The sequence below is a fragment of the Bos taurus genome, chromosome 18 (genome assembly GCF_002263795.3).
Source record: "Bos taurus isolate L1 Dominette 01449 registration number 42190680 breed Hereford chromosome 18, ARS-UCD2.0, whole genome shotgun sequence".
NCBI classification, from domain to species: Eukaryota; Metazoa; Chordata; class Mammalia; order Artiodactyla; family Bovidae; genus Bos; species Bos taurus.
The window spans coordinates 7,896,052-8,027,453 of NC_037345.1; the positions used below are offsets into that span (position 1 = coordinate 7,896,052).

The 131,402-nt window shown below is 47.2% G+C and overlaps 2 protein-coding genes and 1 long non-coding RNA gene across 5 annotated transcripts; 2 read left to right on the plus strand and 1 right to left on the minus strand.

Moving 5' to 3' along the window:
- The first annotated feature begins 1,531 nt into the window (after positions 1-1,531).
- BCO1 (beta-carotene oxygenase 1) lies at positions 1,532-32,443 on the plus strand. Its single transcript, NM_001024559.2, has 11 exons — positions 1,532-1,729; positions 7,679-7,807; positions 10,804-10,933; positions 12,477-12,624; positions 14,115-14,262; positions 16,684-16,907; positions 18,857-19,114; positions 26,044-26,149; positions 28,167-28,261; positions 29,569-29,680; positions 32,007-32,443. The coding sequence occupies exons 1-11, from the start codon at positions 1,666-1,668 to the stop codon at positions 32,234-32,236; spliced, it is 1,644 nt and encodes a 547-aa protein (NP_001019730.2). The 5' UTR covers positions 1,532-1,665; the 3' UTR covers positions 32,237-32,443.
- A 19,644-nt stretch (positions 32,444-52,087) lies between these two features.
- GAN (gigaxonin) lies at positions 52,088-104,413 on the plus strand. Of its 3 annotated transcripts, XR_009491155.1 has the most exons (12): positions 52,116-52,401; positions 78,307-78,421; positions 80,436-80,786; positions 82,236-82,453; positions 82,668-82,789; positions 85,784-85,896; positions 86,723-86,872; positions 87,745-87,881; positions 88,144-88,272; positions 95,516-95,625; positions 95,738-96,084; positions 96,587-104,413. XR_009491155.1 is itself a non-coding variant. In NM_001099015.2 (11 exon segments), coding segments are annotated over 11 exon segments (1,794 nt in total). In that variant the 5' UTR covers positions 52,088-52,234; the 3' UTR covers positions 95,920-96,776.
- Positions 104,414-125,523: 21,110 nt separating this feature from the next.
- Positions 125,524-131,121, minus strand: LOC104974735 (uncharacterized). The gene is made up of 3 exons (XR_812569.4): positions 130,601-131,121; positions 127,280-127,398; positions 125,524-126,868 (listed from the first exon to the last, which is right to left on the minus strand). It is a non-coding gene; the product is annotated as an uncharacterized lncRNA (long non-coding RNA).
- Between the last annotated feature and the right edge of the window lie 281 nt (positions 131,122-131,402).

Below are 131,402 nucleotides of genomic sequence, written 5' to 3' on the forward strand. Positions count from 1 at the left end.
AGTGGGGAAGAAAGGACCCCCACACTGACTGGGGGACAGGGGCTTTTGCTGGACTTTTGACTCCGAATAACCTTGAGATTTTGGTATCACTATACCTCCATTTACAGATAAGGAAACGGAGGCTCCCAAAGGGTACATAACGTACCCCAGAAACAAAAGGGAGGAACATGAATCTAGCGTCACTGGAAACATGTAGCGTCTTTCCTTGGTCCAGAGTTTCTTAGCACCTGCTGCACAAGTGAGAATCTTCTGGAGAAGCTGCAAGACTCCTGAGGGCTGGACTGTACCTTCAGAGACTCTGGGTGGGCCTGGAGTGGGGCCCAGCACCGGCACTGCTAAAGCTCCCAACCAGGTGATCAGAACATGTGGCCACGCTGGAGCAAAGCCAGGCCAGGCCGCTCTCAGAGCTGAGCTCTGCGATCCTGAGACAGTGTGGACCCAGCCCTGACCCTGCTAGACCCAGCTGGTTGTACAAAGGCCAGTGCCTCTCACTTTTCTCACTCCACCCAGAGAGGCAACAGCTGGTTCTTTCTTGAAGCAACGTAAGTAAAGTGAGGTCAGTAACTCATCATCCAACGTAGCAACGTGAGTGTGGATTTCTGGTGATAACATCACCTCGAGATTCAGAAATGCAGGGGAACCTTCAGTACTATTCCTTACAGTTCGTGCGTAGTTTTTGGTTCCCAGTATTTATTATTTAAAAGGGTACATGAAACGTTTTATGTTTACTTCTTCAAAAAGTGAAATATAATTAAGTTGCTCTTTACATAGGATTCTTTTTCTTGCTGGGAGGTAGGGGGTGGTGAGGAGACTCAGAGACCTTTAGTCAAAATAAAACCAAACAATTTTCCCTAAATGATCTTGCCAGTTTTTTTTTTTTTTTTTTCATTTTTATTGTAGTATAGTTGATTTGGGGCTTCCCTAGTGGCTCAGTGATAAAGAACCCACCTGCTAATGCAGGAGATGTGGGTTTGATCCCTGGGTCAGGAGGATGCCCTGGAGAAGGAAATGGCAACACACTCCAGTATTTTTGCCTGGACAGAGGAGTCTGGCGGCCTACAGTCCATGGGGTCGCAAAAGAACTGGACACAACACAGCGACTAAAGCAATAGCGTAGCTGATTTACTAAAGTAAGAGCATAACATAGCGTTATGTTAATTTCAGGTATACAGCAAAACGAATCAGTTATACCTATACAGTATAGACACTCTTTTTTTAGGTTCTTTCCCATATAGGCCATTATAGAGTATTGAGTAGAGTTTCCTGTGCTATACAGAAGCTCCTTGTTATCTATTTTATATATTAGTGTGTATGTATCAATCCCAATCTTCCAATTTATCCTTCCCCCCATCCCACCAGTTTAAACCCATCAAGAAAGTTGTTTGTTAGTTTTGGTTCAGCCAAATGTGGAAGTGGAAAGGGAGAGCTGGGGATGTAATCGGAGGATTAAAGATTAGCTGCCACACATGGCCGGGGAACTGACCTTTGACCAAATATAAGTCACGCCAGCACAGCTTCTCCCTGTGCAGGAAGAGATCCCAGGCCCTCGCAGTGCCATCTGAAGGGAGGGAGATGTAAAGGAAGCTGCAGGGAGGGAAGACAAGGAGTGGCCAAGAGCAGTCCCTGAACACGGACGAGCATCGCTCTCGCTCAGAGCCCTGCACAATGGAAATAATATTTGGCAGAAATAAGAAGGAGCAACTGGAGCCTGTGAGGGCCAGAGTAACAGGTGAGCATTTTGTATAAACCACGGGTACTTACATGTTTAGATGTACACTTTTTTTTTTCCTGCTTATAAAAGTAATGCTTACTGTAAATCATTTTTGGAAAATCTGGAAAACCGTAAATAGAGGTGACATGATCCATATTCTAGGCATATTCCCTGTGAAAATCTCAGTGTGCTTTTATGCATTATAACTCAGCTTTCAAGGGGAGTCAGTGGTTCTCACTACTTCCAGGAGAAAAGTCCGAGGACTACTGCTATTGGCTCATAGCCAGTGGGATTATCCTGCAAACTGTGCTCTGTCCCCAGGGTGCGGTATTTGTAAAAGTGGGTGCATCCTAAATTAATTTCAAAATGATACGAGAAGCGTGTGCGAGGGCCCGTTCTTGTGCATGCGCGGTGCGGGAGGGCACCGCAGATCCCGATGAAATTTCCTCAAAGGTGCGGTTTCAGGGTGCGAGCACTGCAGAGCAGATGAGACAGCTCCAGGGTGGGAGCTGCCACATGAACCCTCCTTGCATAGCTTTCTCCTCCTCTTCTGCATGGCCACTTTCCTGGGACCATCTTGTTTAGACTGTACAGGGCAGAGAGTGGTCTGCACTTCGGGTCCCAGGAGCCGTGCTGAGAACAAGGAAGGGGGTCAGCTCAGCCACACCACTGTTTTGGACAGATGGGCAGTTTTCACAAGGACGAGACAGCACTGCCCTCTGAGAGGCAAGTCACATTGGAGCTTTACAGCAGACGAATTGCCTTGGAAGGCTTTTGGAAGAAAGAAATAGCATGTATGTGTATTTTTTCTGATTACAGAGGTAATGTGCAATCTATATATGTATGTATATTCAGTTCAGTTCAGTCACTCAGTCGTGTCCGATTCTTTGTACTTTATATCCAGAGGGATATAAAAATCAGCTGTATTTCTTCTGTCTCTTAAGGACTGTTAATATTTGAGTCTATTTTCTTTAAGTTTTTAAAAGAAACATCAATATAGATAGTATATGCATGCGTCCTCCGTCGCTTCAGTCATGTCTGACCCTTTGCAACCATATGGACTGTAGCCCACCAGGCTCCTCTGTCAATGTGATTCCCCAGGCAAGAATACTGGAGTGGGTTGCCCTGCCCTCCTCCAGGGGATCTTCCCAACCCAGGGATTGAACCCGCGTCTCCTGCATTGCAGGTGGATTCTTTACCACTGAGCCACCCGGGAAACCCATAAGATTAATCTGATGATAGGTAGACTTTATATACAAATACTTTTTCAAAAAACAAATGTACACTTACTATTAACTTTTTATTTTTAAAAAAAGTGGATCTGTGATACCCATCATTGTATGCTCTGGGGTACGGTGGGCATTTTGCCATTATACTCCCTTGCAGCTCATGTTTATTGGCTGCATGTCAATACTTGGAAATTTTAGAGAACAAGAATCCCAGGACCTGAGATGGTGAATGAACCTCTAGATCTAAGTCCGTTGTTTTCACAGGATGGTCCCCAGCCCTGCAGCATGAGCACTCCCCAGGCTCTTGTTAGAATCTCAAATTCCTGGACCCACTTCAGACCCTCTGAATCAGACACCCAGGGGTGGAGCCCAGAAATGTGTGTTTTCAGAGCCCTCTGGCTGCGTGCAGGTGGGGGACCACTGCTGTAAACTGGGCCCCCTTCCTTGACAGGTGTGAAGCTGCGGGCCTGGGAGAAGCATCGACTTGCCCGAGGCCAGGCGGCCAGCAGAGGACAGGCTCCAGCCCAGTGCCAGCCTCCCTGCAGGGTCACGTCTAATCCACCAGTCAGGGTCTGCTGGCAGGCAGCTCACTACACACGGTGCTGTGTGGCCGCATCTGTCCAGGGAAGCCAGGCCAAGGCTCTGGCCTCACATCCGGCTGTGCTTTCGTGACTCTGATTCTTCCTTTACAAGACACTTGAGCATTTCCTGACTCAGTTTCCTCATATGGCTGATAAAGTCAGCACATACCTACCACATGGGATTGCTGCAATGACCAAATGATTTAATCAACTACAGCACATAGTGCTCAGTAAACGCTCTTCTTAGGGCTTCCCTAGTGGCTCAGCTGGTAAAGAATCCGCCCGCAATGCGGGAGACCTGGGTTTGATCCCTGGGTGGGGAAGATCCCCTGGGGAAGTGCATGGCAACCCACTCCAGTATTCTTGCCTGGAGAATCCCCATGGACAGAGGAGCCTGGTGGGCCATAGTTCATGGGGTTGCAAAGAGATGGGCATGACTGAGCGACTAAGCACAGCACAAATGTTCTTTTTACATCTAGGGCTTTACTTTTAAGCTCAGATTCATCTTTCCCTGCTCTGCCTCAACCTGCTCCTTCTCCTGTGTCCCAGGTCACTGTGAATAGTCACACCCAGGGCAGGAGACTCGGCTGGCACTTTTTCAGTGTTCCCCTTCCATTTCCCCTACAATTAGTCAAACTCTAAGTCCCTTTGTTTTATCAGTTTCTCTCTGTCCCACTGCTACTATCTTCCTTCCTCTCTCAGGTCTTCCCACCTCTCTCTAGCTTCTCCTCCAACCCAGAGTCCACACCATAGCCAGAAATAACTTTTGGTACCCCAAATCTGATCACATTCCATTAGTATGAGAAGAGGTAGGTCCTTAGAGACAGAACGTGGATTAGGGGTTGCTAGGAGCTGGGTGGCATATGCAGACTAACTGCTAATGAGCACAGGGCTTCTTTTGGGGGTGATGGAAATGCTCCTGGGTTGGTGGTATGGTTGCACAACATTGTAAATATACTAAACACACACACACACACACCCTGAATTGTATACTTTGAAATGATGGATTTATGTTATGTGAATTATATCTCAATTTTTAAAATTGCAAAAGAAAAAAATTAATCCTATTATTCCCTGTCACACCCATCAAAAGTGTCTCTTTCTTCTAAGCACCAAATCAAAGCTAGATTTGGTCTTACTGATCTTGCCCTCTACTTAGCCTTGCAGCCTCAATACTCGCTATACCCTCACTTGAAAGTTACAGGCCAGCTCTTACTAAACAGCTTGCATACTTCTTGGTCTTTGAACCAGTCTCTGGTCTCTGGGTTCAGGTTTTTCCAGAGATAAGAATTCAGGAGTAAGTCATTTATTTGGGATGTGCCTCCCAGATAATCACGATGATGTGATCACTGACCTAGAGCCAGACATCCTGGAATGTGAAGTCAAGTGGGCCTTAGAAAGCATCACTACAAACAAAGCTAGTGGAGGTGATGGAATTCCAGTTGAGCTGTTCCCAATCCTGAAAGATGATGCTGTGAAAGTGCTGCATTCAATATGCCAGCAAATTTGGAAAACTCAGCAGTGGCCACAGGACTGGAAAAGGTCAGTTTTCATTCCAATCCCAAAGAAAGGCAATGCCAAAGAATGCTCAAACTACCGCACAATTGCACTCATCTCACACACTAGTAAAGTAATGCTCAAAATTCTCCAAGCCAGGCTTCAGCAATATGTGAACTGTGAACTTCCTGATGTTCAAGCTGGTTTTAGAAAAGGCAGAGGAACCAGAGATCAAACTGCCAACATCCACTGGATCATGGAAAAAGCAAGAGAGTTCCAGAAAAACATTTATTTCTGCTTTATTGACTATGCCAAAGCCTTTGACTGTGTGGATCACAATAAACTGTGGAAAATTCTGAAAGAGATGGGAATACCAGATCACCTGATTTGCCTCTTGAGAAATTTGTATGCAGGTCAGGAAGCAACAGTTAGAACTGGACATGGAACAACAGACTGGTTCCAAATAGGAAAAGGAGTTCGTCAAGGCTGTATATTGTCACCCTGCTTATTTAACTTATATGCAGAGTACATCATGAGAAACGCTGGACTGGAAGAAGCACAAGCTGGAATCAAGATTGCTGGGAGAAATATCAATAACCTCAGATACGCAGATGACACCACCCTTAGGGCAGAAAGTGAAGAGGAACTAAAAAGCCTCTTGATGAAAGTGAAAGAGGAGAGTGAAAAAGTTGGCTTAAAGCTCAACATTCAGAAAACCAAGATCATGGCATCCGGTCCCATCACTTCATGGGAAATAGATGGGAAACAGTGGAAACCGTGTCAGACTTTATTTTTCTGGGCTCCAAAATCACTACAGATGGTGACTGCAGCCATGAAATTAAAAGACGCTTACTCCTTGGAAGGAAAGTTATGACCAACCTAGATAGCATATTCAAAAGCAGAGACATTACTTTGCCAACAAAGGTTTGTCTAGTCAAGGCTATGGTCTTTCCTGTGGTCATGTATGGATGTGAGAGTTGGACTGTGAAGAAGGCTGAGGGCCGAAGAATTGATGCTTTTGAACTATGGTGTTGGAGAAGACTCTTGCAAGTCCCTTGGACTGCAAGGAGATTCAACCAGTCCATTCTGAAGGAGATCAGCCCTGGGATTTCTTTGGAAGGAATGATGCTAAAGCTGAAACTCCAGTACTTTGGCCACCTCACGCAAAGAGTTGACTCATAGGAAAAGACTCTGATGCTGGGAGGGATTGGGGGCAAGAGGAGAAGGGGACGACAGAGGATGAGATGGCTGCATGGCATCACTGACTCGATGGACGTGAGTCTGAGTGAACTCCAGGAGTTGGTGATGGACAGGGAGGCCTGGCGTGCTGCGATTCATGGGGTCGCAAAAGAGTCAGACACGACTGAGCAACTGATCTGATCTGATCCCAAGGAACACTGGGCGAAGGAGGCGTTGTCAAGCCATTGACCACCAGGAGTTATTGGAGCTGCATCCTCCGGGCAAAGCATAAACCACGCCTCACATTGTGTCCACCGAGGGCAAGGAAGTGGTGGCCTTGGACCCACAGCACCCCATCTGTCGTCGGGTGAGAGCAGCTTCCAGGGGCATTAACTCTCCAACGTGGTTCTGGCTTGTCCATGTGTGTGCAGAGCTGCTCCACAGTGAGAACAAAGCCCTCAGGTGAAGAGCTTTAGGTATTTGCAGAAAGCAGCCTTCAGGGAGAGATGAAAGCCAAGGGGACGTGGGCAGGGCGCCGACAGCACCTGCAACACTGTCCCAACAGCCGTGGAATGCCTGCCTCACGTATAATTTAAACTTTTCTAATAGCCCCGTACCAAAAAGAACAAAGAAACAGATGGCATTAATTTTAATAGTGTTTTTCCTTTAATGCCACATATCCAAAATGTTATCAGTTCAACATATAGCTAATGTTCTTAAATTGCTAATGAGATACATTTCTTTTTCATCCTAAGTCTCTGGAATCTGGTGTGCATTTCACAATTACTGTACATCTCAGTTGGGACTAGCCAAGTTTCCAGTACCCAGTTCCCCTACATGGGACAGCACAGCTCTAGAATGTTCTTTCCTCATGCCTTTGCAAGGCAAACACCAACTCTCCCTCAAAACTCAACCAGGTCACCTCCTCCAGGAAGTGTTCCTCACCCTCCTGCTCTCAACCCACCTTGGAGCGGAGTTCTGCTCCACCCAGCACCCTTGCTGAGTCTGTGGAACTGCCTTTATCACAGTGTATTTTGGGTATTTTCCTTAGTCTTTGTCTCTTAATGGATGAGGAGTTCCTTGGAAGCAGTGTGCATGGGTGCTCAGTTGGGTCCAACTCTTTGTGTCTCCATGGACTGTAACCTGCCAGGCTCCTCTGTCCATGGGATTCCAGGCAAGAATACCGGAGTGGGTTGCCATGCCCTCCCCCAGGGGTCTTCCCAACCCATGGATGGAACCCGTGTCTTACGTGTCCTGCACTGACAGGCAGGTTCTTTCCCACTAGTGCCACCTGGGAAGCCCCACTTGAACATAGGCATGCTGCCTGTTCATCTCGGTACCCTCAGCGCCCACACAATGCCAGGCACATTCTTTCTGGAAGTGAACAGATTCAGTGAGTGGTAGAGGGGCTGTGTGGACACTTCTTTGAGCTTTTTGGTTTAGGTGCAGAGCTGGAAACTAAACATTCTTTCTCTCATCAGGCAAGATTCCAGCCTGGCTGCAGGGGATCCTGCTCCGCAATGGGCCTGGGATGCACACGGTGGGCGAGACCAGATACAACCACTGGTTCGATGGCCTGGCCTTGCTCCACAGCTTCACCATCAGAGATGGTAAGAGCACCGCATGGTTTGCCGTGGGTGCTGTGACAAATGACCACAGATGGAGTATCTTAAAGCAACACACAATTCTATTTCTCTTCTGGTTTAGTAGCTAAATCATGTCTGACTCTTTTGTGATCCCATGCACGGTAACCCACCAGGCTCCTCTGTCCAGGGGATTTTCCAGGCAAGAATACTGGAGTGGGCTGCCATTTCCTCTTCCGGGGGTCTTCCTGACCCAGGGATCCAACCTGCATCTCCTGTGGCTCCTGCATTGCAGGTGCAGCCTTTACCACTGAGCCACCTGGAAAGCACCTAAAAGTTTCTAGTGAGTCTCAGACTAAAACTTTACTCTCAGAGGTAAGCAGCTGTTTCCTGTTCTTTTCTGAGATGGGCAGTCAGGTTGCCAGTGTTGGTGCAGCACAGCCTGGCCTGGTCTCTCCTCTCCTCTAGAGCTCTCAATGCCTCCCCTGCGTCTCACAGTGGAAATGTAAACAAAAACATTAAGTACTTCTATACACAATTTAAGAGGGCACACATAAGGCAATCAGGGCCCTCCGATTTGCAAGTAACATAAAGCCAGTACTTCTCAAAAGATGGTCTGTGGGTTTCTGCATCAGAATCCCCCAGGATGCTCATTTAAGCTGTGAATCCTGAGACCCTGCCCAGGGCTCAAAGGGAAGGATAGAGCATCTGTGTTCCCAGATGACCCCGAGCACACTGGTGGTGTGGGCCTCAGGCCTCCGTGGTCTTCAAAACCAGGCGGTTCTAGTGCACAGTTGGCATGAGGAACGGAAATCAGTGCCAAACCGGGAAGACAAGAACTGGAGTAAGAACAGCAAAGACAGAAAAATGACTCATAACCCTTAGCAGAGGCCACCAGAAGATAATGCTTTCAAACACTAACAAAGATTTCAATCATAAAGGCCAAGTGGAGATGGGGAAGAGTATACAGGAGCGCTTTTTTCAAGTCTAAAATTCTTTCAAAATTAAAATTTTTTATAAAGCAGATTTGAAGATGAGTCAACCCAGGTCCCCCTTAGCGATAGATTTGATTGTTTTCCAATAAGAAACCAAGCCGTCATCCCATGAGGATCGAACGTGTGAATTCCAAGAGTCAAAGTCACAGAGAGATTTTTTTTAAATTATAGTTGATTTACAATGCCGTGTTAGTTTCAGGTGTGCAGCAAAGTGAATCAGTTATACACATACATGTATCTACTCCTCTTTTTTTTTTGGAGAAGGAAATGGTAACCCGCTCCAGTACTCTTGCCAGGAGAATCCCATGGACAGAGGAGCCTGCTGGCATGCTGTAGTCCATGGGGTCGAAAAAGAGTCGGACACAACTGAGTGACTGAACAACTCTTTTTTTAGATTCTTTTCCCATATAGGCTATAACAGAGTGTTGAGTAGAGTTCCCGTTCTATACAGGAAGTCCTTATTAGTTATCTACTTTATACATATAGTAGCACATGTAGGTCAATCCCTGGGCGAGAATTCCCTGAGATGCAGCCTCTCCTTGAAGCCATCCTTGTGACAGTGGATATGTGATGGGCATTTCTCTGATGGGAACGAGTTGTCAGTGTGTCTTGGGCCCCACTTTTTGGCATATTATAATTGCACCAACCATGGAAGCATAGGTTATACTACAGCAAGGAATGTGAAAAGTCAACATAATGTCATGTGCTAATTAATGGCAAAAAAACCCCACCAAACTCTAGAGGTTTCAAATTACCCACCAAAATGAAGGCCCCAGGCCTAAGTAGTCACAGCCCTGAAGACCTGGTGGGGTCCCCACGGGTCCCCCAGCCTCCCCCCATTCCTGCTGCTCTCAAGCACCTAACTGGTGCTTCAGCCTCTGTGGACTCAGCCCTCACAGGAAGTGGGCTGTGCTCCCCAACCCCACGTCTTGACTTACAGACTCTGGGGAGACTGACTGGGAACACCTCGCCCTCTTTCCTAGCCCCACCTCCCCGATTCGTGGTTCAGTTCCACTTATCCTTCAAGGGCTTTGAAAAGTTGTGGCAAGGGAATCAGAGATCAGAGTGACACAGCCACAAACCAAGGAAAACAGACTCTCCCTGCGAGCTCCAAGAGGAACCCGTCCTGCTGACACTTTGATTTTTGCCCTGAAAAACCCACTTCAGACCTGTCTTTCAAAACAGATAACAAATTTGTGTTTCGTGAAGCCACTACATTTATGATAATTTGTTACAGCAGCCACAAGAAATTAATACAGGTCTAGAATCATCTAGTATATTTTCACGTTGGTCTTGGCAGACTGGTCAAGGGTCCATGCTTTTCTGGAGTGAGTGAGATTCTCTCCAGTGTCATCAACACATGTACTGACCCTCTCCTGTGTGCAGAATGGGTATAAGAGTGCTCCCTGGTTGCAGAGTACGGCAGAAGCCAACACAATATTGTAAAACAAATATCTTCCAATTAAAAATTTTTTAAAGATTTGAAAAATAATTTTAGTGAGAGCAAAAAGTCTTCTGTACCATTAATAATTAAAAATGAAACCATGTTTATTTCAATTAAAAAAATGTTACTCCAGGGGCTAAATTGTTAATGTAAGGCTCCCAGAACTGAACTGGGTCCTTGGGAAACCCAGCCTGAGTATGGGGCCTTCTGGATCAGTCCTCTAAACCTGGACCTTACCTGGAGGGACTCCACCGTGGTGGAAGGCATGGTCAGTGGCCTGGGCCAGCAGGTCTCTGGGTGATGCTGGACAAGGCGATGGAACATTTCTGAGCCTCAGTTCCGCCATACGTAGATGGAGCTGGGACTAGGAATACTTACCTTGCCGTATTGTTGTGAGTCAACCTTGCCAAAATGTATGTGAGAGTTCACACCAGCGCTTATTGTATCCAGCACACACATTTAAGAGATGGTCTCAGTAAGCCACCCCCACCCCCACCCCGACCCCTTCACATCCCTGGAATGGCTCAAATAAGTTCAGATAAGTTTCAAATAAGCCTGTGATGATTCTGCTGCTTCTCTTTCAGGTGAAGTCTACTACAGGAGCAAATACCTGAGAAGTGATACCTACACTGCCAACATCGAAGCAAACAGGATTGTGGTGTCAGAATTCGGAACAATGGCCTATCCAGACCCCTGCAAAAACATATTTTCCAAGTAACTGTCCGTTTTGTATCTAGTCCCGCTTTCCAATATCCTTGACGGTCGAGACAACCAGCGTTTGCTCCTCTGACGGTGTGTTTAGGGTGGATGGAAAACTTCCCATGATGGCCTTTGACCATGCAGGCTACGTACTTCTGGATTACAGATAGCAGGCAAGGCAAAGAGCATCTGGCAGATTGTCAGATGTTCTCCCACATGGCTGGTGGGAGAGCACTTTGAAGTCACCTATCAAAATTACAAACACACATTCCCTTCAGTCCAGAGAGGTACTTGCCTGTTTCTGAAATGACAAATGTACAAGGTTATTCGTGGCTGAATGATTTGTTATGATGAGGAACTGAAAATAACTCAGGTGATCATTAACAGAAGAGTGTTAAATAAATCACAGTAACACTATACAGGAAAACACCAGGCAGATATAAAAAGCACTGAGGATGCTCTCTATGTACTGAATGGAAAATTCCCCACTGCTAAGTGGGGAAAAAGGAAAAAAAAGCTAAGTGTAGAAAGAGCATATAATATGCTGTAATTTGTGCTATAAGGCAGGGGATATCTAGGTTTGTTTTTGAATGTGCAGAAAGCCTGGGAGAAGGCATGGGCGAGGTAGGGAACCAACGGGAGGAAGGACGGGGGAGATTTTCAGTTGTACACATTTAAAACCATCTGGGTTGTGATGCATATGAATGCCTTACGCGTTCTGAATTGTTGGCCAGGGAATCAGGCCAGTGGTCATCATCTCCTTTCTGATAGGCTTTAGACATAGAAGGGGTACATTAGGGGTAGACTGGCCTGGAGAGGGAAGCTGGTTTCTGCTTCTCCAGAACTGACATCATCTCTCCAATCCCAGCTTCCAGCGCTGGGGGTCCCGCAAATAGCAGGCTGGGAACAGCCATTGCAGACGGGGGAGGAGCCAGGGGGCAGCGGGAGGGAAGGAATTGAAACCGCAGCTTGTGCGGCATCCTTGCTGTTACAGTGATTGCCAGTAGGGGGAGCACTCACCAGTACTCGGGGCCAAGACTTCCTGCTTTGAGTGTGCCTTCTAATAGGATGATCAGTTCTTAACTCAGTTTACTTTCCTTTTTCAAAGAAACGAATTTCTTGGACAAAGTTGAGGTAACGAGGGTGGATTGTCATTCCTGCTCAAAGCAGAGATCAACTGCTTTTCTAGTTTCGGGGGAGCCATTATGGGTATGTGTATGATTTCTATAGAGCTTCTTAAAATACTTGAGAACTGTCCACCAGCTCTTGATGGCTCTGGTGGGGGAGACCTTTGGATCTGGGGAGCTGGGGAGGGCTCAGTGGGCAGCCTTGCTGTCCCAGCTGACTCCCTTCTTAGCTGATTGGTTGTGGTGGTGCTTTGGGTTAACTCGATCTCTGGACTGTCAGATTCCTCAAATGACCAGTTGTGACCCAGCACTTTCCCTCCCTTAGTTGAAGTAGAGTGTTTTAAGTGGTAGGCGAACTAAAGCCATCTGGAGTAGAACCTTCCAGCTGAGTGGACACAGTGGTTGACCTGCTGACTTGCTTTCCTCCCCAGAGCTTTCTCCTACCTGTCCCACACTATCCCCGATTTCACAGACAACTGTCTGATCAACATCATGAGGTGTGGAGAAGACTTCTACGCGACCACAGAGACCAGTTACATCAGGAGGATCAACCCCCAGACCCTGGAAACCCTGGAGAAGGTATCAGTGAGTCTACAAGCAGCCTCAGTGCCTGACTTAAGGAATGGACCCTCTGCAGGGAGGCCAGGAGGCTGCAGGCACTCAGAGAGGAGCCCCCTCTGAGCCCCTCGTCTCGGGCATCTTAGCACTCTGCCCTGCCATCTCTGTGTCTGAATTCGTTCCTAGCACTCCCGTGACAAAGGAACACAAACTAGGTGGCTTAGGTCAACAGAAATGTGTTCCCCCACAGTTCTAAAGGCCGGAAGTCTGAAATCAGGTGCTGGCAGGCCCTGTTCTCTCTGAAGCTTCTAGGGAAGGAAACTTCTTTGCCTCTTCCTGCTTCTGGTGGTCGCCCCTTGGTTTACAGATGCCTCGTTCCAATCTCTTGTAAAGATACAAATCACCCACCCTATTCCAGAATGACCTCATTTTAACCCTATTTCCAAAATATAGACACGAGCGGTTAGGACCTATTTCAACTTGCCTTTTTGGAAGGTCCAGTTCGACCCCTGACAGTGTCGACAGTCCTCGGCACTGAGTGGCCCCTCAGTGGAAATTTGAATGAATGACAGACAGTGCTGGGCTGTCCAGGACCCCCAGCATCCCTGGAGAGGAAGGCATTAGGCAGAGAGCATGGGTGCAAAAATCAGCGCCCACGTGGATACCTTTCCTGGGCAGAAGCGAGTCTACGTTTTCACAAAGATCAGTAGACCCACTTTCAGTTTTCTCCAGCTGGCTGTTCAAAGCCTTGATGTCTTTGCAATACATCTTAACGATCTGTTCAAGGGAGTGCTTTTCTTAGCCATGAAATCATGTCCAGCTCCTCTGAAGCTAGGCAGCATAGGTCCAACTGAGGAGCACTTTCCACAAAGCTGCAGAGAGGAATCACTAGGTGAGAAGGAGGTAGCGCCCGACTTTTGGCTGAAGGTTGTGCCGTTCTCAGGGAGGAAGGGCGGACAGCTGGTTCCCTGGCCACCCCATTGCTCTATGATTGTGGCCTGTTTGGAGTCGGGATCGTTACTGAGGTCGTTAGTCAGTGTTTCCCTTTGACCAAATGCTTTTTGTAACCTCTCCGTTCCCAGAATAACCCTAGGAGAGAGGCCTGGGGATTTATGCCTCTGTGGGATACAAAAGGGGAGGATTTAAATGACTTCACCAGGGCCGGGATTAGCACCCAGGCTGCCTCTCTGCCCACGATGTTACTTGGAGCTCTCTGCGGTGAGGCATCGGGTTTCCACACCGAGGCCACCCGGTGGGGCCAGAGAGGGACAACCGTCAGAGAACACACGTAGCTCACCAAGCCCCCTGCAGCCTGTGTGCTGTGGGAGCCCCCACGAGGTTACATCAGGTCGCAAGAGGAAGCGTCTCCTTTAAAGGCAATGTCTGCCTTATTTTCAGGTTGGGAGACATGGAAAAATAGCCATCACCTCTCTGAGCCTGGAGTCAGGCAGCTCTTGGCGGGACTTTGCCCTCTCCCCTTTTTAAAAGCAGCTGACTGTCGTGTTCTGCAGGTTGATTTTCGTAAATATGTGGCTGTAAATCTGGCAACTTCACATCCTCACTACGACGCTGCTGGAAATGTTCTCAATGTTGGCACGTCCATCGTGGACAAGGGGAAGACAAAATACGTGATCTTTAAGATCCCTGCCCCAGTCCCAGGTGGGTCATCCTGGGGCTGGGATGAGGCGTGAACACCAAGGTGGCTCTTTGGGAAGAGTTCTGGTTCTGGTTGATGGCACAACACTCAACCTGATACTTGCCCACATCCATGACTCAGAGGACCATGGACTCGCTTTTCTCCTTTAGGAGAAAAGGGAGGATGCTACGTTTCCTTTTGGAAGAAGTGAATCCCTTTGCTCTTTCAACCTCCTTTTCTTTCGATTCCTGTTCATTATTTCATTAATTTATCTGTTAATCATGTATTTATCAATCTATCCACTGATGTTGTCATCCATCCATCATCCATCCTTCCTTTCATTCATTCATTTTTTAGTTTTCTGACAAACCTCCATCTGTCAGGGCTGTGCTGCTTTTTCTCATCCAAGCCCCAAAAGCCAGGCTCCCCGGGTTGTTCAGGGAGCTCAGGCCTGCTGGCATCCACTGCAGATTCCGCCCTGTTCCCTGAGCCTTCTAGACATTCTTCACTCAGGCCCGGGAGCCTGGCATGGCGCCCAGGCTGATTGTGATTGCGTGTTCCTGCGGGGGAGAAGGGTGGGACTCCTAGCCCTTATTTGGGCAGGACCCTCTCGCAACCACACCCAGGAGACCAGGCCTCCGAGGGTGGCTGTGCGGGCTCCGGGGATGGTGCAGGACTTCGAGGGTGCTCAGCTAGACCTTCTGGTTTAGGAAGACAGGTTTCCATAGGAGATTGCCCCTGGCCCCTCCCTTACCATTCTGTAGAGCACCCCCATCCAGCAAATTCCAGGCTCCACTGGCAGACGGGAATCCCTGGGTCCCATGGTGCAGTGAGTGCTCTTGTTAAATGGAACCCCCGTTAATTAAGCTAATAAAGGGATGCAGGGTCCGGCTCAGGATCCTAGAATGTCCCACCTGAGGGTAGGCTAGCCATTTGAGTTTGCCACCTCATGTTCCTGAGGACCGGGAGCCCCAGGGGATCGGGTGACATCCCCACGGCTCACAGCAGGTACCCTCCGCACCTGCTCCAGGCTGGCGCTTCACCAGGATTCACACCTGCCTCCCGCCTCCCAGGCCAGGGTGCCTTTCCTTCCCGTTTGCTTTGTGTTCCATTTGTTTAGTGAAGAAAAGACCTACCTACCCCACAACCCGACAGCCTGCCTCCCACCAGCCAGCTGTTTACAGGGTGCACAGGTGGCCACAGGAATGGCAGGGACGCTTGCATGTAACTCATTATAACCCAGCCGCAGGCCTGGGTGGGGAGGCCTTTTGGCCAGCAGCTGACTCATCCTTGCAGAGGAATAAGGAAACCAAGCAGTCCCAAGCACCTCTGTGCTGGGTGCCGGGTGAGGCGCCTGGCCTCCTGCAGTATTTCCTTCAGTTCCCCCCTTCCCTCCAAGGGTTGTCCCTCCAAAGAACAGAGGAGGTGGCCAGGCTGAGGGGACTGTGTCCTTTGGCTTAACCCTGTGCCTCTGGCTGCCCCGCCAAGCCTCGGTTTCCCATCTGTAAAATGGGAATCATACAGCCGACCCTGACTGCCACAGTCTGTCACATCAACACAGGCACTTGGGCTCACTCCTAGGTCCTTCAGAACAGGAAATGCCAAGAGAAATTCACAGAAACCCTGTGAAATGCATGTCAGATGATGGACCTCAGCAGCGTGTCAAAGCTTCATCTTGGGAAGCTAGCCCACGGCCCGGGCGTGGCTGTGCTCAGTCGCTCAGTCGTGTCCGACTGTTTGCGACCCCATGGACTGTAGCCCACCAGGCTCCTCTGTCCATGGGGATTCTCCAGGCAGGAACACTGGAGTGGGTTGCCATGCCTCACTCCAGGGCATGGCCTGGGAGACTGACGGAAATACAGAGCCGTGGGCCCTGCCCCACAGGCTGAGTCAGCCTCCACACTTTGTCATGACCCCCAGACAATCTGCGTGCACGTTCAATGCTTCAGGAGCATTGCTCCAGAGCCGGGGTTGCAAATGTTTTCTGTAAAGGGCCCCAGAGTAACTATTTGAGACATTGCCGGCTGTGTGGTCTGCGCCACGTCTGCTGGACTCTGAATCCTGAAGGCAAAGCAGCTGTGGACTCTGCAGGAGGCGGCAGCGTGGCCCTCGCTCCAGATAAACCTTTATTTTGGAAGCAGGCGGAGGCCAGCTTAGCCCCAGGCCAGAGTTACTGACACCTGGCCCTAAGGCCCAGAGACCCAGGGGCCTTGAGCCTGGGGAGGCAGCGGTTTCAGATGCTAAACCAGGCCCCTGGGTCGGGTGGGGGGAGGTCCAGTCCCTGCCTCAGCCAGGCAGCAGCCCTTCACCCGGTTTGCTGTCGACTCCCAAAGATTCTTCTCAGCGGGGCGGGCTGAAAGGCTGGGCTGTAGGATGCGGTGGCCCTGTGGTGTCCTTGGGAGGCAGTCAGGTCCCAGCTGCTCCTGAGGCTGGCTTCTCTCCAGGGGGCAGGAAGGAGGGCCGGAGCCCCCTGAAGGACACGGAGGTCTTCTGCTCCATCGCCGCCCACTCCCTCCTCTCCCCGAGCTATTACCACAGCTTCGGAGTCAGCGAGAACTACATCATTTTCCTCGAGCAGCCTTTCAAGTTGGACATCCTCAAGATGGCCACGGCTTACATTCGGGGTGTGAGCTGGGCTTCCTGCCTGGCCTTCCACGGGGAGGACAAGGTAAGGCCTAGCCAGGCAACCCCCCACCCCGCAGCCCCAGGACAGCCAGAGCCAGCCGGAGGTCAGCAGGCAGGGGCGGGCGGCTCAGCGGGGGAGGAAGCGAGCTCCCAGGCAGTGTCCCCAGAGGCACCAGCTAGCCTTCCAGAGACTTCTGAGGCTGGGTGGGCCTTCACAGGGGTCCCGAGTTAGGGCAAGGGGCTCAGCATCATCTGTTCAAACAGCACACGAGTGTAGAAAGCAGCTGCCAAGCCCCCTACTTCTCCCCATCCAGCCCTGCCAGAGGGCCCCCTCCGTCGTCCATTCAGCACCGCTCTGCTCCCCTTCCTGTGCACCACGAGCATCCTTGGGCATCCGTACAGAGGTGTCTTTGTGGCCACCCCCTCTTTAATGCCTGCATTCTCAGGGAGGAGAGGAAGCAAAGCAGCTCCCCGAGGTCCCTCCCCTGCTCAGAACCTTCTGCTGGTTCCCCGTCTTCCCCAGAATCGGACCCACAGGCCTCTCTCACTGGCCTGGGAAGGCCCTCATCATGCCCTCAGCCCAGCCTCTGGCTCCCTCCTACACCTCAGACCTGCTGCACACACGTTCCTGCCTCAGGGCCTCTGCACTTTCTGCTCCCTCCACTGGAACATTCTTCCCCAGCTGGCTCCCTCCCCTTGTGAATCCAGGTCTGGCTCTAAGGCCCTCACCTCCATCACCAAGGTCCCCCTAGCTGTCACAGACCCCTCCCCACTACCAGGCTTTCTCCACCTCCCACCTCATTTTCCCAGTCGTGCTCAGCCATCATCCTTCACATGTTGTACATTTGGTCACTGACCCTTGGCCTCACCCCACTGGACTATAAACTGCATGAAAGTGTGGGGGGTTTATCTCTCTAGTTCCCCTGAAAATATGTCAGTGTTTGTGGCACGAATGAGCTGGGCAAGGGGGCCATCAGGGGGCCGGCGGAAGTGGGTTTGCCCTGGGGGACCACCTGGAGCATCAGGGCCCCATTGGCCTCCAGGCTGCAGGGATCCCCCAGGGATCTCTGGCCCCAGAGAGTCCCACAGTGAGAGCCCCCGAGCCCTGGCAGGGCTTTGAATGCATTTGTAGAGTTTTCTGAGCAGTCCCTGCAGCTGACCCCTGGATTGGGTTTATGGGAAAGAAGTGCCTGTCACTTCACCCTGTGTTCATCTCCCACTGTCCCTTCTCCTCTGCAACACTCAGCCCTCATCACCCCCACTTAACTTCAGAGCTTGATTTTGGGGAAAGAGAGAAAGAGACGATGAGCCAGAGAAGGTGGCTGGAGCCTCCTCTCCCTCCTTTCAGAGGAGGATGGTTAGGCCAGAGCTGCCAAAAGAAAGAAAACACCCCTTCACCCTCGGATTAAGCAACTAGGGCTGTAGATACGGCTAATTGCCACCCAGAGCGATACCGCCTATGACACCCAGAGGTGTGTACGGAGGCCTACTGGGCTGATATCAGCTTGACTAGACTGGTCACTCAGCACTGCAGCCCTCCAGGGCAGCCTGGTTGCTGGGACAATCTGCAGTGGGCCGGGGCTTTGGTGGGAGGTCCAGGACGGGGTTTCAGGGGCTCTGGCCATGGGTGGGACCTGAGGAAGCTGAGAGGGCTGGTCCTCCCCAACTTGGCCATTGCCAGGGAGCTGGCCACTTGCCGCCCACCTGGATCTCAGTTGAATGAAGGTCGGGGAGACGCTGCACTTTCAGGGCCCTCCCTGAAAGGTCTGGTCCTCCACGTGAGGCCGAGACCCCATGCGGCAAAGCTTCCCTCCTCCCCATGGCTTCTGGTGAGGTTTGCCCTCTGGAGTGGGACAGAGAGGCTCAGAAAGGGGAGGGGTTGCTTCAGGGTCCCGAGCAGGTGAACCGTTGGCTGGGGCTTGTCCCCCACCCAGTGCTGCAGCGTGGGGCTGGCAGAGGGAGCGCTGAGCCCCGGGCTGCATCTCCTTTCAGACTCACATCCACATCATCGACCGAAGGACGCGGAAGCCCGTGCCGACCAAGTATCACACGGACCCCATGGTGGTATTTCACCACGTCAATGCCTACGAGGAGGACGGCTGCCTCCTGTTCGATGTCATCACCTACGAGGACGGCAGCCTCTACCAGCTCTTCTACTTGGCCAACCTGAACGAGGACTTTAAGGAGAACTCCAGGCTCACCTCCATGCCCACCCTCAAGAGGTTCGTGCTTCCCCTCCACGTGGACAAGGTAACGGCTTGAGTTCTTGGGGAGGTGAGCCCACTCGGGAGGTGGCTTTGGTTCTGATTTCATTGACATTGAAATTCAAAATGAGGTGTTCTTAGAGAAAGGCAGAAAATGCTTTCATTATTTTTCCAAATATTGAACATATTCAGGGTAGAAATTTTAGAAAATACAGATTAAGTGAAAAGGAAAAAAATCACCATAAGCCGATTGCAAATATATTTGTATTGCCTCCCAAGTCTCTCTCTCTCCGTAGATAGACAGGCAAATAGACAGGAAGATATACATACATATTAGTATATAATGATATATATGCATATAACATATGCATATTGTATATATACATCAAAGCTGTTAAAAAGTATGTACAGTATGATTTTCTTTTCTGAAACTAATATATAGCATATAAATATGTATTTCTTAATTTTAGAGAAAAATTGCGCTGTGAATAATTTTTAACAGCCTTAATGAAATATAACTCACGTACCATACTATTCACCCATTTTCACTCATTTAAAGTGTACAGCTCAATGGCTTTTAGTATATTCACAGAGTTGCACTACAATCAATTTTACAATATTTTCATTTCCCCCAGAAGAGCCTCCCCCATTCCTTCCACCCCCAGGTAACCACTGCCCTACTTTCTATCTCTGTGGATTTGCCTATTTTGTTTCATATAAATGGAATCATACCGTAAGCAGTCTTTGTGGCTGGCTCCTTTCACTTAGCATGTTTTCAAAGTTCGTCAGCACCGTGGCACGTATCCGTGCCTCTTTTTTTATGACTGAATATGTACACACTGTTTTTTGTACTGCTTTTCCGTCCTCCTCATATATCTAAACATCTTTCCAAGACATTAAACATTCTTCTGTGACATCATTTTAAATATTTGCCTGACAATCTGCGGTGGGAATTCATCTCCAGTTGCTTACCCATTTCCCTGATGTTGAACAGTCCTGTTCTTGCATTCAAAATGACCACCAGGCCAGACATTACCGTCAATTAGGGTGCTGCTGCCTAGGCTCTGGGCTTGGTTTTAAAGGCTACAGAGGCTTCTGGCTCCAGAACTTCCTTACTTCATGACTTAATTCGTTTAAATGAAACCCAGTTGAGTTCAATTCAATTTTGATGGCTCATCTGTACTGAACACACTCTATGTACCAGGTACGTTGCTAAGCATTTTATTTTCTTTACCTCACTTAGTGATCAAAACCTATGCAAGAGATCCACACGTTAGCCTCATTTTACAGATGAAGAAACTGAGGCTCAGAGAGGTTAAGGAATGTGCCCAAGGTCACACAGCCTGGTAGCAAAGCCAAGACTGGCTCTGAGCCCTTCCTTGGAGCTGGTAAAGGGTATAACTCTGCAGATCGCCCCAGGGGGTCACCTTGACCCCTCACAGGGCCCCCCTGCAGGCCTAGGGAACAGGAGACACTCCTACATGCCCAGGGAGGCTTCCGCCACCCCCAGACCCCTCCCAGCCAGAGGCCCTGGGGCCTGCATTTGAGCCCAGCTGCGTCAGACCACAGAGCTGGGTCCTTTCTCCTGTCCAGCATTTCCCCCGTCTGCAGTCACTTGTGTATCTCTGTCATGATGTTCACTGTATTTCCTACCACTTCTGTTAAATTTACAAAATCACATTTTCATTTAAATCAACTCACTCTTTCCCTAGCTCATTTGGAAGGGAACCCATAACAACCCAGGGCAAAGCCAGCGTTGCGCGCTGCCAAAGGAGAAAGTGATGAGCGCCGAGTGCTGTGATGAAGCACAGGTCCCGAGCACTGGCCTGATGCTGTTGCTCTTGCCAAGACCCCATCTCTCCCTTAAAGAGAACACTGGGAAAGTATTCAGTGTTAAGGGTGTAGTGGCACCTAACTGAGACGCTCTCCTTGACCCGGCTGGGAAGACTGGAAGAGAAGAAAGGATTAACTTTCTCCTGGTATGATTCAGGGCTAACGAGTGAACAGCAGGGCCCACAGAATCTCCACCTGAGCCCCTGGCCTCCACGCCCCCCCCACTCTGGGAAGTTCCACAGTGCAGCGCTTGGAGCATTTCCTGGCTCCAGGGTGCAGTGGGGGCGGGGTGGGGGGCTGTCACCCAGAGGGCGAGTCCCCAGGCCGACCCTTCCCCCTGCCTCACAGACCTCAGCAGAGAGGAAGCACTCTCCCCCGACGCCCGCAGCACGGGATTCTGTCACCTCTTAACAAGCTCGAGAAACAATCTGCTTCCTTGGAACCAAGCTAAGAAGTTTAGCCTGTACAGTTTAAACAGGCGCTGCGTGAACCATCTGCAAAGAAAAGTGAGCGCTGGGAAGGGTAGCTCTGGCCACGCTTTTTAATTGCTATTTATTGTCCCTTAAAAAAATGTCTTCTTGCTTCACTGCATGTGAACAGAGGAAGGTTGAGCAGGCAGACATGGCCTGTGTGTTCAGATCCAGCAGCTCCGATTCCATCCCATCCACAGTCTACATTACGGAGGGGCCTTGGGGGCGGGCGATGCCACCGTTTCTCAAATGCCCTTCATTCTGGGGCCTTTGCACATCGCTGTCCCTCTGTTGTCCTCTTTCCATGAGTCCTCCATTCTCGTCCCGGCCGCAGGTCGGACTGGCCTGGGGTCTCCGGGACCACCAGTCCACTGAAGGCAGAACCTCTAGGGGAGGGGTTGGGATGGGCATGGCTCCCAGGCACCCCCCACCCCCACCCCAGGATCCTAGTTCCTGCTGATCCTTCAGGTCTGGCGTCCTGACTCCCTCAGTGGGTTTGTACATTCCAGTGGCACCTACAGCTCTTTGCTCACATTGATGTCAGGAGTAATGAGCTTGTTGGGTCACCTCGTCCTGTGAAAGGTCCCAGGGGGCCCGGACTCTTGGTCTTGCCAGCCATTTATCCCCTGCACCCATCACAGGGTCTGGTTCTCCGCAGGTTCTCTTGAAGCCCTTAGATGTTTTAAATGAATGAATGAGAAAGGTGATGCAAGGTCTCTCAAAGGACACAAGGCCTTCCTTTAGCAGTTGGAACACTTCCAAAGTGGAAAGCGCCTTCCACGTAGAATGGGCTAAAGTGAATGAGGTGTGTTCAGAAGTCTGAGGTCTCCCAGCTGTCCCAGATTCTCTGGCATTTGGGCCAGCTGGGGTCAGAGGAAGGAGGGGCCCGTTGGTACCCTTGGCCTGTTTGTTGGGGTGGCGTGGGGGTTGTCTAAGGCGGAGCTAGGCCTCCAGGGGCCTGGGTGGTGTGGCCCATCTGTGCCAGCTGCCCTGCCCTCACCCTGCAGGGCTCCGTGCGCTGCCATGGGGGTGGCATCTTTGACCTTGAAGGGGTGGCTCCAACTCCTGGCTCCGTGAATTTGATTTGTCTTGTGTTCAAATAGCAAGAGAAGCCCCGTTTCTCGAGGGCCCCCTCTGCGCTGGGCCCTGTGTTAGACGCCTTTTCTTCTCTTAGACCCAGGCCAGAGGGGCCCCTGCTCTGGCTTTTCTCCAGTGGCCCTTCTCCACAGGGTGAGGAACCCACGGGGCCACAGGGTGCCCACCCAGAAGGGCACCCTTCCGACCCCAGCCATACCTGGGATCCCTGAGTTCCTTGCCCAGATGTCCCACACCTGCCTCCAGCGCCTGCCTCTGTCCTCCTGAGGGCAGACAGTGCTCTGGTGTGTCGGCCTCAGGCCCACGAGGAAGGCAGGGAGAAAAGGGGGCGGGGAGCCTGGGCCCAGAGGCCGGCCTTCATTCTCCCCTGCAGCCCATTCCAGAAGGCCAAGGAGTCCTGGAATTCTAAATTCACACGCGTCCTTCCAGACCCAGCACTGTGCACTAGAAACCTGCCGCGATGAAGCAGTGTTCTCTGTCCAACGCAGCGGCCGCTGGACGGGATGCCTGGGCTATTGAAATGCAGCCAGTGAAGCCGAGGAATGGAATTTTAAATTTTACTGAATTTAAATTTAAATAGCCACCTGTGGCTGGGGGTGGCTGCCTCACCCCGGGCAGCACAGTTCCACAACATGTTGAAGCTCTGTGTATAAAGTAAGGGAAGATAAAATGGTATTTGACTTAACCATTCAATATATGTGGACAAAGGGTTGGTGGGCCTCTGCGCTCATCCTGGGTCCTGCAAATGTTGTGTGAGTGCTGAGTCACTTCGGTCGTGTCCGACTCTGTGCAACCCCATGGACTGTGGCCCACCAGGCTCCTCTGTCCATGCGGGTTCTCCAGGCAAGAATACTGGAGTGGGGTGCCATGCCCCCCTCAAACGTGTGGGGGCGTGTAATGGTCTGCATTCTCCTCACTGAATCTGCATGTGAGTGCTTGAAGTTATTTGTCATCCCCATGACAACAGATGAGAAAGAAAGTAACGTGCCAAACATCGCAGAATCATCGTAGGATTTGAGCTGGGATTTGGGTGCTTGTCTGTCTCATTCCAAGTTACTAACTACAGTGGGTTTGGCCCTGGACCAAGTGTTTTCATAACCATTATTTAATTTAATCCTAACCACGGTGCTCAGACGCTGGTCGAAGAACCTTCGCTTGCACTCGCCATCTGTCCAGAAGTTACAGATTGCCCCCAGTTTTACAAACAAGGAAGCAGGCTCCAGTTCACCTAGTCTCAGGGAGGCCTGCCGGAACTCACGAAGAAACCTATAGAGTCAGATTTCACACCCAGGACTGCCAAACTTCAAAGCCAGTGTTCTGGGGGGATGACTGAGATTAACTTCTCCTGGGACATCCCTCGCATCGAAGAATTTCAAAGCCAGTCTGCAAGATTTTATTGAATTCTGGCTGGAGAGCGATTTCTTCCCAAAGTCATGCACACTGGCCACAGAAAGCAGCCGAGTCATGCTCGTTACTGCTGTGTGTGGAAAAATTCATGGTCCATGCCTCAACCAGTCTGACCAGTTTCATGCTGGAGCTAGAAAACATGTCCGCAGACCGCCTCCCTGAGAATCAAGCCCAGGACATGCACTAGAGGCCCGTGGCTGCTGCCTCGTGACTACAAGGCAACGGGCAGGGCCTCTCACCATCTGTGAGGCTGCACGCACAGGCGGAGGCAAACAAGAGCTGCTCCCAACAAGACGCCCGGTGTGCCAGGCGCTGGACGACTGATTCTTACAACCACCTGCAAAGCACGTGTTCTGCCTCTTGAGCGTTCACACATTCCTTTAGCAGTTGCTTCTTAGGAGCTGCCTGTGTGCCATGCACAGGGTGAAATGTGGTCACTGTCTTCACAGGGAAGACAGCATCAAAGAAGGAGCCAGGTCCATAAAGGAGATAATTACAGTGTGGGACAGACACCTTGGAGACACTGCAGACTGAGCTGTCAGGGAAAGGGACGCTGGAGCTGAGACCTGTGGGAGGGGAATGGGCCAGCCTCAGGGTCTTTGCACCTGCTTTCCCTGCTGCCTGCAGTGCTTCTGTTTCCGAGCAGAAGAACCCCAGTGTGGAGGTCTGGGCTCAGCTTCCGCTCCCCTAGTGCGACCTTGGGCAAGCCACTTTCCTACCCTGGGCCTCAGTTTCCTCCTCTGTCAACTGGGATTGCACTAAACACATCTCAAAATTCAGCTTCTAAGATGCAGTAAATGTCCTGCCTTCCTAGCAAAAAGCTGCTGTTGTTCAAATTTGCTGTTGGGTAGTTGCTAAGTCATGTCCGACTCTTTTGTGACCCCATGGACTTTAGCTCACCAGGCCCTTCTGTCCATGGGATTTTTCCAGGCAAGAATACTGGAGTGGGTTGCCATTTATCGATTTAATTATAAAAACTTGTTTGGAGACATTTGGAAAGTCGAGAAAAGTTTAAATGAGAAGTCAGGCATGGCAGTAATTCTCCTTCTGGAATTTCACAGTTGCCGGTGGTCTTGCTCCTCATCCCCTCCCAGGTGCCCAACTGAACTCACCCGCCAGGGGTAATGGCAATAACAATAATAATAATAATAATACAATTATGTGATCAACAGCAGTTAACATTTGTTTAGCACTTACTGTTAACCTGGCCTTCTTGTAAGCCAACAGCATGGGTTATTTTATTTAATTTGCATGATAACTCAGAGATGCATATGTATTTATACAATGTTTGTGCTATACCTCATTATACAGGTGGGGAAACTGAACTTCAGAGATGTCAAGTAACTTGTTCAAGTACCATGGCAAGTGTGTGGGGACACAGGGAGTAACTGCTGCTTGATAGATATTTAATTAGTTGTGTTACGTCTCTCTCCCGGGTTAAAGTACTGAACCAAGTCTTGACTGCCACTTAAGACCAAGAGACGTCCTTCATAGATATTTTTTCCTCCCAAGTTATTTTTATCTCATGTTTGTTTTTCTTTCCTGCTGGTTTGTTTTTCTCCTATTTTTTCATAGGAGAAAATACTGAAAATCTAGAAAAACATAGACAAAGAAATTAAAGTCTGCATCACCCGCTGCATGCTCTATTGTTACTATTTGGCACATTTCTCCCAGGCTCTTTCCACTGTGATTTCTTTTCTTTTTTAACACGGCTGAGCTCAGACCGTGTCTGCGGTTCTCTCTGCTGCTCTTTCACTCGGTGTTCTCTGTGTTATTATGAACTCTTTATAAACACCTTTTTAATAACTGATGCAGCCTTTGACAAGTGACTCATACAGTATTTAAAAAGCGAGAACTTGTAAGTACTTCCATTTCACTTATAAGTACATCCATTTCACCTGTGAGGGATCAGGCAGCCCAGAGCAGGAGAAAAGTTCCAGGGTTTCGGAGCCCCCTTCCACAACCCACCAGCTTTGCCTTCTTCGGGGAGTCACCTCCAGTCCCCGATTCTCATTTTTAACTGAGAACTCCAATCATGTAATAGCTGCTTCTGGTGGCTAGCATGAGGCCAAAACAAGACACTGAAGCATTCTTTTAAAAATGTGCACATAAAGCCAGTGTTTGCTCTGGACAACGTTTTGATTTATTTGGAAAAACTGATCTCTTTCAGAATGCAGAAGTGGGCTCCAATTTAATCAAACTGTCGTCTACAACAGCACGAGCCCTAAAGGAAAAAGATGACCAGGTCTACTGTCAGCCGGAGTTGCTCTGTGAAGGTAAAACGCATCTTCTCTCCTGTGTTCAGAGGAAGGGGTGGATGTCCTCTTTACGTAACGCCTCCTTCCAGTGCAGAGGAGCTGTGTGTGGACCAGGGAGGCAAGGGAAGACTGTGGGACTCTAGGCATTGTACTGGAGACACTTCTCTCTCATGTACCTTCATACCCCTCCCAGCACTGGGGTGGTCTCTAGACCCAGGAACTTTCACGGCTGGCCTTTTGAATGCTGCCATGTAATTTTTTTGCTTTCTTTTAAAACATTTATTTATTTGTTGCATTTAAATTTTTATACACTTTTTAAAGGTTACTTTCCACTTAGTTATTCCAAAATATTGGCTGTGTTCCCCATGTTGTACAATCATCCTTGAGCCTGTCTTACATCCAATAGTCTGTACTTCCCTGTCCCCACCCCTATATCATCCCCTCCTTCCCCCTCACTGGTAACCACTAACTTGTTCTCTGTCTCAAATGCTGCCATGCATTTGCAAAAAATGCTCGACATCGCTTATTATTAGAGAAATGGAAATCAAAACTGCAGGGAGGTATCAGCTCACACCAGTCAGAATGGCCATCATCAGCCAAAAAACAACAAAAAAAAATCTATAAAAAAAATGCTGGAAAGGGTATGGAGAAAAGGGAACCCCCTCTTGCACAGTTGGTGGGAATGTAAACTGATATAGCCACTATGGAAAACAGTATGGAGATTTCTTTGAAAACTAGGAATAAAACTACCACGTGACACAGCAATCCCACTGCAGGGCCTACACCCTGAGGAAACCACAGTTCCGATGCTGCCATGTGCTGGACAGCACAGCATACGCGGGTCTCCACCTGGGCACACTGAGCACCCTGCAGAACAGGCGCCATCTCCTCTGCTGGCCAGAGGATAAAACTGGGCCTCAGAAAGGCTGTGCGCCACGCAGAACGTAAAGCCCCTCGGAGAGAAGCCACAGCCCCCGGAGCAAGGCTTCCCTGCCCAGCACTGCGGCTGCGGGGCGGAGGGGGCAGCGCTGGGCATTGCAGCTGTTGAGCAGCGTCCGGGGCCTGCAACCCGACTGGGAACCACTGTCCTAGAGCAGAAGCCTGTGGAGCAGGGCCTGTGCCCCGTGCTCAGTGCTGTCACCAGCACGAGACAGGAACCAGGCTCAGAGCAGGGTGTGCTCAGTGCGTGGGTGAGGAGCGAAATGGCCTGCCCAGGACACGGCTGGGGAGTGGAGGGGCAGGGCTCCAGGCTCGCCACATCGCTGCCCCATGCCATGGTGGGGGGGACTTGGAAATTTAATTTGACACAGCGGACATATGTAAATATGTATACATGGACATGGATGAAATTTGAAGGCTTTTTTGGATTACAAAAGTGATAGACATAATGAAATTTTCACATGAGAAACTCAGAATGGACAATATAAACTACGAGCCACAATAAGAAAGTTATCAGCCCAGTAGCACTTCTAAACTTTTCCTTTACACTTGTAACATAGTGGTGATAATTCTCTAGGCAGCCTTTTACGTCTAACGTTATCATGGGGACATTTTCCCATGTTACTAAAATTCTTTGTAAATATTACTTTTTATTATACGATTTCATTAGATTCATCTAACTATTCCCCACTGATGCTTCCTCCATGCTTCAGAAGTTTCTGTTCACGCCCACATACATTTGCACGCACATACTTTTTTTTTTTTAAGAGCTTTTAAAAAGTTGCAGTGGCCTCTGATTTTAATCATGTAATTCTCTTTGATTTCTATCTTGGATAATTAAAGATGTTTATACACTTAAAAACCAAGGTCTATCTTACCTTGCTCCCGAAGCTTCTAATAGAGCTGGGGTAATTATCTGAAGTTCCCTCCTCCTGCCCTTTGACCACCCTTGATCCAACTCAGGGCCTGAGTGATGTTCAGGGATCCTGGCTTGGAAGCCATTTTTGTAGAAAGGATGCCTGGCCTCGATACCACGAAGGGCGGGTGGTCCCACCCTCCTGAAGGGGGCTTTGTCAGCCATGTCGTCTCTTTCCAGGCTTAGAACTGCCTCACATCAATTATGCCCACAATGGGCAGCCATACCGCTATATCTTTGCTGCTGGAGTCCAGTGGAGCCCCATCCCAACCAAGGTACTGGTCCCTGGCGGGTGGCAGCCTGGGATGGTCATGTCTGTCTGCAAATCTGAGTTCTCAGGGATGTCAGGACTGAGATGCCCTTGGGGATGGGGGTAGGTCAGAGAGTGAGCTCAGTTTGGGACAAAATATGCTGGAAGCAATGACGGAGCATCCAGGAGAGGGAACTGCTCCTAATGGGCTTCACTCAGGTAAGACGTGGTGGCTGGAGTTTATCCAGTGATTTCTTTATTGGATGCATATTTACTGAGCACCAGCTTAGGCACACAGGAAAAGCAAGTGAACAGGAGGATCCTGGTTCCTGCCCTCAAGGAACTCATAGTCTCAAGCAGAGAAAACAGAGCTGAAACTTGGAGGATTTATTTTGCTTTTTAAAACTTTTTTATTCAAGTATAGTGGCTCAGTGGTAAAGAATTCACCTGCCAATGTAGGAGACGAGGGTTCAATCCCTGGGTCCGGAAGATCCCCTGGAGAAAGAAATGGGAACCCACTCCAGTGTTCTTACCTGGGAAATCTCATAGACAGAGCAGCCTGGCAGGCTACAGTCCATGGGGTCACAGAGTCGGACACAACTTGGCAACTAAACAGCTGTAACAACGGGGCTGATTTACAATATCATGTTAGTTTCAGGTGTTCAGCACAGAGGTTCATATTTTGGTTCCTAAACTGCTATTTGTTGAACACTTGCTGTTTCCCAGGGACCATGCTGAGTGCTGTACAGACATCACTTTTCCTTAGTAGCTTCAGGTTTTAGTAAGAAAATGGAAAATCTTTTTTTAAAAAACGCAATCAGTGCAGGAATGTACAATGAGAAAAATTAAGGTTCCCACATGCTCATCCACACGCCCCGAGTCACTTCCCATTAATCCCACACCCTAAGGGGAAAGAGGCTTATTAGAGACAGAGAGAAGGCCAGGGACTCACGCTTGGAAAGCAATGAAGAAAGCACATTATGCTTTAAAGGCTGGGCAATGAATATGTTAGATTATCTGATACGTATAAAAATTGCAATATAGTGCCCAATATCAGATAAATCCAGGGTTCTTATTTCTTAAAGAATTCAGAGTGTATATCAGCTCTGCTGTGGTGGGGGGACCTTAGCTTAAAGCCGGAGAAGGAAGGGAGCTGCTTTCCTGTTTTTGTGCTGACCAGAGGCAGGTGTCATCTGGGGCCTATGCTCGCTGGTGTGAGGTCCCCATCTGAGGCGCTCACCCCTTCTCTGGGGCCTTGACGCCTTCCTATTCGCCGGGAATGAGCATGCTCTGCAACCATTCATTTCGCGTTTCTCCCCTTTGCATGCGCAGATAATAAAATACGACATTCTCACCAAGTCCTCCTTGACGTGGAGAGAGGAGCACTGCTGGCCGGCGGAGCCCCTGTTCGTGCCCACACCAGGTGCCAAGGACGAGGATGATGGTAAGGCCCGGGAAGGGCAACCCACCTTCTGCACTGTGCTTGTGGTCACCCCTCAAACTCAGACACCGTTCACACAGCTGGTGCAGCCATGCTTTGAAGTCCAGGCGGTTCTGAGTGCAAAGCAGTAGGGCGAGGGAGTCCCCAAGCCCACCCCCACTTCTGACATCAGCTGCAAGTTCGGGGTCCCCAAGACCACCCTCAGCTTCACTAGGAGCACCCACAGAAGACTCTGAAAGCTGTTACACTCGTGGGGACAGTTATCTCAGCGGAAGGGTACAGACTGAAAGAGAAAAGGCGAGTGGGATGGAATCCGGGAGAATCCCATGGGTGGTCTCCGGTGGTCCTCCCTGCGGGAGTCACGGACCACTCCCACTTCCCCAACGAGCCCCACGGAGCGCGGCCAACCAGGGGTGCTCCCTCAGCCTCGGAGCCCGTGTGGGGCGTGGTCGTGCGGACCGCGCTGACTTCTAGTCTTCGCCCCTCTGGAGGTCGAGCTGACGGCTGTGGCCCAAGTACTAAATTGCTTCCGTCGTGTCCCACTCTTTGCGTCCCCATGGACTGTTGCCGACCAGGCTCCTCTGTCCATCGGATTCTCCAGGCAGGAACACTGGAGTGGGCTGCCATGCCCTCCTCCTGGGGATCTTCCTGACCCAAGGATCCAACCTGCATCTCTTACGTCTCCTGCATTGGCAGGTGAGACCTTTACCATTAGTGCCTCCTGGGAAGCCCTGTGGCCCAAGGCCGGGTTGGATGGCACAGCCTCAGGTAAACAAAGACCTCTCGTCAGACCGACAGTCCAAGGACTCGGGCGTCACCTCCCAGGGGCAGAGGAGAGACCTCCTTTTGGGGAGACTAACACAAAAGCCCACTTCCTTGCCACAGGGCAACACTGCCCTGGCCCAGAGTGTGGAATCCTGGTTTTAAAATTCATTGCAGTGGCTGGGTCAGAACTTGTAACTCCTCTGAGCACATAAACTTTCCAGGGAGCCCCTTAAAAAGCTTGTGGGACTCCTCTCTCATCCAGGTTTCCACCTGACCTAAAGGTCCTTTCCCTCCTTGATTTTGCCCCAGAAATGCCCTGCCCGTCCCCCTGGGGATGCCAAGGAGGGTAAATAGAAGCCTGGGTGGGGCTGCCAACACCTGGGGGGAGGGCAGGCTGCCCGCTGAGCCTGCCAGCTGCTTCCCTCGGGCGAGAAGGGAGTGGTTTTCTACCTGGGAGTGTCTTCCTATTGACCTGCACGGCACAGCGTGCCAGGCAGGGGACCCGTGTCACTGTCGCCTCTAAGGTAGGGGACGGTTGGTGCCACCTCCTGCCGAGGCTGGCCTCCCCCGGGTTGGGCGTGTACGCCCTGCATATTCTCCTGTGGACAGGAAGCAGCCTTGTCTTCATTCCACCAGAAGAAAGGCTCAGAGCTTGAGGTCACTTACCCACGGTTGCACGCCCAGTACATACACAGGGGAGGGTTTGAGTCCAGGCTGATTTGACCTCAGTTGTGCTCAGCCACTCTGAAACCCGGGAGGCCTCGGGAAGAATCAGGAATATTTGCTGGAAGTTTATTGCTCTATTTTGTTTAGCCCTCTGTCCCTTTGAGAGTGAATATTTAGACTATTCTCATTTCACAAAGGGGAAAGCTGCACACGCATGAGGTGGTTGCACTTATTCAAACGCCATTTGAATGCAGCAGGTCTGAGTTTAGGCTAAGTGCAGTGTTGAAGCTGATTCGCTGTAACTGGAATTTCTAAATAGTAGGAAAATAGCCATTTTTCTGTATGTGCAATAATTCACAAAGTGCTTTCATAACTGACCGTGCAAGATCCTCTCAGCAACCCCCTGAGAGTGGGGAGATTATCCCCACTCTACAGATGAAGAGACTGAGGCTCAGAAAGGTGAGGGGATGGGCCCAGCCAAGCCTTCCGATTTCCCTGGCCTTTCCCTTCAGCTCACACAGAATATCAAATTCACTTCCCTTCTGTTTCGATTCAATTCAGTTCAGTTCAGTTCAGTCGCTCAGTCATGTCGACTCTTTGCGACCCCATGAATCACAGCACACCAGGCCTCCCTGTCCATCACCAACTCCCGGAGTTCACCCAAACTCACGTCCATCGAGTCAGTGATGCCATCCAGCCATTTCATCCTCTGTCATCCTTCTCTTCCTGCCCCCAATCCCTCCCCAGCATCAGGGTCTTTTCCAATGAGTCAACTCTTCGCATTAGGTACAAAGAACAGGAAGACAGAGCTGAGAAACTTAGCACCCCCCTCCCCACCCCAGCTGGAAGAGGTTCGAGGGTGCACTTTTACAAAATGTCTCTCTTTGTTTCCCCAAAGGGATTATCTTATCGGCCATAGTCTCTACCGATCCCCAGAAGTCGCCTTTTCTGCTGGTTCTCGATGCCAGAACTTTTACGGAACTGGCCCGCGCGTCCGTCGATGTGGAGATGCACCTGGATTTCCACGGGCTGTTCATCCCAGATGCAGGCAGGGACCCGGGGAAGCAGGCCCCTTCCCAGGAGGCGCCGGCCAGGGCTGCCGCCGGACGTGCGGCCCCAAGAACCTGACAGCCTGGAGGCTTTGGTCCTGGGGACCAGCTCCGCCCAGCTCACGGCTGTCCCCGCCCCGGGGGAGGTGCGGGAGAGGTGGTCCTTCGTTCCATTTCGCACTTATTCTTTCCGCAGCTGCTTTGAGTCAACATTCTGAAAACAGAACTCATCTGTATCTTTTCTTTCATTTTATTTTGGCCGTGAGGACCTTGCTTGAAAGTCAATCAAATATTTATTGATTAGCTCTAGCCCTTGTAAGAAAGCCCCCTTCCTTGAGTACAAAGACAGTGACCATGAATCAGAAACTGTATTGTCACATAATCATTGTCCCTAGAATGGGCACATATGACCCATTGGAGAAGAGACACAGAAACATTTATCATTGCTCCCTGCTCCCTCTCTGCTTTCCCAGTGGACCTGGTCATGAGTTCCAGCTTTCTCAATCAGCTGACCCAGAAGGCGTGTGCTCTGTGGTCATTCCATGCAAGGCATGGCATAATATAAATTAAAACTTTAAAGCCCTGTCAGACCTTAATTTTATTTTTTTACATGGCTTCTTCCTCTGAAGATCTTCTAAGGCAGAGAAACAGAGGCAAAGACAGGCGCCTTATGGTACACCCAGGGGGCCAGAGGGCTGGTGTGTGGTGGAGGGGCTGGAGTCCAGGACTGAGTCCTGTCTTGCCTGACTGAGAACCAGGGCAGTGAGGTGCATCAGAGCCACACAGGACAGGAGTCCCCTCGGCAGTGTTCCCTGGAGATTCCACCACGCTGGTGTTTGTTTTCATCCAAGTTGTCCTGTGTTGGGTGTATTTTATTCACTACTCTACCCTCTGCACCTAGAAAACTGCCTGGAGGATCAGGCTCTCAATTAAATATTTGTTGGATGAATGAATTCCACCAATGAAGAAATCCAACTCCAATGTACCCACAAGAAATAGGTTTGTTTTTTTTTTAAAGAAATACATATTTTACTGAAGGTGTCCCAGGAAGACCAGGAAGGTGGTTCACATGGAGACCAATGATGACGCCCAGGTTCCTCTTCCAGCCATCCTTGGTCTCTCTTTCTTCCCCTGTTGCTCCCTCAAAACCTCGTGTACCATTCCAGCATTTCCATTTCAGCTCAGCTCATGGAGCCCATCAGACAAAAACCCAAACCCTGGGGATGGCAAAATAAATAAATAAACCTTGGGGATGGTAGACTGAAGACCATCTACTCTTCTCCTCTGGGGACCTCAGCATCTCCAGTATTGATAAGATGGATCGGGAGGAAATGTCAGCCATGGTGGCCTAAGAAACGTGTGATGGAGGCCTGCATTTGGGTGGCAGGAACGGAAAAGAGTTGACAGATGGGACAGTCACTCACCTATTCATTATTTTACTTCAAATATTTGAGAAGAGGGTGGTATCTGAAAAATACTTCCCCACCTCTATTCTACTCAATTCTCATTGCCAAACAGTATCCAGATGTGGCCATGAAAAAAGGGTGCAGTTCAGGATGGAAGAAAAGTATGTCATGGTTTATTTGCCTTGCTTAGGAAGACAGGTGAAATACCAGACCGATGAGGAAGCCTGGCCTACCACGTCTTTTCTTCTCAGTTTCAAAAACACCAAAGGTCAATGGTAGGACATCCAATTTATCTCGATCCTGAATTCCCCTGTGTTTCAGACACAGGCCAGGGTAATTAGCTCAAAAGGCTGTAGGAGCCAAGACACATGCGCCTTTCTTGAAGCCAAGACCGTCTGTCTTACCCTGGGAGCCTTCCTTGTTATGCTTCATGTGGGTATAACACGTGACCAGGAAGCTCTGCAGGAAAAATCACCGGGGATTTGTTTATTGCTTTGATAAAGCCACGGTATTTCACAAGCACTCTAAGGATGTGTCAGGTACGTGGTAAGCCTGCAAATGTTTGACCCACTAACTTTTTCCATCCAGGTTTTCTCTAATTTGATCCCACCCCAGGAATAAGCTAGGTGTGTACGTGGACACGTGCTTAGTCGCTCAGTTGTATCCAACTCTTTGCATCCCATGGACTGTAGCCCGCCAGGCTCCTCTATCCATGCGGATTCTCCATGCAAGAATACTGGAGCGGGTAGCCCATCCCTTCTCCAGGGGATCTTCCCAACCCAGGAATTGAACCGGGGTCTCCTGCATTGCAAGCAGATTATTTAGCAGCTGAGCTACCAGGGAATATCAACTCACAAAAATTATAAGTGCATTCCAGCTGTATCCGCATTACTGGGTTGTACTCATTTCCTCTGAAAGTCACCAAGCATCAGACTGACTGTTGAGATGGCTGCGGGTCCAGATTACATGAAAACACCTTTGATCACTTCCTACGCTATTTAGAGACAGTTTGGATGGTTTTTAAATGGCCGGGAGAAGTCTTTCTCATGGCAAATCAGAACATGCAGACAGAAAAGTCGCCACCGACTTCCTCTTTATCCAACAACGGTGAGACCCGGGGCCTCTGCTCTTCAGGTTCCTTCCAGGAGTAGGAACCAGGTGCAGACACAGGGCCGCCAGCTGCAGCTGGAAGTGGGCTCTCGAGGTCAAGCACCAGCAGGAGGCTGGAGTTCCCTTGCACACGGCGAGCGGGGAGGGACGTGGGAGCCCTGTGTTGGGACAGGTGGGGATGAGCCAGCCTGCCTTCCTCCTGGGGACCAGGAGGGACGTGCTGAGTGGCCTTCAGGAGCACCTGGCAAGATGCTGAGGGTGTAGCTCCTGAAGAGAGTGTGGAGCCAGAGGTGGGTTGACTGAACAAAGCAGGTGCAGAGTGGATTCCTCAAGAGAGCAGTGGAAAGAGAGAGAATTAAGGGGATTGCTTTCTGTGATTATAAAATTCATATATATTCATTGTAGAACCCCTCGTGTTAACCAAGAAATGAAAAAACACCCATAACCCCGTTACCAGAAGAAAACCCTGAACCAACAAAGACCTACTGTACAGTACATGGAACTCTACTCAGTGTTATGTGGCATCCTGGAGGGGAGGGGAGTTTGGGACAGCGTGGATACACGTCTGTGTATGGCTGAGCTCCTTCCCTGTTCTCCTGAAACTACCACAACACTGTTAATCGGCTACACCCTAACACCAAATAAAAAGTTTAAAGGTAAAAAAAAAAAGAAGAAAACCCCTGAAATCCTTCTGGTGTATTTTTCCCCCATTTAAAAAAATTTCTGATGCAGTTTACATATTGGCAATAGGTTTATAACCCACCAGTTTATAACCTGCTTTCCCCGCTTATTACAAGTATTTTTCCCAAATCACTAAATTCTTCTAAGGGATGCAAATTATTCCATCTCTGGGACATGGTGTGACATGCACCAGCCAGCAGGTGGACATTTTGACACAAGATCTGTGACCTCATGTGTGTATTTCCAGTGCCCACCCCACATCTCTCTCTATATTCAGGTTCTTGTTATTGTCATCCTTTTTTTTTGTTTTTGGCTAGATTAGGCTTCCCAGGTGGCTCAGTGGTAAAGAATCCACCTGCCAATGCAGGAGGAGTAGGATATGCAGGTTCGATCCCTGGATTGGGGAGATCCCTTGGAGGAGGAAATGGCAACCCACTCCAGTATTCTTGCCTGAGAAATCCCATGGACAGAGGAGCTTGGCAGGCTACATGGGGGTGCAAAGAGTCGGACACAGCTGAGTGACTGAGCACATGTGCATTGGCCAGATTCCCAACTTTGGATTTCTGAGCCAAAGAGTAGAAAAACGAGGTTTGGATGTTCTTTCAAAGGCCAAAGGTTCTGATTGACTCATAGGAAACTGAGAAGCCATTCTACAATCTAAGAGGCTCAAATGGTCACAGTGGCTATAGAGCTGAGAAATCCAACCTTCTCAGCAAACAGGTAAAAAAGCAGCTGCACGCGAAAAAACCATTGTGCAGATCCTCCCGTCTTCCTTTCCTCTGTTCTTTCTTATGCTCTGTATCTCTCCACTCAGTTCAGATACTTGTTCTTCTCAGGCGTATGGTCACTCATGCACTCACTCACTCATGGACTCATCTACTCCCTCAGTGATGACCAGGACCACATTGGCATATAATGATCAGCAGAACCAGTACCTCCTCGGTCCTCAGGGATCGTATAGCACAGTGAAGGACACGGCACCAAGGAACGGGCCAACACAACTCAATGGAGTAGCAGTAAAAAAGGGACCCCCAGGGACCCCTAATCATGTCTGGGGAGCCAGAGACGGCTGACGTGTGAAGGATGGTAGTAGGTAACTAGGTAAAATGGGCAACGCAGATAAAGAAAAGGGTGTGGAGTCAGGAGAGAACTTCGTAAACTTGGGGTAGACATTTACCAAGAGCTTCTGTAGCACAGAAGAAGATGGACAGAAAAGACAAGTTGCAGCCAGAACCCCAGTTTATCCATACTCAGGTATGGAGTGTAATTGGCATTAACTAAAGAGAAGTCTCTGATGGTTTCTTCAAGGACAATCAAGGACTGATAGTATTTTTTTTTTTTAATAATAGCTTGTTTGAGATCTAATTCATATACCATAAAATTCACTCCTTTAGAGTACTCAATTCAGTGGCCTTTAGTATATTCAATATTGTGTAACTATTACCACTGTCTAATTTTAGAACATTTTCATCACCCGTAAAAGAAATCCTATACCCATGAGCAGCCACCCCTCATTCTGCATCCCTCCCCTACCGGGTTCTAGGCAGCCACAAACCTACTTTCTATCTCTATGGATTTGCCTAGTCTGGACATTTCATACAAAAGCAGTCATACCGTATGTGCGTGTTTTGATATGAACGGAATCATATGGTAATATGGGCGTGTCTTGGTAACTGATTTTTCAGCATGTTTTCGAGCTTCATCTGTGTTGTATGAATCAGTACTTCATTCCTGTTGTGGATAAATAGTATTCCATTGGATGAATAAACCACATTTGGTTTATCTGCTCATCAGCTGAGAGACATCTGAGTTGTTTCCTGGTTTTGGCTGTCGTGAATAACATGTGTGTTCAAGTTATTAATGTGGATGTATGTTTGCATTTCTCTCAAATGAGTGAAATTGGTGGATCCTAGGATGAATGTGTCTAACATTTTGAGGAATTGCCAAACCGTTTTTCAAAGTGGCTGCCCCATTTTATAGTTTTACCAGCAGCGTCTGAGAGTTTCAGTGTGTCTACATCCTCCCTAATCGGCTATTGTCTGCTGTTTTTAGTTTAGTCATCCTAGATACAATGAAGTATCTCATCGTGGTTTTGATGGGCACTTCCCTAATAACTAATGATGTTGAACATCTTTCCATGTGCTAATTGGCCATTTGTGTATCTTCTTTGAGGAAATATCCACTCACATCCCTTGCTACTTTTAAACTGGGGTATTTGGAGTTTTTTTCTTTAATTATTATTGAATTGTAAGAGTTCTTTATATATTATAGAAGTAAACCCCTCATCAAATTTATGCTTTGCAATATTTTCTCTCATTCTTTGGGCAGTCTTTTCACTTTCTAGATGGTGCCTTTTGAGGTGCAAAAGTTTTAAAATTTTGATGAAGTTCAATTTAATCTAATTTTTCTTTTATCTCTTCTGCTTTTGGTGTCGTATCTAGGAAACCATTATTTAATCTATGGTCCCAGAGATGTATGCCTATGTGTGCTTCTGTGAATGTTACAGTTTTAGCAGTTATATTTAGGTCAATGGTCCATTTTGAGTTAATTTTTGTAGACAGTGTGAGCTAGGGGTCCCACTTCATTCTTTTGCATTCAGGTGTACAATTGTCAAAGTATAGAAGTCACCATTTAGGGTTGATAAATCTATACAGAGAAAACGAAAGCACGTCCTTTTCCTCCACCATCCCCTAGAAGAGGATGCCTTCAACTAATAAGAAGAGACTGCAGGACAGCTCTCTGCTGGTGCCAGCAAGGCTTTGGTCCAGGGACGAGGAAGCCAAGATGGAAGCCTCAGTCAGTGGAGATGCAGCATCTTCCTCCATCTTCACCTCTGGGCCTGGCAAAGTTCCAGGAAGTCCAGCATATGCGTGTTCAATTCAGAATCACATGCCCTGGTAGGATTTTCTAGCACTTTCTTTCCTTAAGAGCATCCACTGTGTTCCTGGAGGGCCGAGGGGGACTGGTGTTTCTTGAGACGCTGACCCCCTCCAGGAGATTGGGACCAGTGGAAGGCACGGGGTCCCTGATTTTGTCTTCAGTCTGCCATTTGAGTTGGACAGGCAGGAGGTCTCAGCCCAGTTCAGGGTTCCTTAAATTATCATCGGAATTAATGTGGGAGGAACAGTGATGGCTACACTGTGCTTCTTCTCTAGTTAAGGGCAGAAATGGAGCTTATTATGCTGGTAGCAACAGTATAACAGTAGCTGACATGTGTTGACACCCACAGGTGCTGGTTCCCACATCATCCTTGCAGCAGCCCTGAGGTCGGTCCTGGTACCATTCTCGTATTATGGGTGAGAAAACTGAGTCTCAGAACACTTACGTGATTTGCCCAAGATCACACAGGTGGCTCCTGGGGCCCCAAAGTCAAACTGCTCAACCACTACTTTTATTGTCTTAATTTCATTCACTTCATCACCCTTGGGACTACGTATAGTGCCTGGGACGAAGTGGGTGCGTAATTAAAGGACAGCGCGAGAGTTGAGAACAGGGGCTCCAGCCTTACCGCCTGGGTTTTGATCCTCTCGAAACCTGATGATGCCTCAGTTTCATCATCCATAAAACAGAGACAGTACATGTCCCTCATCCAGAGAGTTGCAAAATGTAAATGAAGGTTGCCTGACACACAGCAGTTGCTCAATAAGTTTTAGCTCCGATGAGCCTTAAAAACAGTTAAGAGGTTGAATCTTGGCTCCCAAACCATATGAGTCATAAGACCTTTGATAAGTTGTTTAAACTCCCAGTGCCTCTGGTTCCTGCCCTGCGAAATGGGGATGACATTGGAACACACTTCACAGGGCTGCAGTGAGGATGAAATAATGTCCTTGTAGCCCTTAGAAGAAGTGCCTGCCTCTGAGCTGTCACCATTTGATTTAATGAAGATTGTGGGGGCAGTTCATGCAGAGGGTGCTACTTGTTGCTGGTCCTCCTGTCTTTGGGAGGGGCCTTACTCATGGTCTGGGGAGAGAAGAAGGGGACCGCGTGCCAGGCACCCAGAGTGACCAGTGGCATCAGATATGGCAGAAGCATATCATTGGCACACCCAAAATAGCCATCACACAACAAACAGTCTAATCCGGCATGACCAGAAGACCATCTGATGGGTAAAGAACAGGGTCTCCGAGTTACACGGTCTCAGCTCAGACAGCAGCCATCTCCTAGGACGGATGTGATCATTAAAAGAATGCCATGTATCGAAGACACAGGCCAGTGCCAGGCACAGAATGAGTGGCCAAGGGATCCACGTGGCAGGGATTTTCGTCAGTTTTGATCCTCATCTAAAATAGTGCTGTGTTAGTTTCCTGTGGCTTCTGTAACAAATCATCCCAAACTTGGTGGTGTAAAACAACATAGATCTATTTTTACAGTTCTAGGGGTCACAAGTCTAAAAGGAGTTTCATGGGAGTAAGTTCGAGGTGTCCGAGGGCAGCTTCCTTCTGAAGTCTCCAGGCAAGAGTGCCTTTTCCAGCTTCCTTGGCTCATGGTCCTGCTTCCCATCACTTTTTTCTCTCTGCTGTCTTCCTCACCTCACTTTTTCCCTTCTATAAAGTCAAATCTCCCTCTACCTCCCTTGTATAAGGACCCCCATGGTTGCATTTAGGGCCCACTGGATAATCCAGGACCATCTCCCTGTTTTAAAATCCTTAACTTCCTGACATCCAAAAAGTCCCTTTTGCCACATAGCTGACGGACCAGACAGGTTCCAGGGGTTAGGACCTGGGTCTGCGGGGGCCTTTATTCAGCCTACTGCAAGCAACTAGCTCTTAATGCACTCAGTGAATATTTGGTGAGTGAATGTGTGAATGTTAGCCACTCACTGTTTTCACTGGTATCGTCTGGGCTTCAGGATGTGTGTGGTCTCCTCACCTTCAAGTTTTCTCAAATGTCACCTTCAATACACATCTCCTGTATGTAGCTTAACATTGCAAATTGATTTCTCTATCACCCCCACACACCCGATCCCTTTATCCTACTTAATTTCTTTTTCCCTGTAGCGCTTTTTGTATTCTAGAATGCTATAAAATTAACTTATTTATTATGCGTATTGTAACAAATCATCCCAAACTTGGGATGTTGCAGGAAGCCCTGGGCACCCTGAAGCCCCTCCACCATGCCCCCTCATAGAGGACTCAAGGCCATCGCTCAAGTCCTCTACAGCAACCATTCTGAACCTGACCCACTGCAGAAATCGCAGACGCATTTCCTCCAGCAGACCAGCCCTCACTAGAACGTAAGCTCAGAAGTTACATTCAGGGCAAGGATTTTTTTTTTCTATTCTTGTCTCAGATGTTTCCTGGGTGTTTAGACCAGGGCCTGGCATGTAGTGGGCGCTTAATAAACGAGTGTGGAATGAACACACACTCTTAACGCCTTACCAAGTTTCCCTCAGCTGCAGGTCGAGTTCTTATCTCTCATGCTCGATCCTGACTTTCACAAGGAAGGTGCTGGGCCGTGGTGCAGCCCATCAATTCTAGGTAACCTACATATTATCCCTGTTCTCCACTCCCTTCCATCAACACGCTGGCAATTCCGATTTCTAAAACTCAGGTAACCTCAATTCTCATCTCCACCAAGACTTGTGAAAGTCTGGGAGGGAAATGGACGGGTTGACTTTGGCCATTTTTGAAGGATAAACTTTCTGGAATCTGGATGATTGCAGAGTTGGGAGGGTGAGCTGTTCCTGGCGGACACTGCCAGGGTTCGTTATGTTGGATTAGACTGTTTCTACCGGTCTGCTGGAGGAAATGAGTCTGCGATTTCTGCAGTGGGTCAGGTTCAGAATGGTTGCTGTAGAGGACTTGAGCGATGGCCTTGAGTCCCCTATGAGGGGGCATGGTGGAGGGGCTTCAGGCCCAGGGCTTCCTGCAATTGTATGTGGGGTTCTGTACATCTGTATGTCCATAAGGAGAGTGGAGTCCATCGCTTGTACCGGCTTCTCACCAGGGAAAGTGGAGGACTTGTGTGCTGCCCCAGCCACGCGGGTGCTATGGCTCTGTCTCCAAACATGTGGGTCAGGTTAACAGGCCCTACGTGGCTCAGCAAAGAAAGGCTGCAGCTTGAAAGGCAGGCCCCCTTTTCCCCACCCCACCCCTTAACAAGTCTCCAGGCTCCTGTGTAAAAGATACCGAACCAGGCACTGGTTCAAATCTCAAGATGACCAGTCCCGATTCTTGCAAGACTCTGGGCATTTCTTAAGGCTTCAGCTTTTCTCATAGGTAGAACTGGGATGGCTCTTCTTTCTTTGATTTTTGTGTAATTATGAAAGTGCTTCAAGAGTACAAAATGCTACAGAATTGCCAAGTATTCATGTCACAGGGAACCTGTGCCTTTTTTGCTGTGGCAAGACTGGCCTGTTCTCTACTCCATCCATCCACCCATCCCACACCTGTATTCCCATAATGAGCATAAAAGCTACTGTGCATGTGACAAAAGCTTTACATAAAACACTAATCCTCATAAAAATCATGAGAACTGAGGTTCAGAGAGCTCAGACCACTTGCTCAAAATCACACAGCTAGAAAGTAATGGAGCAGAGCCTGAATGAAAACCCAGTTCTGTCTGATCCCAGTGGCACTGTTCAAAATCACGCCCACCATAACATTCCTAAAGAAAGGTGGGGGCACAGGTCTACCAAATAAAGCACCTTGAAACCTGTGGTTTCACCAAAATGCATATACATGTTAGGGTGTACCCCACAATATTTCCCTGCTTGCTTTAATAGCAAAGAATTTCCCATCAATCTTTAGGTGCAAGTGATGCTTTGGGTGTGTATGTTGGGGGGGACCCCGGTGTAGTGTGTTAGGCACTCAGTCATGTCTGATTCTTTGCAACCCCATGGACTATAGCCCACCAGGCTCCTCTGTCCATATAATTCTCCAGGCAAAAATACTAGAGTGGGTTGCCATTCCCTTCTCTAGGGGATCTTCCTGACCCAGGGATCAAACCTAGGTCTCCTGCATTGCAGTGAGGTTCTTTACTGTCTGAGCCACCAGGGAATCACTATTACAAACACCATTTTCCATATCAGATGCACATTATTTATGTTTGAATCTTATCTCCTGCATTGGACTAGAAGCTCCTGGAGGGTAATCCCTGAATCTGATTCCTCCTTTCTCCTTTCCAAGGCTTAACCCAGTCTCCAGCATGAAATAAGCAGACAGATAATGGTGACCCCATTCAGCAAATACTGAATTCCTGCCTAACCCAGTCAGGTGCCATGGGAGGTACAGACAAATATGAGGTGGTTCCTGCTCTCATGATATTTACAATTGAACTGGAGATGCCAAGCTTCCAGAATTTGCTTGAAAAGGATCTTTCCAAGCCTCTTGGGACAGCAGTTTAAAAGCTTGGTACATTTCCACAGTAATAGAGCAGTAGGCGAGATGGTAGGTAATTAAGACAGCAGACAAGAAGTTTCGTTAAATAGGACAAATTTTGTGAAAAGCAACAACCTGTTCCTCTGGAAAGGCGGCACTGTGTCAATTGAAGAGCACGCCTTCAAGCCACAAAGTACAAATTACTGATGTTGAAACCACCGTTTCCCAAGAGGGAAAGTCGAAAACAGCCACCTGTTCTAGGAGCTATCTGTTTTGCCAGAAGGGTCTCAGTCCCTGATTGCTTGACCTTTGAGGGTCATGTTCAGAACTTTAGCAACACAGATAAATCCAGGTTCCTTTCTGACAAACTTGGGTAGAGTGGGGCTTATTAGATTCAGTTCCATTCATCAGATGGTTACCAAGGTCACTGTGTAGGTGCCGGGGACATGGAGGGAAGGGCAGGATAATGAATGGCTGAAAACTTTGCAATGAATCAGGGAGTGAAAATCCTGGCTCCTCCACCAATCAGCTGAGGGACACGGCTTTGTGAACCATGGCATGGAGATCCTAATATTTACCTTGCAGTTCCTTGTAAAGATCTGTTGGGAAAATGTATGTAAAGCTCCCTGCACAGTGAATTGCACTAAGGACTCCACAAGTGGGTCCTACAAGAAGTGGCAACTGTAGGAAAATGAAGGAAAAGACTACTTCTGATTTCAAGAAACACCCAGTCTAGTGAAAAAAGACCAATATGTTAACAGATAAATGTCATTTGTGTGTTGGGTATGACTGTCTTGTTTCGTTTGCTCTTTTTTTAAAAAGTGACACTTTACGGAGTACTTAACTATGTGTCAGACTCTGTGCTAGACAGTTTACCTGGCTCATCTCATTTATTTGCTCAAAACCCTATATAGCAGGAACCACAATTTTTCCTAATGAGGTGTCAGAGTTTCAGACAGTTTAAGTAACACACTCGGGGTTACAGAGCTGGCAAGGGACAGAAGGAGTACTTGAATCCAGAAATCTGGCTCCAGGGACAGATTTCAAGGCACAAAGAGACAGAAAAAAGCCAGGAGAGGCTTCACAGAGGAGGTGCGGGAGCAGCAAGGAGTTTTTCAGGCATCAAAGTGGTGAGAGAAGGAGTCCAGGCAGGAGGTAAGAGGTGGCAGGACCAACAGCTGGGTCTGCGCAGAGGGCCTGGGATAGAGGACGGTGAGGGTGAGGAGGGAGGGGTGGGCCAGATGGTGGGACGCCTCGCAAGCCAGGCACAGGGACTCGGGGACCAGCAAAGGATGAGGAAGACAGCATCATGGCCTGTAGGGAATGGAATTTATGCCGATGTTCAAAGGGGAAATTACTCTGGGTGGTATGCCTAAATAATTAGGCCGTATCATAATTTCCAGCTAAATTACTACTTTCTAAATATTGTTTATGTGCAAGTCTAACCCTCTCTCCTACTAGCCTGTAAGTTCCTTAAATGTTGACTCTAAGTGCTTTTGTTCTCCCACAAATACCTGGCATATGGTAGGTGCTTAAAAATTCTGTCAAATGGAGGAGTGATTAGAAGCATGAATGAGTGAGTTTCTGAAGAAGTGAATTTTAAGCTGGATTTAAGAAAAATGCATGGAGCTGATGTGGGTCATAAACCTAAATGTGAAAGAGAAAATAAAACTGCTACAAGAGAGCATAGGAGAATGTCATCATGGTTTAAAGATTTTAAAACAGAACATGAGAATCACTAGCCATAAAAGAGAAAACTGATCAATTGAAATTCATTAAAATTGAGACTGTTTATCAGAGACAAAGAGAGTGTAAAGACAAGCCACAAGGTGGGAAAAGACATTTGCATTCCCATATAGAAAATAAAAGAACTCCTGAAAATCAATGTGGAAATCAACTTTTAAAAAATGAAACAAAAGTTAAACCAGCCCTTACAAAAGCTATATCCAAGTGAACCAAGAACATAAAAAGGTGCTCGACATCATTATTCATTAAGGAAACAGAAATTAAAACAACAAGATACCACTATATACCCACAGGAATGGGTGTAATTAAAAGACAGACACCACCAATTACCAAAAGATGCGGAGCAACTGGAACTCTCGTGCAAGACTGGTGAGAGTAAAATTTGGTACAGCCACTCTGGAAAACTGGCAGTTATCTGCTAAAGTTTAATACATGCCTTTCCTATGACCTGGCAACTGAAATAGGGTGCATCCACAGAGAAAAACATACATACGCCACCCAAAGACTTGAGAATGTTCACGACAGCTTCATTGTAATAGCCCCACACTGCAAACAACCCAAGTGTCCACCAGCAGGGAAACAGACACATAAGTGGTGGCATATGTGGTACAGCTGGTTAACTACTGCTGCAAGCCACAAATGGAAGAATTTCAAAGACATCGTCCTGAGTGGAATAAGCCAAATGCAAAGGTTCAAGAACAGGAAAAATGAATCAATTGTGATAGAAGTCAGAACAGTGCTTTCCACTGGGAGGTTCTGATTAGAAGCAGGTCTGAAGGAACCTTCTGGGTTATGGAAGTGTTCTTTATCTTCATCCATCTGGTGAGTTCACAGAGGTATCCATATGAAACAATTCATCAGTCCATATGCTTTACGTTATACCTCAATCAAGATGTGTTCCAAAGATAATAAATACATTAAAGTGTTAACTGGGTCAAACATTGCTCATTAAAGAGATCTAACATAGTTCAGAAAATACAAGAATGAATCTAAAGGTTAAAAAAATAAAGGCACGGAGCATGAAATACAAAGGAGTAGAATGGAATGTTTAAAGAGTAAGAAGGGAAGATGGCAGATAGAGTCAGAAAATCATTAAGTTCACTATAGTCCAGCATTCACATCAGAGAGAAACAAGAAATGAAGCTGTCAACCCAGACGGAGAGGAGGAAGCTGGTGGGGCCTTGACCGTAAAAGTGAGGCTAGACTTCTGACTTGAAAATCAGCTAGAAGGTAGTGATTCCTGAGCTGGGAAAGATGCTGTTATAAACCAGGATGAGGACTGTGGCGATGACCGCGATAGGAAACGTAGCAACACTTAGCGTTTGTGGAGTTCCTGCCGTGCGGCAGACCCTTGTGTGAGAGCTTCTCAACTGCTCTGGGAAGTTACTAAGGTTATGCCAGGGAAACTGAAGCAGTGGAGTAATGAACCCTGGAGCCTCCAGAATAGGAGGATGAGACCCACAGGGAGGTATAGAGGAAGTCCAGTGACTTAAAGGAATTCAGGTGACTTTACATTTAAATAAGTCTAAGGAGCAGGCAAATTACTTACATGATATAAATGTTGCAGAATAAATCAGCTCATACACCTTCAGTGTATTGGCTAGAATTCTACAGGGAGGACAGAAATTGAGTATCTTTTACATGCTTTTAGGTATGGTAACAATATATAATACTCAAACTAAATTTAAAGAATACAAAGTGGAAAATGGCCTGGCTTGAAGGTTCTCACACAGAACTTGCTTTGAAAGAAGTAATTGAAGCAACATCTGTCCAGAGCTGTTATATTGTGACCTTCTGAGGTTTGGAAGCTTCATGTCCTTGAATCTTCATCTTCCTTGACTATTCATCTTCCTCCAGGTTGGCAAGGTCAGGTTAGGCAACAAGGGATGAAAAGATCCAGGAATATGTTCTCTCTTCCATCAGTTTGTTTCTTTCAGTAAGTCTATACTTATTGTGTATCTGTTATTTCCTATGCATTGTTTTAGAGGCTAGGGAATAACATTGATAAATAAAACAGGAAGTTCCTGCCAGGCCTCATGAAGCTTAAAGTCAGAGGAGACACCTAATATACAAATAAACATATGTTAAGTAGTGACTGAATGCAGTGAGAAAAAATGAAGTAGTTGAGTGAGGCATTCGTTATACAGGAAGATTAGTGAAGTCCTCTCTGAGGAGTTGGCATTTGAGCTCTGATCTATGAAGAAGGAAAGAACAAGGTCTGAGAATATGAGGAAGGACATTTCCAGCCTGAGATGAGCCAATGCAAAGGCCCTGGAGTGGGCATAAGTGAGGCCTGTTCAGGGAACAGCAAAAGGGCTGGTTTGGTTAGTGAACATCAGGGGAGAGGAAAGTGATGGGGAATGAGGTTGAAGAGGAAGTACAAGGTTGATCACACAGGGCTTTCCGCTTTGGATTTTTTCCCTCAAGTTTGATGGGAAGCCTTTGGAGAGTCTTGTTTTGGGAAGTGACTGGATCTGATTAACTTATGAAGTGAAAGAACTCAGAATGGGGCAAGAGGAAAAGCAGGCAGCACAGCTAAGAGGTTGGTGCAGGAGTCCAGGGGGACTGACTAGTGGCTGGACAGGGTGGTACCGACAGAGGTCAGATGAGGCTGGACTCAGGACAGTCTGCAGGGTTTTGCTGCTGAATTGGATGAAGGGCATGAGAAAAAAGGTCAAGAATGTCAAGAAATCTCTGTCTGTGGTTAAGTGAATAATGCTGTCACTTTATTTGGGGAACAATTAGGGTTTTTAAAAAATATTTTATCTACATATTTATTTGGCTGCGCCAGGTCTTAAATTTCGGCTTGAATCTTTTTGAATTGCATCATGTGGGATCCCATTCCCCGACCAGGGATCCAAACCTGCTTTGGGAGCACAGATTCTTCGCCACTGGACCACCAGGGAAGTCCGGGAATGACTGGGTTTAGAGTAAAATCAGGAGCTTATTTTCAACCGGAGATGTTAGCCTGCTGTTGCATAGACTAGTTGGAGTTCTGTGCGGGACTGTGGTAACAACTGAAGTAACCCGTTCAGTGGATAGAAAGACCCCAGGTCTCCCCACTTATTGAGATTTATTCACTCAGCCGATATTTACTGAGTGCTTACTGTGCCTCAGACACTGCGCCAGGCGCTAGCAACACAGCACGGATTTGGACAGAAACAGTCACCATCTTCAGCACAGCTTAATTAGCTCACTGGTTCTGAGATACTTCTCTGAATGTTGTGTAAATATGTAGAATCAACTCTCAAGAGTTATAAATACTGAGATGTTCTCTGACTCAGCGATTTGGAAGAGCTCAGATTTTCGGAAAGGAGCCATATATAGATTTGGACCAAAGACAGATTTACCTAATAAAATATCTGAAGACTGCCTTAAAATGAATCAGAAGAGACTGTCTCAACCAAATTAATGTTTAAGAAGAGTCAACTTGGTGTAATGGAAAAGCTTACAGGGCTGGAAGGCAGAAGCTTGGGGCCAGTCTGTTCTGCCCCAACTAGGTCACATGTATGACCTTGACTGAGTCCTTGACTTCTCGAGCTTCAGTTTTCACTTCAATAAAATGAATCCACTCAAGTCAGTGTTTTCTAAAGAGCTTCTAAACTATTAATTCTTTTGCTTTGCATTATCTCTTTTACTGGACTCTTATTCCTCTTTCTAACATTCATTTTAAAAGAAAACCCCCAAGTGATTCTTTCCTTGGAGGGTTCATTTTTGGAAACAAAGTATTTTCTTTTTGCAAATGAAAATTGTTTTTTCCTGATCGTAAAATGATACATAATCAGAAAAGCAGGAAGAGAGTAAAAGTCTCTTGGATGAGCGCATGGGAGGAAACTGTTTTCACCATCAGCACCTTTGCAACATGTATCATATAGCAGGTGCTCAATAAATATTTGTTGAGTGAATGACCACTGTTAGTACCTTGTGAAAATATCCTTTTCCGTCTTCAAACCCAAAAAAGAATCCTTCCTCTGGGGCTCTTTAGCCTCTAAAAGGGATCACTGATAGTCACCAGAGACTGAAACTGCTGGGACGTTTATTAAATCTCTTAGATTACATGTTTCACAACAGCTTGATGTCTGATACACATGGAATGTAGAGAAACAGTAACAGTACATACACCGCTCTGATGGCCATAAGCAACGTCAAGGGTGGCTCGGTTTGAGCAGCATCAATAGACTGCAAGACAGTTCATGGTCTAACCAGGAGCGGCCCCGGGCAGCAGCTGCCTGACAGATCCTCCCACACGTGGGCCCTCTTCCTTCCCTACAGCATCAGCATCAGGCTTAGTGGGGGCACCCGAGTTCAACTCAACAATTTTATTGAGGATCAAGCACCCTTTGGATTGTTAACTCCCTTCTCAGTAAACCAAGATGGACTTCTGATTGCCTCTGGAAATGAACGGAAGCCAGATCTTGTTTGCAGACAAGTGCAGCATCTTTTTTTTTTTTTTTCCCTCAAATGGAATGTGTGGCTAATGTTGAAAAACTGGGACACTGCACATGTGGATCTGAATTTTCAGATCTTTTGAAAAATTATTGGATTTGGCACCACTGGCCCCTTATCTCCTGGAGCCATCAGCTGGCAGTGCAGGATGGCCTCCCACCTAACTCCCTGTGGGACCACCTGCCCCTACTGTGTTACAGTCTCCCGCCCATGCTCCTTCACCCAACTTGCCACCTCTGATTATGTGAGGCATTCAGTGGGCACCCACTAAGCACCAGGCACTGTGCAAGTCCCTCGAAATAGGTAAATACAACACAGCTCCTACCCTGGAGGAGCTCGCAAACCAAGTATACAGCGGTGAATTACAGCGTTGCCAGCTAAGTGCAGAACAGAAGAAGGCAAAAACACGGTGCAGCACAGGGACTCTGCCCGAGAAGCTGGCTGGAGGTCCTCCGAAGGTCACTGAGCTGGGTTTTGAAGGGTGAATGTGAGTGATTCAGGCAGGTGGTTGGCGGGGAATACTGCAACTGTGGGGATGGAATGGAGAACATTTACACGGTCTTCTGTCCATCTGCCTGCTGCACAGGGGAACCTCTCAAGCCAGCAACTGCCTTTCCCCTGTCAGGTGTCAGGTGGGAGGCTGCCCTGATTGATGTTGGTCTGTCTACAACCCTCTGCCCAGGCCCTCCTATACCTTCCTTCTGTCAAAACATCAGAGAAGTTTCACCTCTACCGGGAAGAACCTGCCTGACTAATCCCCATTCACCTCCAGTTACTTCAACTAAGGCAACACTCCCATTCTGGGAAAACCGGTTACCTGAGGGTGATTCTGTTATTTGAGCTCTTTGTTTTGGAACCGCTGACATTCGAAGACTAGATCAGCATTCCAACTAATTCCAAGTAAGTGTTTATCAAGTACCTACATATTTGATATGAAGGCCTTCTGTCATATGTATCATTTTTGACTCCAGCAACAACCCAGCTGAGAAAGAAGACAAACACAAAGAAACTAAAAACAGATTGCAATTCAGAAAACATTTATTAAATGCCCGGTATTCACAATTTTTAAAATCCCTCCATCCATCCAACATCCACTGAGCACTAACAGGGTTAGGCGGTGGACTTGGCACCTGGAAATGGAGATGCACTAAATTTACAAGCTAGCAGGCAAGATAGGCAAATAAACCCCTTACAGTAATTTTCCTGCCAGAGCAATGTTCAAAGTACAGCAACAACTTCAAGGAAGAAGGGTTTCAACTGTTCCCAGGGATACTGGGCAGATATCATGGAGGATATAAGCTCTAGCCGCTTATCTTGTTGACTTTGCATTATGACATTTTACCACATACAAACAAATACGGAGACTAGCACAACGAATCTCCACATATCTATGACACAGCTTTAATAGGAGTAACTCATAGCCACCTTTGATTCATTTATACCCCCACCTACTTCCCTCCTTCCCTTCATATTGTTTTGTAGCCAATCCTAGATGTTTTAATCATTTTATCCATAATACTGGTCTAGAAATGTCTGGATTTTCCACTGTGCTTAGTCACTCAATCGTGTCCGACTCTTTGCGACCCCATGGACTCGTACCCCACCAGGCTCCAGGCAAGAATACTGGAGTGGGTTGCCATGCTCTCCTCCAGGGGGATCTTCCCAACCCAGGTCTCCCATATTGCAGGCAGATTCTTTATCGCCACCTGGGAAGTCCAAGAATACTGGAGTGGGTAGCCTATCCCTTCTCCAGGGGACCTTCCTGATCCAGGAATCCAACCGGGGTCTCCTGCGTTGCAGGCTGTTTCTTTACCAGCCAAGCCACCAGGGAAGCCCTCTAGTAACTTCCTTCTCCCTATCTATTCTTTGGTCAGTGACTCCACCAGAGTTAAATACCCTGATTCCTGCCAGTAACCCCAAACCCCTGGCTGGTTCAGGGTAAAGATGCCAGACTTTATTGGGGCCTTTGAGTTGGCTGAAGGAAAAACCTAAGCTGATCCACTGAAAACCCTATCCCAGCCTATCTGGAATACTGACCATGTTCTTTGGGCCTTTGGCCCTGGTAAAACTGCTAATTCCTTAGGAGCTTGTGGAGTCCCTAACGTTTGGACAAAACGGGGGCTACATTTCACGTTCCCATGTGCCCTTAGCAGCCTTCCCAGAAATCTCTGACAGTGTAGGGCTTGCTCTGCAGACAGAGCTGTCCCACACTTGCTTCCTGTCAGCACTTTGATCCTGACTGGGTGGGGGAGCCTGGTCACACCTGTACAGAGCCCACCTGTGTCTGGGCTCTCTACCTTCCACTCCTTCAGCGTTTCTGTCTCTCTCTGAAAGGTACCAACATCACGCAGCTACTCAATCCAGAACATTACCCAGGACTCCCTCCCCCTCCTAATTCTGCCTGTTCTTTTAAAGCCATCAGCTACTGCCCACCTCCATCATCACCCTTCCATCTAGGCCACCAGTCCCTTCCCTCAAGTAAGGCAATATTTAACCACGTTTCTACCGTTGGCATCCAATCCCACCCTCCAGTTCTCCACGCAGCAGCTCGATCTTCGTGAAAAACCCTATCACGGTTCCTACCATCTATGGGATCAAGACCAACCTCCCGACCGTAAGCCAAAGAAGTCTCGCTTACGTCTTCAGCTTCATCCGCTGCATTTCCCTCCCGGGCCCGCAACCCAAACGCTCTTTTCGGGGCTGGCTTTCTCGGATCTCTGTGCTCTTATCTGGGAAGCGCCTTTTCTCTCGTAAATAATGAAAGCTACACCTAGTGCGCCCTTTTTTACGTGCGGTTGTCTCACATCAGCCCGCAACAACACCTAAGAAATCATCTTCATCTTGCAGAAAGACAAACTGCGGATGGGCACCTTACCCATGGTCACACGGCTAGTGAGCGGAGGAACCGAGGCTCGGATTCAGATTCACGGCGCCAGAGCCACGGACTTAAGCCTGGAGCGCCGGCGCGCGCGCACACCCTCCCAGCGCTGCAGAGATAGCTCTCAGCCGCCGACCCGCGCCCAGGCAGCGCCAGTTCCGGGCTCGGGGCATTCTGGAGGGGAACGAGGCTTCTGATTGGCCGCCTCCGGCGACGGAGGGCGGGACGGAGAGAGAGAGGAGGGCACGGGGGCGTCGCGGAGAAATGACGCAACGCCGCGGCTCCTTAAAGGCGCCGGCCGCTCGCAGGGCGGACGGCGCAAGCGCGTTCCGGAGGCTCGGGCTGGATCTCGCTTCGCCGAGCGCGGGGCCGAGCGGGCGGGGCGCGCGCGGGCCGAGCGGACTGGGCGCGCGCCGAGCGCAGGCGGCTCGCGGGGTCCGGCGGGGCGACTTCCAGAGCCCCCACGGGCGGGCGGAGGAGCGGGTGCCGCGATGGCCGAGGGCAGCGCCGTGTCCGACCCTCAGCACGCCACGCGCCTGCTGCGCGCGCTGAGCTCGTTCCGGGAGGAGTCCCGCTTCTGCGACGCGCACCTGGTCCTCGACGGGGAGGAGATCCCGGTGCAGAAGAATATCCTGGCTGCCGCCAGCCCGTACATCAGGTGAGGCGGGGGCCGGGCGGGGCCGCGCAGCCCCGGGCCCGGGGGCGGGGCGCGGAGCCCCAGGTCCCCAACCCCCGCCGGCCGCCGGGGTCCCTGTGGTCAGCTCTCGGCTCGTTGTGCCTCCCGGGAGACGCCCCGGCCGCCGGGCCTCACTCCCCCAGGACAGCCGCCCCGAGGCCCGGCCCTGCTCCCTGGAGCGGACCCTGGACCGCAGTCCCCACCGCTGCCGTCCCTCGCTCCTCGGGTCCCCGCCGCCCGGCCTCCGAGGCCCCCAGACGCTGTGCTGGGCCGGACCCGGGCCCGCACCCGCGCGCAGGGCGGGGCGGCGCCGGGGAGAGCCTGTCCCCTCGCCGGGGGCCCGGCCAGCGGATCCCGGCTTAAGTTTGCCGTTCGCCTCGGAATCGACGCGCGGTGGGCTGGGCCCCGCGCCGCGAACGCGGCCAGGGAGCGCCCCTCCCACGGAGAAGCCGAACACACGCCTCCCCTCCGGTGCGGGTAGAGGGAAAACCCATGGGATGTTTTTCTTAGGATGGACGGCCCGACCCGCCCCCCCCCCCCCGCCCCGACCTCCACTCCAGGCCCGGGCTCTTCGCAAAAGTGACTTTGCCACCCCTGTGGGTCCTCGTTTAAAAAAAAGGGCAGTGTCTTATAGATGGACGTTACAGTAAGCTGTCGCACATTTCGAAAGACTTACTGTCATTCTCAGGATGCTGTTATACAACCGGAGGACCATGATGAGATTTTAGCGATTTAGAGAAGGCATTTTAAAACGAAGATCAGCCTGTTTTGTCAGCTCAACTAACGAGGTGATTTGAAGGTGGATAGGACAGTGTTCATACAAGGGTATCACGTCTTGCAGGGGCTGGTATGTTGTAGGAACTTTCTTGCAGACTGAGTTGCTCTTTTAATAAAAGATGGAGAAAATGCTAAAAGCTGGAGAAACTGCCCAGTAAGCTCGTTAAATATAGACTAATAGTAGAGAATGTCACTAGAATTGACAGGTCAGAAAAAAGCAAAATGATGTGTGCTGTAGACTCAATGCCTTGTCCTAGCAGACCTCGGCACACAAATTGCCTTTTAACCTGTGCGTTAAGAGACATCTGTGCCTCGTCAGAAGCATTTCAACTAATTTCTGGTAACTTCTGGCTCTTCCTGGCTCTCTTTCTTAAAATCTATTTGCACTCTGTGGATTTCAAAGGTGGGCTTGGGGTGAGTTAATGTTAGTGTGGGGTTTCGATTGCTCACGTGACAGATAGCTCACGGCTGGCAGTTGAGAGCTTTTGAGCAATCAATATAAAATTGGGATCAGCAGGCTAGCATCTTCCTGTGTACAGAGAACTCCTTGTTTGAGGAAATGCTGAGGAAAACTACTTTAGATGCATTCTTGTCGTTCTGTAAGTGGCATCCAGCTGGCTTAAAAGAAAACCGTGAATCACCAAATACATGCTCTCTGTTCCCTTGGCATGCTTCATTTTTCTCCATAGCCCTTACCACGATAACATACCCTGCATTTTACTCATTTACTTTGTGGTTCTTCCCCAACCACAGTGTAAGCTCCATGAGGCCAGGGACTTTGCTTTTGTTCGTTTCCACATCCCTGGCATGCAGAAGGACCAGTGCCTGGTGGTTAGCAGATGAGTGGAAGCAGGGACTGCCTTCCTTTTTGCCACAGCCGACTGGACGTGAGGGGACCGGTTCTGGTTCATTTCCATCTCAGACGCTCAGTTGTCTCTGATGGAGAAGAGCCCTGCACCTGCTTTGTGCTCCCAGCTTTCACTCTTTTTCGAGTTGTCAGTAGATGACTTCATCTCGGCTTCAGCCCACTAGTCTGATCAATGAGGGATAAAATGTGTCTTCCTCTCATTTAATCTTGGACCAACCCTGTGCAGAAATAGGTAACTGGGCTTTAAACCCCTCACAGGTCTGCACACAGGTCTCCAGAAGTATCACTGGCAAGGTATCACTGCTGTATCTGCCAAGTTAGGAAAGATGGGGTTATCTGCTTGTGACATAGTGGCACATATGATAATATTCAGTAATATTAGTTTATACTAGTAGTAATTTAGGTGAGAAATATTAGCGATCATAGTAGCAGAGCCAAAAGGGACTTCAAACCCTCTAGTCCAATTCTGTTAACCTTCCAATTAAAAAAATGGAACACGGTGGGCATTAGTGGTTTATATTACAGTGAGGTTACCAGCACTTAGTGATTCAACTAGGATCAGACTCCAGGTTAGTGGTACCTAGTCTCCTTCTTGTTTACCATACCAAGTTATAGCATTATTTGCGTTTAACTAGTCTTTGTGTGAGCTCTCTTACTGACTTTGTTTATTAAGTACTTTCACATACTGTCTCATTTTGATTTTTATTTTCAGCCATCTTGCACAGTAGGTAGGGCAGTTATTTTTGACATTTTCTAGGTAAATATGAACTGGTCAGTATGTGTTTTTTCAGGGACTGATTGACTGCTGTAGGTTTATTTGGTCATTGAAGCTGTATATTTGTTCCTGGGGTTCTTTTAAAATTATCAGTCTCAAGGTTTCTTCAAAGTAATAAGACTACTTTATATTAGTATTTAGAAACGAACTGTTTACTTTTTGATGCTGATTATATTGGACTTTTATAATATGTCCATTTTGTTTGAGTGAAACTTTAAGGAGTTATAGTGAAACAAAATGAATTGGTATGTTCTAGAACTTGATGTTTCTTACTTTCCCTTTTGAAGCGTAAACACTTAGGTCTGCGATGTCATTAATGAATGGATTGGGTGTTTGCAAATTTGGTAGTCTGAGTTTTGTTTAGTCTCCAGTTTGCCTGATTTTAGTAAGTGTCATAGGTGTCTGAAGTTGTGTGGCTCAGAAACAATGTTATATATTGTTTCTGTATTATCAGCCAAGGGAACCAATCCAACTTTGTGGCTGTAGGAATTGAAGCAAATCATTTGGCATACTTTTTACTCCATATAAAAAGTCTTTTAGCCTAACTTGGTTTTAATCTTTTCCTGTGCTTTATCTTTGGTTTAGCATTTGTTTTTCCTCCTGATCGTCTTAGCACCAGAAGACTTTCATTATAAAAGGAAAAAGGCAGGAAAACCTCAGTTCAGCAACAAACTCCTAATGATCACCTGAAGGAAGGCTGGGTGGGGCACGTGTCACACCTCCGAAGATTGAGGTGCTCCAGGGAGGATGGGCAGAGACTCCCAGAGCTCGTCACTCCCCACAGCTTACCGTGGGATGCTGCTTTCCCGGCATGCCCTCTACCCAGCACTTTCTCATGATCCCTGAATGGTATTTTCACTTCGGTTTGTTGGCAAAAAAACAATCTAAACGTAGCTGACGACCTTTAAGAATGATGACATTGAATTCAGAGCTATAATGACAACCCGCAGCAACCCTTTCCTTTCTCAGCAACCATGAGACCTTCTGGGAAAGGTTCCCTGAGGCTTGTAGGAAATTTCCTTTTCTCCTGAGTATTGCAAAGTTTGCTTTGCTTCATGTCTTAGGCTCTTCTCATTCTGGCACAATTCCCTTGATCTGGTGTGGAGTTCGCCCTCCTCTCTTTCATAAACTGTGGCTCTTGGGGTGTGATGTCTGTGAAAGAATTTGCAAGTGAATTGCCGTGTGGTTCTGTGGTGGTATAATAGGGCTCTGTACAGGTTCCAGTCCCATATCCACTTTGGGGAATTTTGGTTTTCCTAGGGAATCTGTTGGAACAGGAGTTTGTTTAGCTTTTAGCCCCAGAGAGTAAAGGAAAGAAAGATTCCCAAGAATTTGGACCTTGTGATAAGTTAGCCAACAGTAAGAATGGCGACTTCTGTCCCTTGTGTTTTGAGAAAAAGCTGGTCTAGTGGGTGTGGAGTGGAGCCATTGGGCCTGCACTCCAGCCTGGATCTTCTTGGACAGCTGTATGGGCCTTAGTCTGGTCTGCTCGTCTGTGAAGCGAGGTTGATCGGGCTCTGTGCTGTGTTTGCTCTGCTCTGTGTGTCTGTCTCTGTCTTACCGCTTTATTGTACCATCTGTAGTTTTGTTGGGACTCCCTGGTAGTCCAGTGGTTAAGATTCAGAGCTTCCACTGCCGCGGGTGCAGGTTCCATCCCTGATTGGGGAACTGAGATCCCTCATGCTATGCAATATGGCTAAAAAGATTTTTTTTTTTTTTTTAATTTTGTTGCACATTGATGTTACAGCCTTCCCTTTGCCTTGTCATGCAGGACTTGTTGCATATTCTGCTGCATATGTAGCTCTGTAGCTCTATAGAGTTCTTTTGTTACGAGCGTTTATTTTATGCTGTTAATTTGGATGCGTTCCAAGGCCTAAGTATTGATGAGCCTGTTTTGCCGTTTAAATCTAAAATTTGACTCATAGATGATGCTGATGAAACTTCTTAACGAGACTAATATGATACCTGTGGGAGTCCAAGTTTCATGGTAATGTGGAAATTGTTGTCATCCTTTCCTTGGGTACTTGAAACCCGCCCTTTAGTTTCTGAGCACTGATGTCTATTAGTTTTGTCTGCTGTGTGCAGAGCAAGCTTTCAGTCCTGAAGTCTCTTTTCTTTCACTTGTGCTTGAGTCTCAAAGCAGCTCATGAATGATTACATAAGGGTTTTGCATAGTGATTGTGACCTGTTAGGTTTCTTAGTCCTCACGGGTTCAGCTGGAAACTCCAGGTTCTGAGATGCTTACTGATCCTGAGCAATCTTTCAATCAACTGTACCTACTCATGCTGCGCTCTGATGGTGATGGAAAATACACTGGGCTTGAACATCTTATTAATGGATCTAGGCCGTGTTTGGCCTTGTTTGTTTCTATCCGTTTACTGTAAGGCATCCTTAACAACTGCTTAAAAAGATGAAATCTGCCCTGAACAGCTTCAGTCACATGGTTCAAAATGATCATCTCCATTCTCCTCTTTCCTCCTCCCCCTCCTCCGCCTCTCCTCCCTCTTCTTCCTCCTCTAACTTTAGTATTGGATTAAACCTTGTTCTTAATGTGAGATTTTCTGAAACCAGTATTGAAGCATGTTCTCTTTCAGAAGATCAAAGAAAGATTTTCTCAGGGTTCCTAAGAAAACCAAGAGCTTGTAAGTTGGAGGTCTGAGTTTAGCATAGATTACTCATTTCAGCTGAAAGATACCCATTTATATATACAAGGCAGCAGTTATCACTCTTAGTAGCAGCGAATGCTCCAATTCTGGACAGGTTCTTGGAAGGTTTCAAATGATGAAACAGATCAATACAATTCTTGTTAGAGTAAGGGATCTAACGTAAGAGAAGTGTTGAATGTTTAGACTTATTGTATAGCTTGCCCAAGACTTGTTACTTTGAGTAAAAAGCAGTGTGGCAGAGGTGCATCTTTAAATCTGAGCACCACTGAATGCCAGCTGGTAACCTCTCCCTGTCTTAACTGTGCCCTCTGGCTTCTGCCTCTTCTTCCAGTTGCCATTTTCTTCTGCAAGTTCTCTTCAGTGTTCTTAAAGTAATTTTTATTATATAATTTAGAGAGTTGAGCGAAGTGCTTTTCCACATAGGAATTCTGGCTTCGCAGATTTTTTGTTGTTCAGTTGCTAAGTGGTGTCTGACTCTGTGCCACCCATGGACTGCAGCAGGCGATGCTCCATTGTCCTCCGCAATCTCCTGGACTTTATTCAGATTCATGTCCATCGAGTTGGTGATGCCATCCAACCATCTCACCCTCTGCTGCCCCCCTTCTCTGTCTGCCTTCAGTCTTTCCCAGCAGCGTGATCTTTTCCAATGAGTTGGGTCTTCACATCAGGTGGCCAAAGTATTGGAGCTTCAGCTTCAGCAGCAAGTCCTTCCAATGAATATTCAGTGTTGATTTTCTTTAGGATTGACTGGTTGATCTCCTTGCTATCCAAGGATTTAGGTTTGGATAATATAGACCAAGCATCTAGATTATAAAACCACCTTATCTGTTGTTTAAACTATTAATCAGTCTGTCTCATGATATCAAAGTGAGGCTTAAACTCTAGTTATATTCCATAAAGAAAACATAATTAGGACAAATAAGGAGTTGTTTTGCTTCTGAGTCCTTTGGGGAGTGGCATCATCCTTTGGAAGAACACAAGTCTATCATTTTGTATGCTCGAGCTATGATATAAATGAATAATTTGTAAGTTGGAATTCTAGGTTAAGGGTGGAGATGCAGGGTGTGAGTGTGACAAGGAGCAGGTTACGGTTGCAACCTTGAATTCTGAGTGCTTCCCATGGGTTGTCTGCCTCCTAAAACAGGATGGGTCCAAAGAAGGAAGGAGATCAAAGGCTCTGGTAAAGCTGGCAACCACAGCCGTGTGGAGGGTGAAGGTAGTGTGTCCTTCTAAATGTCCTTCATCGCTCAACTGGAGTTCCTGACCCCTGTGCTCAGAAGAGCGGAGACTGAAGTTGTCTTCCTCAGCGTTTATTGCCAAAGAATGTCTTCACCGTAGAATGATGGTCTAATGTTTGCTGCTTTCAATTCTCTTTGGGAATAAATTGTAATTTTTTTTCCTTCCTTTCAGAGATTTTAAGAAAATAGAATACTCAGGGAAAATAAGATCTCAGGGAAATATTTTGTTAGATAAAAGAGTTGGCCTTCAGGCAATAAAGCTTTAAGAGGCAGCGCGTATCAAGTGGAAGAGGGGAAGACTGCTTTTTAAAAATAGACTGTTGTAATGGGGTATAGACCAATACAATGTGCTTTTTTTTTTCTTTGTACAGTTAATGTGCTAATGGATATAGAACTTTAAATGTACATTTTTGCTCATAAGTATTTTGTGATTATTTTTAAAGACCATTTGCACTTGCAATTTTTGTGTTAACGTGAGTAGAAATATTGTAAAACATAGTTTTATAGTCACATTCACATTCATCAGTAACCAAGTGCCTCTGCCTCTGAATAATTCTAAATTGTCATGTATTATTGAGCTCAAAATATTTTCAGACCTTTGTCACTTGAATTGTACAAAACAGTCAGTTCTCTGAATTGGAGAAACCTCACATTTAAGGTGTGAGTTTGGTCTGCATCTTATCTACCGCTTTGAGCCCATTCACTGTGAGTGGCTGGCAGTGTGAGGAGGTGGGATTGGGAAGAGCAAGAAAATCCTTAGAAAGCAAAGTCAGTGATCACTGTTTGCTGCTCTCTCCTCGCTAGAGCCCACTTTTGCTTCAGTGGGCTGAGTTGGAGGCCAGCAGAAGCCATCGTTGTCTTGAATGTTTCATCTGTTAGTCACAGGAAGAGTTTCTCTTCCTGTGAATTTCTCTCAGTCCTGCAGTGGAGCAGAAGCAAAGGAGACGCTCTGCTTCCTGACTTCCTGGTCTTTTTCCCTATTGATAGGAAGGGGAGTTAGGAAAACGGACATCACCGTCGCAGCTGTCGGAACATTCTCTAGAAATGTCATCACCCTTTAACCCATGTGCTTGTGAGCTTGTGAGCTTGTTAAGTTATCTTTGATGTTCACTTAATTTTACATGATATTGTGTGGTGTGGTAGTACCAGAATTTCAAGAACGGAAAGAGAAGAGATTGATTTTATTTTCAGAGGATTTACTTCTGAAAGTCTGCTCTAAAAAGTATACTTAAATGACTCATCTAATCATTCGCTACTGTGTTAGTAACCCCCATTCATTACATTTGCAGAAACAGCTGTTTTTAAGTAGAGAATATAGATCCTTGGTCAAAAGTTTCCTAAATGCTTGATCATTCATTAAACTTTTCTTGAGCATTGCATTTATGCACAGTGCTGCCATGCCCTGGGCCTCCAGGGCTCTGGATCCGTGGACTTCGGCTGGCGAGGCAGACAATGAAGAGATCTCGTTACAGAGAGATGGGAGGGGTGGACCAGGTGGGGGAGCACCACTCTGAGGAAGAGCTGTCTAACCTGAGATCTGGAGGGGGTGTGGAGGAGGGAGAGTCAGTGTGGGCAGAGCTGGGGGCCACAGGGAGAGCAGAGGGAACCGAAGTGCTGTGATCCGATTCACGATTGGATTGGAACACCAGCCCAAGGAGATGATGCGCAGTTGGTGGAGCTGCAGGAATCCAGACTGGGGGCAGCAGGGCCTCATAGCCCTGAGTTCAGAGCGGTGTGCACACTACCCCCACCAAGGCCCAGCTCCCGCTGGAACACTTCCCAGAGGGCTGTATGTTGGGAGCTGGCTGGGCAGGTGGCAGATACAGGAAAGGGACCGCAAACTTTTTTTCCAATATAGTTTAGTCTGTGTGAGATAGTTTAGATTTTATCAGAAGAGTTTAGGTCAGGCGTTGATGAGAGGCATTTTGGAGGGTGCTAGAATGGTTCATCATGCGAAATGCTGGGCTGGGTGAAGCACAAGCTGGAATCAAGATTTCCGGGAGAATACGCAATCAGATATGCATCTCAGATACACAGATGCCACCTTCCTTACGGCAGAAAGTGAAGAACTAAAGAGCCCCTTGATGAAAGCGAAAGAGTGGAGTGAAAAGCTGACTTAAAACTCAACATTCAAAACACTAAGATCATGGCATCTGGTCCCATCACTTCATGGCAAATAGATGGGGAAACAATGGAAACGGTGACAGACTTTATTTTCTTGGGCTCCAAAATCACTGCAGATGGTGACTGCAGCCATGAAATTAAAAGATGCTTGCTCCTTGGAAGAAAAGCTATGACCAACCTAAACAGCGTATTAAAAAGCAGAGACATTAGTTTGCCGACAAAGGTCCATCTAGTCAAAGCTATGGTTTTTCCAGTAGTCATGTATGGATGTGAGAGTTGGACCATAAAGAAGGCTGAGTGCCAAAGAATTGATGCTTCCAAATTGTGGTGTTGGGGAAGACTCTTGAGAGTCCCTTAGACTGCAAGGAGGTCAAACCAGTCAGTCTTAAAGGAAATCACTCCTAAATATTCATTGGAAGGACTCATACTGAAGCTGAAACTCCAATGCATTGGCCACCTGACATGAAGAACTGACTCATTGGAAAAGACCCTGATGCTGGGAAAGATTGAGGGCAGGAGAAGAAGGGGACAATGGAGGATGAGATGGTTGCATGGCATCACTGACTTGATGAACATGAATTTGAGCAAACGTCAGGAGTTGGTGATGGACAGGGAAGCCTGGCGTGCTGCAGTCCATGGGGTCACAAAGACTTGGACACAAATGAGCAACTGAACTGAACTGATAATGGTTCAGACAGGACATAGGAGTTCCCTGGGCTTGGCTTCATCAGTGGAGTTGGAGTGGCTGGAGTAGAGGGAGTAGCAGTAGGACTTGGTGAGAAAAAGGGAAGAGCCAGGAGAGCCCTGGTTCACGTCCTATCAGTGAACAACGCTGGTCGTCACTTACTGGGCAATGAAGGACAGCTCTCAAAGACTCTGTCAAGTACAGGCTCCGTCCTCAGAGCTTACAGCTCAGGTGTGAAAGGACGAAGTGTGGAACCGAGGCTGTTTTAATGGTACAGATACTTCCAGCCACAGGCGTTCCAAGGAGGAGGGGCCACTTGCTTGACCCTTAAGGTGCCAAGGAGGAAACAGTGGAGCCTGGCCTTGGGGATGAGTTAGAGGTAGAAGGCTGGGTGGGGCAGGTGAAGAGAGGGGCAAAGAGAAGGTCCCGGGTAGCACAGGTGTGCGTGCAGGGGCCAGGTGTGTGCTCACGGTGGTCAGCACGCCGTGCGGGCTGGACTGGGGGCTGGACTGGAGTGGTGCGAAGTGCGGTAGACGGCCAGTTGGGATGGTGTTCTCCAGTGCCCGGCCAGTTCGTCTAGAGTTCTACTCAGTCGTTAAGCAGTGGTATTACACCAGTAATGGGAACGGGGCTGTGCTCTGAGAAGGTAGCTTGGTGGGTGGTTGTTCCCAGGGCCACAGAGTTGCTGACTGATTCAGGCCCCAGCACCCAGGCCCCCATGTCAGTCGTGGCCAAGGTAGACGTTAAAGGAGAAATCAACCGACTGCTATTTGGATGCAGGAATTAGACTGAAGGAAGAAGGAAGAGCTAACAGGTTTTGAACCCAGCTGCCTGTGAAGAATGGGGAGGACTACGATCGGTCTCTGAGGTGTCCGGTTCAAGGTAGCGTTGCTCCAGAAACACTTTAATCAGGCTCTTCTAGTTGTTGCAGCTTCTACAGAGTGTGACACATATCTGTGAATATATGCGTTTCTCATCTCTGCCTCTCTTGACCTCTCGCTTTTTATTCCTTTCCATCCTTCAGGACCCAATATCCCTTCTTTTGTAATATTTTTCCCGTTTTGCCAAATAATCGCTCCCTCCTACAGGCTTCTCTGTGGTGGATGGTGTGTACCTTCAGTGCCGCATGTGTCTGTCTGATTCAGTAAGGAGAAACAGAACAGACAGATGGACTGGGTGCCCTTAGAGCGTCTTTTATCTCCAGGGCCAGAGGCACTAGATCCATTAGTAAGTCTGTAGGTAAGAGAATTGAGTTGCCTGCAGTCTAAGTGCCGATGAGGAAGTAGGAGATGAGAGTTCAGGATGCTATGTCTTGGAAGCGAGATGAAGCTTTTGGCCGAGGCATTTTACTATATAGCTGAACGTGTATGGGGACTGGGGGAGAGGGGCAGAATAAACCATCTTAGGACAGATTTTAACCCAGAAGAGAGTCTTGAGTTTTGTACCGCTTTAGATGGCGCAATCAAGCTCAACAAAGGCCCATTTCTGGTGCCAAGAAACCTGGGAGCAGGAACCAAATTCTTTCTTCAAAAGTAGTAGCTCCAGAGAGAGAGCTTTTGTCACAACATGACTAAAGAATTAATAGAGAAGCATTCATTCCCGTGACAACATTTTGGAAGGCATTTTCAGCTTCAGGTTGTTTAGAGACATTTATTAACAGATTATAAATGAAGGAGGTGCCAGAAACAGAAAGAGTGTTTTGAGATGCTGAAGTGAAAGTCATCGTGAGCTGTCTCTCATTATTAAAGGGAACTGAAAGGGCAGTGGCGGGCTGCGGGGGTGGGGTGGGGGTGTATTTCAGGCCGTAGTGGGTTTTTGTTTTCCTACTCCCACTATCTTTTTTTTTTTTACAAAAAGAAAAGTTTCTTAAGCATCGTTTAATGCTTTGGTTTGAACTGCTTTGAAAGGAAGAATACAAAGACATGAAAATACATTCATATAAATTCTTACTTCTCCTTTGAATTTAAATCAGGAGTTCCATTTTGCCTTGGAAAAGGCAGACCTTCCTTCTGACTCTATGAGAAGAGGGAACAGAAAGTGAGGAGAAATACGGACCTACTTCTGTGATAAGAAATTTCAATAGTATTCAGTGCCATTTGTGTGCGGCAGCAAAGAAGAACCAGATCTGCCAGTTTTTAATTAGAGAAGACTTGTGAGAGTGCCCCCAAGAGTGCCCCCAACCACTCCAGTGGTCCAGTGGTTAAGACTCGGAGCTTCCAACACAGGGGTTGTGAGTTCGATCCCTGGTCGGGAACTAAGATCCCACGAGCCATGTGGTGCAGCCAAAAAGAAAAAAGAGTGCCCCCAAACCAAAGGGATTTCCTCTTGAGATGGCCGTTTCCATGGGCTCTTAAGGTTACAGGAGGAGCCTCTCCTAAGCAGCACCTGAAAAATCTTACCCAAGTAGAAAATCTGGAATTGTTTGACAGGTTGAGGCATGAATGTCTTTCTTTTATTTCTAGAAGGCCAGGGTGTGACCAGAACAAGGAATCAGGCTTGTTTCATCCTAGAAGAATTTTCTGCTTCTCAAGTTGCTGCGTCATGGTTCTGTCTTTGAACTCATCTTAAAGTTTTAACATGCGTTTTCAAACCTTGTCTTTTAAAAGGTAACTTTTTATTGACTGCTTTACTTTGAAACATATAAGAACTGGATTTACATTTTAAGAATCTTTTTTTTTTCATACAAAAGGTTTTATGGGAAACCACATCAGAGTTCAGTTATTTACATCTGCCAGAGTTCCGGTTTTGAACAGTGCACTAATATAGTGTCACAGTTGCAATCTCTCTCTCTATACACACACATATATATGTGATTTCTGAGTCATCTTTTCATTTGAAGTCATTTTGTATCCCTCTTATATCTCAAGGTAATGCCCATAATCATTTTTAATAGTTGTTTATTATGACATCATTGATGTTCCATATAATTTGCTTCATCATTCCCCTTTGACCTTTTAATTTTCAGTTCTTTTTTTTTTCTCCTGAATAGTAGCACTATAAACAAGTTAGAAAAAAAAACAAAATTCTTGGTTCTTTTTCTTGTATTTTTTGTGGGTAAACCCACATTAGGGACTTTGTCCCAGGCATATCTGTATCTGAAGATAGAGCAGATTTGTTCTTGTTATATGAGGCCAGATTACTGTCCAGGAAGACTGGATTATCATATCAAGACCCTGACAGTATGTATCTGATTTTTTTTTTTTTCCTTTATATTTATTGCCATTGCCTGGTCACTTTTCCAGGTTGTTTCTCAAAGTTATTACTCTTTTGCATATCATTACTATTTTTTTAGGCTGAATTTTTAAATGTTATATGTTTGCTATTGTGAAAATATTTAGAGCAGGGTTTGGCAAACTTTTCTCTAAAGGGTCAGAAATATTTTAGGCTTTCCAGTCTGTATCCAATCTCAGTCACATATTCTTTGTTTCTTGTTTCAACAACAATCTTTTAAAATATAAAAAAAATTTTTTAGTTGAAAGGGCATACAAAAACAGGCTGTGGTTTGTAGTGTGTCAGCCGTGATCTAGAGTATCTTTTTAAAATTTGGATATGAAATCTTTAACTCTGGAGATCGTCTTTAGTGCTATTTACATATTGTGTGATGATCTGCATGCCAGTCTTCAGAGAGCAGAGGCTGACAGTCAAGGTTAGTCTTCCCTGGCTCTGTCCCCCTGCCCCCATATTCATCTCTTCCTTCTAGGACATTCTGTAGTGTATCCTTTTCCTCGTTCTTAAAAAAATAATGGTAATAATTTTCATTCCTTTCTGGCTCCTTTTCCTGAACATAAAAGTATGCTTAAGTCCTTTCCAGCACCCAGTACATAGGCAATGCACAAATGTTAAATAAATGCTTCTGATAAAAGCAAACACACTCTGCATCCTCTTCCAACAAGTGCACGATTTTCTTGACTTTGTGCCGACAGTCTGTGAAGGAAGCGTGTATGTATCTCATCCTTGGTGTCAACCTCTGCCCGTAGGCGCCTGTCTTCTCACTCCATTAAAACTGTTCTTCTAAAACTGCTAAATATAATGGCCAAATCAGGTAAAAACAAGATTTTTTTAGAGTTGATTTACAATGTTGTGTTAATTTCTGCCATACAGCAGAGTGATTCAGTTACACATATACACACGTTCTTTTTCATTGCGGTTTCTCATGGAGTAGTGAGTAGAGTTCCCCGTGCTGTCCCGTAGGGCCTTGCTGTGTGCCCACTCCACGGATAAGAGCTTCCGTCGGCTAGCCCCCGCCGCCCACTCCACCCTCGCCGGTGCCCCGCCCTCGGCCACCAGCAGTCGGTTCTGTCTCTGTTTCCGTTTCATAGATGGGTTCGTGTGTGTCCTATTTCAGAGTCCACGTATAACTGATACCGTATGGCATTTCTTCTCCTTCTGACTTAGGTGAAAACTTTTAAGTGCCCGTCCTCCTCGACCTGTCTGCTGTGTGTGTCGTCCTTGGTTTACCGTGCTCTCGACACCTCTTGTCCCATTCCCCCAGCCTCCTTTTCTGGTCCCCTGTCTGTCCCCAGACGTGGTGCGGCACCGGCTGTGTCCTCGCCCTGCCCTCTCCCCTCCGCCGTCTCATCTCCTCCTCTGGCCTGAGCCCCAAGCGCGTCCATCTGACGGCCGGGCACGCAGCCACCCCAAGCCCAGCCCGGCCTGCTCCCTCTACCCCCAGGCGGGTGGTCCTTCGTCCGCTGTGGTGGCTGCTGTCCTACCAGGCTCTCCAGGAGGACCCGGGGGAGTCGTCGGGGAGGCCACCTCATCCCTTTCCCTTCAGCGTCACGTTAACGCCAAGACCTGTCGTTTCATCCTCTCAAGTCTCTGGAAGCCGTCTCCTCTCTGCCATCGCCACCACTTGGGTTCGAGTTTCCACTGTTTTTGAGTTGTGGCAGGCTCCCTGCTGGCCTGTCTGCCTCTATGCTCAGGCTCCACCCGTCTCCCAAAGCTGCCGCCAGAGTGATGTTTCTAGAGTGTAATTAGATAATGTTCGAAACTCCAGTGTCTTTGGGGATGTGGTTGATTCAGGCACTGGGGCAGGAAAAATAGACTGTGTGCCTGAAGTATTTGTGCCAGCAAGTAAGGAGGGGCTCAAAAGAACAGAGAGGCTTTTAGCAGGAACGTGGAGCTGCCCTGAAAGAAGTCTTGATGGCCAAAGCTGGAACGATTTGAGCAAGAAAATGAATAACAATAACGTTGGATTATAATCCATAGAATAAAGAAACACTGATGTATCTGAGGATGGATAAAGAAATAAATGGGGGAGAAGAGACAGTCCTTTCTTATAGAAGAAGCTCAATTAGTTAATGTAGAAGCAGGATAAGAGAATCAGAAACTGTCAGTTGAACACCACGTTAATGTTGCCGGCAAGAGCTACCAGTGGCAACTAAAATTAGTGGGCAAGAGTTTGAGGAGAAAAAGGATATTTGCATATTCTCATCTTAGCTCCCCCAATGTATGTATTAATTACAAAGGGGAAAATGGTAACTTACAGTGGAGAAACCCAACAAACATCACCTAACCAAGTGGCCATGGTTAAGGTCAGCAGTAACAACACGTTGACATCATGTCCTCCCTGATGGGAAGGACACAGTGTCATCTGGCAGTGTCCCTGCCAGAAATGCTCAACCTCATCTAATCATAAGAAATTCAGTTCAAGTTCAGGGACACTGTACAAAGTAATTGACTAGCGTTCACCAAAGTGTCAGGTCTCAAATGGTGAAGAAAGATTGAGGAAGAGTCGCAGGTTAGGGCCACAATAGCTGAGTGCAGTTTGGAACCCTGGGTTGGGTCCCAGAACAGAGAAAGGACATTATGGGGAAAGCTGCTTAAATCTGAATGAACTTAATAGTATTGTGCCAGTCTTTATTTCTTAGCTTTGGTCATTGTACTAAGTTTACGTGAGTTAGAGGAAGACAAAGGTCAAATGATGTGGCTTATATGTGGAATCTAAAAGATAAGGATATAAATGAACTTATTTACAAAACAGAAAGAGATCCACAGAAATAGAAAACAAACTTATGGTTACCAAAGGGGAGAGAAGGGATAAATTTAAGAATTTGGGATCAGCGTATACCACTACTACATATAAAATAGACAGACAATATGGACCTGCAGTATAGCACAGTATAGAACTCTATTCAGTATTTTGCAGCAACCTGTAAAGGAAAAGAGACTGAAAAAAATATGTATGAATAACTGGATCACTTTACTGGACACCCCAAACTGACACAACATTGTAAATCAATGCTACTTCAGTTTAAAAAAATTAAAAATAAAAACTTTTTTTCTTTTGAGTGTTTTGTATTGGGGTATAGCTGACTAACATGTTGTGATGGTTTCAGATGACAGCAGAGGGACTCAGCCATCCATATACACGTATCCACTCTCCCCCAAGCGCCCCCATCCAGGCTGCCATGTGACACTGAGCAGAGTTCCCTGTGCTGTGCAGCAGGTCCCTGTTGGTTATCCATTTAAACACAGCAGTGTCCATGGCCATCCCAAACTCCCTAACTATCCCTTCCCACTAGCAGCCATAAGTTTGTTTTATAAAATCTTTTTTTTTTTAAAGATCATGTAAGTTTATTAACATTAGTAGATATGCTCCATGAAGGGTATACAAGAACCCTACAACTTAAAACTTTCCCGTGAGTCCAAAATTATTTCAAGTAAAGAGGTTTCTCCATTTCCCCTCCAGGTGAAGTGCAGATTCTCCTGCATGGTCTTTCAACTTGGGTCTATTTGATTTCTTAAAATTCATTTGAGGTTCAGTTCAGTTCAGTCGCTCAGTCGTGTCCGACTCTTTGCGACACCATGGACTGCAGCCTGCCAGGCCGTCCTGTCCATCACCAACTCCCAAAATTTAGTCAAACTCATGTCCATCGAGTCGGTGATGCCTTCCAACCGTCTCATCCTCTGTCATCCTCTTCTCCTCCTGCCCTCAATCTTTCCCAGCATCAGGATCTTTTCAGATGAGTCAGCTCTTCTCATCAGGTGGCCAAAGTATTGGAGTTTCAGCTTCAACATCAGTCCTTCCAGTGAACACCCAGGACTGATCTCCTTTAGGATGGACTGGTTGCATCTCCTTGCAGTCCAAGGGACTCTCAAGAGTCTTCTCCAACACCACAGTTCAAAAGCATCAATTCTTCGGTGCTCAGCCTTCTTCACAGTCCAACTCTCACATCTATACATGACCACAGGAAAAACCATAGCCTTGACTAGATGAACCTTTGTTGGCAAAGTAATGTCTCTGCTTTTGAATATGCTGTCTAGGTTGGTCATAACTTTCCTTCCAAGGAGTAAGCGTCTTTTAATTTCATGGCTGCAGTCACCATCTGCAGTGATTTTGGAGCCCCCCCAAAATAAAGTCAGCCACTGTGTCCACTGTTTCCCCATCTATTTCCCATGAAGTGATGGGACTGGATGCCATGATCTTCGTTTTCTGAATGTTGAGCTTTAAGCCAGCTTTTTCACTCTCCTCTTTCACTTTCATCAAGAGGCTCTTTAGTTCTTCCTCATGTTACTATGTGTTTTTGTCCAGAACAGCGCAGGGGCAGTGGCGCGTCCTGGGTGCGTGGCATCAGGGGCCTGGGATAGCCACTTGTCCCGACGTTGTCAGTGTTGGTTTGATCACATGGTTAGAGATGGTGTCTCCTGGGTTAATCTCACGCCTTTCGTTGTAATTAACATGTAACTTAAGGGGTGAGACTTGGAGGTTATGTGAACATTCTATTCCCCACCAACTTTCCCTCCCTAGTTTCAGCATCCAAGTACCCTGTGTAACTGTCACTCCTTCTGTATTTTATTAGTAAAGTCTTCTAAATTTTAGGGGTAAGCAGCTGGGCAGGAAATGAAACGATTACCACGATAAGAACAGCAGAGGGAGAAACAGGCTTTCAGCAGACTGGGACAAAGCATTTATTGTAGAATAAAGTAATGGGTACTTCATCCAGAGGCTTCAGATGAGCAAGTTTAAAACTCAAGACTCCTAGAAATGGCCGGCACCATTTCGTTTCACTGACATTAAACCGTGGTTAGAAGTGGGGCTGGTCAGTTTCTCAAGGGTGGGGACCACCAGCTGGTTGAGGTCCAGTTTTTAAATCCATGTCCAGTGCTGAATGCCGTGCAAAACAGAGTCACCATTTTTATGGATTTGGTTTTTGTAGTCTGTACATCTTTCCCTCTGGCGATTGCTGCATTTCTGCAGGAATAATTAATGTCCCCCTACGGTCGTGTACACCCACCGTCCCGCCCTCCCTGTCCCCCAGACTCACACCCTGACTCTCACTCTGCAGTTTCCTTGAGCTGTCCCTGTTTGAGGGGTACTTCACACTTTTCCACATTCTCTTATTTCAGGAGACATCATCTTCCCTAAGATAGATTTCTCTTTTGTTCAAATCACACGACTCTGGAAGGCAGATATTTTGTGTTTTCATATTTCTTCCAGATATTGATGTCACTGGATGTGGTTACTCAGAGCAGATCTAAATATGAAACGCTGTATTTCGTCTTCAGAGCGGATGATGTGATAAGAGGAGGAAGATGGAAAGCGTTTTTGTGAATCCTCGCGGGCTCTGGGTCAGGGAGGTAGTCGGGGCGGGTGGAGACCGTGGAGGCATCCTCTGTGACGAAGTGGCTCTGCTTTGGCCTCATTACTGGGGGCTGGGTGGGTGGGCAGACACCCAAACAGTAACCTTTGGTTTTCTGGAACCCTTTCCTAAGCTTCATATGTGCCCATCACTCTGTAGCTGCTAATTTTCTGCGCGGTGCACCAGAGATGTGCGGGGACGGCACTGAAGCAGGCATTTGGGCTTATGCACAGAGGACAGGCCTCCCCTTCGGCCAGTGTCCATTTGGGCCTCAGCACAAAGGCCGATGATTTCCTCGGGGGCCTCTGGGTGGTGGAACGTTTGAGCTTTCAGTTCTTGAATTGCTGACTGCAGCACACCCGGGGCGGAGGCCGGCGAGAGCGTCCCCTTCCCCCAGTGTGGACCAGCCCGCGGGCGCCGTGCAGGGGAGCGTTGAGCTGCGTGGCTGACGCACGTCTGCTTTCTGAACACTGGTTCAGAACACCGGTTTCTGAACACTGGTGCTGCTTTTGTTTTGGACCCAGACGAGCACAGTAGCTGATCACTGCAGCGCTGAAACCCACTGGCTGTGTGCTGTTACCAAGTCCCTGATGTTTCCCACATCCCCTTCAGACGCTTGATGGGGTAGAGCAGGGAGCCAGAGTCCTTGCTTTCAGAGGCATAGGCATGAGACAAACACCGTCTATTTAATAGTGGCAAATTCTAGGAAGAGAAATAAAGCAGGGAGGGGAAAGGGGTTTTATTTTAGATAACACAGTACCTGGGCCGCTCTTTGTGGGTGTTACCGGAGCAGAGACCTAAAGTCAGTGAAGGAGTAAATCTTCCCCTAATCAGGCAAGTGGGAGGCAGACAGAATATTCCAGGCAGGAGGGCACACATCAGACTAAGCTGGGAAACTTTGAAAATATACACTGTCTTGGACCTGACATCATCGGTCTAGGACCTGCTTTATCTGTAAAAGCTCTCCGGGAAGCAGGTTGGGGAGCTACTCTTAAAATCCATTAGAATTATGAGTCATGCCAGGATCTATATGAGGGGAAAAGTTTTGATGGTAAATAAGTAAAAACCACACTCTCTCTGAGTAGAAAAAAAAAAAAAAAGACTGGGATGCAGAGAGAAATGATTAGAGGAAATTAAAGGAAATAACAAAGGAAAATAACATTGGACCCACTCTTGTAATCATGTTCAATTCTTAAGAGTAATAGAGAAATGTGACCCTGCTCCCCATTTCTGGTTTTTTTCATGGCACCCCCTGCGCTGGTGGCAGTTCCCAGACGGGTCACACAACACCACGACCTGAGCTCTCTCTGGTTTCTCTCCTCACTGCCCGTTGCCTTTGCAGGGCCCTGTAGGTGGAGCGTCGTGGGGATCAGCTGGCCCGTGTAGGTCCAGGTGCCATGTGGGGGGGTTCCTAGAGGTTGTTCTTTGCACCTGCTTCGTATCCCGCTGCGCACCCCAGGGTCTCCTTGGGCCTCCCTCTGGGACGCGTGGTCACGTGTCAGGCGTCTGTGCAAATGCATGTCCCCCGGGTGGATGGAGTTCTCAGCGGGTGGGAGCCGGGAGATAGACGGGTTCCTGCATTCCCAGCTGCCAAAAAGCAAGCCTTGTCCTGAGAGGATGCCGTCGGTTGATGGAAATATTGCCTGCACATACGTATATCATGAAGTCAACTGGGACTAAAAACAAAAATCATTTGAAAAGTAGACTTTCTTTTTAGAGTGAATTTCATAGGAGAACTGAGAGGAAGAGAGAGGTTCCATAGCTGCCTACCGGCACGCGCGCAAATCCTCCCCCACCAGCGGGGAGCCTCGGTCACGACCGACGACCCTCCACGTCCCCTTCACCACCCAGGGTCCGTGGTGGACACTAGGCTTCACCCTTGGTGTGCATTTTGTGGGTTTGGGCAGACGCAGGGTGATCAGTGTCCACCGTCGTGGTAGCGTACTGACCAGCGTCACTGCCCTGAGATTCCTGCCCAAAAGGCGCATTTTGGGTGTGGCTTTTAGGAGCTTATGAAGACTTGAGGGGGCGTCCGTAAGACAGACTCCCCGCAGTGCAGACGTCATCAGGGGGGCCTCCGTGGGCATACGCGCTGCTGAGCCCGCCGCCCTCTGCTCTTGGGAGCTGCCCGGTGTGACGGGAATCATTGGAAACAGTGTGAGTAGTGCCCGTGAACTGCCCTCCCTGGAGTTCCCGTGAAGCATGACTCCCTGAGCATTGCATTCTCGTATATCCTGTCGGAGCAGGTTTCTTTGCTCTTATTGGAGACTAGCCTTTGCAGCTGAGGGGAAGGAAAGTCACTTAGATGTCTTCTGTGTCACTGTCACCTCAAATCCCAGTGTCAGTAATGTCTGCGCTGAGGAGGAGGACCAGACCTGATGATCCGGGTGCTCCTTAGGACATCTAGGCTCAACTGAACTTTCCCAGCCGTTGGAAGCCTGTTAGAAGAGGACAGTGTATAACCAGCAGAGGACTTTGCTCTGTTAACACTTATTTAAAAGTCATGGACCTCTTTCATAGATGTAAAACTGAATAATACCAGCTTCTTTATTAGGCAATGAGTTTTTTCTTATTATACCTCTTTTCAGTGTTGTCAAAAGAAAGCAAAGCTGATTTTATTTCGCTTCTGTTTAATAGAACAGAAAATATGTTCTTGCCCAGAGAGTAGGTAATTGGAGGGAAAAGGAACTCATACCGCGTCACCCACAGGAGGCATGTTGTAAATCCTCGGAAACAGATTGAGTTGGCTGGACTGTATCATCTAGGACTCAACAGATGCGTCTCCAGAGCAGAGTCTCCACAGTAACTCTTGGGTCTGTTTCAGCAGTTCAGCCCAGGAGTGTTCAGGGATGGGGGAGCTCTCAAGTCACCTCATTTAACCTCTTCTCTCTACAAACGGGAGAGTAGGGATAGTGAGGGGGGAGCACCCTGCCCTGGAAACAGAAAACTGGGCAAGAACGTGACAGGCGTGGATGTTTATATCTAAATGCCGGAGGCCCTGTCTTAGAATACTCCCCACTATTCCTTGTTGTAAAGAGTCTTATGAAACTCTCAAAGTGGTATTTTAAGACTACTGCAGCTTCTGGGAGAGTTTGTTAGTTGACGTCACATAGTAATAAAAGCAAGGATATTGTGATTTCCGATGGATGAATTCACGTATGATTCCAAACCTGGGGCAGAGACAGAAAACGAGAGAAGAGGGAGAGCAGCAATATAGGTACAGTCCATTATCCGTAAAGTAATCCACAAGGATATATTGTACAACACAGGGAATATAGCCAGTGTTTTATAATAACTGTAAATGGACTGTAACCTTTAAAAACTGTGAGTCACTATATTGTGCACCTGTAGCTTATAACATTGTACATCCACTGTACTTCAATTAAAAAAGGAGTTGATTTACCTGCTATTATATATGGACTGGACTTCCCTGGTGGGTGGTAAAGAAGCCACCCACCAATGCAGGAGACCTGAGTTCGATCCCTGGGTTGGGAAGATCCCCTGGAGAAGGAAATGGCAACTTACTCCAGTATTCTTGCCTGGAGAATCCCATGGACAGAGGAGCCTGATGGGCTACAGTCCATTGGTCGCAAAAGAGTCGGACACGACTTAGCAACTAGACGACGACAACACATATATGGACTAACTATAGAAACAAAGCCGTCAGTTATTAGTTCTTTGGCTTAGCCTTTTCTTTTTTAAAATTAACTCATTCAGTCCAGTTCACTGAATTCTCAGTTATATGCGATATGTGGCAAGGGAGATAGAAATGATTGAGAAAGTTCTAGATAAAAAAGGGAAAGTATGGAGGAAATATGTTGGTAGATATTGGGAAAATGAGGGTACTTACTGGAGGAAACAAACGTGAAACAATGGAACAAAAACTGTAGAGATTTAGTTGGGAGATAGGGAAGTGAAGACAAAAGGAGGAGGAATAAGACAAGTTTATAAGGTTTATCGGTGAGAAAGGATGGTGACTATCTAAGAGAAGAAAGAAGGAAGTCATTGCAAATGGTCATGGGCTGTGAAGCAAGAGAGTTTCACAACAGGTCTGAGCGACTTTTAGCGTCTCAGATGGAAGGGACTAACGGCCAACTTTGACTACATTCCTGACAGACAAATGGACATCAGCCTCCTGGAACCTGCAGACTGGTGTTGGTCTGTGAGTTGTCACCTGGCCATGATAATATAAGAGGGACAGGAAGGTGGGAAATTTTGGATCTGAATTTAAACTGTAATTAAAATAAAGTTTTGTGATTTGACCCTCGGACATTTAAGGACTTCAATAGTACAGTGATTCAGTTTTCACGGACTCTGAAAAGGGTCAGATTTTATAGACGTCTGAAATGGTCAATATTTAAGGAAGTGTTTTTTTTTTCTGTTCTCTTAGCCATTGGGATTCCCTGGTGGCTCGGATGGTAAAGCATCTGCCCGCAATGCGGGAAACCCAGCTTTGATCCCTGGGTTGGGAAGATCCCCTGGAGAAGGAAATGGCAACCCACTCCAGTACTCTTGCCTGGAAAATTCCATGGATGGAAGAGCCTGGTGGGCTACAGTCCAGGGGGTCAAAAAGAGTTGGACACGACTGAGCAACTTCACCTAGCCATTGACTATACCCTGCCAGCTGCTGAAATAAAACTGTACCTTTAAAAAATACATATATATATTTAGTAATTTAATTTTTTTGCTGTGGTGAGTCTTTGTTGCTATGCACGGGCTTTCTCTAGATGCGATAAGTGGCGTGTGGGCTCAGTAGCTGTGGTACACAGGCTTAGTTCCCTCACAGTATGTGGGATCTTCCCTGACCAGGGATCGAACCCATGTCCCCTGCCTTGACAGGCAAATTCTTAACCACTGACCCACCAGGGAAGCCCCAGGAAACTGTACTCTTTAAAAGCGATTCTTTTTCGTTGTGAAAACACGCAGCAGTAGTTGACCCCTGAACAATGTGGGTTTGAACTGTGCGGGTCCATATATGTGGATTTTTTTTTTTTCAGTGTTGCATGGGTTTACTGATATATGGGTTAATTGAAGAAAATCTACATGTAAGTGAACTCATGCAGTTCAAACCCATGTTGTTCAGAGGTCAGTTGTACATGATCCATGGTTGGTTGAACCTGTAGATGCAGGTGTGGGGGGCTGACTGAGGGACTTGAGAGTCTGTAGATTGTGGTATCTCTGTGGGTCCTGGAATCATTGCCTCAAGGATACCAAGAGATGACTGTATAATCATCTAAAAAAAAAAAGTCCAGTCACATGGCTGAAAAGTAGAAAGGGGGCACGCTGATCAGCCTCTTCAGAACCTCTTTCCCCATCAGCCTGGCCCGCCTCCCCCCATGCTCTCCGCAGCCCGTGGGCCAGCACAGCCAGCTCTGGTTGGAACCACTCGAATTCTAGGTGGCGCTCCTCTGTGTGAACACATTTTGCAGCTAGTGCCTTTAAATATGTTCAAGACTGCATCTAGTCAGGATTAAGACGCCACAGAGTAATCTGAGCAACAAAAGTTTAAAGAATATTTAACTATAAGAGATTATAGAGTAATGAGGGATTGGCCACAAAGAGGAAACTCTACAAATTCAAGGTGTAGCCGACGTAAGGAGCAGCTGAGATGCAGAGTTGATCGGCCAGGACAGATCAACGCATGGCAGAAAAGCCACACTGGTGGAATTTGCTTGAGGTCAGCCCTCTGGAACGCGCCAGAAGTCTGTCCACTGTGGTGCCGGGGAACGCTGCTCACAGGGAGGAGTCTCAGCAGAGACAGTTTACTGCAAAACTGCCTCCAGGAGTGCCAGGGCAAGCTGCCGGGCGGCACGGGCAGCCGTAGCCCAGGAGCCTGCCCGGCTGCGGGACCAGGGCCAGGCGGCAGAGCCTCCCCCTGCGGTGTCTCCCCAGCACCCTCCGCTTCGCACCCTCCGCTTTGCACCCTGCCAGTTCACCCCTCAGAAGGCTCAGATCGGTTTTCACGGAGCCTGCAAGAAGGGTGGATTCGGCGCCAAAGAGGCGATATGGTAATGGCCAGCACGGCGACTTAGAAATACTGACACCATCCTCAGTGAAACATTCCCTGAGGACGCGTCTGCGTACAGTACATTGTAGAGCCCAATGTTAGTGATTTCAGTGTGATTCTTAGCACTTCTGCTGTCTCTCTTGATTGAGAATTGACTGAAAAATTTTTTCTTCACTTGTAATAAAAGTGTCACTTGTATAGATACACCTAGAGTTCAGCGAGCAGAAAAGACTTGCCTTTGTGTAAAATTATTAGTTCAGGGGAAACTACAGAGGCAGGAACCGCAGATACGGAATGTAGGGGGGAGGCAGAGTTGTCTAAATATCCTCTCTCTACCTTCAGATGCGGTATATATTCCATCTATTCCGCCTGCCTAAAGGCCTCCCAAGGCCTCCTGTTGCCCCAGAGTGAACCAGCTTCCTCCTGCTGGTGCAGGGCTGTTATCCTTAGGGTCATCCCTTCACCATTCCCTTCCCTGCTTTCTTGTGTTGGATCATGTCTTTTTTTGTTCAAAATCTTCCCTCTTTCTGGATGTTTTCTGGGGCAGTTTATGGAACAGCATTCTGAGAAGTGTTGCATGGAAGATCATTTGTTTTGAGACTTTGTATAGATGAAAATATCTATTCAGTCCTGATATTTGGTCGGCATTTTGACCAGTTAAACTACTCTCCATTGCACACCTTTCAGAGGACATCAGCCGTCTTCCACTGGAGCTGGGCAGCCTTCCTCAGCAGGGCAGGGGAGTCGTTACCTACGTGGAGCAAGCATCTGGGAACTCACCTGTTTGCTAAGACTCTGTCCATCTGTTGTTCTGCACTTAATTCGTCCTTCACCCTCCTTCCACGGCTGCCTCATCCTGCCGACTCCAAGCCTTTGGGCAGGTTCCTAAGTGTGGCTTAAGTGTGTCTTAACGTCCCTCGCTGCTAAATTAGGAGCATCTTTTAGACCTTGGGTAAAGGACCTGTTCTTAAATAAGACCCAGAAAGCACTGACTGTGAAAAATTATTCTTCAACTTGTTCATCACTGTAGGGAAAAAAAAAAAGTATCAAGTCTGCCAAGGTTTACTAAGAGTTTACTAAAGAAGGCCTGCACCTCATTATGAGAAGGGCAGTGAACTCAATTAAAAATGACACTTGAACGTGTATTTCATGAAAGAGGAGCCACGTGTGGCCACGGACCTGTGAAGAGATGTTCAGCACCTGGGTAGTGAGGGAAGACGGGTCACAACCACACCAGAGACCACACTTCACTCATCGACGGGCAGGAGTAGGAAGTGGGACAGAGACAAGTGTCGTAGAATTTGCAGGTCCGCACAGTCCCCTTACCCACACCAGATGAGGCCGAAAACTGCTCCAGCTACTGGGCAGAATATATTGAGTATTAGCTCATACTTTGGAAAAGAATTTAGCTTAATTCTACCCCCAGGGATAAACCCAAGAGAAATTCTTCAGCATATTACAAAAGGAGACATGCACAAGAATGCCTCACAGTACTGTTCACAGTACGCCAAACCCGGAGCCACAGCCCAGGGGCCCATCCACTGGAAAGGGGCCTATTATACAGCCAAAAAAAAGTGTGATACTCAGCAAGATGAATGACTCAGCAATACAATAGTAAATGAAAACGGCCCCAGAAGATTACAGACAGCATGAAACACTTTTATAAAATCGAAAACTTTAAACGGAAAACTTGAATACAGGATTTGGTTTAATAGTTACTTCAGATAAAGAAGGAGGGGAATGAACCGATGGGGAGGATGATTTGGTTAGAAGCAGGTTATTGTTGAGCTTCTAGCTTTTGTTTTGTGTGGTGGATGTGTGGGGTCCTTGTTACATCATTGAAAATAGCTGGATAATTAAATAGGAAAAAATAAGCCTAAAGGGCCTGGGTTCCCCAGGTGAAATAGAGACCCTTACTCACACGCCCTCAGTGCTTTGGTTGTCTGTTTCGCTTGTCTTTTAAGAGGAAGCACTGAACCCTTGAACAAGTACTTTGCAGTTGAAAGTCATAGAACATATGTTGCTCCAAAGTTAACAAGCCAAATGTTCTAGATGGGATTCATATATCGATAAGTATCATATACTTTGTAGAGTATTTAGTGCATAAATATTTCTAGCTATTTCTGTTCTTTCATAGAAATTTTACATTTTTTTCCCTTTCTTAGGACAAAGTTAAACTATAATCCTCCAAAAGATGATGGATCAACCTATAAGATTGAACTTGAAGGGATATCGGTAATGGTTATGAGAGAGATCCTGGATTACATCTTCAGTGGGCAGGTATGCTGAGACCCAGAGGAAGGAGGACTGAGTAGACCCTCAGGCTCAGGGTGAGGCCGAGCAGCCCCGTCCCCTCCATCTTCCGTCACTGCGGGCTTGACTTGCATCTCCTGCCACACGCGGCACCCGAGCGCTTTCTTCCGGGGTCTGCCCTTGAAAGCAGGCTGATTTACCCAGATCCAGGCTTTGTTTCTCCCGTCCTGAGCACCTCCTTCCAGTCTGAGACGTGTACATGTGGGATGCCCCCTCACTGCTGGTGTTTAAACCTCCATTCCAGTCTTGCCCTGGACCCACACCCTCAGGGAACTCGTTCTGTCTCCATGGCATGGACCCGGGAGCCTCAGTGGGCGGTGGGGATTAATCTCTAGAGGTAAAGACTTCAAGACTCAGGTGACGGGCGCCTGCGTTGTTCTCAGTGCCTCGGTCCTGTCCCCCTCATTCTTTCCTGCTCTCTCTGTACCCTTTACTCTCTGTACCCACTTACATTTCTGGGAATTTCATGAAACCCAAGGAAGGAAGTGGTCAGTGGCTAGGGATCCTTTCCTTTTCTTTGCCCTCCTCTGTCCCCCCGTACCCCACTATTCATGTGGTTTAAAGGGTAGCATGAAGACTTAACGATCTGGGTTTGAATTAGGAGGATGCTGATGTACTTTGTGCCTGGTTATACGAGAGTGCGTTTTCTCTCTGCTCCTCTTGAGGGCGCGTGTCCTGCTCTCTCTCTCTCTCTCTCTCCTTCCTTCTCATTCTTCTGATTTTCCATCTGTAAAGGCTCTGTCTCCTGCATAAGTATTCTGAGTACACTCCTTACTTTTCTCTCAGCGTTCATTCTGTCCAGAATCACACTCGGTGACCATCATCCTCTTTGAAGCTTTCTGTTTCATTTCACAATGTTACCACTTTCTTGTTTCTCTAAACACTAGGTGGTGAGTGTGTGAAAGTAAGGTTATGTATATGATTATTTAAAATAAATGCACTCAAATCAGTTTGGGGACAGCCCTAAAAATACTGGCGATGCTCTGAGGCATCAAAAAACCAGACATAGGACCCAACTCTTAGCTAGCTTGTAAAATCAATTCAGCGACAGTTATGACAGGTTAGAAGCCAGTTAGAGCGTATTCATGTTCAGGCTTGCATTTGAAACTTGGAGATCTTACTTACCTGTGGTGCCAAACATGTGCATCTCAAATCGTGGTAAAATGTTTCTTGCTGCACTTCGCTGTGAGATCCCTCCTCCACGTTTCCTTGTGGAGGATAAGCACCCATGCCGTAGGCGAGTGTGGGCCGTTTGTGATCATGGCAGTATTTTAGGGGCCTGTGTCTTTATGTTGCCTCGCCATGGCATAGAAAAACTGAAGGGGGTAGAGGAGGAAGCATCAATCAGACAATGAAGAAGATTAAGGAAAAGCAAATGTTCGCAGTGGAACTTTGGGGGGATTTATTCCAGAAGGTAGCTTTGAGAGCAAATGGTATCCTTCGCACCGAGTACGGTGCTTGGTGTCCCGAAGGCAGCGCCTCAGGCAGCGTGGCTCTCCCTCTCTTCAGGGGCACATGGTATCTTTCGAATACCGTGTGGAAAGAGGAGGGATCCTAATTTATTTGGAGGAAAGATTTTCATTAGTTGAAGAGCTCGCATTTATAGAAATCCCTTTCCGTTTACCATAGAATTGCAGAACTTGCGACTTCCTGATAAGCATTTCAGTCATTTAGGGTTTTCCTCCGAGTTAAGCATGAGCACCGTGGACAGTTCACTCAGAAGGGCTGTGGTGGCTCATGTGGGTAAAGTGAGGGAAAAACTGGGAGAAGCTGACCAGCCACGCACAGTCTGTGTCGTCCCCAGGTACCTTGGGGCCCTCTGTCTGCTCTTGAAAGCAAAGTTGAACCGAGTGAAATCTGCCAATCCTCAGTTGCCTTTGACCTGCAAAAGTGGAGCTCCCGTGGTTTGGCCTGCTAGATTAGTGGTGTGGGTTCTAGATGTACACGCCCAGATACAAACTGTCCGCGACGGTCCTTCCAGATCCGGCTGAACGAGGACACCATCCAGGACGTGGTGCAGGCGGCGGACCTGCTGCTGCTGACGGACCTCAAGGCGCTGTGCTGCGAGTTCCTGGAGGGCTGCATCGCCGCCGAGAACTGCATCGGCATCCGCGACTTCGCGCTACACTACTGCCTGCACCACGTGCATTACCTGGCCACCGAGTACCTGGAGACCCACTTCCGGGACGTCAGCAGCACCGAGGAGTTCCTCGAGCTGAGTCCGCAGAAGCTGAAGGAGGTGATCTCTCTCGAGAAGTTAAACGTCGGCAACGAAAAATATGTGTTTGAAGCGGTCATCCGATGGATAGCGCACGATACGGAAATAAGAAAGGTACCTTATAGCATGCTCTGACTTGGACATTCCACTTATTCGTATGTGTCTGTTCTTCACCCCAGTTCTACATGTTTTATCTTTCTCCTCCAACTTGAAAAACTTAGAGTTGTGATCTAAACCATGACCTGTTATACATCTTCCCATAGGCTCTCTAAAGCAGTTGGTTTTTTTCAGATCCGTCTACCAGAGTGAGTGTAGTTCATCATATAGCAATGAAAATATTAACACTTAAAAGTGACTTGACATCCTTCGAATGTTGTTTTTAATGGGAAATGTGTTAGAGGATATCAGGTTTGAGGTCATTAGGGAGGGTGCTTTAGCCTTTACATCACAGGGCTTTGAATCTCATGTGTATATCCTAGAGGCTAGCTCCAAAATAAATATATTACATTACAGACAGGCTTTCAAAATGCATAAGTGCGTTTTTAATTGTTCTTAGTAATCCTTGATTTACATGTTAACGATCAGCTTGTAATTTTTTAATTCTGTAGGCCCATAAGCTGTGTCCACTGGGAAACCGCACTCCTAGCCTCGGCTCAGGTGGCACAGTTAGTGTTGTTTTCCACGTTGGTGGTGGGGCAGCTTAGGAAAGAGGAGAGAAGAGTTTCCCAACTTGACAGCACCACTGAAGCAGCTTCTCTGTGACCCTCTTCTTGCCTTAAAGTGATGAGGGTGTCAAAGGTGGAGTGGCTGCTGGGAAAGAAAAGGCAGTTCCTCATTCTTTGGTTAATCCCAGCTTGACGCTGTAAGGACTGCTGGCCTTTACTACTCAGGGTATAGACAAGTGGACCTTAAAATGACGGTTCCAAAGCCCAGAAAAACTAGTCGCCTTAACATATGTACAGTGCTGTAGTCATTTGGTTCAAATTTAATGATTGAGTATGAAAAGCATGTGATTTATATTATACATGTTAGATCATTTTTAGTAGTAATTCCTGAAGAAATGATTACACAGTTGTCACGATTTTTGTCTTTGGAACTTGAGCTTTTTCAGATTTTTCTTATAATTTTGATGTTGGTACATTTTCATTATCTAGTTGACATATTGTGTCAAGCTCTTTCTGTAACCAATATTTGTATAAATGGGGTATAACTCATAGCACATCCAAGTTAGTGAGATAAAGCAAATCATAGCGGGGTTCTTGTAGGTTTTCCTGTTGCCGTGGGAACCCTGTAGGGTGTAATGGAAGCTTCTTGAAACTTTGCAGTGATCCAGCAAAGTGATGCTGAAGTGATGCTATTTTAAGTTAAACTTCTGTTTATCGAGGCCAGAGGAAGTAGAAAGGAAAGGGGCCGCCTCACACATTCAGGCAGCACTGGCCCTTACTCCTTGCCTGTTGATCATCTGACTCATCAACACTTGTAGTTTGCTATGAGTCGGAAAATGTCCCTTCTAAATGCACACTCTCCCTTTCTCCTGCCCGTGCTTTCCACCCTACTCTGCAGGTCCACATGAAGGATGTCATGTCAGCGCTGTGGGTTTCAGGGTTGGACTCGAGCTACTTACGGGAGCAGATGCTCAATGAGCCGTTGGTCCGCGAGATCGTCAAGGAGTGCAGCAACATCCCCCTCAGCCAGCCACAGCAGGGGGAGGCCATGCTGGCCAGCTTCAAGCCCCGCGGCTACTCGGAGTGCATCGTGACCGTGGGTGGAGAGGAGAGAGTGTAAGCATGGCCGTGAGCTGTGGTCTAAGTAAGGGAAGAGAGATTTCCAGGTGCACAAGAACTCAGGACAGTTCTCAGTATCTAAAGCCTAAATAGCAATCGATCTTTTTTTTTTAATGTTTGAAACATTCTTGAGAGCAGTAAAACTCGCCGTGGTTTTTCTAAGCAGAATATAAACATATTAACTGCTGACTGATCATCTGCCTCCCCTTAGTTCGCGGAAGCCAACGGCAGCGATGCGATGTATGTGCCCCCTTTACGACCCCAATCGGCAGCTGTGGATCGAACTGGCCCCTCTAAGCATGCCCAGAATCAACCACGGGGTCCTCTCAGCAGGTACCGTGCCCTCATCTGCTTCACTTAAACACAAGATCAAGGGAGACGTGATTTCAGTGCTGTGCAGGATGACGCAGAACCCCTTAAAGATATTGCCTCTCTATGGGGACATGTTCAGCGTGGCTCTAGCTTTCAAGACTGTGGTAAGAAGAGTGTCTTCTGACCAGTCCTTACTGTTCCCAAGTCTTAAATATGTAGCTGTTTTTAAGGTGTCAGTAGCGGAGCATTTTTATTGGATGACTTAACTGCTGGAAGAGCAGAGCTGAGTGACCCTTACCACCCACTGGCCGGATGATCACATCTGAGATGCGGATCTCCTTGAGCCATGCTAGTGCCCCAGCTTGGAGAGCCCGCAGGGTAGAGTTACAGCATGTAACACACACCCAAAGTAAGAGTGTCGTGTAAGAGCAGGCATTTCATAGGAGACTTGAGAAAATATTACTTAAATTAGTTCTGGCTTGAAGTTACTTTACTACAGAAAGTATGTTTTAGTTTGGAGCCTTATTGGAAGTTCTCACTACCTTGCTGGCTTCATCCCGCAGGTGCCGTTTCACTTCGTTCCAACTATTGTCCGCAGTCTTCCTGGAACTCTTCTTTCGTAGTCTCTGTTTGCCCACTAACATTACGATAACATTTTTAAGCTCTTCCACACTGTACTGTACTGTAGGCATGGCTAAAGCTGTGGACTGAAAATGAAACTGTAGGTTCCACGATTATCGATGTTTTCATCAACGGTAGTCAGCTGAATGGAGTGGTGTAGGCAACAGAATGTGGGTCTGATTTCTCGTTCTTTTTCTCAGACTTACCTTCCTTAAATTTTCCCCCCATAATGTGTATAGTTGTTCATAATTTTCGCACATGCACACCTACCACAAAGGTTCCTGTATCACTAACTTTCAGGTTTCCTAGAGGGGTGGTTGTTTCAGAAACTTGAAGCAGTGAGGAGAGGAATTGTTTCCAATCATGTTGACCAAAGTTGTGAAATGATTGAGTAGTTCCTATGTGTCCAGCCTATTCCATGTTTCTTCTTTTCCTGCCTTTTTTTCAAAAAAACTTGACCGACTTTTTTTGTCATTCAGTTTTTTCCCTCTACCAGATTAGAGGTTATATTCTATGTCTCTGTCCCTTTGAAAGTCACATCAGCGTCCTCATCCTGTATTGTTAACAAAGTCTAGAGTTACTCAGTACATTTATACTCTATTTTTCATGTTCCACAGTTTTACAGTATTAAAATACGTGGTTAGTTACAAATAAATATTTACATGTATATGTGTTTTGTTAATGTATGTTATATACACACCTATAGGTAGTATTCATTTAGATTTATCCACATATTTACCAACTTCTTTGTTTTTTCCCTCTTACTCCTCAAACTTGCCATCTGGGATCATTTTCCTTCTCTCTGAAGTTCATCCTTCTGAATTTAACATGGGTCTAATGACGGCAAAGTCTAAGATTTGTCTAAAGATGTCATTATTTTGCCTTCATCCTTAAAGGATGTTTTTACTGGGTATAGAATTTTAGGTTGGCCTCTATTATTGTTCAGCACACTGAAGATATTTTTCTTCTGACCTCTGTTATTCCTAGTTGTTAAGTCAGTTGTCAGATATAAAACTCTGTCTTTTCTCTGGACTGTATTTAAGTTTTCTTTTTTTTTTTTTCTTTTTTCCCTGTCATTTCAGTATTAGGTGAACATTTTATTTAAAATTTTACCATATTTGGGGATTGTTGGGCATCTTGACTCTGAAGGTTGGCCTTTCATCAAATCTGGAAAATTTTTATTTATGTCTTCAAATGTTGTCCTTGCTTATTCTCCTCTGTCCCTCTGCTTTTGGAAGTCAGATTAAGCAAGGCTAGACCTTCTTACTCCATCCCCTGCCTTCCGCCTTCTTTTTGTTTTCTTTGGGATGAATCTGCCATTGAACCCATCCATTGAATATTTTATTCAATCTATTTCATCTTTTTTTTCCCTCTAGAATTTTCTTTTTTTCAAACCTGCTATGTCCATCCCTTCGTATAGAGCTATCTTTAAATAACATAGTGAGCATTTTTGTTTTATCATCTCTTTTATTACTCTAATATTTGAAATTTGCCGTCTTTTTCTAGATTACTTCCTATTGTCTGTTTCTATTGCTTCATCTTCATAGAGTCTAGTTCCTTTATATACCTGAGTTTCTTGGCTGGGTGCTGATCATTTTATTAAAAATTATTTGTAGGAAAACTTGAATGATTTAAAATCTTAGAATATTAGATTCTAAAACTTAGATAAAGGTACTGTCTTACATAGAAGTTTTGCATTTGTTTCTGCCAATTGCCTAAAAACACTAATTTGTAATTACTGTAAATCAAATTCAAATTTTGAGATTTCCTAGATAAGCAAGGATATTTAAATTTGGCTTCTCATTCTGGTTGGCCTTCCTCCTGAGGGTTAGAACTTCAAAGAAGCTTTCCTGCCAGAAACCACACTCTCTGTGGGCCTGGGATTTAGATTTCTGTTTTCTTCATGCCCTCAAAGCCATTAAGAGAAAGCTTGCGTTTTTCCCACATTGCTAATACCCTCAGAGCAAAATGGTTTCCATGCATGGTAACCTCTCCAGCCTACATTTCCCTTCAGTTTTACCAGTGTCCCTTTGGCTGTTTCTTCTTTAAGAAAACTATTTTATTTTAAAATATGGGCTGGGGAATGGAACAGACAAACTGAAATAACTTAAGAGTCATTTGATGACTGGATGGGTGGTGTCAGTTTCCCTTTTAAGCCATAGAGAAGTGGGAATCTGCTCAGAGATTCTGAGTGAAGTGAAATGGTCGGAGTGACTGACAGATTAACTGTGTCATCAAGGATTGAGTGAAGTGTGACAAACATCTCGAATCCCTTGTCATCAAAAAGGTGCCTCCACGTACTCTCTCTGCCCTCACGGCATTTGCATTTGCTTGGGAATGGGTATTGAAAACCTACGCTTCAACTTTCTTGTGTGTCTCCTTTGATTTTTTCAGAAGGGTTTTTGTTTGTATTTGGAGGCCAAGATGAAAACAAGCAGACCCTGAGCTCAGGAGAAAAGTATGACCCAGATGCAAATATGTGGACCGCTTTGCCACCAATGAACGAGGTAAATAAAGCGTTGCTTTTTTTGTTTGATGTTTCTTTTTACCCCCATTAGCACTTTCGTTTGCTTCTGCCTTTGAGTGAAATGACAGAGACAGCGGCCCCACCAAGACCCCTACCTGGCATGCCTGTGCCCTCCACCCCACCTCCTGGGAACACACGTGCTTCAGTCCTTTGCCAGGTGCCCGCGGGGCACGCTGCCCGCCTCCTTCTTAGCAAGGCCTCCCCCCGGCCCTGAGCTCCCTTTTTGCCTCCCTTGCTTTCTTTCTCTTCATACCACATCGCCCCTCCTCACACACTAGGCCTTTCTAAATTGTTCGCTCAGACTTTTGGATGGCAGGGCTTCTGTCTGCGTGGTCAGTGCTGTGAGTGGGTGAGTGTCACACTGCGGGCAGCCTTCGTGCAGGCCCGTACGCACCACCCCACCACGACCACGGGCAGGCCTGTTGCTGGGGCTCTTACACAATGTCACACGTCAGCTGGGAGCCACTGCTACCCATGCTGAACAAAAATCATTTTATGGAACCAGGCGGTAATCGTTCTTTTTCTTGTCATGAGCTGACTTGAGCGAAAGGTAAGGATTTTACCTGTGAATCCACCTCGTGTGAAATCCCTTGTTCTGGGAAATTCCTGGACTTGGGTTCTCTGTCTCTTGTGATAGAAGAGTGAGCTTCTGGGGAAAGCAGAACTGTTTGAGAGACACAGTTCTGAGTCTTGTATTTCTTTGCAGGAATGTAATGAAAACCTGTCATTTGTATTAAATATATGATTATCAGCTTTCAGTATGAGAGTTGGCCTTTTGTCTACAAAGCTCTTTCATGTTTTTTCAGGCAAGACATAATTTTGGAATTGTGGAGATAGATGGTATGCTGTACGTTCTAGGAGGAGAAGATGGAGAAAAAGAGCTAATTTCCATGGAATGTTACGATATTTATTCTAAAACCTGGACAAAGCAACCTGATCTGACCATGGTTAGAAAGGTGAGAGCCACCTCGTGATGAGACTCACACACGGGCTTTGAAAGGTACTGTGTCTTCATTCCCACGGTGCCTTTTGACACGATTGATAGTGTTAAAGCGCTAACAGTACGCAAGTCTGCCTTTGCTGGTAGCTTCTTGCCTTCACCATTGCCAGGCACATGCCAAGCTGGGGAGCTGTGTAGAGAGTTCACGGGGGCGCTGGGCTCTGGGCAGCGCTCTTGTGCCTGCGGCCCACACCTGCTCCGTGACGGCACTAACCTAGGCAGGAACCAGATCTCCCAAACCTGTTTTCTTAATCGTCATACACACTTGGGCGGAAGCATTAATCCATTGATCCAGAGGTAAAGAACTGCCATTGGTTTCTGAAAAGAATGAAAACTAAGGGCTCTCCATTACCTGTTCAGGACTTGGTCTGTATTTCTGTTCCCTGGTGGAGACGGGCATTTCATCATCAGGCCAGAGCCTTTTTAGTGCCCTGGGTATTTCACACCTAGGTACTGGGACTCACTGGTAATATGATCACTCACTGTGTGTGCCCTTCCAGCTGACTTAATTTGGGGCAAGAGTTGAGTGACATCTTGCTCTGTGGACTCGGCATCTTGGACTCTTCAAATAGTGGTGAAAGAAGAGAGCTTGGAAAGCTCCTTTAAAAGCAAGGCTGTGTGCTTATCTCGCTTAGTGGAGCAGTGTCAGGTGGAGCTGATCCTTCCCTGAGGACAGTATATGTATTACCCATGCTTGTCCCATTTTTGAAAGCCAGCCTCCGTCAGACCCTTTTCCAAAATCTCTCAGGGTTCCAGCCAAGCTGGTGTTGACTCAGCCAACTTTTAATGATAAACGTCGCCTCCCCCACTGTTGCTTCCTCCTTCCAGATTGGCTGCTATGCAGCTATGAAGAAGAAAATCTATGCCATGGGCGGAGGATCCTACGGGAAGCTCTTCGAGTCTGTGGAGTGCTATGACCCCCGGACCCAGCAGTGGACCGCCATCTGTCCCCTGAAAGAGAGGAGGTGAGAGAGCGGGGCGGGCTGGAGAGCCCCCTTTGCCCGGCTCTCGCTTCTCCCTGCTTCTAAACGGACCTTTTATTTGACTTGCCATTTGGTTCATATAACGCTAGATGAATAATCCACACCCTGAAAAAGGAAGACTCATGTATTTGTGAAACACTGAATGTCACAGAGCTAAGACAAGCAAAAGAGGAATTAGGGAGTCGAGTCCTGAGATACATCGATGAACCCAGTGCTCAGTGTGTGTGCGTGGTGTGCCTTTCAGGTTTGGCGCGGTGGCCTGTGGAGTTGCCATGGAACTGTACGTGTTCGGGGGTGTCAGAAGTCGCGAGGACATCCAGGGGGGCGAGATGGTGACTTGCAAGTCGGAGTTCTACCACGATGAGTTTAAAAGGTACATGTGGACGGCTTCGTGTGGCTTCTGCAGCTCTCTCTCTGTGCTTTCAAAGGCATGTCTTAGCTTCATTTAGTTTTGCTTTCAAATTGTTCCACTGAACTTACCTATTTATGTCTAATGCATACCGGATGTTTATTTAGTGACTTCAGAAGTCTTGGTAACTCATAGGAAAGCCAGAGAAAAATGTTTCTCAAGTGCAGAGCAGACCTTGATGCTTTTGATAGCTTTTAGGAGAAAGTTTAAACTCCTTAATTTAGCAGATACGGCCTTTTGTGATATGACCTATGTGTACTCTTTCTGCTACGGTTCAACCCAGGTGCTTCACCTGAGTCCCACTGGGTGGTATCTTCCCTCCAAAGCATGGTATCATTGGCTCAGCTCTGTGCTTTCATACTTTTCCTTTTGCCTAAAACTTCCCTTCTCACACTTATCCAGTTAATTTGGCTTCTTCAAAACTCAGCTTAATGATCACCGCCAAGAGAAGGCCTTCTCATGTCTCCCGATCTGAGTTGGACTCCTCAGTCTGTGGTCCCATGCCTGTCTCTTGGATTGTGACTGTGAACTGAAGCTCCTTCAGGGCGAGTTCCAGCTCAGCTTTGGGTCCTAGCTTCTGGCCTCACCCTGGCTTGTATCAGACACTCAATAAACGTGGTATTGGAGATTCTTGAATCATCTGATGGGCTGCCATACATGTGAGGTGGAGTTGCAGCATCGGTCCAATCCCCCTCACTTTGCTCCTCTCACCTGTTTTATTATAACCACCCAACAGCGTTTTTCTTGCAGTAATATGTTCACATCCTACAGGGAAATTGCTGTGCTCAAGTTAATCTTGTGATAGCATTTCGATCGTGTTGCCAGAAGGGGGTGCCAGAATATAATGTTTAATTTCACAGTATTTTAGGGTAAACAATGCACAGGTGCCAAGATTTTAGAAATATGTATGTTGTCTATTAATGTATTTTAATTTTATGGTGTTTGCATAGCCTATTTTTTTTTTCCCCTTCAGTTACTGGGGGCAGACAATCTTAGGAAAATTCACTAGACAAAGTGTGAGAGCAATTTGAGAATGCTTGCTACTATGGTTGGGACAGGGGAAGAATTTCAAAGACTTTTCTACACCTCTCTTCCATAATGTGTTACTGTGAGGGCTGACTGTTCACACTACAAAGTAGTATATGAATTTCCTTCCCAAATGAATCTCAAAACAGTTGCCGAAGTTCATTAACAAGCAGGGGTCAGTACACTTGGTTTCTGATAAAATATTGATATAAGCCTTACTCATAATGACTGAACTACTGTTTGGACAGTGTGAGCTAGAGAGCTGTATCTCACTTGCTGGAATAATCAGGGTTGCTTATGGTTTTACCATTTCCTGTTCTGTTTTGATTGTAGAGGACTTGAAGATGGCTGTGAAGTTTTCAATCTCCCTTGATATGCTATCATCATTAGAACCTTTAGATTTCTCTCAGGTTGTCTCCTGTTTATGGAATATTAAGTAATAAGAGTATTGGGCTTCCCAGATGGCTCAGATGGTAAAGTGTCTGCCAGCAATGTGGGGCACATGGGTTCGATCCCTGGGTCAGGAAGATCCCCTGGAGAAGGAAATGGCAACCCACTCCAGTACTCTTGCCTGGAAAATTCCATGGATGGAGGGGCCTGGGTAGGCTCCAGTCCATGGGGTCGCAAAGAGTTGGACATGATTGAGTGACTTCACTTTCACTTTTCACTTTCAATAAGAGTATTACTTGCTTTCGTTCATAATTGTTAAACATGACTGTTACTTTCTTCGTTGCTATTTAAAGTACTTCCCAATAAAATTCACTTCTCTAGTTTGCTTATATTCAAGTTCTCCAGTGTTTGTTCACAAATAGAATGAAGAAAGCTTGATTTCTGTTGTCAGTATATAGGACTCTTGTCTAGATAAAGCTAAACATAAACACACGATACTAAGTGCCATATATTACCTCACTTAACACATTTAATCTTCAAAACAGCCCTCTGAGATACAGGTACTCTTTCATTCCTGTCTTGCATATGAGGAAATCAAAACACAGAGAAGTTGAGTCATGTGCCCCAAAACACACAGACAGCATGTGGCAGAGCTGGCATTTGAACTCGGGCGTCCTGGCCTCAGAGACCACCAGTTCAAATACCACACAATAGTGCCTTCAAAACTTAGTCTTTCCCATGAAAACCTATAGAAGGGGGAAAACATCTGTGAGTAGTTTCTCTCTTTAAAGCTCAGATGTTTCCAAGTGTGTGGTATTTGCATACTTTGGAAGCTGCTGCCAAATGAACAACCTGCCTTAGATTGAAGACTATTTATTGTTTTTAAGTAATCTCTTGTCTTTCCTGTCTTTGTTCCCTATTTTTAGGTTAAAAGTTTCCTGGAAAAATGCCACATCTTACTATTTTCTGTGTTTCTGACTAAAAGCAAAACTGTTTGAAGGAAAGCAAAAATTTTTTTAAAAATTGCCTTTATTTATACCAAGTCACAGTAACAACTTCATATATCCAGAAAGACGAGTGTGTCTCTTTCTGCTCTTTGCACTCCTGCTTCTAGTACTGTACTAGACTAGTACTGTCATCCTCCCAGTGGTCTATATGTCTTTTAAAGTCATCTTTGATTCTCTCTTATGCTTCACATCTCATGAGTTGCCAAATCGTATTTTTTTTTAAACTCTATAGTGTTTTTTGCACATACCCACCTTTATTTCTCTGCCACAGCTCCAGCGAGTTCCCTGTCATGCGTGCGGTGTCCTTAGCCTTCTAACCAGTCTCTCAGATACATTTCACCTACTTGTGCTTCTGAAAGATGCATCTGCCTTTGGTCATTTCATTCAGATGGAGATTATTCCTAGTTACCCCCTGCTTGCCAAGTAAAGACATGAGGATTTAGCCGCCTCCTCGGGGCCCTCTGTGATCTGAGGTTGAGAAAAACGTCCGCCTTTCCACTTCTTCCTTTGCCGTGCTCTGGAGTGCCGCTCGCTTCTTACAGCCATCCGTGTCTTGTTGCCTCTGAGCATTTGCTCAGCCCACGTGCCCTCCCCTTCTCCTTTTTAATAGATAAATCAGTTAACTCTTCTCTGAAGTCAAGACCTGTCGGCTTCATCTTTTGATGAACATGTACTTGGATAGACATCTCTGACCACTGGCCACATCCGCATATGGTTCTCTGACCTGCGGATCAGGGACCATTACGGGAGCAAGGGTTAAGTGGAAGTCACCAGACCGTTCCTCCCCTGCCAAGGTAGAGAACCAGGGGCAGCACTGCATCCTGAGGAACATGCAGACCTCAGTGCCACCATCAAAGACTCGCAAGTACAGGGGTGGTGCCCCACACATCCCCACTTAATTCACTTAGGATAAGCAGAAAAGTCAGCTGCAGTGTGGAAAATAGCTGTCAGCGTTCCATAAACTTAACAGGTGGTTAGGTGGTCACCGACCTAATGATTAACTAGTAAGAGTTAACTGGAGGAGTTAACTGCTAACCTGTGAGAGGAGACTCCGATGAAAGCAGAAATAGTCAAGAAACTAGTGCAGCTGCAGCCTTTAGGACCGAGGGAAAGAGTCCCAGGAAGGAACAAACTTGGAAGTTTGCTCCCGACCCTGCAGGGCTGGGATTCACCTCTGTAGAGCAGGGATGTTGTGGCCCAGGATACAGCAGAGCCCTCGGGCGCCGGGGCCAGAGCTGGTGTGCAGGAAGCTGCTTGCTGGCCAGCAGAGCACCTCCCCGCAGGTGAGCACCTGCACGCTGGAGACAGCAGAGCAGACCACCGATACCAGGGAAGAAGCCCTTTCCTCTCCCAGCCTTGCAGTCCCTCCAGCGCCCTCTGTTGACAAAGTTTAGCATTGTACTTACCTTCTCAAAGAGCCTGCTGCACATCAGAGTTCATTTTCTCCATTGTGTGATCTGTTTCATTGGTTTCTCCTGTCTTATTTCCTTCCTTTTACTTACTCTGGGTTTATTTTGTTTTTCCTTTTCTACCTTCTTCAGGTAGCATATTAGATTTTTAAAATTTCTCTGCCACAGTCCCCTATCTTTCCATCATAAGCCTATTTTCCTTTTTCACTTACTGAGCATCGTTGTGCTAGCTGTGTCCATATCCCTGCCTGGTAGATAATCCCATCATCTGAGTCATCAGAGTTGGCGTCTGTTAATTGTTTAGTCCCCCGAGAAGGGGCTCTCATTTATCTGGCTCTTTTGCTGTCTGGATTACGTCTGGCCTTTGTGAGCAGGACACTATTGAGGACCTGAGGTATCTTCTGGCACTCCAGAGAGGTGCTCCCAGCGTTCTGTAGCCAGTGGGCGTGCTCAGACTTGCTGAGCCTCAGGTGCAAGCATTCATGGGTCCACTGCCTGTAAGACACGAGGTCAGTGATGGCCCGATTTCACTTTGCAGGGATAGCTCTTAGTTTTTCCCTTTCCCTATTTATTAGAAGCAGCTCAGAGGCAGGGGCCAAGCTGTATTCCCAGTCCCACAAACTGCTTGATACCAATTAGCTTTCAGATATTAGAGGAATCGGATCTTCGCTTTATAGCAGCTTGGCCTCTGAGTTGTTCCATGATCTTGGACAACATTCTGCTTCTACATTTCTTGGGATTCAAAATAGGGAATGTACCACTGTAACAGTCTGGGGAGAATGTGCATTGGGAAAAAAGAAAGCGCTGCTCTTAGTGAAATAATTGTATGTGCTCCGGTAGTGAGTGGAGGCCTGGACACTGGTGGTGCTAAAGGGCTTACATACATTTCCTCTAACTGAGGTCTGCTCTGACCTGGCTATGCTTTTAGCTATGAAAGGGAATTGGTCAAATTTACTTAAGTGAACATTATTATATAGCAGAGTCTAGTTTGTTTTGTTTTAAAGCAAAAAAACCACCAAAAACCTTTTATTTGGGAATAATTTTAGACCTGTAGGAAAGTAGCAAAAATAGAGTTCCCATAAGCCGTTCACCCAGCTTCTCCTACTGTTAACATCTTACATGCTGTAGTATTCACTTTGGTACAGTATTAAGTAAACTACAGACTTTATTCGACTTTATTTCACCAGTTCATCCACTAATACCTTTTACCCAAACTGCAGCTGACTTTTCTGCTTACTCTAAGTGAATTAAGTGGGGATGCGTGGGGCACCACCCTTGTACTGGGGAGTCTTTGAAGGTTATCGGATGGTTTTTTACGAGGATGTCTCTCCACCTGGGTTTGTCTGATGATGCCTTGTGACGAGGCTGAGGTTGTGCGTTTGAGGTGGGGGTCCCTCATCAGTGCTTCTGGGCCCTTCTCTGCCTGGTGTCGGGGGAGAGACACTTTGTCCCATTACTGGTGATGCTAATCTTGATGACATGGTTAAGGTGCCATCTGTGGGGTTTCCCCCACTGTAAAGTCACTGCTTCTCCCTTTGTAATTCATGAATATCTTGGAACAGATAATTTGAGAATATGCGAATATACTGTTTCTCCTTAAATTTTCACCACTAATGGAGTGTCCTCAATGGGCTGGCCTCACGGAAGTTAGAGCCATGGTGTTTGCCTCCTGGGGATTTTTCTGCTTCCCTCATTCCTTCTCCCTATGTCAGCTGGAGTTCTGTAAAGAACAGCTGTCCCTTCTCCCTATTTTTTTTTAATGGATTCGGCCGTTTATTTATATCAGTATGGACTCACGGATATTCATCTTACTCTCTGAGTTACCCGGCCAGGACTGTTGTTTACTGCGTTGCTCCAGCTGGTCCAGCTGTGGCCGTCAGGAGCTGCATGTTGGCTCTGTGTCCTCTGACACACCTCATCCTTTCTGCAGCGCTTCCTCCGTGGCAGCACAAGATGGTCCAGGCTCATCTTGTGTTTTCTGTCTCAGCTGTGGAATCAGACACTTCTTCATGGAGCCCTGGCTCCTTTTCATGGTTATTGAATTGATTTTCAACAGAAGAGCCAAGGCAATTCAGCGGGGAAAGAAATGTATTTTTAGCAAATGATGCTGGAAAAACTAGCTAGCTATATGCCTAGATATAGGGATAAAAAGGACTTGACTCTTATACCTTACACTATATACCAAAGATAACTTGAAATGTATTATCATAAGACCTAAATGTTAACACTAGAACAATAAAATTTCCAGAAATTTTAATTTAAAAAACTTTTCAACTTTGGAATAGGCAAATATTTTCTAGAAGGACATAGAAAGTGTGAACTATAAAAAGAAAAAAAAATGATAAACTGGAATTCACCAAAATTAAAAAACCGCTGTTCTCAAAAGCCCCCATTAAGGTAATGAAAAGACAGTCTACATGCTGGGGAAAAGAATCTGTGATACACATATCCAAAAAAGGACTTGTAACTGTAAAATAAAAAAGAATCTTAAAATTCAGTAAGACAGAAAACCCAGTTTGAAAAATGAACAGATCTTTGAGCAGACATTTCACCAAAGTAGATACACAAAGTGTCCAGTAAGCACACACAGAGATGCTCAGCATCATTAAAGTAAAAAAAAAGACCAACAGTACCAAGAGCTGGCAGAAATGCCCAGCAGCTGGAATTTTCACACGTTGCTCATTGACATGCAAAAGGACACAACACCCTGGAAAACAGTGCGCCTTTTCTTATCAAAGGAAATACACCTTTAACCGTATAAACAAGCAACTCCATAGCATAAGCACACAAAAGAGCTTTGCCCTCTAATGTTCAAAATAGCCAGACACTGGATAGTTAGTTAATCCCACAGTCCTGTCGGACTTGAGATTCCATGGACTGCAGCCTGTCCTGCTCCTCTGTCCATGGAATTTTCCAGTCAAGAATACTGGAGTGGGTTGCCATTTCCTTCTCCAGGCGATCTTCCCAACCCAGGGATCAAACCCAGGTCTCCCACATTGCCGGTAGACGCTTTACCAGCTGAACCACAAGGGAAGGCTGACACTAGAGGCTGCCCCAGTGCTACACCAGTGTAGGGTAGTCCTACTTAAAATAACAAGAAATGAGATAATGAAGCCACAGCATGGGTGATCTCAGGAACACTGTGCTGAGGGACGGGAGCACACTGAACAGTGCAGTCTCTGATTCAGTCCACGCCACCTTCCGGAACAGACAGGCTTCAGTCTTCAGTGACAGGAGGGAGATGAGCGTTTCCCCAAGAGGGGGTGTGGGGGTCGTGCCTCCTCCTGTTGGCGGCCCCGAGTTTTGTCATCTCAGCCGGCCCGGATGTCACGGGCCATCTTCTTAGCCTCCTTCATCCTGTCCCTCTGTTTTCAGGTGGATCTATCTTAATGACCAGAATCTGTGCATCCCGGCCAGTTCCTCTTTCGTGTACGGAGCCGTCCCCATAGGCGCCAGTATCTACGTCATCGGAGATCTCGATACAGGTCAGCATGTTAAGGGTGATCTCGCGGGAGCCGTTTCCCGGGGTGGGGGTGGTCAGGGGCCCGGGGCCCCCAGGCACGGTATGTCACCTCTGCTTGTTCTCCTGGGGCGCAGGCACCAACTACGACTACGTGCGCGAGTTCAAAAGGAGCACGGGAACCTGGCAGCACACCAAGCCCCTGCTGCCCTCCGACCTGCGCCGCACGGGCTGCGCGGCCCTGCGCATCGCCAACTGCAAGCTGTTCCGCCTGCAGCTGCAGCAGGGCCTCTTCCGCATCCGCGTGCACTCGCCGTGACGCGCGGCCGCGGGACGCGCAGCTGCTGACCTCGCGCCGGCCTCCGTGCGGTAACGCGGGTGGTTTTCTAACGCTTTGAAGCCTGGGCTTCAGCTCTTGTTCCGGAGAAAACGTAAACTGCTGGAAAAAAAACTACCGAGCGGGGGGAATCCGTTTCTCCCGTAGGTGTGTCCCTAGACCAACCGGGGCTAGTCAGTGTCCGAAGAAAAGGGAAGTGGGAATCCTATCGTGTAAAATATGGAAGTTAAAGCCCTAAGGTGCATTTTCCCCGAGGGGATCTCCTGTCTGACTGACCGGTGTGTTCAAGTACCTGGCTTTGGTTGGGGGAAAAAAAAAATCCGTATATGCAAATCAACATATCCAAACATACCGGAATTGCTTTTCCACTGCACTTGGAAGGAGATATTATGCCTAACTCTGCCCAACCATTAAGGGTTTGTGCCTAAAAATGTTAGTTTGGACTCAATGCCAGTTAGTCTCCATTTAACTACTAGTTCTCCATCCTAAGAATCTTTTTTGAACTAAATTATGATGAATCAAAAAACTAAGATAAAATTTCTCTTGTATGACATTCTATCTTAGTAATCTAAAGGGTCAGTAAATTAAGGAGTCAGGTGGCAGCCCTCCTGTGACTTTAAAGGAAGTTCTAACTTCTGTGTGATTTCAGATGAAGATGCGGCAAGCTGTCATGTCTGGGGTTGAGAAGGATCTCCTGCAGTGCCATTCTTCCTTTTCAACTAAGCAGAACCATTTTATAAATCTGAGGACATTAGTAAGTAGGAGATTTTATAAAAGAAGGACCCGAGTCGGACAAATAATAAAGGTCTGCTATGACCAAAAAAGAAAAAAAAAAAAAAAGGTCCAGAGAAAACATATAGGGATCAAAAACTTACAAAAAAAAAAAAAAAAAACCTGCCTGAAAGCACACAGTCTTGTTTACTACTGTCTAGGGTTTGAAAATGTCTTAGAATGCGAATCCATGGTAAGAATCAAGCCTTTGTAGCAGAATTTTCTCAATGCCGTTCACTAGTACGAGTTTCTGACAAATTACATAACAAGTAAAGTTTGGCTGGTAGAATAAACTACCTCAACTTAATTTCATTCTGTTCATAGTAGAGCAAATTAATCCTTTCCTCCTTCCCTCTCTCTCCATGTCAACCCACATTGACCCCACTTCCCGTGGGGGGAAAAAGTCTAGTCATTCGTGGCACTTAACCTTGTAAGATACTTTGTTTTCCATTTGAATTATGCCACTTTCATGTGAAACCAGGGACTTCAAAGTGACTTTATCATTTGAAATTTATGCAATATCAGGTTTCTAATCAGTATAGAGGTCTTTATTTCTAATTGTTTTCTACAGCTTTTTTTTCCCCTCCCTCTTAGTATGTGGCTCTAAGAAGCAGCATTTAGTCTTAGAGATTAACGAACATATCCTTTGGTTATAAATTTGAGAATAGGAATTTCTTCTGGAAACTTCTGCCTAGAATGTTCGTATGCTTTTCACATGCGTATGAAACATCACTTGCGTTCCTCCACCCAGGGGCAGTAGAAGGGGCACCTGTGGGCAGTTTTTTTTCTTCTACTTGTTAGAAGTCAATCCAGTGCTAGAAAAGGTCGCTGAGCAGCCTTGCTGTGGGGATTCTGAAGAACGCTGTGTGCACGTTCGCTCTCCATCCTGGCAGAAGACGCGGGTCACAGAGGCACGGGGTTTCCATCTCCTCTATCAGAGGCACGAGGCCACTCACGTAGCAGATCTGACCCCTAAGTCAAAGCCAGCCTCTGTGCTTCGTGCCGTGTACCAGTCAGCTGTTGTCTGCACGCTTTCCCCAGGATGTCTTGGATGTCTTTTAATCAAGGCAAACTACATGGCCACTACAAAGAAAGAAAACTTTCTTTGTACAACTAGATGTTAATTTTATGGGAAATAAACTGCCGAAAGAGTGGGTTTTCTTTGGTAAAATGCCCCGTACAGAACAGAACCTTAGCCTTCAGAAGCCACCACTGAGGTACATTAAAGTGGTAACCGATGTCCTGTTAAAGCTGTGACAGTCAGCAATTCTCTTTTCTTTAATTTCTGAAGTTTAAAGTTCTTTCCAGGCTACGCCAGGCCTCTCCAAGGAGACAGTTCATTGTTCAGGAGTGAATGAGTCCCTGTTGCAATACATCAGTGCCTGCATGACTTGGTCAATTCATTTTATAAAAGTTTTATTATTATTTAGTTCATTGACACTGTAGCTGCAAAAGTTAGGTAATGTTTTCTAAAAGTAAATTTGCCACATAATATGGGATGCAATAACCAACAAAAGCTGCTAAGTGCCAAACTTATTTTATTATATATAAATATAAAAATATCACATTGAAGTTTCGAGATGTATTTAATTTTATTATGTTTCAAAATGAATCATGACTTTCTTGTAAATCACGGTTACATCAGTATTGTGAAGTAAATTTGAACTCATTTCATGCAGGTTTGTGTTTTAACCATCCACTTATGCCTTGAAACATCCTTTCTTGGTAAATTTTTGATATTTCTTTTAACAGAAGGCACTTTTACCAGGTGTATGTTGAAATTAGCGGCTAAAGATAGATCTTAAAATTTTAAATACAATATCTTGGGGGGAAGTGCAATTTATTTTCATTTTCCAAGTTGTCTCAGGTTAGAGTAAGTGAATATTGAAAGGATTTCTTCTAGGCTACAGTCTAAAGTAGGTTTGTTTGTTTCTTTGTTTAATACATCCAAACATAGTTGTTGGTTTTTTTTTTCAAAGATTTAAGTGTTTAATTTAAAATGAAGTTTAAAAATTTTTTTTGATAGTGCTTATCCTGTGAGAGATAAAAGTGTGTATGTGTGTGTGTGAGGGGGAGAGAGAGTGTGTGTGTGTGATGTGATGTGGTATGTCTGTTTATATATGTTTACTTTTGGAATTCTCATTCCAAACTACATATATTATTGTCTCCTGGTGCTTCAGAGAAATTCTTGAGCCTCTGGCCCTTCAGCTTATACTACTGTGTTAAACTCATGTTGAGTGAATATATTGATGTATTTGTAGTTTGTAGTAAGTTTTACTTGCCATTTGCATTTCTTTTTTTTAGCATAGTAAAAACAGTGCTTACCAACTCATAGTTGGTATACTGTAAAAATTTGGCCTAAGAAATTTCTAAATTCATCGTTCCTTTCACTAATCTGTTCTTTGATCGCCGTCAGGAGTTGATAGTTAAGAGTAGGCTTTTTTCAAACTGTGCAGCAACCAAAAAGGAATATTTGGGGGATGTTGGACAGTATACTGTTTGTCTTGAAGTATTGTCTCACCTTGCACTACCACTTTAGTGATGGCACTTTCTTCAGTGACACTTTGAAAGTGCCATTTTGTCCTTTATGAGCGGGGAGTTCCCTGGGCGATGCACCGGAGATACATCCTTTGTATTGACGGGGTAAAGACAGGGCTCCTTTGCTGCAGCACTGCAGTTACTCAGGGTAGCAGGTTAGGGTTCTAGAGAAATGTGTTAGCTGCCTTGGTCCATTGGCTTTCTGCCTGGTGCGTTCTTCCTACAGTGTGCCAGACCAGGGATCCCCAAAAATTTTCCAAGGAGCTCTAAAAACACTACAGTATTACCTTCTAGAATGTTGGCTCTCCTGATTCAAGAGGAGGCTGCCTGTGGTCAGATGAAGACATGGAACTGTCCAGAGAAAGAATGAGGTGGCACTTCCACTGCATCAACTTTGAAGGTGCTGGAACCCCCTTACAGAGCACCCAGTGGAAGGGAAGGGAAGGGTGAGGCTGCTTGGATTCAGGGGCTGCCCTTTGTGCTCTGAGAGAAGTGATCCCGCTTGGCACAGAAAAGCCCGCCCTGGGTTTAATCACCAGTGTTGATTGAGCTCCTATTCAGAATTCTGCTTGGGCTTCTGAGGAGCATCACAGGGAGGCAGGTGAAATACGGACCTCCCTCTAGACTGTAAACTCCTCGTGGGAGGGACCCTGCCTTAGTGTTCTGCTAATCCCAGTGCTTGGCACACAGTAGGTAGTCATTTATTATGACCAATGAATATAGTGTCCTTGCGATCCAAGTGACATTCTTCACAGGATTGAAAGTGACTTGCTTTTAAGTGAGATTTTTAAATGAGAAGCTTTGTATACAGATGGGCCGGCCTCCTAACATAGAGCCGGAAACCTAGAGAATAAAAAAAGCAAAGTGCCTGACCTGTATTATGCACAGCTCTGTGGTCTGTTTGTGCCATGGGATTTTTGAGACCCTATCCTCAGAATTTAATAATGTCTATCACATTTAATTTTTTTTTCACTGTTTTTTATTTGGGGCTCAGAATCTTCCCAGAACATACTCTTTGACCCTGACTTGCCTGTGATAGGTGCACTGCTCTCTGGTGGACAGAAAGCATCCCGTAGATACACCTTCATTCCCCACTTCAGATGTGAATGGAAACCAAATTTGGGATCCAGTCTTTGGACTATCATTTCACTGTTCAGCCCATTAGAATATCACTTAATATTATAGGCAGGCAAGTATTTTAATCATATAAGAATCACTTAGAGTGTAACTTAAACTCCCAAATATATCCTTTACAAGTTACACAAATATAAACTAAAAGATCTTTGGTTTTCTTTGTCAGTTAGCTGTGGGAAATTTAAGAATTTACTGAAGTCGTAGGAGCCGAGGTAATAAGGATTTGCGTTTGAGAGAGAAGCTGTTTTTACTTTGAAAAGCTGAAGCTTCACTTACCCTTCGCTTTCTTACCACATTTAAGGGAAAAGATACTGTGTCTTAGAATGTTGAGGAAAGCATTTTTCTAGTTTTCTAGCAATCCGTGAAGTATTCTTTGGGGCTGGTTCAGAAATGATAGAAGTTTACGCTACACGGGTGAGGAGTGTGGCGCACTTGCTGACGTCTGAGGAGAATGTGAGCTCAGGTGAGCTGCCCTGCTGTTGCCAGTGAGATTGAGCTGGTGGCTTCATCTATTCTTTTTTTTGGTGGGGGGCAGGGCACACCACCTAGTAAAACTTCTAAATTTTTTGTCTTTTTTCAGAGGTAATTCTATTGTTTTAATTTTAAACATGTCTCAACTTTGTCACATTGTAATATGTGACATGTGAGAACCTCACATGTAACCATATCTCCTCTGGTCTGATTCATACCCTTTAGGAAAATTAGTTCTTGCTCAGTTCTACATTTGAAGTTCTCTAAGTGGAAGGACTTTTAAACTCCTTCCCTTTCTTATGAAATTAAATATCTAATTTGTTGTTGAGTCACTAAGTCTTGTCCAACTCTTTGCAACCCCATGGACTGCAACACATCAGGCTTTCCTGTCTTTTAATGTCTCTCAGAGTTTGCTCAAATTCATGTCCATTGAGTTGGTGATGCTGTTTAACCATCTATCTCATTCTCTTGCCCCCTTCTCCTCCTGCCCTCAGTCTTCTTACCCAGCATCAGGGTCTTTTCCAATGAGTCGGCTCTTTGCATCAGGTGGCCAGAGTATTGGAACTTCAGCATCAGTCCTTCCAATGAATATTCAGGGTTGATTTCCTTTAGGATTGACTGGTTTGATCATCCTTCCAGTCCAAGGGACTCTCAAGAGTCTTCTCCAACACCACAGTTCAAAAGCATCAATTCTTCAGTGCTCAGTTTTCTTTATAGTCCAACTCTCACATCCATACATGACTGCTGGAAAAACCATAGCCTTGACTGTATGGACCTTTGTCAGCAAAGTTATGTCTTCACTTTTTAATACACTGTCTAGGTTTGCCATAGCTTTCCTTCCAAGGAAAAAGTATCTTTTAATTTCTAATAACATTTAATATCTAATAACATTGCTTAATTAGCTAGTGAGACATATCCATTGCCTTTTCTTTTTCCTGTTGAGATAAAAAATAATCTAAAATTGCTACTCAACTGAAATTTGGGCTGATTTTGATATTGGTGTCCCCAAGGCCCAACAGAATTGTTGCAAATTCTTAAATCACTGTGATTTGAATTAGAGAGGATGCAAGGGATGAAAGCCCTCAGAGTCTGGGTACACACTGCATAAGATAAAGTGGGGAAGACTTAGCTACTTCTGTGACCCAAGTAAATGGCCACTTCAAATAATTCAGACCCCAAGTGGCTATAGGTTCATCTTTCTGGTTGGTGAATTATATTTATTATAACTTCATTTTTAGCATTTCAGTAGTTTTTAAGGACTTTATTTGTATTCCTCTCACTCATCAGTTACAAGGTGTACCTTAGAACCTTGAAGTACACTTTTTCAGGTTACACAGAGGAACTTGGTTCAAAGATGACTGTACAAATAGTTTGCTTCATCACGTTTCCTGTTTAATTGGATGAGAATCACACATGCACTTATTCCCTTGTTCTTCGTGTTTATAGGAAAAACTGTTCTCAGCTGCCTCATTATGTAGTGCTGTGCTTGATCCCCTGCCAATTGAGAAGAATTCAACACATTCTGTCCTTTAACAAAAGCCTGGAAGCAAGCAGTAAGCGGCCTTGAGGAATACAATTCTCTAAGGCGTAGTTTCCATTTTACTTTTAATCAGGAGGAACAATAATTCTCCTAGAGCTGCTGCATAGTGATTACTTGAAACTCGACTTGAACTTTAAAGAATCTTTACAAGGCTGTATTTTCGTAGCGTAGAAAAGTAGTATGTTTAAACACCACTGCTATGTAAAATAGTAGGCTTCATTGCCATGGTCATTCACAGCAGATAGGAAAACATGTCTGTAATTTGACCCAATGTTTGGGATTCAGATGCTTGGGGTTAACTGTTCTTCATATTCGATAAGGTGCTAGTGGGAGCAGTTTAAGGATCTAATAGGTGTATTTTCATGAGTTTGTTTCCCAAGAATCTTACCTTTGCTGAAAGTATAGGGCTCATGAAGTTCCTCTGTTCTGATAACCTGGGGTTTTACAGTGAAACTCTCAAAGTGTGGAGTTGAGTTGAGCAAACAGCACAGAACTGCATTATACTTAAAATCACAAGTGATCGGATTTGTCTGGTGTGTCAGTGGAATGTCCCCAACTTCCTCCTGGACAGGGTACACCTGGGCGCTGTCCTCCCCAGCAGCTCCCAGGTCCTTCAGTTTTTGTAAACAGACCTTCCCTTCCGGGGGTGATTTCTTATTAGGAATTACTTAGGACCCCTGATGGCCAAAAAGAGTTATGCCCATTCCTAAAAACCTGGCATACTAGGAATAACTTACATACCAGGTAAAATCTAAAACCTTCACTGTCCCTGTGCATTAATAAGATTTAATGGTTAGGCTTGTGCTTTTCATACTAAAGGGCTTGCTCCCCTCATCAGGATTCTGGCAAAGTTCTCAGGTGGATCTAGCCGTGGGCCGTGCCCACTTTTTGGTTTCCAAGAGAGCCGGGGTTCACCCCCGGAAAGCCCCAGGCTTCCTTGGTCGTAATGATTTTGAGGAAATTGTAAACATTCTCTGTACTGGCCAGGCGAACCCAGTGGTTGTGAGCATGCGTGGGCGTTGGGGGCCCAGTGCATGCTGGGTGTAAAGATGGCTCCCACTGCCGCGTGCCCCTCGAAGCCCACCACCCCAGAAGCAAAGGATGGGTGTTCACCTGCCCGGGTTCCTGTGGAGAGCCAGCAGAGTAAGGAAGGTGAGAGCTAGGCGCCTCGAGCACAAATTGGGGGTGATTGGGACCTCGGCTGCAGTTGCCGCCCGTCTCAGCCACAGTCTTCGCCCCTTGCTCAGTATCCTGGCCTCAGAGCTTTCTTCATGCTCGCATCTGCCGCCACATGATGCACAAGCAAATACACGTTCCCTTTTACAAGATGCATATTTTTTGGATCCGTGATACCACTCTCCCGCTTCTCTAAAACCTGGAATTCAGGGTAATTCTAGACAGTGGAAACACCCCAAGATATGTGTTTAGGATATTTAGAGTGGTTACAAATATCCTTTGTTTCAGGGTTTGCCTGATGAAGTACTCTGCTGCTGCTGCTAAGTCGCTTCAGTCGTGTCCGACTCTGCGACCCCATAGGCGGCAGCCCACCAGGCTCCCCAGCCCCTGGGATTCTCCAGGCAAGAACACTGGAGTGGGTTGCCATTTCCTTCTCCAATGCATGAAAGTCAAAAGTGAAAGTGAAGTCGCTCAGTCGTGTCCGACCCTTAGAGACCCATGAACTGCAGCCTACCAGGCTCCTCCGTCCATGGGATTTTCCAGGCAAGAGTACTGGAGTGGGGTGCCATTGCCTTCTCCATGAAGTATTCTAATAATATTTAAAAGTTTCTGGAACTTGAATTTTTCTTTTTTTCCCTAAAATATAAAAGGTAGTAGTCAATGCTAGTCAAATGATATTTTCTATGTTTCAGTTTGAGATCACTAGACCTAAACTACTTCTCTGAACTTGGGTGTTGTGTGGAACCTAAAGACAAACTTTGTGGTGGTGTGTAGAACTTCTTTACCTTCAACTAAAAAAGGGTTATTTAACAAAGTAATATCAAAAAAAAAAAAAACCAAAACAAAGTAATATCAAAAGTGAGCTACTTAATCCTTTTATAAAGTCACTTCCTTTCCAGTTCAGATTATGGACTTCTGGATTTAGTGGTACGTGACTTATCCAGCTTGTTTTGATTTCAATAAGACATTTTATAAAGTCATTCTTGATATTTTTGTGATTGAGAAAAGGAAGTAGAAATAGGTTTAAAGGAGCTGAGAAATAGGTGCTATTGATGAGAATGGGCCCTTGTGTCCACACGGATGGGAATAATCGAGCAGTGTGTATTCTTAATGTTTTCTTTAATAACGTATAAAAATACAGATGACAGAAGCATTGCGTGTTAGGTGCTTATTTTACAGTCTAATAACATGGCTAAATATAGTCTTATGTCCAGATTCACAGAAGACAGTTCCCAGTTGAAAGGGAAAGAAACAAACTGTGGGATGGGGTGGGAATCACTGATAATTTGAACGTACGCCAGCTGTTTAAAGTAGTGCCCTTGTCTGTGTGTAGGGGCTGGTAGTCGGACGAGGAAGTCTGTTTTGTCCACCCGCTGCACTGATGGGCCCTGGGAACCAGCATCCAGGAGGATGACAGCCAGGCTGGCGGGCGCTCTGGAAGCTCTGACAAGAAGCTCTGGAGGCCCCAGGCTCTGGCCTTGCTGGGCTTTAGAAGAAGCAGGTGTGCGTGTCCCAGACCACTGCCTCCTGGCTCAGGCCAGGAAGCAGAAACTATAGAGGTAGAATGTTTCTGTCACTCGTAGAACTTTCTAGAGTTGCCTCATGATAAACGGGGTGCCTCCTGTGGTTTTGAGCGCTCGGCTCTGAGGATCACCCCAAAGCTGCCCTCTGCAGCTGTGTCTCGTGAGTATGATGGAGTTAGCCAGGGGGGTCTTGGATGGTGTGCAGATACTGTCACAGGCTCCAGAGCTTGGAGGTTCTGTGAACAGTTTAGTTTAAAAAAAAAAAAAAGGAGGGGGAATGTTTGTGCTTCAGCTTTCACGTTGCTTTGGGGGAGAAGGCCTCTGTTCCTCTCGTGTGCTGCTCCCATCCTCCCTGCCCGCCACCTGCTCACCACCTCCTGACTGTGGCCGCTGGCCCGAGGCACAGTCAGCATGAGCAGAACCTTCATAAACAGACAAATCTCTAGAGACTTCCCTAAAACCGTAATTGTCAACTAGACAGCGATTCTTGCTCTTTCTGTATTTTTCGTTGTCAATCTCTCAGTATCTCTGCAGAGTTAAGAAAGCTAATAAGTCAAAATCGTATTCTCTTAAGCAGGGCTTAGGTGACCTATGGCCTGGGATGCCATCGAGGGGACCGTGCAGTGGGAAGAGTTGGGTTGGCCGACCTCTTCCAGCACCTTCTGACTCCAGGAATGGGTCCACTCACTAGTGGGTCACTTTGTCATCCCTTGGGAAGCGCCTCCAGAGGACCTGCCTCCTCCCAGGCTCTGTCTGTCCCTCTTCCATGAAAGCCATGCAGCGGGGGCTCCACTCCCTCTGTGTCCTTCCCGATGCCACCTGCCCCAAAGCGCAGGAACGGAGCAGAGGCTGGGCCAGGCACCCAAGCCCAGGTCGTTGGGAGGGTGCTGTCCATGTTGTTCTCCAGATCTGTATCTTCTGCCCATGCCCTTGGTCATCTTCACTCACTAATAATAATCCTTGGTTTGACCCAGTGTTGATTTATCTCCTGTGCACCATTGTGCCCACATGGGCTGCGGGCAGGATCTCCGAGGACGCAGGCCCTTCCCACAACTTCTTCCTGGGCAGTCGAAGAACTTTAATCAAGGTAGAAGGAGGTTATTTTGGTCATGTTCTCAAGTATACCCTTAGTCATGTACTTTTGCAATCGCATCTCCACCCTGCCCTCTATTCTCATCCCATAGCCTTTCCCAGCCTGATTTTTTTAGCTGCTTGATTTAAGTATCCAAGAAAAGGGTGGGGGGTGGGGGCGGGGCACATGGTGGTACTGAAGGGGGGTGGTGGGGGCGGGGGCGGGGGTGGACTCTTCTGGTTCCCCAGACCATTAGTCTAACAATATGTGTTGAAAAGGCATTCTTCTGGGAGCTCCTGACCTGGCCTTTGTGACCAGCACTTTCTGCAGCCAGAGTGGTCACCCAGGCTGGGCAGCTCCCAGGGTCTGCACCATTCTGCTCCTCCCACGTGGCAGCCGGGAGGGTGGGGTGCAGGGAGCAGAGCCTCACGTCCCCCCCCCATGCTGCCCCAGGCGTGGCCAAGTGTGTCTCAGCGGCTCCTTAAGCAACTAGACGAGAACAGCCTCCCTGGGGCCCGGGTTGTCCCCGCCTTCCACGCCTGCCCTGCAGGTTCTCGGCTCCTCCTGGAGCCCGGGGAAGGGGTCCCCGTGCCACAAGTTCTACCTCAGCACCCAGCCACCTGGCACCGTGCAGGGCCCACCTCTTCCTTTTCTCTTATTTAGCTCTGCTTAGAAACACACTGCACTCCAAATGGTGAATAGGATTGGAAATTAGAATTACTCGTTTACAATAAGAAAGAGACCCATCTCTTCATATTGTTGGTTTTTTTTTTAAAGGAATTTTTGCTTCAGAAGAAACCGTAGAACATAAATGTATTCTTAACCTAGGCATATGCTCATTGAATTTGACTATGCTTTGTAAAAAAAAATTATGTAGTAACGTGGGGCAAAAGGGTATCATCAGCTTAAAAACAAACCTTCAGTGTCGGTGGGTTTAGCATTGTTTTTTTGTAGGGGACTTCAGAAGTCAAGTGCTACATGAAAACAGAGATCAGCCACGTTCCATGGGGTAGATGATTTTATGGTGGGAAATGTCTCAAGTGGCCTTCAGTTGAAAAAAGCACAGGCTGTCCTAGCAGCACTCAGTTTAAAAAAAAAAGCAGTATCAGAGGCTTTTTCTGCTGATGGAATTCTTTTCATTTTGACTCATCTGTAACACTGCTTTTGTCTGCTTCCTCATTCCTGTGCCCCTTCAAGTCGCCAGTGACATAGAAACACTTGTTTTGTTTTTAATAATACCCCTTGTGAATTGGTACGACCATGAAAAAAGGAATCCTGTTCTCAGCAGAACTTGTGAACTCCCATCACAGCCCATCCTGCAGTTGCACCAACAGAGCTGGGAGTGATCAGTGGTAACCAAAGCACCTCCCTCCTCCAGGCACCCCCCGCACCCTCATCAGAAGCCATTGCAGAAGCACCGCCAGCAGGCCCTGGCAGACTGCTTTCTCACTCTGTTCCCGGTGATAGGAGATGCTTGTCCCTGTCTGTAGATGGGGTCCATCCATCACTCGTCCTGAACGTGTAGGTTCACGTCTTCTCTCACTGACCCCCGGCTCCCACTGTGAGAGAAGACTGCCAAGAGAATTCCTTGAAACAGGGCCACAGGTTCAGGGTGGCTCTCCCAGACTCAGGGCTGACCCTCGCAGTGGGCCCTGGCCCGGCAGGACGACCCGCAGACACACCTGTGACCAGTTCACGTTGCTGTATGGCAAACACCCATCACAATATTGTAAAGTAATCATCCTCTGATTAAAATAAAAGCAAAACACGTCTCTGTTGGCTGGTTGCCTGTGCAACACCAGCCACCATATGTGACAGCCACCCTTGTCCAGGACCCGTTTTTAGCACACTCTTGACTTGTCATTCTGATGCTTTCAACACCACAAAGCAAAGTCCACGAATACCAAATTCCCAAAATACCATACCAAAATTCATCCTGTTTTAAATGCAGATCTTTGTTTAACGTAGCTACATTTTCTGACATGGTACATATAGTAGAGTTTCTCATTTAAATCCTGCCGCTTTTATTACCTGGTAAGCTTCCAAGTTGACCAGTCTACTTAGACGTGTTTTCAGATGAGGTTACATTGTGTGTGAGAAGGTATCCTGATCTTTAGAGACAGACCTACTGCTGAAAAAACACTAGAGATTTGCAATGAATCATATATAAGTTAGACAAAAGACATTCTAGAGAAAGTTCAAAGTATTTCAAGTACTGGGAAGTTGCAACTTGTAGAATTATCCTCCCCGAATTCAGTAGGCTAGCAGAGAAATTGTGCTAATGTGATTTCATTGAAATGTCACGTCTCAAACATTCTGTGGTCCAAGTGTACTCGTTTGTTCCGTGGAGTAATTTTCTATTCCGTTGCTGGTATGAAATTTTAGTGAACTTGAAGTAAATTTGAATTAGTAACCTTTCTTACAAAGTTGCTCTATGGTTTACAAGTAATCCTCATGCAGAGAGGCTGTGTTAACTTTCTTAAATTAAGTAGCACGCACTTTGTTTATCTGCTTCGGTTCATTGTGGGGTAACTACGGGGTCGCCCCGTCTCACGAGCACAGGATTTGTGCTTTGGGAGCATACTGCAATTGTGCTGTTCTCTTGTACCAAGGATCAGTGAAAGTGTTTTATCTTTTTTATGTAGTTTGTATTGACTGGATTTTATAATTGTAAGAAAACAGAAACAGAGTGTTGTATTTTGATCTGAAATTTGTCTATGGTAAAGTAATTTTGTTTTATGTATTGGAAGTTCATTTAAAACTTGAAATATTTTCTAGAAGGGTACCGAACAAATGAATTGTCTTTAAGCTGTTTAATTAACCTAATAAAACAATTTGATGGGGAAGGCATTGCAATTGATCCTCATTTTTACAGTGGTTCCTGCTAAGTTAGCATGGTCGGTACAGCTTGGCTTGACCCGGCTTCTGAACGGAATGTGGTCTTTTTACACCATATCTTGCACGGTCTGAGTGTCAGAATCCTGGATCCTGGCTCACAGTGTAAGCTACACGCTCCTTGCCCACACTCCACAGTCTTTGCCTTGGTGTCTTCCATTCTCCATCAGGGTAAGTCTCCATTTGGTCTCCCGAAAGACAGTTTCAGATTTCCTTTTCTTGGAGGAGAGAAAGACATTAGACTTAACGAGGAACAGAGGGTCTTGACATCAAGGGTCTAGTCATAGGTTGGAGAATTCTATGACAGATAGGATTCTCTGTAATTTGCTGTCCTGCCCAGAGACTGCAAAGCTGCAGAGATCAGGGAAACTGTCACAGGCAGATCTCCACCGAAGGCGTGAGGTGGAGAGACTTCCCAGCAAGGCCAAAGGTACACATGTAAGGTCTGCCAGAATTGCTCCTGAAATCATGTGGAAAGGAGAAGAAACAGAATGTTCCTCTTCAGTTGCACAGTGTAGCGTTAGGTAGGTTTGGAAGTTGGCTTAAAATTGTTTCCACCTCCCACAATGACGAGAAGGTTCTATGGCCCCGTGGTCTGTCAGCCTTTTTATCTTTGGGGGGTGGGAAGGTTGCTGTGGAACCCTTTATTTAAACAAAGCCTTGGCCAGAAACCAGTGCCCAAGTCGGCTGGTTGCAGAAGGGTGTGGTCGGGGCCATCAGATCCTAAAGCCCGGCCATTCAGTGTCCAGGCCTCTGCCAGCAGCTCCAAGGGGTCCATGCTGTGCCCACTCCTGGGAAACCTTGGCAGTCTCTGCCCTCTCAGAGCCTCTGTTTCTTGTCTATAAAATGAGACTTAAGTCACTGGATTTCCTTGTCTGGACGGCAAGGATGTAATTCCTCCTTATATAAAACCCTGGACTAGATCATCACCAGGTCCCTTTTGTATGTACGTTACTTGAGGTGTCAATCTGCTCACAGCCTGCCCTACGAAGGAACCCAGTTCTGGGGGAATACACCCCAGATTGCCTGTTCTTGGTGGGGGCAGGGGCACTTTGCTAGTTTTCATACAGGTGAAGATGGGACATCAGGGGTTGACCGTGTCACCCTCCTGAAACTGTTGCTGGTATCATAGGGTAACACGTCGTATTGACCAGCTGCACACAGGGGCTGCTTCAGGCACCTCACATGTTAACTCTCTTCATCCTCAGAACAACCCATTTCACAGCAGAGAAAACTGAGGCCCAGAGATCGGCACTTGGCCAGACTCCCGAGATTCAGTGGTGAGAGGGCAGAACTGGATTCAAGGCCAGGTGGTCTGGTGGCCTCTCTCTAGAAAGGGGACAGACCTTCTTGAAAGCTGTTCATGTGTTTGCTTAATGGCCAAGCGTGGAAAATTAAATAGTTTTGTGGCCAAAGGGGTCAGTCAGGGAAGGCTTCCTGGATAGGAGGCAAATTAGGAGGTCTGGTGATACTGCCACTATTTGTTCAGCTAGAATAGACGCTGATGGGTGCCAAGACCAACTCTGAGTGAAGAGGGTGGGTGGGTGGGGGTGGGGGTGTGTGTGTGTGTGCACGTGCGTGCGTGTACACCCGCGTACGTGTTGTTTCATTTTAAAAGAAACCTGTAGCTTTCTAAAGAACTGAGTTCATTCATTTGTGTTCACTGCCTGTTGGGTTTTGGAGCAGCTTCTGAAATTTGGGTGTGAGCAGGGTATGCTCCTCATCGCCCCCCTGAAAACAGTTCACACACACTGAGATGCTGTCGTGAAACAACAGCAACAGAAAATGGCAAGTGTTGCTGAGGGTGTAGAGCAACCGGGACCCTCATGCTCTGCGGGTGGGGAGGGGCAGCGGTGCAGCCACTATGGGGAGGCACTCGGTGTCTCCACCACAAGCCCGATAGGGTTACCATGTGCCCCCGCACCTCCACTTCCAGGTGCGCGCAGCCAAGAGAGAGGAAAACGGGCTCAAACCAGTGCTCACAACAGCACTGCTCTCACATTCGCCCACAGGTGCAGACCGCCCACCGGCCCACGCGGAGATGAGTGGATCCACCTCCTGTGGCCTGTCCATGAAACACGCCAAGTGAAGGGAGCCAGTCACAAAAGCCCACATATTACATTTGTCTGAAACGTCCAGAAAAGAGATCCCTGGAGACACGCAGCAGATTCACGGTTGCCAGGGCCTAGTGGGGAGGGATGGGGAGTGACTGCCTATGATGGGTTCCCTGCAGATGCAGAAAGGGTTTTGGAACCAGATAGAAATGATGCTTGCACGGCATTCGGAATGTACTGAATGCCACTGAATTGTGCACTTTTAAATGGTTTGTGTTGTGTGAAGTTTCCCTTGATTAAAAAAAAAAATGAGGGATCGAATATGGGGAGCAAATAAGAGAAAAGATCACCACTACATGCTGGGTCGTTGGGAAGACTGAGAAAGAGGAGAACCCACTTGCCAGCCCCGAGTGGTGTGTCTTGTAGACGCCCCCGGGACAGGCAAGATTCAGGCTGGGGGGCTGCGTGTCTGGTGTGTGCAGAGTCAGCCACCCGTGTGTGTGTCCCCTGGTGTTTGGGGTGATCCACCGACTTCTTCCTCACCATCAGGAAATTGAAAATCTGAACAGATTTTCTCAGATTCAATGGGAACGAGTCTGCCTGTGAAACACCAGACCGCTGGATACAAAGCCAGTCGGCACCGCCATCCCCTCCTTGGGGTACTTCCTTATCCCCTGTGCCTGGGGGCCAGAGGCCTCATCCTGGCATGTGGTGGGAGCTGAAGGGTCCGCGGTGTGTACCCCACCCTTGCCAATGCACAGCACGACCCTGCGCTAGATACAAGGCTCTCACCTCAGCTCTGTAGGGGCTGCTGCTTATAAACAGGACGCCTGCCCCGCTGCCTGGCCTGGGCTGCGGCAGCCCCAGCCTCCTCCTCCCACTCCTAGAGCCGGGCAGGCCTGTCAGACCCCTCGCCCAGGAACAGTGGCCACTCCTAAAATGTTTGCAGGGAAAGGCAGCAGGCGCTCCCTCAGGCTGGAGGCGGGGTGCTGAGAATTCCCAGCCTGAGGATCTTACCGTAAGGGTGGGTGTATTTTTATCCAGCAGGATATACTTATCAGCTACAGCCAGGAAAGGGGAAACTGACTTAACAATTCCAGCCCCGCCAGATTCGCCATCGCTGCAATGGCTCTGTTTCCCCAGTGCTGCTGGGAGGCGGGGAGGGAGGAGGGAGAAAGGTTATCACCTGCCTGGGGTGCTGGTGCCCCTCAGCTGCCTTCCCTCCAGTTCTCTAAGCTGCCCAGAGACTTCTGAGGGGCAGCAGCCATCAGACACCTGCCGTCTAGGGGCAGGACCTCCGCTGCTGGTTACCTTCACAGCGTTCCTGAGAGCGTGACCCTCGCCTAACAGATTAGACGTCACAAGCCATTTGAGTCACATGCTGCAAGTCATGTGGCTGGTCCGAGGCCAGGCTGGGATTGGACCCAGGCCTGTTTATTAGGCTGCTTCTGACAATTGTCCTTTCACCTTTAAGCTGTTTCTCTTTGTCATTAGACACAACACTGGAGGCTCTGCACTAACAAGGTCTCCACTCTAATGGGTCCACACAGCACGGGCCTGGCGACATGGCCAGAAGAGCTGTGCTCTGGGGCCTCCCTTTGAGCATCCTCACCCTGTAGAGAAATCACTGCTGCTGCTCAGTTGCTTCAGTCTTGTCCAACTCTTTGCAACTCCATAGATGGCAGCCCACCAGGCTCCCCTGTCCCTGGGATTCTCCAGGCAAGAACACTGGAGTGGGTTGCCATTTTCTGCTCCAATGCATGAAAGTGAAAAGTGAAAATGAAGTCACTCAGTCGTGTCCAACTCTTTGCGACCCCATGGACTGCAGCCCACCAGGCTCCTCCGTCCATGGGATTTTCCAGGCAAGAGTACTGGAGTGGGATGCCATTGCCTTTTCCGAATCTCTGAGATACCTTAACTCCTGTGGCCAACGAAACGATGCTTCCTGGGCCCCCAGGTACATCGATGTCCTAATCCCCGAACCACTGAATCTGTGACCTGACCTGGCAAAAGGAACGTGGCACATGTGACCTGAGTTACAGATTTGAGATGGGAGGTGATTGTGGATGGTCCCAGAGGGCCCTGTCACAGCCAGGGTTCTTAGGACAGGAAGGCTGGAGGGCCACAGAGAAGAGGTAACAACAGAAGCAGAGGTTGGAGTGACACAGGGCCTCAGGCCAAGGACTATGGCCAGCCTCTAGAAGCTCAAAGAAGGAAACAGATCCTACCCTGGAGCCCCCAGAAGGAGGACAGTCCTGTTACACCTCAATTTTAGCCCAGTAAGACCACTTCTGACATCCAGAACTGTGAGGTAATAAATGTGTGTTGTTTGAAGCCATTTGGCATGTGGTGACTTGTTACAGCAGCCCTAGGAAACTCATTCAACCCCACCCTCCAGAAGTTCCACTTTGATTGGTGGTGGAGGGGCCCAGCCACAGGACCCAGGTGACTCTAATGATCAGCCAGAGCTTCGACCCACCCATCTCCCAGACGTCTTTCTTGCGTCTGCCTAGATGATGCATAGATCTTGCATTTGCATAAATGATGCATCTGCTTCCAGTTAGCTGGACACTGCCAAGGCTTTCGTTGACCAGAGCTTGCCAGTCCTATGCCTCGAGGTCTGAGCCATTCCAACTTCCCGTCCTGTACAGGCTACAGCAGCAGGCCCTGGGCCACCTGAGTCACTGGTGGTGTCTATTTTACCCAGGCTTCCTTCAGACAGATGAGAGTCTAGACAGACCTTCTTGTCTTCAGCAGTGCCCTCTGCCAGTAGTCCCTTCCACAACATGCTTTCTCAGCCTTTGGGAACCCCACCATGTTACTCCCCAGCTGAAAAGCCCTTTGCTGATGTTCCACTGCCTTGAGAATGAGACCTGACCATCATGGCCTCTGAACCACTGCAAGGGCCCCCTGCCTACTGCCACAGCTTCATTCTGTGTCACCTGACACCTCACCCTTCAGCCCCAGGGGCCCTCTGTGACCACATGGCATTGGCACTTGCTGTGCCCCCTCCCTTCACTCATCCTGGCTTCTCATCCTCCAGGTGCAGCATCAGTGGCTCGCCTTTATGGAGAACGTTTCTGCTTCTCTCCTCCGACTCGATCAGAAAGGGTGGAAGATGCCAAAAGGGTCTAAGAGCTAAAGTGAAGCAGAAGTGTAGAGAACCAACTGCTGATTCTCTGCAAATTAGAAATAACACACACATTACAAATAACCAAGCCTGGGCTCTTCTCAGTGCCGTAGTCTCAGAAAGCATATCATTTTTCCACAGGTAGGAGCAGTGTTGCACTTTCCTCCTTAGCCCAGCCCTATGTCAGAACCACAATAGCTGAAGGGTCCTAAGCAGCCACACACGCTTGACCTCAAGGTTAGAATTCAATAAGGAGGGACTTCCGGGGTGATCTAATGGCAAAGACTCTGAACTTCCATGTAGGGGGCCTGGGTTCAGTTCCTGGCCAGGGAACTTGATTCCACGTGCCTCAGCTAAGAATTGGCAGGCTGCAACTTAAAAAAGATCCTGCATGCCGCAGCTGGAACCTGACATAGCAAAATAAATATTTAAAGAAAGAGCAATAAGGAGAGGTGAGAACTTTGACAGCGCATCTGATGGAGGCCAGACTATAACACTGTGGAGACCAAGCAAATGTCTGTGGGCCTGATTTCTGACTTTTGCCCTATTTTATCACCTGGTTTATATCTCTCCTAGCCTGGAGTAGATTGAAAAACATGGCCATATCATTTTGCAGCTGCTCCCACAAAAAAGAGGGAGGGAGTTAACTTTCCCATCTCCAGAATCTAGGCTGGTCTGGAGACTCACTCTGCCAAAAGGAGGAGGCAGAAGTGACGCTGTGCTGGTTCCACCCCAAATGGCCTTACACCTCTATCTTTGCCTCTTGAAACCCTCTGGCCACCATGTAAGGAAGCCCTCAGGCTAGACTGTTGGATAATAAGAGACCGCATGGAGAGAGAAGACAATAGTGAGGCCAGCTGAAACTCTCTAGTTCTGGTCGAGCAACACAGTGACACCTGAGGCTACAAATGACCTCAGGAGAGACCAGCAAAAGAACTGCTCAGCTGCCCCCGGCCTGAATTGCAGAACGGGGAGGAAGTAGATGAAGGTCCTTTAAGTCACATGAATAGGAGTGTTTGTTAGGCGTGGGTGCTGTGTGTGCACACTCAGTCGTGTCTGACTCTTTGCGACCCCATGGACCGCAGCCCGCCAGACTCCTCTGTCCGTGGGATTTCCCAGGCAAGAATACTAGAGTTGGTTGTCCTTTCCTCCTCCAGGGGATCTTCCCAACCCAGGGATCGAACCCACTTCTGTTGCTTCTCCTGCATTGGCAGGTGGATTCTTTACCACAGTCGCCCTTGGGAAGCCAGCAACAGGTAACTGATACATAGCCATTGTTACAGTCTTTCATCATCGATGTTTATTTACCTTTTCGTCTCCCATCTTTGCTCATCCAGCTCCCCGCACACACCCTGTAACCGCGGCTCCATCAGCCCATGGACCTCGTCCATCTTGTTCCCTGTGGGGTCCCTAGTGCTTCATGTCATGCCCAGGAGGTGCTCAACAAATATTTGCTCAAGGAATGAAGAAATGAATGTTTAAGTCAACAAAGATTTGTGATACCAACCTCTTGTCACAAAACACCAAGCTGGAGATGAAAGTGACCTGTTCCCCCAGGAGGGAACTCATAGCATCGTAGACTTGGGACTTATCTTCCATCATATAATTTTAACCAGGAAATGTAGGGAGGTCCCTTAGACCCCTGGCTGATATTTCAGCCACATCCAATTCTGGCATGCAGAATAGAAATGGTATGGCTTCACACTTGAGCAAATTTGGGTGTGGATTCTGGAGCATGAAACCCTTCCGAGCCATGGTTGACTTTAAATGGGAACAGAGGCAGGGATCTCCCTGAAAGGCTGCTGGGAGGCTTTCCTGAGCTGGGCGTACTGCCTGTGAGGGATATTGCTCCTTGCCTAGAGTAACTCAGGAAGTGTGAGTCCCTTAACATCTTTGGGGAAACGTTGTCTTGGGGTTGGGGAGCATTTTCTGACTTGATTCCCAAGCTTGGGGTCCACAGCTGGAGCCAGAAGAGCAGAGATGAGGATGCTCAGCTCCAGAGCTGCAAACAGAACCCATGCTGATCCCTGAATATGTTCTCTCTGTCTGCAGTCAGGTCCCAATTAGGAACATTTTAGGCAGCGGAGGTTGGGTGCCAGGTTCACTGTCTCTGTCTGCTGTTTGCCAGCCTCTGGCCTGCCCTCTCGGGGTCAGACCTGGGTCTGTAACCCGCACGCCCCTCTCCCAGCTCAGCACAACCAGCTGCCCCTCATCAGGTGAGGCGACCACAGTCCGCCCTCCAGGAGGTCACTGGCCGCTTCCCAGGCCACCCCCGACACAACAGCCTGTGACTATTGTCTGTAACCACCACTCAGTGCAGCCCTGCTCTGTGTCTTCAGTCATTTGAACCCTCACTGAAACCTAAAAAATGTTTTCAGACAAAGAAATGAAAGACCTTGAGAGTTGCAGTCATTTGTAAAATGGTATAAAGGAGGCCAACATGTATCAACCTCCTCTGCAGGAGAGGTATTTGGGCGGAAGGGGAGTCGAGGTGCGGCTGGGACCAGAGCCCGGGGCTGGAGTTCGGCAGCCTCTGCCTGTCTGCCTAACCCTTAATCCTTACTGGACCTGAATTTCTCCTGGCACAACCCAGGAAAGCCAGAGGCCAGCAACATGTGACTTAGAAAGAAACGGGGCGGGTCCCTTCTCAGAAATTCCGGGGACTCAGCTTGGTCCGGGCGGAGCTCACACTGCCCTGGGCAGAGGCAGGGCCAGGGCCAGGATGACTTCATGTTAGGGTTAAGGGACTTTCAGGATGGGACAAAGCCTGTCTTTATTTCAGAGCTGATGACCTCTCGTCTGAGTGGGTGACCTCCCTCCTAACTGATGGGAGATAAGATCCAAACTCCTAGTGACATAGACCCACAAGGCATCTGAGCAGCCCTCCAGCACTTCCTGACACCTGCTGGTTGCCACCCACTGCCCCGGGTGCCTGGGACTGCCCCGGCTGTGCTGTGGAGACTCTGTCCCGATGCACCTCACCTTTGCCTGAGCATTGGCATCACCTGGGGAGCTCTGACAAACACCTGCACTTGGCCTCCACCTGAGACCAATTAAATCAGAATCTCTGGGGTGGGACCCACACTTTGGCATTTTTCTAAAGCTCCCAGGTTGATTCGCAGCCAAGGCCAAGAGCAACTACATCAGTGATTAAAAGCCCATGTCTGTTGAGCTTTTTTATTTTGCATCAGACTCTTAATAGAGTTTTACATATGAAAATGTTAACTGATTTACTCTTCATGTGACCTTTGGAGGTAGATACTATGGTCATTATCCCTGTTTCACAGATGAGGAAACTGAGGCTTCCCTGGTGGCTCAGACGGTAAAGCGTCTGCCTGCAGTGTGGGAGACCCCGGTTTGACCCCTGGGTTGGGAAGATCCCCTGGGAGGAAATGGCAACCCACTCCAGTACTCTTGCCTGGAAAATTCCGTGGACTAAGGAGCCTGGTCGCAAAGAGTCGGACACGACTGAGTGACTTCACTTCAACTGAGGCTGGAGTGCCTGGTGCCAGAAGAGTAGCAGGCCCAGGATTAAAGCCCAGATGGACTGATCCCTGGGCCCCTGCACTTGAACACCGCAGTGTTGCCAGGTGGGATAAGCCTGGTCTTGCGTGGATGTGGAGGAGAAAAGGATCTGGAAGTCAAAGCGGGCCACGGGCCAAATACAGATGTCACTTTAGTGGGAATGCATGGGATTTTTTGGCGTGAGAAAGACCCTAGTTCAAATCCAAGGGCTTTCACGTCTCCTCTGCAGGACCCTGGGCCAGGAAGTCATTTAACATTTCGGTGCCTCAAGTCTCCCCACGGGTGAACACCGAGCTGTTCTGAGATGGCAAATGAAAACACCCAGCACAGGACCTGGAAAGCGGCGGCGGCGTCGAGGGTTTTCAGTGAGGGCTAATTCTGCTAATTCCACCGCCCCCTGTCTAGCCCACGAGTCTCCGGAAAGAACCCTGAGGGGCCCCTTAGGACCGCCGGCAGCCTGGGGCGCACCCCTCCCCACACACACACACAGGGCCGATGTGGATTAGTTTTGAAAGAACGTCCTTACAAGAGACTGTTCTTGCCCAGCCAAGACGTGAGCTCTCTTTAATCTACACGCCTGATCACACGGCTGGACTCGGCCAAGCCCTCTTCGCGTCCACACAGCGGGGGCTGACCGGAGCCCCTCAGCCTAGCCCCAGCGCGGGAGGCCCGCGAGAGCGGCGTGCGCATGCGTCAGGCCCAACCATCGCCTCAGGTGCTGCCTCACGGCTGCTGGGGGGCGGGGACGGTAAGCGGCTCCCCGAGGGAGGCGGAGCCCAGCCAGAGCTTTCCCACCGCCTTGGGGCAGGTGGGCGAGCACGTGGGGCGGGGGCGCCAAGGTGACTGTGGCTTAGGCATGGGTTTGTTTTTTTTTTAATTATTTACCTTCTCGTTTTATTTCTTTTCGGCCGCACTGAGTCTTCGTTGTTCTGCGGCCTTTGTCTCGTTACTGCGAGTGGGGCCCGCGCTCTAGTCGCGCTGCAGGGAGGTCCGTGCCTCCCCTTGTTGTGGGGCGGGATCTCTGTGATTGCAGCTCGCGGGACTCAGCGGCCCCGGACACGTGGGAGCTCCGGACCAGGAATCGAACCTCTGTCCCCTGCATCGGCAGGCTTCCTCGCAACCACTGGACCTGGGCATGGGACTTAATCTTTGAGGGCCACAGTTTTCTCCTCAGAAAAGGGGGCTTGATAACAGAAATGCAGTTGAAACTCCATGTAGGTGATGCCTCATGGGCATATCATGGCCGCTCATTGAATGGTAGCTATTAGCAGTAGTGGGTCTATCCTTTCAAATAATATGCAATAAATAGGAGGAGTGGCTCTAGCCATTAATGAGTTTAATGCTGTGATATCTTGAGCTACTGCAAATCCAGTATATAATATCTGATAAACAGTAAGTTATATCAGTAAATTTCCAAATCCAGCAATAATATTGAATAAAATATCCATAACTAAGAATTGGTGTATTCATTCAAATAATATCTAATAAATAAGTAGGGATAATAATTATATCCACTAAAATAATTTTAATACCATTATCATGGGCTATTGTGAATCCAGTAGCCAGTAAATAATACCCACTGAAATAAAGAGTAGCAATGATATTCATTAAAGCAATTTTTAGAGTTTATTTTATTTTTGGCTGTGCTAGCCTAGGGCTTCGGAGAAGGCAATGGCACCCCACTCCAGTACTCTTGCCTGGAAAATCCCATGGATGGAGGAGCCTGGTAGGCTGCAGTCCATGGGGTCGCTAAGAGTCGGATACGACCGAGCGACTTCACTTTCACTTTCATGCATTGGAGAAGGAAATGGCAACCCACTCCAGTGTTCTTGCCTGGAGAATCCTAGGGACGGCGGAGCCTGGTGGGCTGCTGTCTATGGGATCGCATAGAGTCGGACACGACTGAAGCGACTTAGCAGCAGCAGCAGCCGCCTAGGGCTTTGTTGCTTTTCTCCAGCTGCAGAGAGCGGGGACTGCTTTCTAGTGGCAGGGCGCTGGCTTCTCAGTGTGTGACTTCTCTCCTTGTGGAGCCTGGGCTCGCGCACAGGCTCAGCAGTTGTGGCGCGCGGGCTTAGTTGCTCCAAGGCGTATGGGATTTTCCTGGGACAGCGATCGAACCTGTACCTCTTGCACTGGCAGGTGGATTCTTTACCACTGAGCCACCAGGGAAGCCCCTCATTAAAATAATTTTAACACCGTGATTATCGTGGGCTACTGTGAATCCGAAATGAGAGTTGTGATCAAAGACCTCCTGTGAGAAGGGTGGAGTCGGGGAGGGTCTCAGCCTGGCAGGCCGCTATTGATGGGAACACGATAATTGAAATGAAAAGCAGGCCCTTGTGCCCTGGTCGGCTGGGGATCAGCCATCTCCCCCCTGTGACTGGCTCCCCTTCCCGACTTGAGGAGAAAGGAGATCCTCTCCCCACGTGAGTGGCATCCGCGCTGCCACAAACACCCCAATACCCAATCCAGAGGTGGGTCCGGCCTCACACGGCGGACGATGGGAAACGACCAGCAGAGGGCGCCCCAAACCCGCAGGGCCGACGGCTCTGCTCTTGCGGGTTGCCCAGGGAGGCGTGGGGGGAGGGGAGGTTCTGGGTTTTGGCCTCGAGCTGGGTGTGGCAGGTCTTCTACAGAAGGACCTCCGGACTGTGGACGAGGCTAAGGTGACTCGCTGGTGACGATGAAGAAGCAGGAAGGCAGGGGCGTTCTGCATCCTCTCTGGCCCCGATCAGAGCTACCCAAGACCTTGGGGGTGGTGGGAGGAGTGTCTGGTCTTTCCTCTGTGTCGGGGAGCTGTGTCTATTTAGACAAGAAGCTCTTGGGTGCACCCTCCCAGCTCAGCTGCCCTCCAAGAACACTCTTCCACCTATTTCTCAAGGAGGCAACTCTGCAGGGTGGCTTTCCCAGTGTGAGCAGGTTTGAATTAGGGGCTGCGGGCTGAACAGAATATCCTGCATTCTTTGTTCCTGAATGAGGTTGGGCAGCGCCCTCCCCACCACCTCCCTGCCTCACTCCCACCCCGCCCTGATCAGTCCACCCAAGCAGACAGCAGCCATCCTTAGCACAAGTCAGTCATGAGACGCTGGCCTTGCTTCCTCGGAAAGAGTCCTGGAATCTGAGAGTAGGGTCGCTGAACGGGGATCCCACCCAGGTGACCACCACAAGGGCTTAAGCTGTCTGTATATCAGTTTCCTTGTCTGTAAAAATGACAGAGATAATCCTAATGGACCTGCCATAGAGGTGTGCTGGGAGGATGGGTGGGCAATCCCTGGCTCAAGCATGGGCTACAAAAGGGCTGCACGTGCCCGCTGCCGCTGTCATCTCCCTCCTGAACAATTCAGGCCACCTTTCTACCCCACACTCTCCAGAGTACCTAATCCACCTCATCTCCTCCCTACATGGACCCCACTGTCGGCTCCTGTCCCCCAAACAATCTCCCCCTGCCAGACTCCCAACCTAGTCTTGAACCCTCCCACCCACCACCTACCCTGTGGCCAAACTGACTTTCCTAAAATGCAAATCTAGTCATGTTGCTCCCTGCTCAGTATCCACCAAAGGCTCCGCATTAAATTTGGGATTAAGTTTCAACTCGTTGACATGATTTATGAGGCCTTTGGTCATCTGGCCAATGCCTGGGCTCCAGCCTCATCCCTGTAAGGAAGGGACAGCCAGGGTCCATCCCTGGGGGTCCAAGGCAGGTTGGAAATTTGACACTTGATAGTTCTTAAATATTTGCACACTTTCCCAAAAGGAAACTGCATTTTTAATGAATATTAAAGGCCTTCCCTCTCTCTCCTGGTGAACCCAGCGGCTTTAGATGCCATCCTCTGAAGTTACCTGCCAGCTGATCTGGAGGTGTCTCATTTGACATTTCCTGCCCTCATTGGTGGATCATTCACCCTCCTTAAAGGCTGACTGTACCTCAGGTGGATTTAGTCTCAAAGTCTTGTTTGCCATAAGGAGCCTCTGCCTTGCCTCTCCAAATTGGGGCAGTGATCAGTCCTTACCTAGGTCATATGAGAACACAGAAGGGTCAAACCAGGCAGAGGTCCTTTCGAAACCTCCACCTGAGGGCACTGTTTGGAGAGGATGGTACGAGATTCTGATCACCCATCCTGACTCATTCCCACATCACTGACTCATTCCTGAGGTCTGCATGCTCCATGGTGGGTGCCCCAGGCAGGCTGGTCCCTCCACTCAGCCTGGATGACACCATCACAAAACCAGTTCCCCGTCTGTCTCCTCCTGACTCAGGGGCTCGCAAACATTCAGACACGATGCTTCTTTTGTAAAACTTTTTATTTTGTAATGTGCCTCTATTTCCTGAAGTTGAATTCACAGGTATGTAATTCACCTGTACCTGTGATTTCCAAAACAGCAATACAATGCCCCCATTATAATACAAAGGAGGAGAATTAAAAGGAAGGTAACTTGTCATAAAATCACATGAAGAGAATCAGAATCTTGTCCTATACCAGGATCACCAGGAAGGCAACAGCCACAAATGCAGACAGTCACAGGTGTGCCCTGTGGGTGAGACCATTGGTGACGCGGTTTTCCGAAATGGTGACCAGCTCTTGGTTACCGTCCAAATGAAACAAAGAACAGCCTTCCCTCGACTGACACAGTGGTTGCACTCCTGGAAAATTCAGTGACTATTAAAATGGGACAGGAAAAGAAAATTTGCATTTACATGTTAGGTGAAGTTAGATTCTAGATGCAGATAATTTCAAGCCAGGTTTTTGCCTACATGAATGCCTGATGAGCCTTTGGACTGTCATGGGGTGCGTGGGCTCATCTCTGTCGTGGAGGCTACAGGACATTGCAGGACATCTAGCCTCCCCACCCCCTGCTGCCACCAAGTGCCAGTGGCTCCCCACGCATGTCCAACAGGGGCAGGGGCACGTCTGCCCCAGGAGCACGACGGGCTAGTGGGCGAAGCCATCCCTTCCAGCTCTTGGCTTATGTTGTTTTTCCTCCTTCTCATGGAGGGAGCATCTACTCTTCCTCCAGGAAACTCACCTTGATGCCACCAGGCTGCGGCAGTACCCTTTCCTGCCCTAAGGCACCACCCATCAGACTTCCAAGAACCTTGATAACTCCCACAGCCAGCCCATTCGCCCAGCCATGGCAATAGCTCCCTGGATATTCTGTATCTTTTTAAATTTAATTTTTATTTTACAAAATATATTTTATAAAATATATATAACATGCATATATCTGTTCTTTTTCAGATTCTTTTCCCTTATAAGTTATTAGAGAATATTGAGTAGAGTTCCCTGTGTTGTACAGTAAGGCCTTGTTCATTATCTATTTTGTTTGCAATAGAGTGTGTAGGTTAATCTCAAACTCCTGATTTATGCCCCGGCCACATGTCCCCTTTGGTAACTGTAATTTGTTTTTGAAGTCTGTGAGTCTGTATCTGTTCTTTTGGATGAATGCATTTGTATCATTTTTTCCTTTAGATTCCACATATAAGTGATACCATACGATATTTGTCTTTCTCTGTCTGACCTCACTGCACTTAGTGTGATAATCTCTAAGTCCATCCACGTTGCTGCAGATGGCACTGCTTCATTCTTTATTATGGCTGAGTAGTATTCCATTGTACATGTGTGCCACATCTTTATCCATTCCTCTGTTGAAGGATATCAAGGTTGTTTCCATGGCTATTGTGAACAGTGCTGCTCTGAACATAAGGGTAAGGTTTTCTCTGAATATGTACCCAGGAGTAGGATTGCAAGATCATATGGTAGTTCTATTTTTAGCTTTCAAAGGAACCTCCATACTGTTCTCCTCGATGGTTGTACCAATTTACATTCCCACCAACAGTGTAGGAGGGTTTCCTTTTCTCCACACCCTCTCTAGTATTTACTATTTGTGGATATTTTGATGATGTACATTCTGACCTAGGTAAGGTGATGCCTCATAGTTTTGATTTGCATTCCTCTAGTAATGAGTGATGTTGAGCATCTTCTCCTGTGCTTTTTGACCGTCTGTGTGTCTCCTTTGGAGAAATGTCTGTTCAGATCTTCTGCCCATAATTTGATTGGGTTGTTTGTTTTTTTGATCTTGAGCTGCCTGAGCGCTTGTGTATTTTGGAGGTTAATCCCTGTTGGTTCTTTTGTCTGCGAATATTTTCTCCCATTCTATAGGATGTCTTTTTGTTTTATTATGGTTACCTTTGCTGTGCAAATACTTTTAAGTTTAACTAGGTCCCATTTGTTTATTTTCGTTTTTATTTTTATTACTGTAGGAGGTGGATCCAAACAGTACTATGCTGTTTTGATGACTAGCTTTGTAGTATAATCTGAAGTTAGGGAACCTGATTCCTCCAGCTCCATTTTTCTTTCTCAGGATTTGGTTTGGCTATTCTGGGTCTTTTGTGTTTCCATTGATGCAATGGACATGAACTTGGGCAGACTTCTGGAGATGATGAGGGACAGAGAGGTCTGACGTGCTGCAGTCCATAGGATTGCAAAGAGTTGGACACATCTGAGCGACTGAACAACAAGAACAAATGTAAAAACTGTGTTTGTTCTAATTCTGTGGAAAATGCGCTTGGCAGTTTGATAGGGATTGCACTGAGTCTGTGGATTGCTTTGGGCGTCTGCATCTCTCTTGTTTTTTCCATACTCTGTGCCTTTGCACATGTGGCCCCCTTTGCCTGGGGAAACCCTTGCCTAACCCTTCCTTTCATGCCTGGCACATCCCTGTTCTTCCTTCAAACCTTAACTCTGACCACCCTGAAGTGTCCTGGACCCCACCCACTCCTGCACGGCGGCCCTGTGACTGACCAGTGGGTGCTTGCTCTGTCCAGCTCGGCTGGCTGCTCCTGCAGGGCTCCTGTGCCCACAGAGAGGTTGCTGTCCTTCTCATTGCCGTGGAGGCAGAAAGCAATTCAAGGTCAGCTCCAGTACCAAGGACCCATGGCAGGCATGGATGACATAGGCCCCCAGCTGGCAGGCACACAGGCCGGCTGGCCACCAGCTCCTGGTGAGTGACCTGCTGTATGAAGGTATGCCAAAACCCCATGTGCTTCTGGAAAGTTCCTGGGAGTTTGTTGTACTGACTTTTTGTGCTGTACACAGATCTTTTTTGGTTACTCCTCATCAAAGCACTTTAAAATGAGGTGTATAGCTCTTTATATGGGATCTCTTGTTCCCTCATAATTTTTAATCTTTGCTTTTAATTTTTTTAAGTGAAAGCTTAATTTATATACTATAAAACGAACAACTCTTAAGGGTACAGCTCCATGACTTTTTACACATATTCACTCTGAGAAACTACCCTTGAGATCAACATGTAGAACTCTACCCGAAGCCCCCCAGCCCCCCTCCAAGTCACCACCCTCCAAGGTAACTGCTGTTCTTGCCTTTACCGCTGCAGGTCATTTCTGCCTGTTCTTGAACTTCAGGTAAATGGAATCACACCCGGTGTCTTATGTGTGTCCGGCTGGGCTTTCACTCAACAGTCGTACTGTTTGTGAGACTCACGCATTTTGATGGGTCACTAGTTTGTATTCCTGAGTATGTTTTAGTGTATTAATGCACTACAGTTGATTTTTTCCTACTCTGCTCTTAATAGAAGTTTAAGTTGTAATTTGGGGCAGTTATGAAGAGTGGTGCTGGGGGTACTTCGGGGGCGGGACCCCGTTTAACCCACTACCCATACCAACTGCGTGGAGGCGGGGGAGCACCCTCCCACCCTCGTCATCCACGCCCCCACAGCCCTCCCCCGAGTTCCTTCCTGAAACAGTCTCTGTGTGTGTAGGAATATAGATATATCTGTATGTGTGTGTGTCATTGCGACACAAATAGTCACATTCTCTACACACGTCTTCATCTAGCCTTTCTTACGCAGTGCATCTTAATGATGGTCTCATAACTACAGCTGCCTCATTCTTTTAAACAGCTATTTGAACCCCACTGTATGGATGTACCAGTTTTTATTTAACTGTTGCCCTCTTGATGGATATTCAGGTTGTCTCCTACCATTTGCTAGTCCCACCAGTGCCATAAAAACCACCTCAGTGATGTTTCTAAGCAGTTACATGCACCTATCTGTGTGGAAAACTGTGTCTTTCTTGCTTTCGAAAAGATGGTACAAGGGGATTAAAAACTAGCTTTAATTTTTAAAAATCTTCCCTTATCCCCACCACACCCACCACTCTGCATATTCCCTTCCAGCCTGATCCTCAGTCAAGCATTTTGCCAAGTTGTAGACACATCCTTATTCCCTCCCTTAAAACACAGCGTGCACTGTCCGAGTTTTCCATGTCGCTGTACAGCCCTCCATGTTACAGCGCTGTGGTTCTGCAGCAGTGTCCCCGGGCAAACGGGTCATGATGTACGAAGCCATTACCCTCTATGAACTGTTCAGGTTTATTTTCTCTTCTAGATAATATTGCAGAGAACATTTTCTTTCCAGTAGCTTTTTAATAATAATAAAAAGAGGGATAATTTCCTTAGAATGGATTTCCCAGCATAGTATCATTCAGTCAAAGGCTAGGAACAGTTTCACGGCACAAACTGCAAGTTGCCAAATTGCTTCCCAAGGAGACCGTCCTCTAGACGCCGACTCGGGTGGCAGCCGGGTCTGCCCGCCTCACCAGCCCTGAGCCAGCGTTGAGCCTTAACCACTCTCGATCAAAAGAGCGTGTTGTGGAGCCTCAGAGTTGCTCTGATCTGGCTGCCCTTGATCTTTCTGTGCTGCTGTGGATTCTTTGAACGCTGTCTTGGCAGTTGGGCCTGGGTCTGACCACTTCACCTCTCTGATCAGATTTCCTCTCCTGGAAAGCGTAGGGTGACCAAACTGTCCCAGTTTTTCCGGGATGTGAGACTTTCAGTGCTGGAGTCAGGCATGTCCCAGGCAAACCCAGACAGGCTGGGTGGTGGTCGGATCTTGCCAGGGCCTTGCAGAGACTTGCTGTAGGTAGGAAACCAGTCGACTGAACGCGCGGGCCCCGCGGGTCCCCAGAGCTGACGGGCGCACACTGAGTGGCACCGTGTGTGACTCACGGACGGCTCAGATCCTGTGTGCCCAGGACCTCTGCTTTTCCTGGTCCCCATACTCCCAGGACTGGGCGTTTTTAAAAAACTGGAAATAGAATAAAGTGGTGCTTTCATTGTTTCTGTGACAGATACTTTGCTGCGGCTGAGACACCCACAAGTCATCTGAGCTTGAGGCAGTCTCTGGGGAGCCCCCAGCCTCCCCTTAATGGCCCAGTGTCCCCCACCTTCTTGGGCCTGCTCCCCATCTCTCACTCTAGACACCTGGCCTCTCTCATGGTCCTTTGCTCCCTGTCATTTGTGAAGCCAGTGGGTAGGAACCCCCAGACCCGCCTCAGCCCCCAGGAGTCCCCTCAACCCCCTCCCCCAAGTGTGCAGGGGTTGGGGGTGGGAGTGGGGATTCCAGCTGCTCCTGAGGTTAACCATTTTCCATACATTTGTTTCCTGTTTGAATTTCCTCCTCGGCCTTTGTGGGTTTATGGCTTTGGGATTTGCATACCTTTTCCTGCTGGAAACTGGGTTTCTCTCGTCTTGCTGGTAGCTTTTTTTCTTGGTATATTTTTGTTCTTTTTTTTCTTCTTATCATCCTGTGAAAGATGGATCTGAATTTTTCTGTTTCTTTATGAAAAAAAAAATAGAGAAAATTGCTATGTTGTTCTGTTCCTCTTGAAGTCTGTGTTTGCGTGCATGCACGCTCAGATGTGGGTAAGAAGCCGCCTGCTGAAGCTCACCTTGTGCGCTGTTGTGCTGCCTTCTGGGGAGAAGGTGGGGGTGGATGCCAGAAAAGGGTGTGAATCAGGAAGCATTTCCCCAGACTCTTGGGTGTAGTTTTGCATGGGTCCCACCCCTGCCCCTCACCTAGTGGGCACTCAGCATTCACTGAATGCATGAGTCTTACCTGATTTCTCTTGATCCTTGTAAAGAAATACTCCAGATGTGACTGAAGCTCCCGTCTTCAGGGAGCCCTTTTGTATCCAGGTTTCCTCTTCCCTCCCGCAGATGTATCTCCACTGTCTGTGGTTTCTCTTCCTATGCCTGTTTTCATACTGTTGGTGTTTATTTATGCTTGCAAAAACTAGAGCTAGCATTTTGCATATTTCCCGACTGTATGTAAATGGTGTGATGCCCTCTGCTTCACTCTGCAGCTAGTGGGTGCTGACTACTTTTCATTTCATATAGGATTTCATTGGGTGGGTGTCCCACAATTAATGAGCCATTTTTTTGGTTGGTGGCAATATGCCAGCAAATTTGAAAAACTCAGCAGTGGCCACAGGACTGGAAAAGGTCAGTTTTCATTCCAATCCCAAAGAAAGGCAACGCCAAAGAATATTCAAACTACCGCACAATTGCACACATTTCATACACTAGCAAAGTAACGTTCAAAATTCTCCAAGCCAGGCTTCAACAGTATGTGAACTGAGAACTTCCAGATGTTCAAACTGGATTTAGAAAAGGCAGAGGAACCAGATATCAAATCACCAACGTCCGCTGGATCATCGACAAAGCAAGAGAGTTCAGAAAAACATCTGCTTCATTGACTATGTCAAAACCTTTGACTGTGTGGATCACAACAAACTGTGGAAAATTCTTCAAGAGATGGGAATACCAGACCACCTTACCTGCCTCCTGAGAAATCTGTATGCAGCTCAAGAAGCAACAGTTAGAACTGGACATGGAACAATGGACTGGTTCCAAACTAGGAAAGGAGTACGTCAAGGCTGTATATTGTTACCCTGCTTATTTAACTTATATGCAGAGTACATCATGAGAAACACCGGTGTTGATGAAGCACAAGCTGGAATCAAGATTGCCGGGAGAAATATCAATAACCTCAGATATGCAGATGACACCACCCTTATGGCAGAAAGCAAAGAAGAACTAAAGAGCTTTTGATAAAAGTGAAAGAGGAGAGTGAAAAAGCTGGCTTAAAACTCAGCATTCAGAAAACTAAGATCATGGCATCTGGTCCCATCATTTCATGGCAAATAGATGAGGAAACAATGGAAACAGGGAGAGACTTTATTTTTGGGGGCTCCAAAATCACTGCAGATGGTGACTTCACCATGAAATTAAAAGACACTTGCTTCCTAGAAGAAAAGCTATGACCAACTTAGACAACATATTAAAAAGCAGAGACATTATTTTGCTGACAAAGGTCTGTAGAGTCAAAGCTATGGTTTTTCCAGTGGTCATGTACGGATGTGAGAGCTGGACCCTGAAGAAGACTGAGCGCCAAAGAATTGATGTTTTCAAATTGTGGTTTTGGAGGAGACTCTTGAGAGTCTATTGGACTGAAAGGATATCAAACCAGTCTATCCTAAAGGAAATCATTCCTGAATATTCATTGGAAGAACTGATGCTGAAGCTGAAACTCTAATACTTTGGCCACCTGATGCAAAGAACTGACTCATTGGAAGAGACCCTGATGCTGGGAAAGATTGAAGGCAGGAGGAGAAGGGGACGACAGAGGATGAGATGGTTGAATGGCATCACCGACTTGATGGACATGAGTTTGAGCAAGCTCCGGGAGTTGGTGATGGACAGGGAGGCCTGGTGTGCTGCAGTCCATGGAGTCGCAAAGACTTGGACACAATTGAGTGACTGAACTGAACTGAACTGTATTGGTTTTCCAGGGCTACCATAATGAAATATCACAGGTTGGGTGGCTTAAACAACAGAGATGTATTCTGTCACATCGCTGGAGGCCAGAAGTCTCAGGTGAAGGCGTCGGCAAGGTTGGCTCCTCCTGAGGGCTGGTGGTGCGAATCTACTCCAGGCCCTTTCCCCAGCTCCTGGTGGCCTCAGGCGCCCCTGGCCTTGAGCATGGCATTCTCCATGAGTCTTCCTGCCACTTTCTGTGCTTTTCTGTCTCTGTGTCCAAATTTCCCCTTTTATAAGGATACTATTCCTATTGGATGAGGGACCTCATTTTAACTTATTTACCTTTTTAAAGAACAATCTCCAAACACTGTCACATCTCCCCCTATGTCAACGTCATGGAAATGCTGTCTTATATTTTCTACTAAATAATTTCAAGCTTTGTTTCTCACATTCTGGCCTTGGTCAATCCGGGCTTTATTTGCAATGGATGAAAAAAAAAAATCTAATTTTGTTTTCCCCGTTGGATTGCCGATGGCTGGACTCATCCCAGCTGGTTTCCCTGGTGGGCCAAGGCCCCAGCATCCTGACCCCTGATGCCCACATCCATGACACACGGGGATTTTCCTCTGAAGGGCTCAGTGCTCAGAGTGGGGCTGTCTGTGCCTGCTCCCAGGAGGAGCTGAGCTGGAGCTTGCAGCAATGGCTGTGTCCTGCTGGAAGGGGCTGCAGAGATGGATTCTAGTTTCCTGGGGTGGCCATAACAAATGATTGCAAATTCAGTGCCTGGAAATGATAGGTTTTCCTCTCATAGCTCTGGAGGCCAGGATTCTGAAGTCACAGCATCAGAAGTGTTGATTCCTTCTGGAAGCTGCAAGAGAGAATCTGTCCCAGGCCACTCTCTGAGCTTCTTGTGGCCTTTGGTGGTTCTTGGCAGTCACCGGCCTGTGGATGGGTCAGTGACTCATCATTTCTGCTTCATCTCCCATGGTCTCCTCCTCCAGGTCTGTGTCAGTTTCCCCTTCTCTCCTAAGCATTGTCAGTGGATTTAGGGCCCACCCTAATCTGCAAGGATGTCACCCTGAGATCCTGTATTACGTTTGCCAAAACCTTTTTGAAAGTCAGGTCATATCCACAAGTTCTAAATGGACTTGGCTTTTGGGGGCCACTGTTCAGCCCACTCTAGGTCTTATCTGCAGTGGGAAAGTGAGTTTCTACTCACCGGGGCAGCAGAAGTGGCTCTCCTTCAGCAGTCGCTTTTTCTCACTGACGTGCACTGCCTTCTGGCTCCCTTGCTGGGTGATCTGGGAGCCCGGTCTGCAGTTTTTCCTTTGTTCCTCCCCGACTCCCCGGTCCAGTGATGAGTTATCCCACTTCTGGAAATGTGTCTTAAGGAACTGACTCAACAGCATGAGAAAAAAGATCTTCTTGTTGTTGCCTTGTTGATAATACTGAAAAGTTGGACGTAACCCCCAGGAGAGGAGGTAATTACTTAATTACTTCAATAACGCTTGTTCGTCACCCCGACTGAAGCAGCTGGGGAGAGGACCAAGCAGGATAAGAGGGGACGGTTGCTGCCTCCCTGGTGAGGGGGATGTTCCACTTGTGATGGCCTGAAAGGTCACATGATGTCAGTAAGGAAGTGGACACCCAGGGAAGTCTTGGGTGTGATAAGCTGGTCTGAATCCATGAGACTAAGCCATAAGTTTCCTCTGGTGGACCAGGCTGAGCCAGGAAGGAGGCTTCAGGAGGAGGGTACCCTGACAAAGTCTGCAGGAACCTCCTTACTTTGCTGGGACCCGTGACCGGCCACCAAAATCACAAAACCATGGCAACACGGAAGGGTGCCTGATTAGTGAAAAGTACAGCGTGAAAACTGAGTCAGAGAAGTGCCTAGAAAAACAGAATTGCCCTATGATCCAGAAATCCTACTTCTGGGCATCTACCCGTAAAGAAAAACAGGGATTCAGAGAGATGTGTGTCCATCTGTGTTCATAGCAGCATTGTTCCCAATAGTCAAAAGG

Bases quoted from the DNA above. Each gene is read 5' to 3' on its own strand.
- BCO1 (NM_001024559.2), top strand. From the start codon at position 1,666: ATGGAAATAATATTTGGCAGAAATAAGAAGGAGCAACTGGAGCCTGTG. The intron at 1,730-7,678 runs GTGAGCATTTTG...TTCTCTCATCAG, and splicing joins TGTGAGGGCCAGAGTAACAG to GCAAGATTCCAGCCTGGCTG. The intron at 26,150-28,166 runs GTAAAACGCATC...GTCTCTTTCCAG, and splicing joins GCCGGAGTTGCTCTGTGAAG to GCTTAGAACTGCCTCACATC.
- GAN (XM_059876746.1), top strand. From the start codon at position 82,242: ATGAAGGATGTCATGTCAGCGCTGTGGGTTTCAGGGTTGGACTCGAGC. The intron at 85,897-86,722 runs GTAAATAAAGCG...ATGTTTTTTCAG, and splicing joins CTTTGCCACCAATGAACGAG to GCAAGACATAATTTTGGAAT. The intron at 87,882-88,143 runs GTGAGAGAGCGG...TGTGCCTTTCAG, and splicing joins TGTCCCCTGAAAGAGAGGAG to GTTTGGCGCGGTGGCCTGTG.